At 44.5% G+C, this 102,500-nt stretch overlaps 3 protein-coding genes, 1 long non-coding RNA gene and 1 gene segment (V, D, J or C); 3 read left to right on the forward strand and 2 right to left on the reverse strand.

Moving 5' to 3' along the window:
* Nucleotides 1-6,122: 6,122 nt before the first annotated feature.
* Nucleotides 6,123-27,863, forward strand: LOC130704778 (immunoglobulin heavy variable 4-59-like). The segment is given in 4 exon segments: nucleotides 6,123-6,168; nucleotides 6,253-6,399; nucleotides 6,708-6,848; nucleotides 27,751-27,863. Coding segments are annotated over 4 exon segments (447 nt in total).
* A 2,119-nt stretch (nucleotides 27,864-29,982) lies between these two features.
* Nucleotides 29,983-37,054, forward strand: PDCD2 (programmed cell death 2). The gene is made up of 6 exons (XM_057528105.1): nucleotides 29,983-30,333; nucleotides 31,045-31,287; nucleotides 31,652-31,783; nucleotides 33,734-33,837; nucleotides 35,061-35,174; nucleotides 36,441-37,054. Exons 1-6 carry the CDS (start codon nucleotides 30,051-30,053, stop codon nucleotides 36,597-36,599), a joined length of 1,035 nt encoding a protein of 344 aa, XP_057384088.1. The 5' UTR covers nucleotides 29,983-30,050; the 3' UTR covers nucleotides 36,600-37,054.
* Nucleotides 37,055-40,652: 3,598 nt separating this feature from the next.
* TBP (TATA-box binding protein) lies at nucleotides 40,653-56,371 on the reverse strand. The gene is given in 10 exon segments (XM_007186024.2): nucleotides 40,653-41,329; nucleotides 42,026-42,120; nucleotides 43,333-43,500; nucleotides 44,542-44,633; nucleotides 46,369-46,456; nucleotides 49,095-49,395; nucleotides 49,398-49,509; nucleotides 51,729-51,932; nucleotides 52,632-52,729; nucleotides 56,100-56,371. Coding segments are annotated over 8 exon segments (990 nt in total). The 5' UTR covers nucleotides 51,783-51,932; nucleotides 52,632-52,729; nucleotides 56,100-56,371; the 3' UTR covers nucleotides 40,653-41,249.
* Nucleotides 56,372-56,440: 69 nt separating this feature from the next.
* Nucleotides 56,441-74,875, forward strand: PSMB1 (proteasome 20S subunit beta 1). Its single transcript, XM_007186032.2, has 6 exons — nucleotides 56,441-56,618; nucleotides 60,318-60,425; nucleotides 63,573-63,654; nucleotides 66,087-66,216; nucleotides 72,222-72,328; nucleotides 74,588-74,875. Exons 1-6 carry the CDS (start codon nucleotides 56,506-56,508, stop codon nucleotides 74,771-74,773), a joined length of 726 nt encoding a protein of 241 aa, XP_007186094.1. The 5' UTR covers nucleotides 56,441-56,505; the 3' UTR covers nucleotides 74,774-74,875.
* Nucleotides 74,876-89,158: 14,283 nt separating this feature from the next.
* Nucleotides 89,159-90,851, reverse strand: LOC130704710 (uncharacterized). The gene is made up of 3 exons (XR_009005151.1): nucleotides 90,226-90,851; nucleotides 89,778-89,934; nucleotides 89,159-89,496 (listed from the first exon to the last, which is right to left on the reverse strand). It is a non-coding gene; the product is annotated as an uncharacterized LOC130704710 (long non-coding RNA).
* Nucleotides 90,852-102,500: the final 11,649 nt, after the last annotated feature.

The raw sequence follows: 102,500 nt of genomic DNA on the forward strand, positions 1-102,500 counted from the left end.
ACAGGACATGTTCCTGAGGAAGGCAGCCTAATCCATACACAACCACAGGCTGTTACTCTGGACAGGAACAGGCAGGACAGCTGCTCACAGCAGTGGGACAGGGGAGTCAGGATGCAGCATTCCCCCCGCCCCGGCACAGCATGGGGGAAGCACATACACATGCACACACACAGCCCTACACTGGATGCCAACGTCTCAGAACCCTCCCCTGACTCAGACTGGGGAGGTACAGGCTGTCGTAGACAAAGTGGAGTTCTCAGCCCCACCACAGGGCCAACATACACCTCACAGGAAGGTGACAGGCTCTGCCCACAGGCTGTGGCAGTTACTCCAGTGGCTACTGTATACTTTGGAAGGGCAGCAGCTGGGGGGTCCAGCACTCCAAGGCTCCCTCTCTGATCACTAGAGACTTTCTCAGCAAGGACACATTGTCACTCATTCTCATCTCCTGTCAGGCCAGCAGAACCACTTCAAGAGATGGCAGGACTGGGCTGCACCTGGGGCGTTTGTGGCATGGGTAAGCAAACGCCCAACCTGAGCATTTATGGTGAGGACGGGAAAAAGTCTGCGCTGCCTCAGGCTCACCTGTTTGCCACATGAGAGGGCTCGCCTGAAGTCTGACTGAGCCCCTCTCTGTGCTGCCCAGCCTGCCACTATTGCACACAAGTCCTGGCAAAAAAGGTATTCATGGCATTCACCTGGCAACCTCAGTCCCTCTAGCACAGTAAGGATGAGCACAATGAGGTACTTCCCCCAAAAGTGGGACAGGTGTGCCACCGTACCATCAGGGCGCCCAGGAAAGCTACTCACAGGACACACCACCACAGTGCTGACACAAGGGGCTTGCTGGGAATAGGAAACAGCACTGCTTGGTTTTCAGCACCTGAGGGACAACCTGTACAACTCCAGAGGCACCACAGAGAGTAGGTGACACATGCTCACACACTAAGGAGGCATGCAGCAGAGCGGTGGGATGGTTCTCCCCAGGGCAGGGAGGGCCACTTGCAAGACACGCCAGGAAGGTGAAAAAAGTGTCTGTTGCATCAGACGACCACAACCACACTGATACCCTGAAGCAAAGGACAAGAGAGTAAGTTCAGGATAGAGTCGGCACTCTTGCGTTCCACACACCACCAATAGGCAGGGGGGGAGAGGCAAGGGCCCCAAGGGCAGGACAACAGTGGCCCCATTTGCTTTGAACTGCCAGCCCTCATCTTGTTCATCTTAGCCCCAGCCCTGGAGAGCATGACCGAACCACCAATCCATGTGCATGCAATCCCCAAAGGGGAGATCCAGGGAGACCGTCACCAGCAGGGCCTGTTTCAGCCTCACCACCACCTCTTCTCAGGTGACAGTGCCCGACAATTCTGGGAACGTTACATCTCACACATGACATGACACCTGTGAGATGAACTCATCACAGCCACAGCAGAGTAGAGGACCCACACTGCATGGCCTCACTGCCCTTGGGTTGCCAGGGGCCAGAGATGGAGTATGATGTAGGATTGGGTCAGCTGGACACACACCTAAGAGCCGATGCACACACCCAGGCAGGCAGCTCAAGAAGCAAGGGGAGAGCCAGGTGCAAAGTTGTGCTCAAACCCAGAGCACTATGCACGTCCAGAAGCCCAATGTCTCTGGCAACACGCACTGAAGAAAACCACACCTCTCTAGCACCAAAAAAAATGCCCACATTAGGTGAAAAACTTACCACACCCAGCAATGGGGGCTGGCTATTCACAAATTGCAGGGGGGCCCCCGGCACCTCAGCCCAGCCACTGGTCCCCAGCGCTACCCCCATCACTGCCAGCCCCAGAGCTCTCACGGCCATCTCAGGGTAGCGGGGCAGCAAAGCGGGATGGGGGGCAGGAGCGGCATGAATGAGGGAGAGAGTGGGCGGGGTATGCCCTCTCCAGTTCGCCCAAGTTGTCAGGTACCGGTCCGTCAATGTCTCTAGATGGGGACTTGGGGAAAATTCTGCAGACGCACCTCTGACGACTGGGCCCCAAGAGGGACAACACCCAGACCCGTGCCACCCTATCCAGGTTATCTCTCATGGCCCGGGGCGGTCCCCACCTCCTGAGTGCGACTCCGAAAAATCTATCAGAAAGAATCCAACCCCCAGGACTCACGCGTGCCCGCCACTGAGTCCATTCCACGCTCCACGGGCCTCAGCACATACCGGTCAGTCTTCACCTCGGGAGCAGGAAGTGTAGAGGGAGTGCGGAAATTAGTAAGCTTGACAAAGAACCACCGCGCCACAGGCGTCTGGGTGCAGGACACTCTCGCTTTCCTTCCCGCAGCGCCGCGCCATCGTAGCGTGGGTCCGTGCAGCCAAAGGGGCGCTGGCGGTCACTAGTACGCCGGGCCAGGCGGCCCCACGTCCGGGCGGAAGCGCGGCGCGGACCGCTCCCCTGTGAGCCTGCGCGCCCAGCCTCCGGCGAGAGAACGACACGCCCACGCCCCTGCCTGACCAGGACACTTGCCGCCAGCTTCGCCGGACTCCCGGAACTCCGCTTCCCGCTCGGAGGCCGCGTCCCATCCATCGCAAAGGTCGCCGGAGCTCCAGAGGGAAGAGACGATATAAAAGAGGCCGCCAGATGGCGGTCGACAACCGGCGCGAACGTCAGCGGGAAGATCCCGAGCGCCCGGGAGCGAGGACGCAGCGCTGCCCGCCCCAAAGCCAGAGCTTGTCCCGGGGCGGGTGGAGGGCGTCCGCCCCGGCCCTGAGGCATCCTCGTGGCACTTAGCTCCCGGTTTCGCACGACACAGCACGGCACGACCGACCCCGGCAGCACACAGGGGGAGCGGGGGCGGGGAGAGGAGGCGGGGAAGATATTGGCTGGCGTCTGCCGCCATGGAAACACACTACCCACGCGATTTCCAGGTGGTTAAAATTCCACGGAGACGCCGGCGCGGCCCGGTGGCCAGCAAGAGCTGCCCAGAGTGCAAGAGCGAGATCCTGGCTCCTAGAAAGGAGGGAAGCCGTGGACTGGCAAACCGAAACCCAGCAAGTGCTCAGAGAACAACAATTCATGAGTCGGTTTTCATTCCATACTTTCGAACGGAGGAGGTCTTTCGAATGTACAGGGAAAGCCCAGAAGCTGGAAAGGAAAGGCTGATACGCTCAGACCCATACAAGTGGAAATAAAAATCTATCTCTGCATAGACCGTGACAAAGTCCAAAGACAACAAATTGGTGTGTGGGGGACACTGGGGAAAATGCACTTGTGGTCATGAGGACATGGATTTCAGCATGACTTACCACAATAACAGGGGGGAAAATGTGTGTGTGTCAACAGCTATCCACTATACACCCAGTTCCAGTACATCTATACAATGCAACATTGTGTGTTTTGTGTGTTTGAAATATGTTAAATGATGATGATAAACTATAGTCCAATAACAAAAACAAAATAAAACAACCACCCAAAACTCAAGATGTAGAACTTCCAATGTCAGGCATTAAAAAATAAATTTTAAAAAATGGAAAAAAAATATATATCTGATAAGGGGCTCCAATCCAATCCCTAACCCTAACCCTAAACCGTGCCCTAACCCTAACCCATACCCTAAACCCGTACCCTAATCCTAACCCTAACTCTCACCCTAAACCCTACCCCTAACCTTAACCCCTAACCCTCACCCTCACCCTCACCCTCACCATGACCCTCACCCTCAACCTCACCCTCACCCTACTGTTTTTCCAAGTATAGTTCCTGCTTCTTCTTTTCTCAATTATTCTAACAAAGCCCACAAATGTCCTCAACAATCTGGCTTAAACTTTCTTGAAGTCCACACCCCATTATGAGCTTATGCTCTGGAACATTCATAAGGGGAAATACAGAGACCATCAGATGCACCTGTCCATGGGTTGAACATGAAGCCCACCACTATCTGTCCTTCTCCCACCCATCACCCTGGTCAGGAACTCTTGGTGTTATCATCACTGGTAACCTGCAAAAGAATATGACTGAAATCTCACTAATTCATTTTACCATCACCCATTGGTCATCTCTAATGGATATTCCCTCCAGTATCATAAAATAATCTAATCTCCAGATATAATTGCTATTATCTTCACAAAGCACAAGATAACATTTTAGTGCTTATGACCTAACTCATTTTGCCTAGGGGTAAAGAGACCCTAACAACACATCCCCAACCACTGAAACATAAAGACACCGGTTATATTTCCTTCTATGTGAACAGGAATTTGTATGGGTTTCCTCCAGTCTACTAGCTCATGAAGGCCATGTCATATGCCAGTGTATCTGTTCAAATGCAGGCTCTGATTCCACCTGGTGAATAATGGGCTCACCTGGTTCTAGGTGTTGGATACCATCCCTTCCCCTCCCCTGTCCCACAGCATCTCAGCTCACTTTTCAGGTCCAGACTTTTCCTATGACTCTTGTTCATCCTGCTTTAGTTGACTCTCTTATTATCTACATTTAGTCAGTGAGATTATTACTTACTTTTCTCTATTAATGTTATTGAAAAAGCTAGAAGCAATAGGGTACATTTGGGAATATGTTCATGAAATAGTATGGAGGAAAGGGCTTTTCATAGACAGCAGGTTCTACATTAGTAAATATGCAGGTGATATCACAGGACTGAGGAAGTGCTGATCTGCCCCAGACACACAGGTGTGACATCTCAGTGCAGGAGAGGAGCCAGTGTTACATGTACAAATGTGTCAGTCAGAGATGAGGACTCAGATTGGTCTTTTCTTGTTCCCAGGAGAGATAACATCACTGATGACATTGATTACACATCCAACACTCATGGCAAACCCACTATAAAGTTCAGACATGCTGTTACTATCGTGATCCCCGATTTACATCCTTGCAGGCGGAAATGCAGATGATGAGGTCACATCCTCAGTGCCCACAGTGAGATGCGGTGGAGCTGTGCTCTGCTCTCCAGCACCGCTTACTTATATGACCTCAGGCACAGTTCCAGAACTCACTGTCCCAGGGACTCGGGAAAGCTGCTCTGAGGTGGACTTTTCAAGGGAACCTGCTTCCTGAAGTGGGGGCTTTCCTCTGACCATGACACCCTCAAACTCTGCAAGCCATTCAATGTGAAGGTTTACTTCTAAGAATCATGCATGTTCTCTCACCCAGTGTGGTGGGAACTGTGCTGCCTGAGCTCCAATGTCACTGGCTGTGACAGAGAGAGTTAGAAATAAACACTTCTAGAAGGAGTGAGTCTGCGCACAGTGACCAGGTCACCTGCCCAGCATATTGGAGTCCTGAGGAGCTTCCAGGAGCTGTCTGTTCTTAGTCCTTGGTAGCCTTGGGGATTCCTCAATGTCCACCCACAAGGAGGGAGTCCTGAGGTTCCTGGTGTTCCTGACACACAGTTGTGCACAGGGGAAAGGCAGGACAAGCTACTCGCCAAGTCAGCAATGCTGGGAAAGATGACCATGTCAGCAGAAATGACTACCTTGTCCACACAATTAGCTGTCTGGTTAGTTGTAATGAACAAATCCACCTCCAGAACAACTCTTGAAAATATTTAAGCTCTTTCAGGTGAAGAATCAGTCACCCCAGTTAAGTCAGACAGTAAATGTCTTGTGAATTATGATGAACAGTGAATTTTACACAAATTTGTCTGAATTCAAATTGGTTATTACATGTATGTTTTGTCTCCAACATTTGAATGTCCAGTAAATAAACATGAGCTACTGTGGAAAGCCAAAAATAAGAGTTTGTGTCTGACAACTTGGAGGACCCTGAAGGTGAGTTGGGGATTTGATAAGTGAAGATATGTACCTCCATGGGATTACAGTCTATTCCCAAAATCTACCATTGAGCCTTGAGCCTTGACCACATCTGTTTTCCTGACCAGCCTTAAAGCACCGTTTCATTCCTGGACAAAGAGGCACCAGGAATGCGAGGGGGACCCCAGGTGGGGGCTGAGTTCTCTGAGGGCCGTCAGCGCCCTCCTCACAGGGGGGAGCCCCAGAGGCAGGGGCCTCCTTTCACTGCTTGTTATGTAAAGGTCCCTCCCACATGACAATATCCATGTAAGTCAGAAGATAAAAAAACACTTAAATTCAGGTATCTCCTCGTACTTGAAGAGGTTTTCTGGGATTCACTCATCTCACCCACAAGGAGATGAACCAGCTGTGGTTCTTCCTCTCTCTGCTGTCAGCTCCCAGAGGCGAGTGTCTCAGGGATTCAGACATGAACATGCGGGGAAGCTGCATCTGAGCCCATGAGTCCCGGGGGTTCACTCTGTCCACAGGTGTCCTGTCCCAGGTGCAGCTTCTGGAGTCAGGACCCAGCCTGGTGAAGGCCTCACACACCCTCTCCCTCACCTGCACTCTCTCTGGTTGCTCATTAACCAGCTATGGTGTAACCTGGGCCCGCCAGCCTCCAGGAAAGGGGCGATGTGGAGCAGTCGAAGCACAGACTATAACTCAACTCTTTTTTTTTTTTTAACATCTTGATTGGAGCATAATTGCTTTACAATGGTGTGTTAGTTTCTGATTTATAACAAAGTGAATCAGCTATACATATACATATATCCCCATATCTCCCCCCTCTGGCATCTCCCTCCCACCCTCCCTATCCCACCCCTCTAGGTGGTCACGAAGCACCGAGCTGATCTCCCTGTGCTATGTGGCTGCTTCCCACTAGCTAGCTATTTTACATTTGGTAGTGTATATATATGTCCATGCCACTCTCTCTGGGACGAAGTGAGAGAGTGGCATAACTCAACTCTTAAGTCACGGCTCAGCATCACCTCCAAGAGCCAAGTTTATTTATCGCTGAGCAGCCTGACAACTGAGGACACAGTCGTGTATTACTGTGCGAGAGACTCAGTGAGGGGAAGTCAGTGTGAGCCCAGACACAAACTTCCCTGCACGGGGGCCCATAACAACCAGGGAGTGCCCAGGACACACCAAGTACAAAGCTAAGCCCCAGGAGCAGGTGCAGATGGGGGCTGGGAGGGGATTCTTGTTAGAACCTGTGCCTTCCTCTTCCCGCCCAGTAGTTCCACCAGAGACCCTCTTCTATATCCTAATGTTTCATCGTTGTGGTTTACGTCATGCTCACAAAATTGTGTGTGCATATATATTATTTTATTTTAATTTTTTTATTGAAGTAGGGTTGATTTTAAACACACACACTTAATGCTCAGCAGTTACAGTTGTTTTTTCTGCTTTATTTTTCTTTTTATCAAAGGATCTCAATACAACACCAAGGCTCACCATCATTTTCCCTGTGAGTCTGATTCTCGAAACTGGTGAATATCCTGAGAAGGCACATGAGATTTTTAAGCATTATTAATTTCAGTTTTGTTTTTGTTCATGTCGATGGAAGAGACACACCCTCCTTCTTTCAGTTAACCTTCACAGTTTGAATTCTGTAGCTTGCTTGCATTGGTATACACACTAATGTCAGAATGTCCCAATATTTCATATGCAATGATCCTCATTAGTCACAGATACCATATCTGCAAATTCACTTACTTGCTACCTTTTATTAGCACCCTAAAATAACTTCTGTCATTTCATGTTCATTCATGGAAAATTGCAATGTGGCCGGTTCTTTGAATCACCCAAAACAGACACACACACTTTCCCAGCTGAGGTCAGTCAAGGTGATACTTTCTATTCTTGTTGCAACTACTGTCATAGAAATGAGCACTTTCTGGGGTCAACCTAATGCCATGCTTTTTCCTTTTCTGTGATTTTTGGCAATTGTTTAAAGTACCCCCAGGCATAGTACTGAAGAACAGTACAGTGTCCCTAAGCACAAATGGTTGTGAGTGGACTTAGGAGAAAATATACATGACAGATCAGCTTCATTCACGCATGAGTTATGTGGCCATGGGCTGTGAGATTGATATTCATATTTCCAATATAAATCTCATGCAAAACATGAAGACAAAACTCACTGCTGCATATGTGAGGCAGCTTTGGAAACTTAGCTTAATTCCAACTGCAGCATGGCAAATGGGGGCTTGTGGCCAAGAAGAGGGTGGGGTGGAATGGATTGAAAATTACTAACAAAAGAAATATAGGCTAAGGGGATTCTGGTTACATAGACTCAAAAGGATTCTTGCTAAAGGGAGACCAGGGTGATCAGATATCACATATGTGATAAGATATTTGATGGATTTGATCAAATATTGAGGGTGATCAGAGTTCAAGGGTTGGGAGTTCATATTAATCTGAGGTAGTGGTTTCTTGACAAAACTTGGTCATGTAAATACAAACACAGAAGCCCACAGGTCAAGACTAGTTGAGAAGAGCATTTCAAGTAGCCTGTTGCCTAAGATGTGGTCAAGGATCATTGTCACACTTAAGAAGAGAAATGTTGAACACAAAAATAAACCAGGGATGCACACACACACACACACACACACACAGAGAGAGAGAGAGAGAGAAAAGACTAGCTGAGGACTCATTGAGAAGGGGTCCATCTGCAAACGAAGGAGAAAGGACTTAGAAGAACCCAAATCTGCTAACACCTTGATCTTAGACGTCTAGCATCCAGAGCTGAGAGAAACGTATTTCCTTTGTTTACGCCACTCAGTCTGCTATTCTGTAATGGCTGCACTCACCTATTAATACACAAATGATATAGAAATAGACATGTATATGGAAATAAAAGTATCATATTGTAAAGGAAAAATCACCCATTCTTCAGAGGTGACATGATGTTCATACCCAAAAAGACATATATGTGCCTATTGTAACATTCTTTAGAATTTAGAATAGATGACAAATGATTTCTGGATAAATTAATGTCCAAATTATATTGGTTTGAGTATAACTTGGAAATGAATAATATAAAAATTGATCAAAATTAAAGTGCAATTTTTCTTATCAAACAAAACTCGAATTTTTAAGGAAGGACGTTTTAAAGTATATCCAAAATTTGTGGGGGTATTGCTATGTAAAGCATTGTAAACATAGGATGAGAGGTGAAGAATTATGATGTAGAACAAGAAAATAATAGAGCACGTGCTATTGAACTGTGCTCACTACATTTGTAATAAAAATGCCAACACAGTGTGATGAAATGTGTAAAGCTGGTGTGTGACTAACGAGAAAGTGCACAGCACTTGTTTAACAAGCAGCTCAGAGTTAGAACAGAGATACAGAGAAGCTGTGCAGGAGGCAGAGGAGGAGGCCCGAGGAGGCCGGGAAAGGATGAGAGGAGGAGTGTGAGAGATGCCCAGCTCTAGGCGTTAGGATCGGATGTGTCCTCAGGAAATTTTCACATGAAACCCTGGAAGGGAAAGGAAGTCCTGCTGTGCTTACTGTCACACCCCTGCCCTCTGACTCTCCTTTGTCCAAACACTCCTGTTCTGGAAGTGCAGGACCTGTGGTCAGTGAACAGAAGCTGTGTCCACCGTGGATCTCAGCAAGCACCCTACTCCAGAGCCCCAGAGAGGGACCAGCCATGACCATCTTTATATAAAAACATTCTCCCCACCTGCACATCACACCCTGGGCTCAAGGGGAAAGCACAGCACCTGTGCTGTGCAGAGTCAGGGTTCTCATCTTCACTGACATAACTCTCTGAAAGTCAAACATTTAATCAAAAAGAACATGAAATCCTTCTGGTCATTCCTCCTCTTGCTGGCGTCTCTCAGCTGTGAGCATCTCCTGGGTCTGAGGAAGGTGGAATTATGGGGTGACATCTGTGAACTGCATGTCTTATTACTTTTCCTTCCCCAGGTGTCCTGTCCCAGGTGCAGGTGCGGGTGTTGGGCCCAGGACTATTGAAGACCCTCTACCTCACCTGCCCTATTTCTGGATTCTCCATCCAAAGAGTGCTGACTGCTGGGACTGGATCCCTCAGGCCCCAGGGAAAGGGCTGGAGTGACCGGGGTGCTTTGGTTCTAGGAATAGCACAGCATACAACCTGTCTCTCCAAAAATGACTCTCCACCTCCAGAGACACATCACAGATTCATTTTTCCCTGCAGCTCAGCTCCGTGATGACCTAGGACACAGCCCTGTATTACTGTCCCAGGAGGCACAGTGAGAAGTCAGGGTGAGTCCAGACAGGACCCTCCCTGCAGGGGCCGCTCCAACCACCAGGGGACGCTCAGGGCCATCAGGAAACAAGAGGACCAATTTCAGGGCAGGCGTAGAAGTCACGGAGGGGTTTTTTCTCAGAAGCTGGGGTTTCTCCACTGGATCATTTCCGCCCCTGCAAGCTCCATCCATCATGATTCCAGGGAACTTTCCTGTTTCTGAACTTGGGACATTATTTCATGGTGTCAGGCTTGTCTGTCTTTCCTCATCTATCTTAGGACAGACTGCACAGAAATTTTACTTCATGGATTATGAGACCTGGACGACAGCCCTGTCTGTGTCTGACCTGAGTCTCCAGAAGACGAGACAGGGCCAAGGCTGGATGTGATTGTTTTAATATTTACAACTTCCTACCTGTACTTAACTATTTCAGAGTTTTATTTTGTGATGATAATTTATCCCCAAATTAACTGATCTTTAACATATAAAACATAACAATTTTTAATTTGTTTTATACATAGAATAATTGGGGTTGTAATTCTTCACATTACATTAATACAACCAAAATGCATGCAATTTGTTTCCCAGACACAGTATGACAGAAGTTACTAGACCTTCACCAATATCCATATCCCTCCCCTCAGGAGAGCACAGCTAATCATCATTTCCTCTTCTCTCTTACATGTTGGTTGTGACCAATTTCTCTCTTCTAAACAAGGATGCTTGCAGGAATTTCCACAAGTCCATCCCAGTGACCTGCTCAGTAAATTACAGAAAAATAAAAAGTAATAAAGTGAAAAAAAAATGTCATAGGAAGTAAATCTTTTTTGACATAAAACAGGCTGCTGGTTATTTCAATAGCAAAAATGAGTTTATTCGGGACCAACCAAGAATTACAATTCAGGGACTGTAGTCATGATGAGCCACGTGTACGTCCCCAGTAAAATAGGAAAGAATAACTCTTTTATCAAGCTAAAAAGGGAGTTGAGTCAGCTATAGTGAACTGAGTCCATGTTTTGTTTCTTTTGTTTTGTTTTGTTTTTTGGCTGAGTTCTTGCCAGAAAAGAAGAGGTAAACTTTCTTCCCCTTCTTGGATTCTGAGATCACCGAAGGGCATGCCAAATTGCCCTTCTGTTCACACAATTTTATTCAATTGAGGTTTCTCTTTATTATTATTATTGCTGTTTCTGTTGTTGTTATTTTACATTTTCCACTTTTTTTTACATCTGTCTGTTAATTTTAATCAGAGGTAAAAGCTGAAATAGACAATAACCTTTTGAACCAATTAAATATAATTTTATGAATTTCTCTCCATGACTTCTAATTATCCCACCATGAGATTACAAATTTCATTGCAGAGAAAGGTTTATTGTTTGGGGCTTTTTAAATTTTTTAATTAGTATATTTTTATTGAAGTATAGTTGATTTACAATGTTGTATTAGTTTCAGGTATACAGCAAAGTGATTCAGTTATACATACATGTATGCATATATATTCTTTTTCAGAGTCTTGCCCCATATATGATATTACAAAATATGGAGAATAGTACCCTGTGCTATACCATAGGTCCTTGTTGATTATCTATTTTATATATTGTAGTATGAATATGTTAATCCCAAATTCCTAATTTATCCCTCTTTCACACCTTCCCCTTTGTTAGCCATAAATTTAATTTTCAAGTCTCTGAGTCTGTTTTGTAGATAAGTCCACTTTTTAGATTCTATGTATAAGTTATATCATATGGTATTTGTTTTTGTTTATCTGACTTACTTCACATAGTGAGATCATCTCTAAATCCAGTCACTTTGCTGCAAATCGCATTATTTCATTCTTTTTTATGGCTCAGTAGTATTCCATGTTCCATGGTATGTGTGCATGTGTGTGTGTATATATATATCACATCTTCTTTATTCACCCATCTGTTGATGGACATTTGGGTTGCTTCCATATCTTGACTATTGTAAATAATGCTGCAATGAACATCAGGGTTCATATATCTTTTTGAATGATGGTTTTCTCTGGATATATGCCCAGGAGGGGGATTGCTGGATCATATGGTAGTTCTATTTTTAGTTTTTTTTAAAGGAACCTCGGTACAGTTCTCCACAGCGGCTATACCAATTTACATTCCCACCAACAGTGTACGGGGGTTTCCTTTTCTCCACACCCTCTCTAGCATTTATTATTTGTAGACTTTTTGATGATGACCATTGTGACTGGTATGAAGTGATACCTCATTTGGTTTTGATCTGCATCTCTCTAATAAGTACCTATGTTGAGAATCATTTCATGTGCCTTCTGGTCATCTGAATATCTTCTTTGGAGTAATGTCTATTTAGATCTTCTACCCATTTTTTATTGTATTTTTTAAAAAATATTGAGCTTCATGGGCTGTTTGTATATTTTGGAGATTAATCCCTTATCAGTTGCATTATTTGCAAATCTTTAATCCCATTCTGTAGGCTGTCTTCTTTTTTTTAAAATTTCCTTTACTGTGCAAAAGCTTTTACTCTTAATTAGGTCTCATTTGTTTATTTTTGTTTTTATTTCCATTATTTTAGGAGACAGATCCAAAAATATATTGCTGTAATTTATGTCAAGAGTGTTCTGCCTATGTTTTCCTCTTAAGAGTTTTATAGTATCTGGTCTTACATTTAGATCTTTAATCCATTTTGAGTTTATTTTTGTGTATGGTATTAGGAAGTGTTCTAATTTCATTCTTCACTATGTAGCTGTCCAGTTTTCCCAGTACCACTTATTGAAAAGACTGTCTTTTCTCCGTTTTACACTCTCGCCTCCTTTGTCATTGATTAATTGACCATGTGTTGGTTGGGTTTATTTCTGGGCTTTCTATCCTGTTCAATTGATCTATATTTCTGTATTTCTGCCAGTTCCATACTGTTTTAATGACTAGGTTTGTAGTATAGTCTGGATTCAGTGAGCCTGCTTCCTCAGCTCCTTTTCTCTTTCTCAAAATTGCTTTGTCTATTTGAGGGTTTTTTCTGTTTTCATACAAATTTCAAAAAATTTTGTTCTAGTTCTCTGAAAAATGCCATTGGTAATTATTGGGATTGTGTTTAATCTGTAGATTACCTTGGGTAGTATAGTCATTTTCAAAATACTGATTCTTCCAATCAGAAAACATGGTATATCTTTCCATCTGTTTGTGTCATGTTTGATTTGTTTCATCAGCATCTTATAGTTTTCAGAGTACAAATATGTTGCCTCCTTAGGTACATTTATTTCTAGGTGTTTTATTCTCTTTGAATTGATAGTAAATGGGATTGTTTCCTTAATTTCCATTTCTGATCTTTCCTTGTTAGTGTATACAAATGCAAAAGATTTCTGTCTGTTACTTTTGTAACCTGCAAATTTACCCAGTTCATTTATGAGCTCTAGAAGTTTCCTGGTAGCATCTTTAGGATTTTCTGTGTATAGAATCGTGTCCTGTGAAAACAGTGACCGTTTTGCTTCTTCTTTTCCAAGTTGGATTACTTTTATTTCTTTTTCTTCTGTGATTGCTGTGGCTAGGACTTCGAAAACTATGTTGAATAAAGGTGGCAAGAGTGGGCATCCTTTTCTTGTTCCTGATCTTAGAAGAAATGTTTTCAGCTTTCCACAGTTGACTATGATGTTAGCTGTGGGTCTGTCATATGTGTCCTCTGTTATTTTGAAGTAGGTTCCTTCTATTCCCACATTCTAGAGAGTTTTTATCATAAATGGATGTTAAATTTTTTTTATAAGATTTATCCTCTCACTTTTGCTCATCTTAATCTTGCTCATTCTTTTTTTATTAAATTTATTTATTTATTTATATTTATTTTTGGCTGTGTTGGGTCTCCATTTCTGTGTGAGGGCTTTCTCTAGTTGCGGCAAGGGGGGGGGCCCTCTTCGTCGCGGTGCACAGGCCTCTCACTATCGTGGCCTCTCTTCTTGTTGAGCACAGGCTCCAGATGCACAGGCTCAGTAGTTGTGGCTCACGGGCCTAGTTGTTCCGTGGCATGTGGGATCTTCCCAGGCCAGGGCTCAAACCCATGTCCCCTGCATTGGCAGGCAGATTCTCAACCACTGCACCACCAGGGAAGCCTAATGTTAAATTTTATCAGGAGTTTTTCCTGCATCTATTAAGATGATCATATGGACTACATTCTTCAATTTTTGATGTGGTTTATCACAGTGATCAACTTGTTGATATTGACAAAATTTTTTCTCCCTGGGATAAATCCCACTTAATCATATTGTATGATCTCTTTAATGTATTGTTGGATTCCATTTGCTGCTATTCCATTGAGGATTTTTGCATCTATGTTCATCAGTGATATTGGCCTGTATTTTCTTTTTTGGTATCTTTGTCTGGTTCTGGTATTACAGTGATAGTGGCCTCAAATAATGAGTCTGGAAGTGTCTCTTACTCTCCAGTTTTTTAGAAGAGTTTGAAAAAGATGGGTGTTTTCTCTTCTCTATATGTTTCATAGAACTCACCTGTGAAGCCATCTGGTCCTGGACTTTTGTTTGTTGGAAGATTTGTAATCACAGTTTCAATTTCATTACTTGTGATAGGTCTGTTCAGATTTCCTATTTCTTCCTGGTTCAGTCTTGGAAGGTTACACCTTTCTAAGAATTTGTCCATTTCTTCCAGGTTGTCCATTTTATTGGCATGGAGTTGCTTGTAGTAGTCTCTTAGGATGCTTTGTATTTCTGTGGTGTCTGTTGTAACTTCTCCTTTTTCATTTCTAATTTTATTGATTTGAGTCCTCTCCCTCTTTTTCTTGATGAGTGTGGTTAAAGGTTTATCAATTTTGTTTATCTTCTCAAAGAACCAGCTTTTAGTTTCATTAAACTTTGTTATTGTTTCCTTTGCTTCAATTTCATTTATTTCTGCTCCGATCTTTATGGTTTCTTTCCTTCTGCTAACTTTGGGTTTTGTTTGTTCTTCTTTCTCTAGTTCCTTTAGGTGTAAAGTCACATTGTTTATTTGAGATTTTTCTTGTTTCTTGAGGTAGGCTTGTATTGCTATAAACTCCTCTCTTAGAGCTGCTTTTGATGCATCCCATAGGTTTTGGATCATTGTGTTTTCATTGTCATTTATCTCTAGGTATTTTTTTATTTTGTCTTTGATTTCTTCAGTGATCTCTTGGCTATATAGCAATGTATTGTTTAGCCTCCATGTGTTTGAGTTTTTTACGTTTTTTTCCTTGTAATTTATTTCTAATCTCATAGCGTCATGGTCGGAAAAGATGCTTGATATGATTTCAATTTTCTTAAATTTACCGAGACTTGATTTGTGACCCAGGATGTGATCTATCCCAGAGAATGTTCCGTGTGTACTTGAGAAGAAAGTGTAATCTGCTGTTTCCGGATGGAATGTCCTATAAACATCAATTAAGTCTCTTTGTTCCATTGTGTCATTTAAAGCTTGCATTTCCTTATTAATTTTCTGTCTGCATGATTGATCCATTGGTGTAAGTGAGGTGTTAAAATTCCCACTACTATTGTGTTACTGTTGATTTCCTCTTTTATAGCTTTTAGATTTTGCCTGTGTATTGTGGTGCACCTATGTTGGGTGCATATATATATTTATAATTGTTATATCATCTTCTTGGGTTGATCCCTTGATCATTATGTAGTGTCCTTCCTTGTCTCTTGTAACATTCTTTATTTTAAGGTCTATTTTCTCTGATATGAGTATTGATACTCCAGCTTTCATTTGATTTCCATTTGCATGGAATATCTTTTTCCATCCCCTTATTTTCAGTCTGTATGTGTCCCTAGGTCTGAAATGGGTCTCTTGTAGACAGCATATATATGGGTCTTGTTTTTGTATCCATTCAGCGAAACTGTGCCTTTTCTTTGGAGCATTCAAACCATTCACATTTAAGGTAATTATCAATATATATGTTCCTACTACCATTTTCTTAACTGTTTTGGGCTTGTTTTTGTAGGTCTTTTTCTTCTCTTGTGTTTGCCACTTAGAAAAATTCCTTTACCAATTGTTGTAGAGCTGGTTTTGTGGTGCTGAATTCTCTTAGCTTTTGCTTGTCTGTAAAGCTTTTGATTTCTCCATCGAATATGAATGAGATCCGTGCTGGGTAGAGTAATCTTGGTTGTAGGTTCTTCCCTTTCATCCCTTTAAATATATTGTGCCACTCCCTTCTGGCTTGTAGAGTTTCTGCTGAGAAATCAGCTGTTAACCTTATGGGAGTTCCCTTGTATGTTATTTGTCACTTTTCCCTTGTTGCTGTCTTTTTTTCTGGAATAAAAATTTTTATTAGTATACTTGCTATGCAATATTATATGAGTTACAGATATACAATACAGTGATTCACAATTTTTAAAGGTTATACTCCATTTATAGTTTTTATAAAATATTGGCTATATTCTGTTGTATAATATATACTTATAGCTTCTTTTTTTTGAATTATAGAATTTTATTTATTTTTTTATACAGCAGCTTCTTATTAGTTATCCATTTTATACATATTAGTGTATATATGTCAATCCCAATCTCCCAATTCATCACACCACCACCCCCTGCGCCACTTTCCCCCCTGTTGTCCATACGTTTGTTCCCTACATCTGTATCTCTATTTCTACCCTTCAAACATGTTCATCTGTACCATTTCTCTAGGTTCTACATATATGCATTAATATACGATATTTGTTTTTCTCTTTCTGACTTACTTCACTCTGTATGACAGTCTCTAGATCCATCCACGTCTCTACAAATGACCCAGTTTTGTTCCTTTTTATGGCTAATATTCCATTGTATATATGTACCAATCTTCTTTATCCATTCGTCTGTTGATGGGCATTTAGGTTGCTTCCATGACCTGGCTATTGTAAATAGTGCTGCAATGAACATTGGGGTGCATGTATCTTTTTGAATTATGGTTTTCCCTGGGTATATGACCAGTAGTGGGATTGCTGGGTCATATGGTAATTCTATTTTTAGTTTTTTAGGGGACCTTCAGACTATTCTGCATAGTGGGTGTATCAATTTACATTCCCACCAACAGTGCAAGAGGGTTCCCTTTTCTCCACACCCTCTCCAGCATTTGTTGTTCATAGATTTTCTGATGATGCCCATTCTAACTGATGTGAGGTGATACCTCATTGTAGTTTTGATTTGCATTTCTCTAATAATTAGTGATGTTGAGAGGCTTTTCATGTACTTCTTGGCCATCTGTATGTCTTCTTTGGAGAAATATCTATTTAGGTCTTCTGCCCACTTTTTGATTGGGTTGTTTGTTTTTCTTAATATTGAGCTGCAGGAGCTGTTTATATATTTTGGACATTAATCCTTTGTCCATTGATTCATTTGCAAGTATTTTCTCCCATTCTGAGGGTTGTCTTTTCGTCTTGTTTGTAGTTTGTTTTGCAAAAGCTTTTAACTTTCTTTAGATCCCATTTGTTTAATTTTGTTTTTATTTCTGTTGCTCTAGGAGGTGGATCAAAAAAGATCTTGCTATGATTTATGTCAAAAAGTGTTCTTCCTATGTTTTCCTCTAAGAGTTTTATAGTGTCCGGTCTTACATTTAGGTTTCTAATCCATTTTGAGTTTATTTTTGTATGTGGTGTTAGGGAGTTTTCTAATTTCATTTTTTTACATGTAGCTGTCTAGTTTTCCCAGTACCACTTATTGAAGAGACTGTCTTTTCTAGATTGTATATCCTTGCCTCCTTGTCATAGATTAGTTGACCATAGGTACATGGGTTTATCTCTGGGTTTCCTATCCTGTTCCATTTATCTATATTTCTGTTTTGTGCCAGTACCATATTGTCTTGATTACTGTGGCTTTGTAGTATAGTCTGAAGTCAGGGAGTCTGATTCCTTCAGCTCCATTTTTTCCCCTCAAGACTGCTTTAGCTATTTGGGGTCTTTTTTGTCTCCATGCAAATTTTTAGATTTTTTGTTCTCGTTCTGTAAAAAATGCCATTGGTAATGTAGATTACTTTGGGTATTATAGTCATTTTCACAATATTGATTATTCCAATCCAAGGATATGGTATATCTCTCTATCTGTTTGTATCATCTTTAATTTCTTTCATCAGTGTCTCATAGTTTTCTGCATACAGGTCTTTTTTCTCCCTAGGTAGGTTTATTCCTACGTATTTTATTCTTTTTGTTGCAGTGGTAAATGGGAGTGTTTCCTTAATTTCTCTTTCAGGTTGATCATCATTAGTGTATAGGAATGCAAGAGATTTCTGTGCATTAATTTTGTATCCTGCAACTTTACCAAATTCTTTGATTAGCTCTAGTAGTTTTCTGGTGGCATCTTTAGGATTCTCTATGTATAGAATCATGTCATCTGCAAAGAGTGACAGTTTTACTTCTTCTTTTCCAATTTCTATTCCTTTTATTTCTTTTTCTTCTCTGAATGCCGTGGCTAGGACTTCCAAAAGTATATTGAATAATAGTGGTGAGAGTGGGCATCCTTGTCTTGTTCCTGATCTTAGAGGAAATTCTTTCCGTTTTTCACCATTGAGAATGATGTTTACTGTGGGTTTGTGGTATATGGACTTTATTATGTTGAGGTAGATTTCCTCTATGCCCACTTTCTGGAGAGTTTTTATCATAAATGGGTGTTGAATTTTGTCAAAAGCTTTTTCTGCACCTATTGAGATGATCATATGGTTTTCCTTCTTCAGTTTGTTAATATGGTGTATCACATTGATTGATTTGCGTACATTGAAGAATACTTGCATCCCTGGGATAAATCCCACTTGATCATGGTGTATGATCCTTTTAATGTGTTTTTGGATTCTGTTTGCAAGTATTTTGTTGAGGATTTTTGCATCTTTATTCATCAGTGATATTGGTCTGTAGTTTGTTTTTTCTTTTGATAGTATCTTTGTCTGGTTTTGGTATCAGGGTGATGGTGGCCTCATAGAATGAGTTTGGGAGTGTTCCTTCCTCTGCAATTTTTGGGAAGAGTTTTGAGAAGGATAGGTGTTAGCTCTTCTCTAAATGTTTCATAGAATTCACCTGTGAAGCCATCTGGTCCTGGACTTCTTTTTGTTGGAAGATTTGTGATCACAGTTTCAATTTCATTACCTGTGATTGGTCTGTTCAGATTTTCTATTCTTCCTGGTTCAGTCTTGGAATGTTATACCTTTCTAAGAATTTGTCCATTTCTTCAAGGTTGTCCATTTTATTGGCATAGAGTTGCTTGTACTAGTCTCTTAGGATGCTTTGTATTTCCGCAGTGTCTGTTGTAACTTCTCCTTTTTCATTTCTAATTTTATTGATTTGAGTCTTCTCCCTCTTTTTCTTGATGAGTATGGCTAATGGTTTATCAATTTTGTTTATCTTCTCAAAGAACCACCTTTTAGTTGTATTGTTCTTTGCTATTGTTTTCTTTGTTTTTATTGTTATAAACTTCCCTCTTACAATTGCTTTTGCTGAATCCCATAAGTTTTGGATCGTCGTGTTTTCATTGTAATTTGTCTCTAGGTATTTTTTGATTTACTCAGTGATCTCTTGGTTATTTAGTAGTGTATCGTTTAGCCTCCATGTGTTTGTGTTTTTACGGTTTTTTCCCTGTAATTGATTTCTACTCTCATAGCTTTGTGGTAAGAAAAGATGCTTGATATGATTTCAATTTTCTTAAATTTACTGAGGCTTGATTTGTGACCCAACATATGATCTATCCTGGAGAATGTTCTATGTGCACTTGAGAAGAAAGTGTAATCTGCTGTTTTCGGATGGAATGTCCTATAAATATCAATTAAATCTATCTGGTCCATTGTGTCATTTAAAGCTCGTGTTTCCTTATTAATTTTCTGTTTGGATGATCTGTCATTGGTGTAAGTGAGGTGTTAAAATCCCCACTATTATTGTGTTACTGTCGATTTCCTCTTTTATAGCTGTTAACAGTTGCCTTATGTATTGAGGTGCTATTATGTTGGGTGCATATATATTTATAATTGTTATATCATCTTCTTGGATTGATCCATTGATCATTATATAGTGTCCTTCCTTGTCTCTTGTAACATTCTTAATTTTAAAGTCTATTTAATCTGATATGAGTATTGCTACTCCAGTTTTCTTTTCATTTCCATTTGCATAGAATATCTTTTTCCATCCCCTTATTTTCAGTCTGTATGTGTCCCTAGGTCTGAAGTTGGTCTCTTACAGAAAGCATATATATAGGTCTTGTTTTTGTATCCATTCAGAGAGCCTGTGTCTTTTGGTTGGACCATTTAATCCATTCACGTTTAAGGTAATTATCCATATGTATGTTCCTATTACCATTTTCTTAATTGTTTTAGGTTTGTTTTTGTAGGTCCTTTTTTTCTCTTGTGCTTCCCACTTAGAGAAGTTCCTTTAACATTTGTTGTAGAGCTGGTTTGGTGGTGCTGAATTCTCAGCTTTTCCTTCTCTGTAAAGCTTTTGATTTCTCTGTCGAATCTGAATGAGATCCTTCCTGGGTAGAGTAATCTTAGTTGTAGGTTCTTCCCTTTCATCACTTTAAATATATCATGCCACTCCCATCTGACTTGTAGAGTTTCTGTTGAGAAATCAGCTGTTAATCTTATGGGACTTCCCTTGTATGTTATGTTATTTGTCGTTTTTCCCTTGTTGCTTTCAATAATTTTTTTCTCTTTAATTTTTGTCAATTTGATACTATGTGTCTCGGCGTGTTTCTCCTTGGGTTTATCCTTCCTGGGACTCTCTGTGCTTCCTAGACTTGGGTGGCTATTTCCTTTCCCATGTTAGGGAAGTTTTCGACTATAATCTCTTCAAATATTTTCTTGGGTCCTTTGTCTCTCTCTTCTCCTTCTGGGACCCCTATAATGCGAATGTTGGTGTGTTTAGTGTTGTCCCAGAGGTCTCTTAGGCTGTCTTCTTTTTTTTTTCCATTATTTTTTCTTTATTCTGTTCCGCGGCAGTGAATTCCACCATTTTCTCTTCCAAAGACAAAATGTCTTCTTTGTCTTCAGTTATCTGTTCTTCTGCCTCAGTTATTCTGCTATTGATTCCTTCTTGTGTATTTTTCATTTCAGTTATTGTATTGTTCATCTCTCTTTGTTTGCTCTTTAGTTCTTCTAGGTGTTTGTTCTTTGATTTTTCTATGTCTTTGTTAAACATTTCTTGCATCTTCTCGATCTTTGCTTCCATTCTTTTTCCGAGGCCCTGAATCATCTTCACTATCATTATTCTGAATTTTTTTTTCTGAAGGTTGCCTCTCTCCACTTCATCTAGGGTTTTATCTTGTTCCTTCATCTGGTACATGGTCCTCTGCCTTTTCATTTTGTCTATCTTTCTGTGAATGTGGTTCTTGTTCCACAGCCTGCACAATCATGGTTCTTCTTGTTTCTCTCAACTCAACTTTTGGTCTGTGCATGAGTCATGGATCTTGGCGAATCACAGTAGATTATTGTGAGCGTCACTGTGTGGTGGTGACTCCAGTGAAGCTACTCTATCAGCTGTGATTTTATTGCTGAGAAAATTAATCTAACACTGGTATCTTGTTTGTGGCTATTGACCTGGAAAATGCTATTTTTTCTCAATATCTGTTAATGGAGCCATAAATATTAGAATAGAGTAATGATGATCCAGATATTGTACTGATGCAAGGAAAAAATGTGGTTTTTGAGGTGTGCAATGGAATGAAACTTCCTGTGGACCCACCTGATGCTTTCACCACAGGACATCCTCTCAAATCACAGAATCACAGGATGAATGGTGCACAAGGGTGGTCTGAAACTCAAGTTAGGAAACAACAAAACAATATAATAAGCACCTGGGGTTGGTGAGAACCACATCACAAGAGAGATGACAGGGAAAGAAAGAAGGAAGGACGAGGGAAGCCTGACTCAGTCCCTCGCCAGTTGAAAGAACAGGCTTGCCCACATTCAAATTTACTTCAAGCTTGAGGGTAAAATCCACCCTTTGTCTGTGGGAGCTCACAGCTCTATCCTCTGAAAGACTGAGGTCTTGGGGGGAAGGCAGAGCTGTGGTCTAGAAGAAGATGAGGCTGTGGGATCTTCTCCTCTGCCTGGTGACAGGTCCCCAAGGTGAGGGTCTCAGGTGTCAGACACAGGTCTATGGTGTTGGTTGTGACTGCAGGTGACTGACAGTGACTGATTCTCTTTGTTCACAGGTGTCCTGTCCCAGGTGCAGCTGCAGGAATTAGGACCCAGACTGGTGAAGCCCTCCCAGACCCTCTCCCTCACTTGTGCTGTCTCTGGATTCTGCATCACAACCAATGCATATGATTGGACCTGGATCCGCCAGCTCCTAAGGAAGGAGCTAGAGTGGATGGGATGCATACATTTTGCTGCTGGCACAGCATATAACCCATCACTCATGAGTACAGTCTCCATCTCCAGGGACATATCCAGGAATAAGTTCTCCCTGCAGCTGAGCTCTGTGACCACCGAGGACACAGCCCTGTATAACTGTGCAAAAGATACACAATGAGGGTAAGTCAGTGTGAGCCCACACACAAACCTCCCTGCAGGGAGATAGAAGAGGGGATGTAGGGAGCGCTCAGGAACCACAATTGTGTGTTTTAGCTCCAGGAACATGTGCAGATATAAGTTAAGGGCTGGTTTCCTGTCAGGGTCTGCAACTTCCTATCCATGTAGCAGTTTTCCCTGTGGAACCTCTCTGGGCTCATGATTCTCTGCATAAATATTCAGTATCTCATAGAAGATTTGTTGGAATACGAGAAAACTACTCTCACATGCACAAAAGGCAGAGTCAGTTACAGTCGCTGACTCCTGTCCCTAAATGTCAATCAATTATCAAATCTATGTTGAGTCAGCTGCATCTATAGAAGAGTCTCTGTGGAACTCAAAAATGCAGATCAGCAAACCCCAGTCCATCACCCCAGCTAGCCAGCAGGGAACGGCATAAAGTGCAGGCTTGGGTCAGGCAAAAGAGGTGTTATAAATCCGAAGCCATATAGGAAACATTGCTGGTGGCCATGCTCTTTGTCTTGACACCACACTCACAGCTTTAATAGTAGGTGACACCAAGAAAGGACACAACGATCCCAACTGAAGCTAGGTATGGATGTCTCCTTTGATGATGGGACACACGCACACCCCAAAAGAATATGAGTGTTATCACCTCCACTATTAAGGTGTCTGTTGAGAGAATGTCAGGCCTTTCAGCAAGTCAGAAATGGCCTTATATAGAGAGGAGTGGGGACTGGTTCAGGGTTTTTACTGTGGTTCAGGGGTGGGGAAAAGCAAGGGCCCCTCTCTCTGAAGGGGCTCCTGTGGTTCCAATCTTCCACCAATATCAAAGGAGACAGAAGCTATGCTTTCCTACCAGATGTCCCATGTGTGAGCAGAATCAGTAGAGTGAGAAATGAGCCTTAAGGTTCAGCCATCAAACATCAACTATAGAGTATGACTACCTATTTCACTTCAAAACTAGAAAATGAGTAAAAAAAAAAAAAAGATAAATGGGGGAGGGATCAAGATCTCTCACCGTCTCCCCACAGATACATCAAAGATACACCTACATGTGGATCGAATTTCACAGAACATCTACTGAACGTTGGCAGAAGACCTCAGACCTCCAAAAGGGCAAGAAAATTTCCATGTAACTGGGTAGGGCAAAAGGAAAAACAGAGAGAGAGAAATTAATCAGGACAGGTTCTGCACTGCTGGGAGGGAACACTGAAAGAGGAAAGGTTTTCACACACTGGGAAGTCCTCCCACTGACAGGGACAGAGGGGGAGCTTTGGAGCCTTGGAGATGAGTGCAGCAAGAGGTGTGCAGAGGGCAAAGCAGATAGACACGTGCACAGACAATAGGTGCTGACTGGCATGCCCCAGCCTGAGACACTCTTCCGCTGGGGTGGGGGCTGGTTGCTGAGGCTTGGGCTTTGGAGGTTAGACCCTGTGGAGAGGACTGGGAGTGGCTGTGCGAAGACAGTTTGAAGGGTCTAGGGTGTGGTGCACCACAACCAAGGGAGTCCAGGAAAAAACCTGGGCCCGCCAGAGAGGCAGGGTGCCGTTGTTGGGAGGTGTGGGAGGAGAGGGGCTGGTCCACCAAAGTAACATCTTTCTCCGTGGCCTCTCAGCCATCAGGGCACTGCCTACATGAGCTACGGGAGCTGGCACTAGCCCGCCGGCATCTCGGACTACAGAAGCAGTGCAGACCACTGCTACAAGTGTGTTTCCTGTGTGCAGGTGCAGCTCACTGCTCCCACCTTCCAGCGAGCATTTGCGGCCCAACAACACCAAGGGTCCCACAGCCCGGTGCCAACTGCTGCCCCCGCCTCCCTGGGAGTGCATGTGACCCACCACCACTGCCAAGGTTCCTGTGACCCAGTGCCACCATTACCCCCCCACACCCTGTGGGTGAGCTCAATGCCCCACCACTGCTGAGGATCCTGCAACCCAGCACCAGCCACTGTCCCACCTCCCCAGGGGTGTGCACGGTACCCGCCGCCAGTGCTGAGGGTCCATGACTCAGTGACAACCACTGCCCTCGCCCCCCAGGGTTGTGTGCAATCTGCCACCTCTGCCAAGAGACCCTCAACCGTGAGCCAAGTGCTACCCCCACCTTCCTGGCAAAGTGCACACAGGCCAGCACATGCTGAGGAAAGAGACCATAAGCATCCAAACCAAGAACAGCCCTCACGCCAAAAAAAATTAAACCCACACAAGCTACGTAGGGACGCTTCAGCATATAAATAGCCCTCCAAGACTACAGTAGATATTTGTTTCTCCTAAACTCACAGAGTAAGAGAAACATAAATCTAATGAAGAAACAGAAGAACCACTCTCAGTTAAAAGACCAAGAGAATTCCCCTGAAGGAACAAACAATGAAACAGACCTCTTCAGTCTAACAGACATCAAGTTCAAAAAGTCAGTAATGAAAATACTGAAGGCATTAAGAAAGGCTACTGACAGAAATGCAGATTACTGTAAAAAGGAACTAGAAACTACAAGGGGAAGCCAAGAAAAATTAGAAAATTCATTTGCCGAGATGAAAGCTGAGCTCAAAGCAATAAATAGCAGAATGAATAATGCAGAAGAAAGAATAAGTGACCTGGAAGATAGAATAATGGAAATTACCCAATCAAATCAGCAGACAAAAAGCCAAATGCAAAAAACAAAATGAAAGTAATATGGGATAATATAAGATGGGTCAATCTACACATAATAGGGATTCTAGAAGGAGAAGAAAGAGAAAAAGGGGTTGAACATGTATTTGAAGAATTTATGGCTGAAAATTTCCTAAACCTAAAGAACGACACAGATATCCAGATACAGGAAGCACAGAGGTTCCCAAACAAGATGAACCCAAATGGACCTACACCAAGACATATTATAATAAAAAATGGCAAAAGTTAAAGAGAAGATTCTAAACGCAGCAAGAGAAAAACAAAAAGTTAATTACAAGAGAACCCCCATAAGGCTATCGGCTGATTTCCTACAGAAACTCTTCAGGACACAAGGGAGTGGCAAAATATATTCAAAGTCTTTAAAGAGAAAAATCTGCAACCTAGAATAATCTACACAGAAAGGTTATCATTTAGAATAGGAGAAGATATAAAAAATTTCTCAGACAAGAAAAAAACAAAAACCAAATCCAAAAACGAGGGGATATATGTATACATATAGCTGATTCACTTTGCTGAACAGTATAAACTAACACAATATTGTAAAGCAAATATACTCCAATAAAAATTTTTTTTAAAAAGGGACACCAGGGTCACACGGCCTGCATGGCCCAGAGTGACCACTAAGGGACACCGTCACCCCGACAATCCAGTAACTGAGCATCTCCTGAGTGCTTGTCTTAGCAACTTCACTGGAGAACATTCTTTAAACTCCCACCACCCATCCAGGTTCAAGGGATCTATCACACTGCAAGTCAAGCTGAGAGGGGTGAATACCCTCCACACTTTCATGTCTTGCAAGTTCCATTCTCTCTTTCCCTTGTTTTCATGTTAGTTCTGCACAAATGACTGTACACATTGCTCTTACTGGGATAAGGAACGTTCTCAGACATTAGCTCCAATGAATCCTCTTTATGTCTCATTCTGCACAACCTCTCTGTAGGTTTAGTCCTCGCTGGTCACTTCCATCTTCTTGAAATCACCCCTCAGGTGGTTTCTCCTGTCCTCTCTACTTAGCACGTCCTTTGATGTATCTTCCACATCTGCCTGACAATTAAATCTACAGTTTCTCAGGGATAAGTCTGCTTATCTAGGCTAAAATACACTACAGCAATTCACATTGTAAAGTCCAATCAAATGAATTAATCTTTGAGGTGAAACAGTACTTCATGCTTGGAAATGCTGGTCTCCTGGCCAGAGGGCAAAAGAAATCAGATTTCAGTGACATTAAGGATTCTAACACAGCTCTACCAGTTTTAGTGCCCTCTATGTTCATATCAGGCTTTTCCATCCTGTGGACAATAGAGGATGACCATTTTCTGATGAGTTTTTAGATAAAATATCAAAAAAAGGATCCATTCAAGAAAGTACTGATAAATTTGACTTTGTTTAAAAATTAAAAACATTTGTCCCACAAAAGATACCATTAAGGAAATGAAAAGACAAATGTAGATTGGGAAAATGTATTTCAAAATCATATATATGACAAAAGATGGTGTTCATAATGTGTTAAGAACTTTATATACTATGTGGGGAAGCCCTGGACCCTCTGACCACGGGGCCCAGCCCCAGGGACACGGGAGAGGGAGGCTGGGAGTGAGGGGTTTCCTGTCAGGGTTAAAGTTTACATTACTATGACCAAATGTATGCTATGAACCCTTTTCAATTTCCCACCCTGAACTCGAACTTCACAGATAATAGTAGACAAAGACAGTAGATTAGTTAATCCTCTGCCATAATCATTTCAACCCTGGAAGAGGCTGGATTACACAGATGCACAGTCACTCTTTTTATTTTCAATGTTTTCTTTGTATAAGAGTGTGATTATTTCTGATGTGATTAGATTGGATCCTCTGCAATATGACATGAGCTGGCATAAGAGAGAACTTTGCCCAGGGTACCATAAATACAATAATAAAACTTCCAGCATCAGTAACCTATACCATGCCTCTGTTTGGAATGTAGTTACTCAAATTACAGTAAAATTGTAAATGGTTAAATTAAAAATATATATACTGGAAAGATCTGTTCTTTATATTATGAGCATTTTTAAACCAATATAGACATCAAATAATTATTTGCATATGAAATTATGATTATAAAATTTTGACAGTTGTAGATATATAAATGTGCTGTGTTTCAGAAAATATCTGAACAAATGCTAAACCCTTTAATATCAATTTGAAAAACACATGAGATTTGAAATAGTCCACCATTTATTCTTATGCTTAGGAAGGAGATGCCTTGTTTTAAACTGATTTCAATGTATCTCTTAAACCAAGAGCTCCCCTAACCCAGATTCAAATACCGAGTGAGTTTGAAGGGAACTCACAGGGGCCCAGAAAGATCACAGGGAACGTAACCTCACTCCATGCCCACTTATAAGAACAGGGCTTCCCCACATGCAAATTTTCCTGCAAGCTCTAGGGTAAAATCCACCCTTGGGTAGTGGGGGCTCAAAGCTCGCTCCTCAGGCAGGGCTGAGGTCTCTGGGGAAGGCAGAGCTGTGGTCTAAAAGAAGACGCAGCTGTGGGGTCTTTTCCTCTGCCTGGTGACAGGTCCCCAAGGTGTGTGTCTCAGGTTCAGGGCAAGGGTCTATGGGGATGATTGTGGCTGCAGGTGACTAAGAGGGACTGATTCTCCTTGTCCCCAGGTGTCCTGTCTGACCTGACACTGCAGGAGTCTGGCCCAGGACTGGTGAAGCCCTCACAGACCCTGACCCTCACCTGTGCTGTCTCCGGGGGCTCTGTAACCAGCAGTTACTAGTGGAAGTGGATCTGCCCGCGCCCTGGGAAAGGGTTGGAGTGGATGGAGTACTGGACAGGAAGTACAAGCTACAACCCTGCTTTCCAAGGCCGAATCTCCATCACTGCTGACACGTCCAAGAACCAGTTCTCCCTGCAGCTGAGTTCTGTGACCACCGAGGACACAGCCGTGTATTACTGTGCAAGAGACAGTGAGAGGAAGTCAGTGTGAGCCCAGACACAAACCTCTCTGCAGGGAGACAGGAGGAGCTGGGCGGCAGGGGGAGCTCAGAGACTAGGCCCAGGAGCCGGTGCAGAGGGTGGCAGGGAAGGGGCTTTCGGTTGGGATCAAGAATTACATCTCCAGAACATTCAGCTGCCCCAAGGGACATTTCATGTTTTTTCTGTCTCTATCTTCTCAGCACAGCCAACAAACAAGAAAGTTACATTGTCTATTTGCAGATGGGATATCATCAGTCACTAGGGATCTGTCCATCAAGTTCCTATATCTTATTTATTTTTCTTGACAAAGAGAACATCCAGAAGACTCTCAGCTTCCCTGTGATTCGAAAACATTTCCACAAAGGGAGGTACCAGCACATTTCATCAACCCTGTGTCCAAACCCAACTTCGACCCCCTCACGCACAGGTGGCCCACATATAGGCCCTCCTGTCAGACAGGCACATATGACCTCAGGGGGTTATGATCAGTGCATCCCCCCAGGACCTCTGTCCACAGGGTCTCTCTCCCCCCAGGATATGTTAACCTCCTGCTTCTGATTTACTGGGGTGGATGTTGAACCCACCCCAACATAACCCTCTGCCTTCTACCTTTTAAATTCTCCCTCTACCTGTCCTAGACCCTGAGCACCATGGGGTTAGGGTTAGGGTTAGGGTTAGGGTAGGGTTAGGGTTACGGTTTAAAAAAAGCACACAAGATCTCAGAAAACCAAGTAGTGGTTCCCTCTGTGAGGGGAATTTATGAGGTAAATCTCCATTTGAAAGGGTGTCTCCCTCCCTGACCAGGAATAGGGTGACTGAAGCTCAAGAAACTTTTACCTATGGAGAAGGCCTGGACTTAAATCTATATAACAAACATACCCTTGTTTACTATGCACTGCCTGATAACCTCCTTTAACTGGCTTCCCCCCTCTCCCAACACCTTTCTTTTTTTAACTGAAGATGGTATAGAAGGGGGATTAGGTCACTTCCTGAGTTAGTTTTCCTGGTGTTGACCTGAAACAGCCAGCCAGATATTTCTCCAGCAAATACGGGTTTATCCTCAGGATCGGGAGGAAATCACAGCTTGGAGGGCTGCAACCACAGCAAGGCACACGCGCATCCCCGTGAGTCAAGGGCAGGAAAGCACCTCTGTAGAAAGGAAGAGGACACTGGGAAGCCTATAGCAAACAGAGTACACAACTTTTTACTGGCTGAGTCCTTGAGTCCTGGCTCAGTCCTTTCCTGAGGCCAGGAAATGAGAGTCTTTCTTCTTACTGTGGGGCTCTGCAATTGTGGTAACGCATGAGAGCTCTCGGTTCTGGTCTCCCAGTCCTATTTAATTGAGGTTTCTGCTTATTAATTTTTACAACACTAACCCCTAACTCTTAGCCCTTAGCCCAATCCCTAAACCCAAACCTAACTCCTAACCCTTAACTCTAGGCCCTAACCCCTAAGCTTATCCCTTCCCCACCATCCTAAACCCTCTCCCTAACTGCACCCTTCACGCCACGCTCCATCCCTTTCCCGGACCAACTGGGCCAATGACATTTCTGAATCCTTCAGCATCTCCACCCTGCCTCTCCCCGGCACCCTACAGCCCCACCTCCAGGGCTCAGTAGGCGACTGGGGTCATCCGCCCCTAGGTGAGCGGATATGTGCCCACAGACCTAGAGCGCTCAACAGTGTCCGCAGGACGTGCCCAGGCCGTCAGGAAGTCAGAGAGCCCGCGCTCCGCTGCACGTAGCTCACCTAAACGCCCTCCTAGACCTCCACGAGACCCCCGAGGACTCAAGCGGCTTCGCGCCCCTGCCCCAGCAACCAATCGGAAGTCAGGGACAACGAAGCGGGCCCACGCCGGGCCTCCCCATGGCCCCGCCCCCTCCCCACTGCCGTCCAATCCCTTCTGGACCGCCGTCCACTGCGCTTCCACGCCGACTTCCGCTTTCGGCAGCGGGGCGGCAGTCTAAGGGGCCTACTGCCTGCGCCCATGGCAGCCGCGAGCGTCGGGCTGGCTGAGCTGGGTTTCGTGGAGGCGGCGCCGGCGTGGCGGCTGCGCAGCGAGCAGTTCCCCAGCAAGGTGGGCGGCCGGCCGGCGTGGCTGGGCGCAGCCGGGCTGCCGGGGCCCGCAGGGCTGGCCTGCGCGCAGTGCGGCCGCCCACTGGCCTTCCTGCTGCAGCTGTACGCGCCGCTCCCGGGCCGCGCCGACGCCTTCCACCGCGGTCTCTTCCTTTTCTGTTGCCGAACGCCACCGTGCTGCGCCGGCCTACGCGGTGAGCGGCCCGGGGCCCGGCTAGCGCGTGCGCGGTGAGCGGCCCGGGGCCCCGGTCGCGCGTGCGCGGTGAGCGGCCCGGGGCCCCGGTCGCGCGTGCGCGGTGAGCGGCCCGGGGCCCCGGTCGCGCGTGCGCGGTGAGCGGCCTGCGGCCCCGGTCGCGCGTGCGCGGTGAGCGGCCCGGGGACCCGGTCGCGCGTGCGCGGTGCGCGGCCTTGCTCGCGGTCAGGGCCGAGAAACCGTGCAGCCTCCTCTGTGCCCCTGCAGCGGGCCTCTCCCCTGTACACCGCGAGCGTTTCCTGGGGTGGGGGGGCGTTCCAAGGGCTCGCGCCTTCTTCGCCCCTAGATTTCTGTTAATCAGTCGGTAGTAGGTGTGGTACATTACGTTCAGATAATAGAATCTGTAATTTTTTGGAAACCTGGGTTCCAACACGTTTCTCATATGTATGTAGTCTGACTTAATGTTACTTTTGTTACTAATTTGAACAAGCTCAAAGAGCCTGCTTAGTTGTATAGACTTTAAAAAGTTTCTCGTTTTCACTTTTTTTTTTCTTCCTTTCCAGAAAATAAGCTCTTTGAAAGCAAAAACTTTATTCTGTTTTTCTTTTTAAAAAATGACTGTCTTTTCAGTCCTGTGTGAAGGCCCAAATATTTGAATTGCTGTGTTGTTTTATGTAAAACATGTATAACGTTTCTCCTTCTGTCTCCTTAGTTTTTAGGAATCAGTTGCCCAGGAGAAACGACTTCTACGCCTATGAGCCACCTTGTGAGGATCCCCCGCCAGAGACAGGGGAATCCGTGTGCCTCCAGCTCAAGTCTGGGGCTCATCTCTGCAGAGTTTGTGGCTGTTTAGGCCCCAAAACATGCTCCAGATGCCACAGGGCACATTACTGCAGTAAGGAGCATCAGACTCTCGACTGGAGAGTGGGACATAAGCAGGCTTGTACACAAGCAGGTCAGTCAATTCTGTGTTTATTTTTAAATCTCAGCTCAGTTTCATAGTGTCTATCAGGCCAAATCTTTCATTTTGAGGATAAACGTTAACATTAGAAAAGGTGTAATACTTTTCAAAGTTTTGGTTAACTAGTGACATAAACACCTTTATGAAGAAGGAACTGTGAGGTCTTGCCCGCTCATGTCCCAGCCTAGCTTTAGTGTAGTCATTTAATTTATGACCCGTAATCTAAAATGCTGGCGCTACATATGTTAATTACTAGGGGAAACTGTTATGACATGGAATACACTTCAGATGTAGGAAATTATTTGACCTTCCAAATTAAATGATAACAAATGATGCTAGTTACCTTACTTTGTTTCAGGTGATTTGGACAGTACAGTTCCAGACCACAGCTTCCTTTTTCCAGAATTTGAAATTGTAATAGAAACAGAAGATGAGATTATGCCTGAAGTTGTGGAAAAAGATGATGAATCAGAGATTATAGGTAGCATGGGTAAGGAATCAGTTTCAAAACTTATTCATTAAATATACACTACTATGTATAAAATAGATAACTAATGAGAACCTATTGTATAGCATAGGGAACTCAGTGCTCTGTGGTGAACTAAATAGGAAGGAAATCTAAAAAAGGGGATATATGTATAAGAAAAAAAGGAAAAAGGTGGGGGGAAGAATACTGAATCTAGTTGAAGCAGAGAGAAAGTAGAGGGTCCAGTGTCCCAACATTCCAGCCTCAAGGGACATGTTCTCACTCATTTCAGGGGACACTGAGGACCTGCCATGGAAACCTAGGGATTAGAGAACCAATTTGGAGACACCTGTCTTAGATCATTGCTAAGACAACGTTTTTCTTTTTAACTAACATATGAGAAGATTCAGTGCCAGATGTTTAAAAGCACCTAGGAAGAGGGGTGCTATGTTTGTTGGTGGGTAGCAGTGTTAGAGAGTGTGCTTTGGGGAAGAATTCACTGATGAAGGAATCTGATAGAAAATTTCCAACAACAGGTGAGAGAGAACTCCCTGTATTGAGTGTCCACTGAAATGAAACCACGCTGTATCTAATCTGGAAAGTGCATGCCATTGATCCATGCTGTCTACTCCCTCAGACGTGGGGCCAATAAAGTAATAAGCAATAAAAGTGTAAAAAAAAGAAGAAAAAACCTTTCATTAAGTGATTAAATATAATGCTTGAAAGGGAGGGCTCAATATGCCAAGAAGAGAAGCACTGATAGGAAAAGGCAACTCACTTGGGAGGCTGCAACCTATACTTTCCAAATATTGCCTCATTTGAAGATATCCTTTCTGTACTTCCCTCCTTGGCATATATAAGGTATGTTCTGGTTCCTGTAAAGATGTCAGAGGAAGTATCCAGGTGGTCAGTTGGGTGGGGCTGCACAGGATGCTGGAAACTTGGAAAGTTTATCTGGCTCCAGGATTTGTTTCTCTGATTGAGATGGTGGACATGAGAGTGCCTCGCAGTGTTTGGTGGGCAGCAGGGGCCCTTTTATCTGGCAAGTTTCAGATACTTGATTTTGTCACTTACCACAAGGGTATCACACTCTGGAGCAGCGCCTGTGCTGTGGCTGAGCAGTAGCCGAAATTTATCCCACACTTACTCTGCACCACGGGCCTTTTGTGCATGATCTGACTGAAATCTTGACATCAGAACAGTATGTTAGAAACTCTGCCCCATTTTGCAGTGAGGAATTTGAGGTTCTGGGTATAACTTGTTTGGTTGTATAACTGACTAAAGTTGTTAAGTTCTAGAACTGAAGTTTGAACTCACATCTTATTGACTCCAAAACTTGAGCTCTTAACCACCACAAAATGTAGATTTCAGAATCTAAATTAAATTTTAGATTAGAATGTCAGCTTACTGGCTTACAGTTCCCATTCAGGGTATCAGAAATGTCTTCTGAGTTACAAAGACTCAATCCTGTTGGGGATGGCGGTGTTTCAGGTAGCTGAGATTCCAGAGGTGAGTGTGAAGGAGTGAGCTGGTAGGGTTAGGGCATGTGATAACTGTATGAGTGTAAGGGAAAGGAGAGATGAAACATGAAGAGATTGGAAATAAGAGTCCAGGTGGGTGAAGGACACTAGTGATAAGCGGGGCTCATGGTTTTGGGGTGCGCTTTCGTGTGCTGGGCACAGCAGTCCTCAGAGTGGGACTTGGGGTCTGTTCTTTTAATTTGCAGTTTTAAAGAGAAGCTCTTACTAGGAGCCGGCATAGTAATAATGCTTCATGGAGTACCTGCAAAGTCAGATGGTCTTAAAGCACAAACATTAATGAATTAAAATAGGAAAGCCTGTGGAAACATCTGGCCTTCACTGTCCGATTAAACACTAAGTTGGTTGTTTAAAACTGGCCTCCCTCAGCATGTGTTTATTGTCAAGACATGGAGATTATTCCTGTTGCATAATAGTTATGTTGATAATTTTTTAGGTGAAGCACCTGAGGAAGAATTGGATTCCATGGCAAAACATGAATCTAGGGAAGATAGAATTTTCCAGAAGTTTAAAACCAAAATATCCCTTGAACCAGAACAGGTAAAATAGAATTCATATACAGCTCCTTCTATTCTTTTCAGGTGGTGTTTTAGGGGTATAAACCCTGAGTAGGGAATTCCCTGGCAGTCCAGTGGTTAGGACTCTGCACTTCCATTGCTGGGGGCCCAGGTTTGATCCCTGGTTGGGGAACTAAGAAACCAACCTGCCACATTAGCACGAAGACCACTGTGGTTTTGTGAAAATAATAATGGGTTTTGCTGTTATGAAGAATTCTGGCTTCTTGAATTACTTATCGACCTTCTGATGTAACTATCTACAGCGTGGGGGGAAAAAAAAAAGAGTGGTTTTGAGGATTAAGGTACATTGTAGACTCACAGTAAGTATTCAGCAAATGTTTCCCTTTGCCGCTTTTCTTCCATTAACTTTATTCCCCTTAACTTCCCTCACCATAAACATAAATCACTAAAGAAGACAGCTAAATTCCCATAAGCCAGTCGCTAGAGCAAATAAATATCCAGGGGCTTATAGGAAGAGTAGGTCTAGGTCCTAAATACTGAGAAGGTAGTTTTTAGCAACGCATATGCTTTTAACAAGAAATATTGAGGAAAGTCACTCATTTGTTATATGAGATGTTATTATAACAAAATTTACTTCTGTTTTATTTATCTAAACACTGTGGCTCACTTGGTATTTATTCCTTTAAAAATTGTAAACTAAGGTTCCTTGTATCTGTGTGAAGGTAAGCACAAACCCTGGGCTGCATTTTAGATTCACAACCTGGTAATGGGGAAGTAGGATTATTGTTAGTCTCTTCACAAAATAGTCATAGGATTCAGATTCTAACCATATGGACATCTAAGAAAAATAATTTGGATATCCTGAATCAGATAAGCTGAAACAGCCCCTTTGATCAGGGGTCCCCAAACCCGGGGCCGAGGACTGGGACCATGAAGCTTCATCTGCCACTCCGCATTGCTCGCATTAACGCCTGAACCACCCCCCTTCCCCCTCCCTGTCCGTGGAAAAATTGTCTTCCACGAAATGAAACCGGTCCCTGGTGCCAAAAAGGCTGGGCACCGCTGCCTTTGATGACACTGAGAACGGTATTAATGATGCCCAGTGGAGGGGCGCAGGGGAACAGACAGTAAAGTGGTTTTCAGATGAGCGTTTCATCAATTGTAAGAGTATGTACAGAGTTTCTCTAGATGATCCTCAGATCACATGAGATGTTGGTGATTTAAACTGATCCTGATTGATTTTAGATTCTCAGATACGGCAGAGGGATTGCCCCCATCTGGATCTCTGGTGAAAATATCCCTCAAGAAAAGGAGATTCCAGATTGCCCCTGTGGTGCCAAGAGAATATTTGAATTCCAGGTATGACCTTAAATAAGTACTATTTTAGTATATAACTACCCTGATTTATAATTTTAAGCATTAAAAAACTGCCAAAGCAACATATGTGTATGGGTCCCTATAGTATTATGGAAGGTTCCCTATAATGAAAATTAGTAGTGTCCTGCCCCACCTTACGGCTTGTTGCAAGGAGGGAATTATCTTTTACTGGTTATCTGGTAGTTATTTCTGTCTTTAAATAGCATGCTTTTTCTGAGACTTATCAGTTTACTAGTTTTTTAGACATTATCTGTTGACTGACTTCTGCAGTAGTGAGGATTTAAATGTAGTCACGCACACCATCTAGACCATCGCCCACTTCCCAGTGTGGTTAGGGTTAGGGTTAGGGTCAATATTATTTTAGTGCCTCTATTGTTACCTTTATAATTTAAAATAATATACCTTTTTTACAGTCTTTGACTCTGTCCTTTGTGAGAGTGTTTCAGAACGCTTACTCTGTTTAGTCTTGGTTTGTAGATTTGTTAGGAGAACAAATTAATGTAATCATTAAGGTAAAAATTTTTTTCCCCGAAAGAAATTGTTAGCATCAAGATCCATTTGGGTTGTGCGGAAGTGCTCTTGAACTGTGGATTCACTAACCTTATAAAGCGATATTTGTTTCTTAGGATAAAAAAAGGATTTTTGAGGACTGATCCAAAACTGATTGGTTCTTACTGCCAGAGCTCTGACGGATGCCCAAGATGAGCTGACGGTGGTTGTATAAGGCAATTTGATAACAGTAGTGGCAGTGCTGGCTCTTACTCTTTCCCATGAGACCACTGACTCCTAAGACCCATTTCTAGTCTATACAAATACATCAATAGATTTCCTTTTTGTATTCTACTAGGTTAGTGTTTCTTCAGAGTCATAGTAACAGCATCTGCTATTCAGGTTGTAAATAACTCAAAATAAAAGTTGCCCAAATAGAAGTCTCATCCCTATTTTGTGGCATATTATTAATAAATAATTAGGTTAACAGCCAGGTCAAATAGATCAGCTGATCTTATTATACTTAGGAACTTCTTCCTCAAATGAAAAAGAAAGACACCAAATAGAGAGGGACTTTAAAGAAACATAGAGTTGCAGAGTATTTTTAGATTGTTAAATATGTTAACACCGTAATGTCTGTAATCTTGCTGTGGAGCGTGGCGATGGAGAGGCCAGGGTCCCCAGGAAGGTCTGGTCTGTTGAAAGCAGACTGTGCTCCTCACCGCCGAGGAGCGCTCTGACTGTGCCACCCTTTCCCAGGTCATGCCTCATCTGCTCAACTACCTGAAGGCCGACAGACTGGGCAGGAGTGTCGACTGGGGCGTCCTGGCCGTCTTCACCTGTGCTGAAAGCTGTGGCCTGGGCACTGGCTACACAGAGGAATTTGTTTGGAAGCAAGATATAACAGATGCCACCTAAAGACAATGGTGTAAAGCCTTAAAATATTCATCATCTCTTAGACCTTCCATTTCTAGGACTTTGTCCTAAGGAAGTAATTATACCAGAGATACACAAAGATGTTGTTTTAGGTGTTGTTTACATTGTCTAAATATTAGACAGAAATGTCCAGTGGCAGGGAATTAAGTAAATTCTGGTGTATGTCCAGCAGGAGGCTACGCAGTCTTAATGATACAGACTTATATGCACATCAAGTAAGATAAAGATGCCACGGTACCATTATAGATGGTATTCACAGTATGCTATTTTTGTAAAAATATATATACATGTGTATGTACACCAAAAATATCTGGAATGATATGCACTAGATGTGAACTGGTTAACTGAACAGTGGGACTAAGTGACATGATCTTTTTATATGTATATTTCTTTCTATAATAAAAATGGGTTATGTGCCTAATTAAGTCAAACCATCACTCAGGCTTCCCTGGTGGCGCAGTGGTTAAGAATCCGCCTGCCAGTGCAGGGGACATGGGTTCAAGCCCTGGTCCGGGAAGATCCCACATGCCACAGGGCAACTAAGCCTGTGTGTCCCAACTACTGAGCCTGTGCTCTAGAGCCCGCGCGCCTAGAGCCCGTGCTCCACAACAAGAGAAGCCACCGCAATGAGAAGCCCACATACCGCAACAAAGAGTAGCCCCCGCTCTCCACAACTAGAGAAAGCCGTGTACAGCAACAAAGAACCAAAGTAGCCAAAAAAAAAAAAAAAAACAACCATCACTCAGAGCATTTCGCCCCTAAAATTTGCAAAGTTAAAACAAGGAGAAAAATATTTGGGTAAAACCCCGAGACTTCCTAAGTTCAAAGAGAAGCTCTACTTCAAAACTCACCTTGGTCAGCCAGTGGCACTGCTTATAGACCAGAGACTCAAAGGTCTTCTTTCTCCATCTCCCCATCTCATAGCACTGTCCACATGGCAAGTAAACCCAAATAAGGACAGGGAATCAGCCACTGGAATTTCCCTGGGTCAGCCTGAGGGAAGGCCCTGAGGTAGCTTTCAAGTGAGGGATATTGTTTCTGATGCCTCTGTTTACACAAGTGGTTCCTAAAGCAGTGCCATCAACCATGCTAAGGCTCCTTCCAGCCCCAAGTGATTTATACTTACCTTGTGATAATTCCCAATTCTCTTAGTGCTGGGCAGGCTTCACTGCTGCGAAGGCAAACCTAAAGAGACATTGCTGTTGATCACTGCTTGAAGACCAGCAACTAGTTCTCGTAACATTCCTGCTAACCCTGAAATGCACTGCCACCGTAAACATCTTTTTGGAGGTAATGTCACTTGGTAACATCACTGACTTGGCTATTTCACTATAGTTTTATATCAGGAAATCCTGGCGTTTTAGTCCATATCCCGTGTGTGTGAATATGTATGTAATTTATATAAAGATACATAAAATACTGGACTAGCGGGGCCTTCATAGCCCAAACTATAAATAATTTGGAAGTTTGCCCAAGTAGGACAGCATCCTGACTGCTAAGGACTTTTTAAGCAAATTGATTAGGGTCTATTTGGAGAGATCCCCAGATTATGTAGACATTCTTGCAGGCATGTTGGGAACCTGCCAAGCTATCCTTTAGGTGTGTATCCCTGCCAAGGTCTGGAGATGACAGCAAGTTCACAGGGCATTTCCATTTGGAGACAGACTTCCAGCACTGACTTGGCAACCATGTCCAAAAAAAGCAACTAGTTGAGACTAACTAAAACAAAAATAAGAAAGAAAATTTAGATAAATAAAAAAACAACTCAGTTGCCTCTAGATATGTCAAGACATTTAAAAACCTTCATGCCAACCATGAAATGATGGACACATCTCGCCCAGCAACTGCTCCTGCGGAGGACATCAATCACTACTGCCAACCCATGCATTGCTGCCCCCCAAACCTCTGCTTGGCCCAGATACTGCCTGACCAGGCAGCTCGCCCTACTGTAGAGAGCAGTGCATTCACCTGTCCGTTTTTATTTGATATATTATTGAATGCTGGTCTCATCCTTTGACAGTTCAGAAATCATAGCAAAGAAAAAATGTTTCAGTGCTTTTGATATTCATATTAGTGGTAGTGTTCTGTTATTCTAACTAACTCGTCATCCCACGTGCCTTTAAAAATTAAGGGTTCTCAGCGTAAAATACTTAATATAGAACTGACCAAATAAAAGCCCTGTAGTCTGAATCTGGATTGGATATATTAGTATGAACTCATGAGGTATTTTATCTTGAAAACTTTTAAAGGGAAGGAAGCAAGCACTTATCCTGCTATGTGAAAGAAGTATATCACTATATAAAAAAGTGTTCTAACAAATCACGAAAAAAATAATTAGAATTTTATCTTTTGCAACCCACTAATGAATTAGTGGATCAATCAGGAGATGACAATCAGACGTTAAATTCCTAACAAACACTACTTACAGTCTTTACAAAGGGATCAAGCCTTTAGATGCAGTCAGCCACCGGCACGAAATGCAGAGAACAGAGGAATACGCTGGCTGCACCTTCCTGAGTTTGCAAATAGCAAGACAAAGAAACTACTAGCCAAACAGCCTATAAATTTCCTTAAATGAGATGGCAGGGGAGCTTAAGGAATAAAACACATAAAAACAGCAATTTATTAAAATGGAAGAGTGACCTATATTGGTGTTTAGGTAACCACTGTAAAAGGATAATGGCTATTTGGGTGGGTGGTGTGGCTGGACTGGAGCATACGGAGTAAAAAGAATTCAGTAAAGTGACTGGAAATAAATCTCACCAATAATTTTAAAGTCTTATGAAAAATGCCATTAATAACAAAATACTTAGGAATTAACTTTTATGTAATGTAAAGCCCTATATGAAAAAAATTACGAAACTTTACTGAAGAACCTAAGAGAAGACTCACACGTGGGGGAACAATTCTTTCTTGAATAGAAGGAGATCATATTGGACTGATGTCTTTCCAATTCATCCATACATTACTGACATCACTAATGATTGGAAAATGCAAGAAAAGGGCCCTTCATACACCATGTTCTCTCTGGAGTGTAATCTGGTATGGATCTATCAAAACCTAGGATGTACAGATGCTCTTAATGCAGTGACTCCTCTTCTAGGCATGTTACTACAGAAATACCTGTACTTATCCACAAATACACATAAAAGGATGTTCCCTGCAGCACCTGTTTATAATAGTGAAACACTACAGATAACATAAATGACCATAATTATGGAAATGGTTAAATACATAAACTTGTGTAACCATCAGATTACACCATCAGATTCCAGTTCATGGCAGTATGTTTGTCATGGAAAAATGGGTATGATATAGTGACTAAAAAAAAGGAAGCTACAAAATCGAACATATGCTTTACTATTTTTTCAATATGATAACAAAAGCACCCCCAAAGGAAAAAATCTGAACAGAAGAGGGCTGGGGAGGTACCCACCAATCCGGTAGTTAACCTGGGGAAACAGACATAAGGGAGAGGAAGGAAGAAACTTCCTGGTTGTATACCGCTGAGCCGTCTGAAAAAATATTTTTACAATTAAAAAGAAAAACACGCACCCGAACAATGAACCCCAAGAACTTACACATGCTCACCTGATATTCATGAGAAAAACAGATACACACCTCACCAGTCGGTGGACGACCCCAGCTCTAACACTGAAGGCCTTTGGCTTAGAGCCCGTGTTTGCCACTTACGGGCTCTGTAACCTTGGGCAGACCCTCAGCTGGGGCCTACCTTGCCCTACTTGTGAAAGAGGAACAAAACCTAACTGCAGCTTTTGTGAGAAGGCAACGTATCTGGGAAACAGGAGGTGCTCAATGTATGGGACGTAATAAACATGTTTTGTGAGCAACTTAAAATTTTCAGACAATTCTTCCATTTTCACTGCAACATACAATGAAATGTTGATTGAAACAAACAACAAGCAAGCAAGCAAGCAAACACACTGAAATGGTTTCAGGCATTATATCTAAAATACGACTTTTTAAACAGTATGAGCACATGAATCTTACAAAGTTTCATTTATAACATCAATCTAACACTTTTATAAACAGCATTTATTGTACAGAGTACTCTGAAGGAAGAAAAATATGTACAGCCATTTGTTTTCATTAATACATTTCTATTCTGTCCTGCAATACTGAAAAGGCGGAATGTGGCACAAAAATAACCCATAGGAGTTACAAATTAGAAAACAACACTTTTAAAAAAGATGTTTACTTTTCTGGTAGAAATATAAAAACTGTGGTTTATGGGGAAGAAATTAAACAAAATAAAGTCCAATCGATTGTTGAGGTGGCTTTAACACTTAAAGTTTTGTCCCTTAAACCAACTTGTCAACAGCAGTAAGTGTTTAAAATCTAAATATAAATAAACGGGCAGCGCTGCCCAAATAGCAGCACAGTTCGAGCAACTTACAGTAACACTTCAGTGTTCTCTGTGTAGAAATAATACCCCCTTCCTGGCATCCCTATGGGGTACACATGCAGGAGAGCTTCACCTCGTGCTGCAACCTACAACCAGACATCCATCCTCTCATCACATGGGGCCGTCCACAACACCACTAAATGTACCAGAACTGATTTGTTTTAAAAAAACAAGTGGGTGGGGGAGGCAGGAGTACATGACAGCCATTACGTTGTCTTCCTGAAACCCTTTAGAATAGGGTAGATGTTCTCAAAGGCTTCATAAATTTCTGCTCTGACTTTAGCACCTATGAAGACAAGTTGGAGTAGAGAAGAGTCTGAAACGGCATTTGTTAACATAAAACCACAAGCACAATTCTCTCCACACCCAGTAAGACAGATGCATTAAAACATCAACGATGGACCCTTGTCATAATCCTATTTTTGTTTTTAAGGTGTTATTTTTTTAAGTTGGCTTTTTAAAAAAATTACAAAAGCAGCGCCCCAGGTGACTCCAGCTTCCTTCCCCACAGTCTGCCCATGTGACCGGTGTTGGTCTCTGGACTGTGTCAGAACCCAGCAGGGCAGCAGTGAGAGTGGCGGAATCTTATTCTCCCAATCGCTGCCTTCAAACAAGCTCTTTTGAATCTTCCTTTGTTGTCGCAACATGATAATGGTGATGAACCCCAAAGTTTTAGACGATGGTACCCAACTTAAAACGCCATCTGTTATGCAATGTAATGCCCACCTCCCCCTTCCCCCCCAAGGTCAGGCTTCAGCTGAAGCACCAGCAGGGCTGTGCTCTGACTGCCCTCGGCTCACTCCCTCTGCTGGGTACGTTTCCCGTCAGAGTGTCAGGGTCAGGGGAAGAGGAAAAAGGGGCAAAGCTTCTTTACAAGTCACTAGTCAACTGTCCCGACAATGTGGTATTACTTCTTAGCACTGAGAAAATGCCATTCTTCACACTTTCAAAACTTCAAACACTACTTCCTGTTGCAACTTACCTGTTAATACAACTTTTCCAGAAACAAAAATAAGGAGAACAATTCTCGGTTTGATCATTCTGTAGATTAAACCAGGAAATAACTCTGGCTCATAACTAGAAGGAAAATGGCAGAAACAGTTTAGAAATTAACAGCTGCTCATGCCTTTAGGAAAAATGGGGACCTGAACAAGGGAAAGTACTGGGTAAGCAGCACACTAATGAGGAGGTGAAGCCCAATTCTTAAGTAGCATCACAGGAGAGAGTACTCAAGGCCAGGGAGGCCAACTTGTAACTGGCACTTGAAGACCAACTAACTCTATTTCTAATGAATCTGGATTTCCGGACATAAGAACAAGAGCTTTATAAGTATGTTCTATAGTCTCTGACCTTTATCAAGTTTCATTCTGGACAAGTTTACACCGACTTACAAGAGCCCAATAATCATTTATTTATAAGATCTGACAGTCACACAGTTTACCTTCTAATCATTCACATCTCATCTCCTTAAACTGAAATATCTCTAGCTGTTAACTTTGTTCAGGCAATTTAACCAAAGTGATAGAAAAGATACTAGTTGGAGACTGAATCTTTCCCTGACTATGCTGTCTGACTAAATGCACTATTGGTATGTTTTATTCTAATCCTAGTAATCTCATTTTCTTAGTTAGAGAGATTGAAAACAGTTAGGATGTGTGACTGTGTTTAACCTAGTGGAAAATTCAAGATAGGCTTCTCTGAGGAAGAGATGCTGGGGTGGATATGTGCAATGCCAGCGGGACTTTCCTAGGTGAAAAGTGAAACAAGAGTGTGCCAGGTATAAAAGTGGGACGTGCAAGGGCCCTGGTGCAATAAGGGCATGATAAGCCTTGAGGGTGCTACGAGCAGAGAGGCTGGAGAGGTGGGCAGGGACTACCTGCCTTGTAAGTCTTCGTCAGGAAGTAGCAGGGAAAATAAATGTTGCCTAGCACAAACGATTCAAACAACTGGGGAAAAAACTGATACAAGAGGTTGTGGACTTTGTTCATGCATTTAAAATGTATTTAGTGAGCAATAAAATGATAAAACATACAGAAGGGGAATCAATTTCATCCCAGTAAAGGGGAGTTTTGGGTGTCGTTAAGTGAAATGACAGGGAAGTAGGAGGCTGGTGAGAATAACAGGTGTTACCAAAGACATCAGGAAGAAACTTCAACAATAAATATACCTATAAGTATATCATTTGTTCTTACATATTAATTAGTTTGCATATGTTTTATCATGAACAGTGTTTCAATAAATTATAAATTAATTGTTGCCAAAAGCAATCACAATCCCTTTCAGACTCACCTACTGAACTGTTGGTGGGTAAGCACAAGGCCTTCTAACCTTATAGGGAACTTCACGTCGCAGCTCCCCACCATGTTCTGAATCTTGAAGTCCAAGAACTTAGCTGGAAAACCCAACTTCTGTACAACCCTGGCATATTTTCTTGCTGCTAGTCTGGACTGTTCTTCACTAGGGAAAGAAAAAGTGAAATATTCATACTCAAAGACAGCTAAAATAGTTATTTAGATGAAAAACTTATAAAAAGCCCAAATTAGGAAAGATATTTTATCAAGTGTAAACTGGTCATCCCTTCCAATAAAGGAAAGCTCAACAGACATTAACAGTTTTATGTACAAAGTATTCCCGTGTCCTTGACAGAAAACTTAGGCCTACCAAAATGAATCCTTTCAATTCACCAAATTACTGATAGTCCTAGATTTTTAAAAAAAAATATTTATTTATTTATTTGGCTGTGCCGGGTCTTAGTTGCAGCACACGGGATCTTCATTGCGGCACGCGGGATCGTTAGTTGCGGCATGTGGAATCTTTAGTTGTGGCATGCAAACTCTTAGTTGTCGCATGTGGGATTTAATTCCCTGACCAGGGATCGAACCCGGGCCGCCTGCATTGGGAGCGCAGAGTCTTAAGCCACTGGACTACCAGAGAAGTCCCGACAGCCCTAGATTTTACACATGTGAAACATAATATCATCATCACCATTATCATTAATATTATTGTATTTTAGCTCACAAGTTTCTACTGAGATGAAAACTAACAAGCTTCATTTGGACAGGAAAATAATGATGAGACTTATACTCAAAGAATGCATACACTAATTCCTCTTTTATGTCAAGTCTTTCTTTATCCATTCCTAGAAGTCATCTCTTGGACAAAACTATGACTTAGCAGGGCAGGCTCATATAACAAAAGCAGAATGAAAGCAGTATCATCGTCGACAAAAGGCTCTCAAGTGCAGGGTCATGAATGACAAAAATGAGGCATGCATACATGCTGAATTGTATGGAAATAAGGTGAAAGCATACACCATAAACTAATGCCTGATTTTAAGAAAATGAAGTTACTGCTGTCTAAAAGTGATGAGAATCAACTATTTTAATAAGAAAGCAACAATAACATTTTATTAAAGTATTAGCCTAACACCTAGAAACCATGACACAGCCATTTCTTTCGTAACATACAGACCAGGACAACGAACTCCTTTAAACCCACCTCTTCGCTCCTGTGCACACCATCTTCCCAGAACTGAATATCAGTGCAGTGGTCCGGGGCTCTCTTATTCTCATGATTACAGCAGCAAACCGCTAAAACAGCCAGAGACAATAGTTAATGATGTCATGCCAGACTGCTGACTTCTGTCAGGAGAACTAGACAATGAGAAAGAACACCCCAAATAGGAAGAAGAACCTGGTACTTAGACAGTTATCAAGATATCTGTCATGTGTTTCCATACAGGACTCCCTCACATCACCATGTGCCACACATCTTTTGCATACGGAGCAAACACATAAGCTGTGACTGCTAAGGCGGTTGGACCGAGATCTCTGTGTTCTGTCATACACATCCCAACAACTGAAGACAAGGAATATTTGCAAAATATTTTTCTTTAACTATACATTTTGTTTTATTAATTTTTTTTAGGCAAATCTACTGATAAACCTTTTCCACCTCCAGAAGGAATTAATAAATCAGATTACAAGCATATCAACGCATAGTGACGTTACCTCCTGTTTCCAATACTTTTAGAAACTGAATTGGTGGATTGGCATTTATATAAATGCAATGGCCTCAGTGATTAGGTTACATGATATTAAGCAAAAAATTAGTTTCAAAATAACTGAAATTTTAATATCTGCTATCCAATTACACATGAAAAAATTCGTATTATTTTTAATCAAGATCACTCTTTGACAAATTAGATTGCTTTCACAGTTTTAGTTTAAAAACTACTATATGTCTTCTCTCTGATTTTACCACCATGTAAAAATGTTAGCATTATATTCTAGTTTATACAAGTCCCAGGAAATGCCTAATTATTTTGCATTTCCTAAATTCCCTCTACTGGTTTTATTGCTTGGATAACTAATATCATTTCATTAGAAAAAATTATGTAAAATCATGTATTCAACTTAATAAAATTCTGACAAAAGATTCTTATAATGCTACACTCATATGGATTTGCCATATGCATTAGGCTGTTATTTTTTTTTGTTTAATAAATTTATTTATTTTATTTATTTTTGGCTGCGTTGGGTCTTCATTGCTGTGCACGGGCTTTCTCTAGTTGTGGCGAGCGGGGGCTACTCTTCCTTGCAGTGCGCGGGCTTCTCATGTTGCAGAGCACGGGCTCTAGGCGTGCGGGCCTCCGTAGTTGTGGCTCACGGGCTCTAGAGTGCAGGCTCAGTAGCTGTGGTGCACGGGCTTAGGTGCTCCGCGGCATGTGGGATCTTCCCAGAGCAGGGATCGAACCCATGTCCCCTGTACTGGCAGGGGGAGTCTCAACCACTGCGCCACCAGGGAAGCCCTAGGCTATTATCTTAAAATCAGAAAACTTGTAGGTATTTTTCCCTTAATCTTTTTATTATAACAAAATCGGCAGTTATACAAAGGTAGAAAATATAATAAACTTCTTGTACTTATTATCCAACTTTAACAATTATTAACTTTTGGCTAATCTTGTTTCATCCATATGCCCCTTTCCCAATTCTCCAACTGGATTATTCTGAAGTAAATTCCAGGCAGCATGGCATTCTATTCTATATAGTTTTCAAAACATAAATGGGATCATACTATATATTTTGTTCTGTAACTTCACATGATCCCCTCACAATGGATATGTCAAACTTTATCTTGTGGACTGCTTTATTCCTAGAGTCTCTTACTTGGCAGCTATTCAATAAAAACGCTGCATATTTTGCTTTAAATCCTTGTTTTGCTGGTGTCAACAAACTTAAACACAACATATTCTTTTTGATCTAGAGACCTTTGGAAGAAAATTCTGTATTATGATAGTCTGGAATACATTAAAATTGTTCTGACCTTGGGATTATATTCAGCATTCCGGGCACGAAGTGCAATGGTCTTTAGGTCAAGTTTACAACCAAGATTCACTGTGGATACAATATTTCTGTAAGAAATTAGAAAAGAAAACATGATTATTTACTGTTAAGTGTTAGATGATTACCTAGAAATTGTATTCTTTCATTAGAACTAATTTAATGAAATTTAATGAGATTAAATTAGTTTAATTTAAACTATCTTAATTTTTTAAATTAAAATTTTAAAAAATTGCTGACACTTATTAAGTGTTTAAACAAGTACCAAACACCATGCCAACATTTTACAAAGATAATCTCACTTAATACTTACAATGCACTATGAAGTAATAACTATTAATACTGCCATTTTCAGATGAAGAAGCTGAGGCTTAAATGGGGCTAACTTGCTCTGTATACACATGGCTCCTAAGTGAGGTATGACTTTCTCACTTCTCTCAAAATAAGTATCTTTTGGAAGAACAAAAGTTCAATTATCTTTGACAAAGGAAGAAAACCAGTGTTTTCCTCTGATTAACCCTCAGTAAGTCAGGAAAAACAAACATCACCATTTATTACCTGGGTCCAATGAACACTTTTCATTTTTTAATATTCTTATATAATTTTATAAATAACTTATAAATTAGTTGTAACATCACTCTCTTGTGAATACTGATCCCAGATTGCAAATACATCTCCAACTGTTCCAGCTCATGGCTGCTTCTGGGTCTTTTTTTTGCACTGTCAAAATGCAATACCTTTGAAAACTTGATGGCTCATAATTAGGTTGAAAAGAGGTTAGGTGTCTTCTTTAATACACAACTGTAATGCCAGTTAGGATGATCAACTCAGTGTTCTCATTTCTACATCACCTATTTCCTTCCAATGAATTTTACATACACAAGTTCACAGAACTTTCTTATAATCTATTTTATTTCTGTAGAATTGGTAGTAACATCTCTACTTCCTTTTCTGATTTTAGTAATTTGAGTCTTCCCTTTTTTTGTTAGTCTAACTAAATGTTTGTTGATTTTTTTCAAAGAACCAACCTTTTGTTTCACTGATTTTCTCTATTGTTTTTCTTTTCTCTATTTCATTTCTCTCTGCCCTAATCTTTACTATTTCCTTCCTTCTGCTGCTAGCTTTGGGGTTAGTTTGTTCTTTTTTTAGTTGTAATGTTAAGTTATTGATTTGAAATATTTCTTGTTTTTTAATGTGATCATTTATAGGTATAAATTTCACCCATAGCACCACATTTGCTGCATCCCGTATGTTTTAGTATGTTGAATTTTTGTTTTCATTTGTCTATAAGTATTTTCTAACTGCCCCTGTGATCTTCAATCCATTGGCTGTTTAAAAGTGTGTTATTTGGACTTCCCTGGTGGCGCAGTGGTTAAGAATCCGCCTGCCAATGCAGGGGACACGGGTTTGAGCCCTCGTCCGGGAAGATCCCACATGCCGCGGAGCAACTAAGCCCATGCACCACAACTACTGAGCCTGCACTCTAAAGCCCACGAGCCACAACTACTGAGCCCACGCACCGCAATGAAGAGTAGCCCCTGCTCGCCGCAACTAGAGAAAGCACGCGCGCGCAGCAACGAAAACCCAACACAGCCAAAAATAAAAATAAATAAATAAGTTTATAACAAAAATAAATTAAAAAAATAAAAGTATGTTACTTAATTTCTACAATCTTGTGAATTTTCTGGGACGCTTTGTGGAATACCAGAAATATTACGGTGTTGGCAAGAAACAAACACCCCATCTGAACTGGGTAGAATTTACGATTTAAACCAAAGGTGCAAATTAAATGCACACAGGAGCCAGGTAAGTGTGCAGGACAATAGGGTATGGTGTTTATAGAGGTGAGCTAACAAGTGCTTATCTTTCTAAAATCATTAAGATTAAAATTATTTTGTTTTTTAAATTGTTTCAGATCAAACAAACACCCAAGGCAAGATTTAGGTCACTGGATAACAGTCAGGATCCATGGCTAAACACTACTTAGTTCTAAAAATGATCAGGAATGACTTACAAGAAAACTGGGTAACACAGTTGTTACAAATAACCCCTGATGTGGCCATAAACTTCCTAAAGGCAAAAGCTATATACTTCTCAGTGACAGATATTTAACAATATTTGTTTGTTTTTCAGGAAGGAGAAATTTTCCCTAGCCGTCCCCTACCCCCCAGTTCTGTTATATATAGGACCTAATTCAATTAGATAGAAAAATACATTTAGGACAAGAACAGCCATCCTCAGCTTGTGGAAAGGGCACAGTTCTTCAAAAACTTACATGCAGCCCTTACAATAACCAATGAAGGAAAACAAGGACCACTATGAACTATAATGATTCTGCGACTAAGTGATTAATCTTCCCAAAGATTAAAAATATCACAAGGGAAGGAGACTACATAAAGCTTCATTTGGTAAATCAGCTACAGCAAACTGTCTACAATAACAATAATGCAATCCAAATGGGACTTCATTGGCCCAAGCATATAAGCACAGCTACTAAATTTCTCAAGATGTTATGAGAGCCTTTTACTGGGGGCACTGACTCACTAAGACAGCTTTCCTTTTCTTTCTCAAGTGAGAGATAAAGCGCGTTTGGATGCATGGTCACCATTAGTGCCACACAAATCAATCAATCCATCTGAGAACAAAGAACAGCAGCACAGCTCCAGGGGACCCTCCAGGGCAGGGAAAGGACGTCCAACAAGTACTCACTGCAGCTGCGGCACAATCCCAGAGCTCTCCGAGGCAGGCGTGGCGGGGGTAATGGGGGTCATGGGCGTCATGGGGGAGGGATACAGCGGAGTGGTGCCCGGCAGGGGCGCGGTCGTGAGAGTCTGTGAGTGGAAGAGCTGTGGTGTCTGGCCGGAGGCCCCCTGGGGTGCCTGCTGGGCCGTCGACTGCTGAACGGCTGCCGCTGCCGCCTGCTGCTGCTGCTGCTGCTGCTGCTGCTGCTGCTGCTGCTGCTGCTGCTGCTGCTGCTGCTGCTGCTGCTGCTGCTGCTGCTGCTGCTGCTTTGCTGCTCTTCCAACATAGACAGACTGTTGCTGCTCTGAATCGGCTGCGGAGTCAGTCCTGTGCCATACGGCATCATCGGACTAAAGACAGGGATTCCAGGAGTCAGGGCACCCTGTGCGAAGTTACGAGAGCAATGGGTTAGGCTGGCTGCTCTGAGTGTCTGCACGACTTGGCTGGCAGAACAGCAGGTGAGATTTGCAAAGACAGGCCCCTTCCGAGTACAAATGGGGTTATTTAGCAAATGGGGAGGAACTTGCTATTCTTACACACATCACTTTCTTCTTCAGCATAACACAGTAGCTAAGAGCTTAGGATGTGGACGGAGACCTGGGTGTGAAATCCAACTCTGCTACTTACAACACGTGAGAATTTAAGGAAGCTCCTTAACCCTTCAGGCTCTACAGGATAACAATGCTCTAAGACTTAGAAAAAATCGAGAACTTCTACTCTTTGAAAGATACCATTCAGAAAATTAAAACTTGGGACTTCCCTGGTGGTCCAGTGGTTAAGAACCTGTCTCGTAATACAGGGGACGCCGGTTCGATCCCTGGTCAGGGAACTAAGATCCCACAGGCTGCGGGGCAACTTAAGCCCATGCGCCACAACTAGAGAGCCCGAGTGCCGCAACTACAGAGCTCCTGTGCTCTGGATCCTGTGCACCACAGTTAGAGAGAAGTCCGTGCACCACAACTAGAGAGAAGCCCACGTGCCGCAACGAAAGATCCCATGTGGCACAACTAAGACCCTACGCAGCCAAAAAAATAAAATAAATAAATATTTTTTAAAAAAAGAATTAAAAATTAAGCCACAGACTACGAGAAAACATCTACCATACATATATCTGAGAAAGAACTTGTATCCAGACTACAAAAAAAACAATCAAAATTCAATAAAAGATGCAAAAATAGACCAATAAAGAATGGGCAAAAGATGTGAAGGACATTTTACAAATGAAGATCTGTAAATAGCTAATAAGCACTTGACAAGACGTTCAAGATCATAAGTCAACAGGAAAATGCTTGTACTTCTAGAATGGCTGAAGTAAAAACCCAAGTGCTGGTGAGAATGTGGAGCAACTAGAACTCTCACAGGTCGCTGGCAGAGCTTCAGAACACACTTTCTTATAAAGTTAAACACGCACTTACACAATGACCCAGCAATCCCACTCCTGAGTACTCACCCAAGAGAAACAAAAACATAGCAGACATGGGGAATGTACACAAACATACAGCACCTTTATTCATAATGGCCCCAACCTGGAAACAACCCTAATGTCAGCAACTGGAAAATGGACAAACTGTGGTACACCCATACAACAGAGTGCTACTTGGTGATAAAAAGGAACTTGCTGATATACAGAGAAGACAGACACAAAAAAAGCATATACTGGTATGATGCCATTTGCATGATATTCTAGAGTAGGCAAAACTATCTCTAACTCTGGAAAGCAGATCAGTAGTTGCCTGGAGCTAGGGGAGTGACTGCAAAGGGGCAGGAAGGGATTTTTAGGGTGATTGAAATGTTCCATAACTTTCACAGGTGCATACACTTATCAAAACACATATTTAAAATGGGTGTTTTTGGACTTCCCTGGTGGCACAGTGGATAAGAATCCACCTGCCAATGCAGGGGAAACAGGTTCAATCCCTGGTCTGGTAAGATCCTACACGCCACGGAGTAGTGAAGCCCGTGCACCACAACTACTGAGCCTGTGCTCTAGGGCCCACGTGCCACAACTACTGAAGCCCACACACCTAGAGCCCGTGCTCTGCAACAAGAGAAGCCACCACAAGAAGAAGCCCGTGCACCGCAACGAAGAGTAGCCCCCGCTCACCGCAACTAGAGAAAGCCCACGTGCAGCAACGAAGACCCAACGGAGCCAAAAACAAAATTAAATCTTAAAAAAAAAAAGAGTGTTTTTATTTAAGTATGTAAACTACATTTCAACAGAAGTTACTTAAAAAATTTAAAAGTAGCTACATTATTCGGAACCTTAAACATAAAAATGAAAAGATAAAACTAGAAAATAATTTGGCTAGAGTTATCTCCAAAATCAAACACACTATACTCACTCGGACCACTTTCATAAGTGTTTATCAAAAGATTAAGTTTTATAGACAAATACACATTTTAGCTTCCAAACAAACTCCCCAAATCAAACACTATCATGCCTATTTAAAGCCTAATAGAACTTCTCAATGAAATAAAGGAGGCTTAAAAAATATAAATCCATTTTCAACAACAGATGGTTAAATTCCCTTGCTTCCCTTTTACACTGTCTCTAACAATGCAGATTCTGTCCTACGTGTACCCTCCCTCCAGTTGTGTTACCTGAGGGGAGGCCAGGCCCTGGGCATAAGGTGGGAGGCTGTTGTTCTGATCCATGAGGTTCACTTTCTTCTCGGCAAAACAAAAGCCTTTGGACTGGGAATCACCGCGGCACTCAGTCTTCTCCTAGAGCATCCCCAGCACACTCTTAGCGACTTCCGCAACTCTCTGGGTTATCTTCACGCACACCAAGAAACAGGGACGCTGCTTTGAAAAAAGTTTGAAGTTTAACGTAAGAATACAGGTAAGCTATACAGTCTTATAAACCAGTTTCATGGTTAAACAAAAAACAAACAAAGAATGAAAAAAAACCAACGAAACTATTTTGGAATATATTTCTTTTTACCTTACAAAGCTGAAATCTTATTCCTTCCACATTTCCTGTGACTGCATGCAAAATTACCAACAGGACAAAAAATTGGTTTTTTATGTGTTTAATTTATAGTCTTATAATGTTAAAAATTAAGATACATAATCAACATTAAAAACTTTTGGGGAAAAACACCCAGGGAAAACAAATTCCTAAGGAACCTGTCATATCTGAGTAGAAATATTTATTATGCACTGTATACACAGCACTATTAGGCTAAATTCAAGTTTTAAAAAATTCCATTCAGCATTCTATCCTCTACAATGTCTTGGGCATTAAGTTTAATAAATTTTGAATTGGATCCAATACACTTTAGTGTGCTCATTTATTGAACAACTACTTTAAATAAAACACTGTGATAGAAACTGTACAGACATAAAAATAAGCATCATGTTTTTATATATGTAATAACTTTACTTCTTCAGAACACATAAACACAAACTATGCCTGTATCTGGCTTTCCTCAAATCATCTCTTTACTGGCTACACGTTTGAAATTTCTTTTAGTCAAAAGAACCGAGTGACTGATGAACTACCTCTTATTGTTTAGTTCAGATGGACTCCTACCGTGCTCGGGGTTGCTGTGGGAACTGACCGATTCAAACAGGACCGATTAACACCTCAAGAACAGCATCTAATTATCACACAGTAAGCACAGGATAAATGTTAGCTATTGTTATTAGATTTCAGTTTAAACATTACCATCTAATAAGATATTCTCACACAGAACTTACAGATCTTAAAGTTACAAGTTATACGTCAAAGACACACATGTAACTCAAGCACGTACTGGTACAAAATAGGCACTCAGAAAGAATCTGATAATGACTTTGAAAGGACAAAGGACTCCAAAGACTATATATCCTACATATTCATCAATGGAAAACAGACCAAAAAAAAGAGAAAACTCTGCTTCAGAAAACATCAGACATTTAAGAAAATTATGCTCTTTCGGACACTGTTATCCTCTTACAACAACAGAACTGCTGCAAATATAAAAATGAAGAGGCATTTGATCCCTGGCATCAAAGAGTTCAATTTGAAGGGTTTGTAAATAATCACTGCAAAACTTAAGTGCTATAATAGCAGATATGCACTATGCTAAGCCCCGTGAGTGCAGAAATCAGCAATATATGTCTTTGTAATCTCTGTACTTAGTCCAGGGCCTGGCATATAGTATGTGATCATGAATGAATGCATACATGCCACACAAGACAATATAACTGCCAAGTGTTCTGAAGAGTATGTTCATAAAGCAGGGACCATACGGCCTGGGTCTAGCAAGGAGAGAAGAAATTTACATCCAGCATTTCAGGCAGAAGAAAGATCAAGCAGAAAGAGACAAACACTGAAAGAGCATGCAGTATGCAAGCAACAAATTTAGCATGACTGCATGGAATGTTCCTGCAGGGGATGAGACAGCAAATATAAGTGGGGTCACATTATCAGGATTTCAAGTCATTATTACATAAGCAATACGAGCAGTGACAAGGTTTTGCAGTGCACCATGAGTAGATCTACTCTGGCAAGACTGTGGATGAATTCCAAGAGATAAAACTGGAGGCTGGAAGTTCGGTTTAAGACTCACTGCTGTGGTTCAGGCAAGAGCTAATGAGGGCAGGATTTAAACCACTCATCAATATGACTACAGATTATCCAGAAACTGGTGGCTCCAGACCCCTTTTTACAAACTAAGTCTAGAGAAGAAATCTGCGGAACTAGGTTGAGGCCTCATGTTACCATTTTCAGAGCTCATCTCTCATTCCCAGTGATGGAACTGACCATCTTTCCTCCCCTGTGTCATTAAAACCGCACAAGTACTACCGCACTACTTTATCCTCACAAAAGAGAGTTGTTTGCAGAATCTCATTTCTTAGTCAAATTCGATAGTTTTTGGAGATAATCACTGATGAGGAAAAAGACTCAATTAATTCTGCATAGCCTTCTAGTGACTGCATATGTCAGTCAAGCATAACCTTTTCGGAGACGCCTACCTGGAGTTTTAAACGAGAAAACCACACAGTCCAGGGCCTAGAGAGGGAGACCTTGTAAGGAAAGTGGTGTGTATTTGTATCTTACGCTCTAGCGTGCCTGGAGTCTCCGGCCTCTGACAAAACGTTAAAAAGTCTCAAGCGCAACTTTATTATAAAACCACCACTGCTGGTAGCAAAACAGGCGGGCACAGGCCAGGGTGAATCTGCCTTTCAATATCGAGAAAAATTAACGGATGGCAGGACATAAAGACTCCGCGTCTTGGAAGAGCGGGACTGTCCTGCCCCAGGCCCCTCCCAGCACCCTGCACCCCACGCTCGTACAATGGGAAGCCGCTTTCGAACCACGGCAGAGGAAGGCACCCGGCGGGGTCGGCAGCCGGTACAGGCCGAAGCTGCGGCAGCACGAGCAGGAGGAACAGCCCCCGCGCGGTCTCCCCATCCATTCCGCGCCTCCTCCCACCATCACCCCAGGGCCCCGCTGCAGTGGTCACCTCTACACGAAACCTCAGAGAAAAGCTAAAAAGGCTGGTACCTGGAGTCACTGCAGAGACAACTACCGGTCGGCGAACACGAAGTTTAACCGCAAACGGCCAAAGCGCCCGCTACGGCGACCCTTCCCGACCCTACAGAACTCCTGGCGCGCGTTGTTAACGTCACTTCCGCCAGTTCCGTCCTCGGCTTCGGCCGGCTACCCGCCGTGGAGCGCCGGCCATGGGAAGAGTGGGCGTTGCGTCACTTCCTGTGATTTGCTGGGTATTCGGCTTAAGGGAAACAAGGGGCGGGGCGGAGCTCTTCTGCCTTCCGGGCGAGGCCACCCTGCCAGAGTATTTTACGATTGGTTGTTGCTGGATGTAGTAGGCAAGACACTGATTTTTAAATGTTGACTGTTTAAACCCACTAGCGGTGTGACATTTAGCAAGTTACCAGACCTCTCCGCCTCAGTTTCTTCGTCTGTAGGATGGAGTAATAATAGCACGTGTCCTCTAAGGATTGTGAGATGGATTAAGGAAATGCATGAACAGTGCCTGGCACATGGTAAGCATGTTAGCTAGTCTCAAACATGTAGAATGATAAACAAACAAACAAACAAACACCTGGTTTACAAATTCGATTATATTTTAATTCTGCTGCTACCAACTTATGCAGTATTTTCACATTGGTCACAAAGAGACTATAGGTAGTTGGACCCCAGAGTACCTCTCCTATGGCTCATTTAGGCATAATTACATGTTGTAATGCTTGTTAATTTGCTTCCTTTGTACTTAATATAATCAATGAGGTTGTGAGCTCCTTAAGGATAGGAAATGTTTTACAGAATTTTTGTGTCCAGGACAGTACCTGAATAAGTACAATACTTCTCTGTCCATAACCATCAAAGAAAATCCTTTGTTTACAGTAAAGTATGGGGAAAGTGTTAATTAAAAAAGTACTTTTCTTTTTTTTTTTTATTTCTGAGATATACATTTTAAAGTAATAACTAGGATTATTACTTATAACATTATACCAGAACATATAAGATTTTTAGAAAAGTACTTTTCAAAAATCTTTTCTGCTTCCAGAATTGCATGTATATATCAGACAGTCCATTCGATATTAGCCAGCTGCTTGATTGCTTTTTTACATAACATTTTAAAATTGTAAAATATAATATTCATATAAAGAAGTACATAAACCCATGTACAGATTAACAGACGGTATTAAATCAAGTAAAGACAACCGGTACTGCCAGCTCCACGACCCCCTACCCGTCCCCAGCCACACAGGCCCTTCCTACCCACTGTGTACCCCTAAGGTATATAGTATGTATTCTTTCGCTCAACGTCGGAAGACTCATCCATGTTGATGTGCCTTCGCTCTAGCTGAAGTAGGTTAATTTTTTTGCTGTGACACACCCCTCAGTTGCTTTATCCATTCTGCAGTTTATGGACATTTAGCTCATTTCCACTTTGGGGCCATTAAGAACAATGTTTTATGAACATTCTTACACGTCTTTCTGGCTAGGGTACATACCTCGGCGTGAAACTGCTGGGTCATGATGCGTGTGTATTTTCAACTATGCCGAGTAATGCCAATCCCGGTTCGAAATATGGCTGTACCAATTTACGCTCCAGTAGAGTCTTCGAGCTTCCGTTGCTCCATAGTTTTGCCAATTTCTTTGTAAGGTCAGACTTTAAAATTTTTATCCATCAGGAGTGATTTCGAATGTTTCCTTGGGAGAGAAAGCCTTTACCTCGCTGTCAGCTCTCTTGCAAGAGCGGGCGCCGGCCACTCACTGGAAGGCTACGGCGCTTGCCTCTAGGACCAATGACCGGCGTGAGACCGAGCGGCCGGAGGCAGCGCCGCGGAAGCCGGAAGTGGCGCCATTTCCGGTAGGGGCCGCCATCTCGCCGTGAGACAGCAGGAGCGGAGCCGCGGGATGTTGTCGTCGGTAGCCGCGTACTCGGGCCTGGACAGAGACCCGGCCATGGAGCCCCACAGCGCCGCGGGCCCTTTGCAGCTGCGCTTTTCGCCCTACGCTTTCAACGGAGGGTAAAGCCCGGAGAGCCGCCGCTTCCTCCTTCTCCCCCCATGTCCCTGCCTAAGGCTGTCGGCATGGCTACCCGGCTTTGCCCCGCCAGCCGCAGGCCTCCCTCTTCGTGGTTGCTCGGTTCGATCTTGTTCCTCAGGGCTTCACCTTACAGGCCAGTCACTGGGTCTCGATGTGGACGGGCAGGTTTGCGTGGACAGGAGGTAGAAATTGGTATCTGGGCTCTGCTCTGGAAGAGCTTTAAAGATGGACCGAACCTTTCCTTACTATCTCAGTGGGTTTCTTGCGCTAGCAGGCAAGGGGCAGGTTGAGCATCTGAGATGAAAGAGTTAGGGTTTATTGGCCGTGTCGTTAGATGTAGTTGTGTCTGTAGCTAAATCAAACTACTTCATCATTTTCTGTTATGTTAAATAGCGGGTAGGATTAGTCGGCCAGACTTAGTTTCATAGATAAGTGTTTATTTTTAAGGGTTAGCGTAAGTTCAGGAAAAAAAATACTCAGAAGGGGGACCTTTGAATATTGTATTCTTGCATGTTGCATTCAAGTTGTCTTTTTTTTTTATTAGTTACCATCTTTATCTTAAATAATACTTTTCCTTGATAGTACACTAAAAGAATCAGCGTTGTGGAAAAACACTGTTTAGGACTCCTAACAATGAAGAGCTGTATATTTAAGCACTGATTATAGTTTACCAACCAAACTTTGTACTTTAAAATATCCCCACCCAACTGGAACAAACAGATGGTCCTTTAAGGCAACCAGGTTAATTAATCAGGTCCTTATGGATTTGAAATTTTAATGCAGCTTTTTGCGGTATGTTGCAAACAGGGTGGAAGGCCATGATTTTAGCCTTGTTTCTGCTACTAAAGAGCAGTGTGGTCTTTGGGTACCCCTCAACTTCTTGAACCCAGATTTCCTTGTCTTTCTTAGCTACTCATTTTGGCGTGGGGGCGGGGGGAGAATCAAAAGAGAAGTATTTTGTAAATTGAAAGCAGTTATCTTTTTTAATCCTCATGATGACTGAATGTTAGATGGTATATGCCTCAATTTTACAAATGAGCCTGGGCCCTTAGAAGTTAAATTTTTTTAGTCACAGAGCTGGTGTGAAGTTGAGCCCCAGGATTTGAATCCATAGCTGTGTTGCCATGGAGTTTATGTATGCTTTTATTATTGCACTTCTAAATATTTCCTATGACAACTAATGAAGTAGTTATACCACAAAATGCGTTAATAGACCCATTTCATGAGGCACTTGCAGATTCTATATAAGACTTATAAGGTATTCAGTTTTCATTATTCACTTTTTAACCTTTGTAATCCAATTACTGCCCTAAAGTTAGTTGCTATGGCGTTCTCATTATTGAATTACCTTTTCTCAGTCTTCGTTCTTTTTCTTTAATATTTACTCCTGCTGGCTCTTGGGCAGCCTTTGCTTCTACAAAATAAGACTTAGTCCTGTGTCTTTTTCTATTCTGACTAAATGTGGTTAAACTCCAGTTGATGAGCCTCCACATTTGTCACTGAGTGCTCTCACGCGTTTCATTTATGGGAAGATATTCCCAAATCTGTTTCTCCAGTTGTACCTTTCATGAGCCCCTCGATTCTGGCTTCTTAAATACAACTTTCCACCCGGATTTTCTTCCCTCACCATAACTTAAGATATTAAAACAAAAAGCAAACTAATTATTCCTCTCAATCACTTCTTATTTACACTGCTTATAATTAGGCCATCATGCTGCTTGTCAGAGTTTAAAATCTTGGATGTCAAAATTGGCTCTTCCAGCTTCTAACACATTTTGGTAGTTACAGAAACCTGTACAGTTCGTGTGTTTATGTTTTTTGGATTTACCTGTTTCTTCCTGTTTACGTTGCTACCTTCCTACTGCATTAGTCTTACTGAAAGAGTTTCCATCCTATTTCACATATAGTGTTATTGTCACAGTAGTCTTCTTAAAACTCCACTTTGCAAATGGAACTTTTCTCATTCTGCTCGTATAACCTTTGGTTCCTCACAAAAATTCCGAGATCTGTGCTTTTCCATGTGAGATCTGCTGCTGTTGGATCTGTCCGTGACATAAGCCTTATGCCACTCCACTTGTATACACAAAAAGGGACACCTGAATAAGTTGTTTGAATGTTCTATTTGAATTATACCAGTTTTCCTTTATTCACTGTTCATGTTATGTGCAGTACCATCCTTTTCTACTTGGGACTTTCAGTGCCATCCCACCTCGGTAAGAATAATGGCCGAAGTTTTCTGAGCGCTTATGTTCTGTGAGGCACAGTGCAGGTGCTTTATGTGGGTCATGCCGTCTAACTCTCACAGCCACCCTGTAACACAGCAGCTGCTGATATCATCAACTTGAACTTGGATGATTTGTCCAAGGTCACAGAGCTGTTAAGTGGCAGGGACGGGTTTTGGGTAACTCCAGAGCCCAGGTTCTCAGTGATCATACTCTGCTGTCTCATGCTTATGCCACAAGGATCATAGCTAACACTTTCTGGAGGACCAGTTATGTGTCAGGAACTGGTATGAGGGGTTAACAATTATTAACTCATTTAATCCTCTAACACCCAAATAAGGTAGCTACTGTTATGATCTCTGATACACATGAGGACACTGAGGCCTTGAGAAGTTAAGCAACTTACCCACCGTCTCATTACCTGCTAAGCAGGAGAGCCAGACTTAGAACCCAGACAGTCTGCTTTTAGAATTCATGCTCTAGGCCTCCACTAAACTGCTATCATGAGCCACACAGCCACTAAGGGAAAAGTTTTTTCTTTGTTGGTCCATTTTCCAACAGATAATTTGGGTGTCTTCCTGAGTGCAAGACATTATATAAAGACTTGGATATAAAGAAATGAAAAACATTAAGCCTTTGGACTTCTCTGGAGGTCCAGTGGTTAAGAATGTGCACTTCCAATGCAGGGGGCAGGGGTTCCATCCCTGGTGAGGGAACTAAGATCTCACATGCCGCTTGCCGTGGCCAAAAAATACAAAATACAAAATTAATTTTACGGGGGTCAGGGGTGGTGGTGTGATGAATTGGGAGATTGGGATTGACATGTATACACTGATGTGTATAAAATGGTTGACTAATAACCTGCTGTATAAAAAAATAAATAAAATTAAATTAAAAAAATAAAAAGTGGGATAGGTTCTTAAAATGAGCAAAAAATATATGTATATATTTATACATACGTGCTTATGACTTTTATGTGCAAGAGAATATAAATTTTTAAAAAAGAGAAAACAAAATAAATTTAAAAGAAAAGAAAAACACTAAGCCTCTCTTCCCTGAGCTCGGATAGCTTGTGTTGTAGCGCCACTGTCTACACCTAACTGCCCTTCCACCCCCCGGCGGTAAGGGCCATGGCCTTTGGCTGTTTTATAGTATCGGTAGATGTTAATTTTTTGATGATGGTGATAAGTTAGTGATTTTTTTCTGTTACCTTCTGCTAAGGAACCTGTAGCTCTGATTTAGGTTTGTGTTTTTTACGGAGTACTTAATATTTTTTTCCCAGATGACTTGTAGCCAGGGATCCTTTCCCCTGATCTTTCCTCTTCCGTCTGAATCCTGCACTTGCTTACATCTAGTATATTTTATCCCAATATATGCTGTGGAGCATTCTCATTTTGGGAAAGGTGTTATTACCATCCAGAAGAATTCATTAATTTTTTGTCTTTCTTTTCCCCTCAGTACTGTATTGGCAATTGCAGGAGAAGATTTTTCAATTGTTGCTTCTGACACCCGACTGAGTGAGGGGTTTTCAATTCACACACGGGACAGCCCCAAATGTTACAAATTGTAAGTAAATATTTCTAAGGACATGTTCTCAGCATCTTGTGATTTAATACTGCAGGAGATTTAACTTCTAAATGACTTGTTTCATGAATTTTTAAATTGCCTGTTTGGAGCTTAGCTTGCATTTTTGTTAGGAAATTGTTTTCTAATAATTCAGTATGTAGTCTTCATGATATTTGCCATATCTAGGTACCAACAGTGTTTTTGGTAACTTAAATATTTTTTACCTCAACGTCTTATGAAAATTTCAAATATACGACAAAGGTAGCATAATTTTGTAGTGAACACTCATATACTATCACCTAGATCTTATCAGTTTTTTATTATTATTACTTTATCATACATATTTTCATCTTTCTATGCATCCATTAATATGTTGAATTTTTTTTTTTAATCTGCACCTTAAAAAAGAAAATAACCTGAAACATTCAATTTAACCATATCGTAAGCAGTTATATCCATGGTTCACAGTTTTAATGGGGTGCTTATATTTTTTCTAAAACATAGGAAAGTCATGTGTATGGGGAAAGAAAGTCTGCATAAATTACCTAAATGCATCTTGCGTGTTAGCAGTGTTTGTATTTAACGTTTTTAGACACAGTTAAAAGTGGTGGTTACGCCTGTGTTGGTCCACAAGATCGTCTTAACCTTGAATTGTAGCAGGGGTGGACTGATGAGGTTCGGGTCCTCTGGGAGGGCCTTGCGGTGCTGCAGGGCATGAGCTGGCCCACATCTTAACCTAAAGAACAGTGAACGTGTCTTCATCTTCCCAGTTCCCTTTCTGTCCACTTCTATCTTTTGATACCCCTTTCTCTTCTCCGATTTGTAGTGCACCCATGCTATAATTTTTTTCTAAGTTGTAACTTTTGTAATTTGAAAGTAGTAACGTCATAAATAAAATTTAAATACGTAATTTTATATATATTATCCTTGTGCAAGATTCTGCTCATCTTTGTAATGTTCTGTTTTAGTTTGTGTGCTGCCTAAGTGAATACCCTTTTTTTTTTTTAATGAAATTCAGGTATATAGAGACAGAACATTAATGACTTTCTGTGTTTCTGTCATGCATTTTTTTTTTAATTTATTTTATTTATTTATTTTTGGCTGTGTTGGGTCTTCATTGCTGTGGGCTCTCTCTAGTTGTGGTGAGCGGGGGCTACTCTTCCTTGTGGTGTGCGGGCTTCTCATTGCAGTGGCTTCTCTTGTTCTGGAGCACGGGCTCTAGAGCGCAGGCTCAGTAGTTGTGGCGCACGGGCTCAGTAGTTGTGGCTCACGGGCTTAGTTGCTCCGCGGCATGTGGGATCTTCCCGGACCAGGGCTTGAACCCGTGTCCCTTGCATTGGCAGGCGGATTCTTAACTACTGTGCCACCAGGGAAGCCCTGTCACGCATCTTTTGCACTAGACCATACATGCAGTTGAATTGCCTGCGTGCCCCTGATCCCATGCCCTTTGGGGCTGACCTAGAGCCAAGTCTGCCTCTTCCTCACCTGTTTGAGACTTACATTTCCTCTTTATTCTTTGCATAAAAACGCCTCTTCATTTATGTACCTGGATTTTTGGCAAAAGCATTTTGAAGCTCAGATTTTGTCCTACCCTCTTGGTACTGTCAACTCTTCTCAGTAGTATAAGCAATGAAGCCTTATGGTATATTGGGGGTCCTTGGCTCAGTGCAGTGAGGTTGGTTGTAGGGGTAGATCAGGAAATGCGGGTGATGCCCCTGGAGGTGCCAGTGGTCTCCCCAGCTGGACAAGTATGTTTTGTATGAGTCATCCTTATATTTCTGAAAGGAAGGGTATCATGTGGCCTCTGCTGATTATTTCTTGATGAGATTGGTTTGTGTTTCCTTATACATGTCAAGACTTGGGAATTAATTTTTGAGACAGAGATGTACCAAAATTTTATCATTTTCCCTCTGGTGGGCATTTGGGTTGTTTTTGTTTGTTTTGTTTTGGAGAGCCATTAAAATAATATGTATACTTACACACAAGTGAACCTAGAGTATATCTTTGCAAACTTGCATAAGTTTATTGACTGGATGAATTTCTAGCAGTGGAATTATTGAGTGAAAATGGTGTGCATTTAAATTTCTACTAGATACTGTCAAACAAGCCTTCTAAAAACTTGCATCAGTGTATACTCTTTGCCAGTATCTTGAGAGTACACATTTCCCACAACGTCAGCAGCATTAGGCATTATTAGTCTAATAGGTTTAAATCATCTCTTATTTAGATTTGAATTTCTGATTGGTGTGGAGGTTCTTTTATATGTTTGTGGTGACTTGTGTCTCTTTTTATGTGACTTTCATATAAGTTACCCATCTTTCCATTGTGTTTTTTTTTAATTGAGATATAATTGACATATAATAGTTTCAGGTATGCAACATAATGATTCTGTATTTGTATATATTGCAAAATGATCACAATTAGTCTGGTTAATATCTGTTATCACACATAGTTATGACATTTGTTTCCTTGTGATGAGAACTTCTAAGATCTACTCTCTCAGCAACTTTTAAATATGCAGCACAGGCTTATTAACTGTAGTCACCATGCTGTGTATTACATCCCCATGAGCCATTGTGCTGTTAATGCTTTTCATATTTTTAGGAACCCTTTGTAGAATAAGGAAATTAAAATTAGACTTTGGTTGTATGTACTACACATATATTTTCTTAGTTCTTTTTTTTTTCTTTTTGGCTATGCCGAGTGGCTTATGGGATCTCAGTTCCCCGACCAGGGATTGAACCTAGGCAACGGCGCTCTCGGTTCTTTTTTTTTTTTTTTTTAAACTTTGTTCATTGTATTTTTATAGAAGTTTTAATTTTTTATGTAATCAAATTTATAAAGCTTTTCTGTGTGGACATTGGGTTATATCATATGTAAATTGGCTGCCCTCAACCTAAGGTTGTAAAAAAATTCAGTCATATTTTCCTTAGTCCATTCATAGTTTCATTTATTCTTTTGAGTGAGATGTTGGGGTACAGGACCTCCCCCCCCCCCGCCTCCCCCCAAAAAGAGCTAACTAAATAGTTGCCCCATTACCATTTGGTGAATAATGGGAATGGGAGTTTTCAATTTAAAATTACCCAAGACATGTTTTCCTTTACTGTCAAACCAACTCAGTTTCCTGAAATGTGGTTTTTTTTACAGAACAGACAAAACAGTCATTGGATGTAGCGGTTTTCATGGAGACTGTCTTACCCTGACAAAGATTATTGAAGCAAGACTAAAGGTAGATGCTTTTGTATATGTCTACACTATTGAAAGCTAATAACAGTTCTTTAGACTCTTTTAAGCGTACATCATGACTTGCTCGGAATAGCTGGAGAAGAACTAGTTCAGCAGGTGAAACTATAACCTACCCTGGAAATGAAATGATACTGTTAATGCAGCATCATCAAAGTAGCATAATGTGAAACTACAGCAAGTCCCTTTTGTTAAAATACATGTACAGTATGAAGTAAAGGATTATCTACCTTTTTTGAGGCAGACTGGGAGGGGTTTCTTCTGAAGATACTCTTCCCTCAGAAATGAAACAAATCCGTTTCTGCAGAGGAGGCAAGCTTTTAGACCGAAGCCTGGTCTGGAGTACCGTCAGCTGACGTGCTCTCTTCATAGCACTGCACTGTTGGCAGGAGCAGGGGAAGAAGGAACAAACCAGCCGTTGGCGCTGGAGGCATGACCCACGCCATTATCACCTACCCACGCCATTGTCACCTACCCCTCAACAGGCTTTCGTTGGTCGCTAGCTGAGGAAGGAGATTCGACACAAGGTGGATGAGGGTGGAGGAGACGAAGAAAAGGGTGGTATTCAGAAGAAGTAAGAGAACGAGACAGACTAACCTGTTTTACAGTTTTTAAAGGGCTGACACTGCCTGCATGTCTTCCGTGGGAGCTGGGGAGGCATAGAAAACAAAGGAATGCTGACTTGATGAAAGCAGAGGCCTGTCTGGATTTTCATTATCGCCCGTGTGCATTAGCAGTGTTTGCTGCAAATAGTTTCAGGGAGAATAGGATAGGTGTAATTTGGACTGTACTAAAATGGATTTTATCTGTAATAATAACCAGTAACTACTCTCTTCTTAGTTGGTAACAGTATAGGGTTAGAGTAGGATTCTCAATCACCATGTGTCAATATTCAGAAATGTAGCTCTGTTTCTTAATCAGTTATAGCCTGCTGACATTTCTTAAACTGCTGATATTTACAGTGTCAATATTATATGCTGTTAATTTTCTTATTTAATTTTGTAGGCTATGTGTCGTAATTTTTAATTTAGTAGTTGGTAAATCCAGCTGGTACATGAAAAAGTTAGTCGGGTTGGTCGCGTTCTGTTTTGCCTATTTGTGAATAACCCTTAAGATTATGAGTGATGCACTGGAGTATGTAATGAATTTGTTTAACTGATACTTGCTTTTTGAATGTGTAGAAATGATTTCATTCAGCATTTATCAATTGTTAACATTTATTTAAAACCTATTTATATTGAAAGCTTTAGTGACATATTTATTGAGGTATTTGTATGATTCCTAATGCATATTTTATAAATGGCATTTAGAGGACAAAAATAAACGTGACCGGGAGAGTAGTGTTTTGTTAATAAAATAAAACAAGCAACAGTGAGTTCAACTCAATGTACAGTCCTTGAAATTTTTCTTTCATATAATTATTGTGTAGATGGTGAGGTGAATAAATGTTGGTGCTTGGTTTTGAAATGAAATGAAATCAAGAATTTTCTTTATAACCGTGGAAAAAATGTTTCTATACACCGATTTATCCAAGTAGCTCATTTCTCATCTTTCTTCAGTATTTGTCATTGTTTGATTTTATAGTACTTCTTAGGTTTCTCTTCAGAGATGTTTGCTATATGTAGCTGACAAATTGCTGAACTTAAATTTATTTTATTGGATAATTTGGGATTCCCAAGGATGTAGTAAATCTAAGATTGGAAATCACTGTATAAGATGCTATTTTGGATACTTCTGTTCTCCATGGTAGATGCTCTAAGGATCAAGACCACTGTACTGTATTCACACACAGTTGGGGTGCTGCCCTCATATCTCACAGGTATCTACTCTGCAAAGAGGGGGACTTATATCTGAGTCTGATCAGGAGTTAGCATAGCAGATATCGTCAACTTTATGAGCCATTTGGTTTCTGTGGCAACTGTTCAACTCCGCCCTTGTGCAGAAGCGGACATAGACAATATGTAATGAATGAACGAGACTGTGTTCCAGTAAAACTTTATAGAAACAAGTGGTGGGCTGGATTTGGCCCATGGACTTTCCTGACCACTGTCTGTTTGCAGAGAGGAGAGCTGGATTTGGAACACCCTCTCCAGGTCGCCTCATATGCTCTGTGTATATTTGCTCTGGAGTTAGCAGTGCCTGGGATGAGGATGGCATGGAAAGTAGTCTTTAAGCCAAAGAGCTGAGGGCAAACTTAGCATTCTTTCCCATAGAAGTGTTTGTAGCCCCCAAAAATGACAGGACATAATAAAGTATTATTTTATTTTAGTAGTATTGTGTTGTTTGATCATGAAAGAAACAGGCATCCTTTCCCACTTCACCAAGATAGGCTTTCATTCTTTTCAATTTACTGTTCATTGTTCTAGTCTTTAATATATTCTGCCTCTACATGCGTGTTATTTTTGTTAATAATTGCAGATGTATAAACATTCCAATAATAAGACCATGACGACAGGGGCGATTGCTGCAATGCTGTCTACGATCCTGTATTCTAGGCGCTTTTTTCCCTACTATGTGTACAACATCATCGGGGGACTCGATGAAGAGGGTAGGATGTTTTCTTTCTGGATGATGAATGGGGTGGCATGTCTTAGATGTGTGTGTTTCCAACCAGAGTTGAAAAGAACCAGATACCCTCTTCCCAGCAACTTCATTTTCTCATAATTAAAGCAGTGAAGAAACTGAAGCTAAAAGGGAAATAAATGATTATCCAGAGACACACAGCAAGTGGTGTATTAAGTGAATGTTGGGCAGTCAGTTGTTTTACTATTTTCTCAAGATCTTACATGAATTTGATAGTATATTTAGCATTTTAATCTTACAGAAAGAAACCTGACTTGGAGAAGCTTGACCTAAGTATGATTCTAAGTAAGACAAACATACTTGACTTCAAAAGGTTTTTTTGAAAGTAATGTGTTAAAGAAGTGCATTTCCACCAGTGTTTTTGGATCATTTTTAAAATCCCTCTTTGATTTTCTGTCAGAGTCATACCAGGAGGGCCAGGGAAAATCAGCGTTGTTACTTGACATTTCCATGCTGTTTTTGATCCAAAGCATGGATCAAAGGGCAGCAGTGTTTTTCACCAGGTCTGATTTGAATTGACTTTTAGTTGCTTCCAGAAATCAAATACAATCTCCCAGGACAGATCTGTGCTGCCTTTTAGAGTAGTCCATTGTAAAAAGAAGTTACAGAAATGTCTTGGGTATCATTGAAACGAGTCTACCTCTCTGGGAGGGAAGGTTTCTGGGTAGGATGGAGTCAGGTTCTTCTCATCTCCTCTCTAGTTTTTCCTCCTGTCCGTTTCTGTTCCGTAGGTTTTTTTCTTTGTTCTCCCTCTCTCTCTCTCTCTCACCTCTGCCCCTGTATGTTACCTCTGGGAGCATTCTCATCATTTTACCTACCATGGTTTATATGAGGACAAATTAGGTTGACACAGTTTTTTCAGGCTTTCAAACTTGCTTGAAAACTAAGAGAAAATATAAAGCACAGAAATGGTACATAGAAATTAATTACACTTAATCTGGGTAATTAAATTCTAGCCACAGGTTAGCTTGCCTAACCCAGCATGCTGGGCACTTCTGGTGCCTTTTTTGACTTCAGTTGTGTCTGACTTGAATGTCAGGTTAATAAGTTCAGATTTTAGCAATATTAGTAACAGCTGCCGTTGAATCTCAGCAGCCGGACATGTCCTTTGAGTCTTCCTGAGCATCAGGCTGATGGGAGAAAGCTCATGTGTACTGAACGGCAGAGCTAAGGTTTGGATCTGTTTGACTTCAGAGCCCTGTGCTTTGATTTCCACGTGATTACACTCTTGCTTGTTTTGGTGGTATTCGCAGGCATTTCTAACCTTTTTTTTCCCCCCCTCTAATCTTGTCTGGTTTGATTTGATTTTTATTCTTTAGAGGAATTTATGTGTGTAGTAAAGCCGTCCTTTGCCTTCTTTTTCTGTTTCCCAGGACAGTCTCCAGCTCTTTCACCCGTGCTTTCCTCTTGCTTGGTTTATTTCCTTGTTTGGTGGTGTGCATCTCTAGAGAAATTTCTGAAGAAAGGAATCAGGAGACCTTTTTGAGTCTTTTCTGTATCCTAGTGTTGTGAGAGGTTACAGCGAGGCTCCTCGTCCAGAGTCTTTTCTCATTTCCTTTGTCTCCTCTGCCTTCTTCTTGCCTCTCCTCCTCCTCCTCGCCCAGCCCTGCCTTCTCCACAGCCACCTGGGCTGTGATCCCATAGGTCCTCATTTTTTCCCCAGCATGTTGTCCACCTGTTTATTTTTTTGTCCTGCTCTGAAGATTTCCTCAACTTCAGTGCCTCATTCTTTACTGAGCTTTCTATTTTTGCCATCATTAATTTCCAAGAGCTTTTTCTTATTTGTTAGCTCCTTTATTTTTATTTTAAGTATCCTGTTACTGCTAGATTTTTTTTTTGTACTTCCTTTGAAGTTTTCCTGTGTTCTCTACATTTTATCCAATTGCTTTTTTTAATGCATAATTTGATAAGTTTGGAATATGTATACACCCACTGAGACAATATATTCCTTTTTTAAAAAATTATTTATTTGTTTTTATTTTTGGCTGCGTTGGGTCTTCGTTGCTGTGCGCAGGCTTTCTCTAGTTGTGGCGAGCAGGGGCTGCTCTTCATCACGGTGCGCGGGCTTCTCATCGTCGTGGCTTCTCTTGTTGCAGAGCATGGGCTCTAGGCATGCGGGCTTCAGTAGCTGTAGCACTCGGGCTCAGTAGTTGTGGCTCGTGGGCTCTAGAGCACAGGCTCAGTAGTTGTGGCGCATGGGCTTAGTTGCTCCGCAGCATGTGGGAAGAGATCTTCCCGGGCCAGGGATTGAACCCCTGTCCCCTTCATTAGCAGGCAGATTCTTAACTACTGCGCCACCAGGGAATCCCTCAGATTGCTTTCTTCATCTTGTTTATTTTTGGCTGCTGCCTTCTACATTGGAGGCTTCCTTCAAATTTCTTTTGAATTTTGGCCGTCCATTTGTACTGAAGAATGATAATCAAAATCTGGTCATAAAGGTCTGCACTGAAGGAGTACATCAGCTCTCCATTTAACACTTCTGTTTTTGTACCTGCCTTTTACCTTGTCCGTGCTTAAGCCTGGTGCCTCCAAGTCCAGAGCCTCTGCTGAAGTTTTGAGATTTTTTTTTTTTTTTTGGCTGTGTTGGGTCTTCATTGTTGTGCGCAGGCTTTCTCTAGTTGCGGCGAGCGGGGGCTACTCTTTGTTGCGGTGCATGGGCTTCTCATTGCAGTGTCTTCTCTTGTGGCGGAGCATGGGCTCTAGGTGCGCGGGCTTCAGTAGCTGTGGCTCGTGGGCTCTAGAGCGCAGACTCAGTAGTTTTGGCGCATGGGCTTAGTTGCTCCACGGCATGTGGCTTCTTCCCGGACCAGGGCTTGAACCCGTGTCCCCTGCATTGGCAGGCGGATTCTTAACCGCTGAGCCACCGGGGAAGTCCTTGTTTTGAGATTTTATTTCCTGTCTTTTGTGTTGGTGGAAGTGGGGCTCTGTTCCTATGGAGTCCCTCAGGACACTGGGTCAACAGCTGACTTCAGCTCACAGTCAACAGCTATCTACTTTGACCTCTGTGCCCTTACCTCTCCAGTTGCAATCATGCCCTCTTTTAAAAAATTTTCCCCAAGTTAATGAGGGCTTTAGTTTTTCTGTAATGAAAACAATAATGCTTATAGAAGTCAAATAGTACTGGGAAATACAAAAATAAAAGTAGTAATCCCCCAAAGCCTGTCCCTAGAGATAATTACTATTCAACTTCTAGCGAACATTCTTTTAGATATCTTGGTATGCATACGTGTACACTACATAAGTAGGATGTAGTTTATACGTTTTTCTGGGACTGTACAGTGGATGTATTATCACTGAGGTAGTTTTATGCTGGTGGATAAAGACATGTGTATGATTTCAAGGCTGACATACGGGATGGAGCTGCACCGTAGTTTCCCCACCAGTCCCCTGAGGGTCATGTAGGTTGTTTCCAGTTTTCTCAATATAAACAATATGACAACTCCTGTACATACAATTTTGTGTACTTCTCCGACCCTGCTTATCTCCTTGGAAAAAATTCCTAGAAGTCGAGCTTCCGGGTCAGAGAATATCTATGTGTTGTGCGTTCTACTGGCACCATGGGCTGGGCCTTAAGAAAGAGTCCTCCTGCTCTCTTCCAGCAGCGGTGTGAGTACCTTCTTTTATTTTGGGTTTTTTTGGTTCTGTTTTTGCATCCTAACCAGTATCAGAATTTTAACACATTCTGTGTCTTTGCCTAGTAAATACTTTGTTGTTTTAATTTATATGTATTTTTTGTTTATAGAGGTTGGGTGTCTTCGTGTTTATTGCCCTTTTCATTTCTTCTTTGGAGACTGACCCATGTGTTAATCTTTGCTCATTCCCTTATTCGCAGGTTAGTCTTTTTCTTACTGATTTATAAGAACAACTGTGTTAACCCTTTGTAATGTATGTGGTAGACACCGTGCAAGAGTGTTCTTGGTCTCTGCCCTTTTGGGATGTGTCTTTAGCTACACACAAGTTCCTGAGTTTCATCCAAATCTGTCGGTCTTTTCTTTATGGTATTGAGTGTCTTAACTTTGTTAGAAACGCCTTCCCCACCAGAGGCTTACCTGTGTTTTTTTCTAGGACTTGTCTGGTTTTATTTTATTTTTTACTTTGAAATCATCGCACTTTTTAAGAATTATTTCGATGAGGAAAATCACTTTATACCTACAGTCAAGACAGCCTTCTGCACTCATGTTACAGATGTCTCTTGCTTTTTCTAAGGGAGTCTTTGAAGCTGTGGTCTTGGGTACATTCCACTCTTTCGTTTTCCTCAAAGCTGTTGTGTGTGGTTTTCTGAGATTGGTTTGCCCTTCGGTAAATCTTTTGAGCCTCATTTTACTTGTGGCCTATTGGCCTCATGAGCGATATGGTTGTTCTTTCGGCTTTATACCTCAGAGCGCTTCTTTATGTGTTGAAGTTAGTGGCCTTGCTCGCTGTGACCTTGTTTCTTGTTCTAAGCTTGCTCCCACCAGAGCACTTCTCCAGGTTCTTTCAGGTGCTGCCTCCTCAGCCGGGTTAGGGTTACGGTTATATCTCCGTAATTCTGCTGTGGGAAAAATACACACAGCTAACGTTGGCAGTTGTCCATGGTAGGAAGAAGATTGTCCTTATCTCGCATCTCCCAGGGTAACTACTGGAGTGTTTCAGTTATGGCATAAGGTGTTTTAAAAATCAGTTGTGTCACTTTTAAGTCATACCTTATAAATGATCCATGATTTCTCACACTCAGAACACAGTTGTTTTTAAAAGGCCTTTTTAAAAATTAGTGACATGTATTCTTTGTAATAAACTCAATACCAAAGCATATAAAGTGATTCACTTCTTTTCCTGTCTGTAATCCCACAAAGATGGATAACTACAGTTTACTTATTAATCTTTCCATACGTTTTTGTGTGTATATATAAATGTGTGTACAGTTTACTTAAGGCCTTTAAACAAAAATAGGACTGTACTCTGCATACCACAGAGCTCTTTATTTTACATTGTCCTACGGATGTGTCCCACAGACCTGTCTTCCTCTTCGTGGTCTGCACATTGCTATCTTGACATATCATTTTCTGCTAATGGATTTGGTTGCTTGTAAGTTTTTGCTCTGTAAGAGATACAGAAATGATCTTGTACATATTGCTTTGTGTGTTTATGTAAGCATTACTTGTAGGTAAATCTTAATTCTGCAAGTGAAATTACTACTGGGTCATAGGGTATGTACTTTTTCTCCCTACTCTTCACTGCGGTGCACGGGCTTCTCATTGCGGTGGCGTCTCTTGTTGCGGAGCATGGCCTCTAGGTGCGCGGGCTTCAGTAGTTGTGGCTCGCGGGCTCTAGAGCGCAGGCTCAGTAGTTGTGGCGCACGGGCTTAGTTGCTCCGCGGCATGTGGGATCTTCCCGGAGCAGGGATTGAACCCGTGTCCCCTGCATTGGCAGGCAGATTCTTAACCATTGCGCCAGGGAATTCCAGGGAAGTCCCTGAAATTTCTTCTTAATTAAATTGATGCTTTTATGGTGCTGATGCTAAAGAGTGTGCTTACTGTTAGTTTAAAAATACACAGTAAGTTTCCATGCTTCTCCCATGCAGCACCAGGGAAACCTGACACTTGTGTCTGTACTGCAGCTACACCAGTTAGCTTTGTGCGAGTGTCGTGAGGAGTTTGGTGCAGAACTTAGAGCAGGACCTGTGGTTGTCAGCTAGTGAACCTGTGAGACCACATGCATGGTGGGAGCCACGGCGTGGTGTCCGGTGATGGTGGCTGGAAGAGAGCACGAAGCCCCTGGTGGCAAACGCCATAGCGGACAGGAGTGGGCAGGTGGGCCTCCGATTGCGTTCTGAGGGGAGGGGAGGGGAGGGGAGGAGCAGACTGCACTTCTTCTGAAATTCTAGCCAAGTTGATAGTCCATTTTGTATCACATTTTGATTAGATTTATTTTTACCACGATTTGGGAATGTGGTCAAGATGCATCCTTACGGAGACTGTTTTCTTCTTTAAGGGAAGGGCGCTGTGTACAGCTTTGATCCGGTGGGGTCCTACCAGAGAGACCCCTTCAAGGCTGGAGGCTCAGCCAGTGCCATGCTGCAGCCCCTGCTTGACAACCAGGTAATAAGACTGCGCCCGGGGCTGGTGGCATTAACACGAAGTGCCTCCCTCTGCGCTCTCGTCGTGAGCTTAGGGGGGCGCAGAAGTCAGCGCTTCCTTGCGATTCGCTGCTGAGCTGCTTGGCTGATGTGCTCCACCCAGCCTTCCTGCCGCCGCGGCTCCAGCTGCTTCCCTGGTCTCGTGACTCCGGAGGCGCTTCGGTCTACGGTGGTTGGTCCATGTTTTTGGTTCTCCTCTTGCCATTTTTACGTGAAGTCACGAAAATGCATTTCTCCCCCAATCTCACCATTTCTGTGTCGCCTCATTTTGTATTCTAATTTCCAAGCATATCTTTCATTTGCCCCCTTTTCTGTTAGTGCTGGCCACATTCGGGCTTGCATGGCCTCTTGCCTGGATCATTGTGTTTATTTCCTAACATCCTTTTTGCCTCCAAGCTTACTTCCCTACTTCATCCTCCTCGCTTATCTGAAATGTGTTATGTGATATGTAGTTACCCCTGCTTATTGCTTATCTGAAATGTGTTATGTGATATGTAGTTACCCCTGCTTATTGCTTATCTGAAATGTGTTATGTGATATGTAGTTACCCCTGCTTATTGCTTATCTGAAATGTGTTATGTGATATGTAGTTACCCCTGCTTATTGCTTATCTGAAATGTGTTATGTGATATGTAGTTACCCCTGCTGATTGCTTATCTGAAATGTGTTATGTGATATGTAGTTACCCCTGCTGATTGCTTATCTGAAATGTGTTATGTGATATGTAGTTACCCCTGCTTATTGCTTATCTGAAATGTGTTATGTGATATGTAGTTACCCCTGCTTATTGCTTATCTGAAATGTGTTATGTGATATGTAGTTACCCCTGCTTATTGCTTATCTGAAATGTGTTATGTGATATGTAGTTACCCCTGCTCGTTGCTTATCTGAAATGTGTTATGTGATATGTAGTTACCCCTGCTCGTTGCTTATCTGAAATGTGTTATGTGATATGTAGTTACCCCTGCTCGTTGCTTATCTGAAATGTGTTATGTGATATGTAGTTACCCCTGCTCGTTGCTTATCTGAAATGTGTTATGTGATATGTAGTTACCCCTGCTCGTTGCTTATCTGAAATGTGTTATGTGATATGTAGTTACCCCTGCTCGTTGCTTATCTGAAATGTGTTATGTGATATGTAGTTACCCCTGCTCGTTGCTTATCTGAAATGTGTTATGTGATATGTAGTTACCCCTGCTCGTTGCTTATCTGAAATGTGTTATGTGATATGTAGTTACCCCTGCTCGTTGCTTATCTGAAATGTGTTATGTGATATGTAGTTACCCCTGCTCGTTGCTTATCTGAAATGTGTTATGTGATATGTAGTTACCCCTGCTCATTGCTTATCTGAAATGTGTTATGTGATATGTAGTTACCCCTGCTCGTTGCTTATCTGAAATGTGTTATGTGATATGTAGTTACCCCTGCTCGTTGCTTATCTGAAATGTGTTATGTGATATGTAGTTACCCCTGCTCGTTGCTTATCTGAAATGTGTTATGTGATATGTAGTTACCCCTGCTCGTTGCTTATCTGAAATGTGTTATGTGATATGTAGTTACCCCTGCTTATTGCTTATCTGAAATGTGTTAATGTGATATGTAGTTACCCCTGCTTATTGCTTATCTGAAATGTGTTATGTGATATGTAGTTACCCCTGCTCATTGCTTATCTGAAATGTGTTATGTGATATGTAGTTACCCCTGCTCATTGCTTATCCGCGTCATCTCCTGTCACTCCGTATTCCACTCAGATCCTTGAAATGATGTACCTTCCCGTCTCCATCCCTTTGGAGACACCACGGCCTCCGTCTGGAACGTTACTCCATCCTTTAACTCGTTTATCCTTTAGCACTCCTCTACTCAGATGTATTTTCTGCTGAAGCTTTCTTTTCTTCTCCCGGGAGATTCAGTTATGACAGCTTGGGGCTCTCCTGGCTCTATTTTCTTCTTAGTTTCAGCGCATTCTGTAACGATAGTTTGCTTACGTATGTTCACCCCTCTACTGTATGCTTCTCAAGAGCAGTGGCTTTGTCTCAGTGGATATTTGTCAGGTGTTAGGTATGTGTAATTCAGCCAGGTCTGGAAATATTTCAGTTGAGGGACATTTGAAGTTTGTGTGATGTGTTCATTTTGAACCCTGAGACATGTGAAAGCCTTGGGGGAGACTGGACTGCTTTTGTATGGTCACATGATGCCTCATCCAAGTTTTCTGTCCCACCAGGTTGGTTTTAAGAACATGCAGAATGTGGAGCATGTCCCACTGTCCTTGGACAGAGCCATGCGGCTCGTGAAAGACGTCTTCATTTCTGCCGCCGAGAGGGACGTGTACACTGGGGACGCACTCAGGATCTGCATCGTGACCAAGGAGGGCATCAAGGAGGAGACTGTGCCCCTGCGGAAGGACTGAGTTCTGTGCCGTTGTCCTTGATCAGTTCAGAACTGGTTAAGTTTGTACCTGGGGACTGTTGGACCGATCTGTTTTATTAAAGAATAAAACCCCAAGCACTTATTTTGTTATGACTTGTTTTCTTCCAGGACAGAACTAGGAAGTAGAATTTCTTTTTCCTTCCATTTTCTTCATTCTTCCTGTATTTTTCTGTCCTCCAGAGCTGTTTTGTATTTTAAGGATACAAAATCTTTTAGCTTTCATCTATCTGGAAAAGTTCACTGTTTTGATCAGCTTATCGTCTTACAGTAGTCAGCCCATCTCATGAAGAGAGTGTTTGTTTGGAATTTATTTAGCCCACCCAGCTTGCCTTGAAGGGCAGATTACCTTTAAACCATTTCAATTTTATTAAGACATTAATGGATGTAAATACAATATGTTAAAATTTATCATCCCTGGGATTGTTAAACAGTCTGGAATGGCTGTTTTGGAGGAAAATCTTTAAATCAACCAGAATAGAAGAAAATTGTAAAAGCAGATAGCCCTGTAAACGGGCTTTAGCCAGAAATCTGGAATAATTTTTATGAACACTTTGGGAATGTTAAAATTGATACCTAAATTTCGATAGAGTTTTTGTTTTAGAGCTGTTAAGTGCATTTTGACTCCATCAAAATGCGATGGAGTCAACATTGGATTTGGAGTAATTTTCTTGATGTCGAACAAGTCAAATTTTGTGCTACGTAGGGGTGTGATTTGCCTCGCGGCCAATTTTACTGTTGGCCTTCCATGAAGAATTTAAATGATCAAAACCCTGTAGAGGATACATATTTTCAAATTTGCTCGAGAAGTATTTGTTGAATACTCTCTCACGGGCACCAAGGATGCAATGGTGACATCTCATTCGTTTCTCTTAGAACATCACAACTGGAAACTAGACTATCCCACTCAAGGTACACATTTGTCTTTATTATACCAGTTATCCAGAGACAGACACAGAATCAGTAGGATACAGCCGGAGATTTATTACTGGTCACTGGCTCACACGGTTATGGAGGCTGAGGAGTCCCGTTCCCTGTGGCCTGCAGCCTTGAGACCCGGGAGAGGTGGGGGTATGGGTTCCAGTTAGAGTCTGAAGGCCTGAGACCCGGAGAGCCGACGGGGTGAGATCCTGTCCCCAAGGACGAGGGACGACAGCAGTCCCAGTGCAACAGGGAGGGAGAACAATTGGATGATGCCCACCCAAACTGGGGAGGGCAACAACCTCCTTACTCGGTCCAGTTCAAATGTTGATGTGGGATTCAGTTTTTCACTGCTTAAAATTATATATATTGTGCCTAAAATGTTTCTATAAGGTCCTCACCTCCCAAGGTTTCTAGGACCATTTTCCCCCCCACCCTCAGTTACAAATTATTTTAGCATAATATTCCTCTAGACCGTGAACGTGGTCTCATTTGAAGGTCTTGTCCAGAATGTGCTAGATATGGACCCTTCTGGAGCTCCCTGTGACTCCAGTTTGAGTGGCTTTTATAGGTCATTCAATCTCAAGTGCTCACCTTAAAAAGGCAGCCTTTCAGCACTTCGATAGGTTGGAGGTGCCAGCCATTAAGGTCCTGATTGGAAAGCTGCCATTATGTTGTGACTCTGCTTTATAGATGAGCTACATTCCCGCCTGTAGCACAGAACTGAAAGAATCTGATAATGTTAGAAATTGTTCGGGGAAAGGAGCACTTACTCTTTGGAGGTATTAGCCATGGCTTTGGTTTACACACACTGAATTGGAATGCTGTGTAGATGTTTGTTTTTTCTTTAATTATCAGAGAAGAAATGCTTTTTTGCAGTCTGCTCGACAGGGCTGCCCAATGGGGTAGCGCCGGCTCAGAGCTGAGCCTGTGACGGGCAGGGGCTACTCTTGTGCCTCTGAGTTTCACACGCAGCCACATTGCCCGCTCTAATTGCAAAGACAAATCAGGCTGTGAGACAGTGACTGCAAGCCTACTTGAGAGGAACATGAACCACTTAGTAGGAAAATGGTCTTTATTACTAAACTGTCTCAATGATTACCCTGATGGGTTTTCCCCCTGCTTTTCTGTACCTGCTAACCTAGGAGAGCCCTTCAGTAACGTCTTCTGACTCCAGGGTCTACCATTCCCTCTGTTTGTGACTTTCAAGGTGTGACTAGTGGGTCCCCTATATCAGAATTCTGTAGAGCGCTTGTTAAAAATGAATTCCTGGGGCTTCCCTGGTGGCGCAGTGGTTGAGAATCTGCCTGCCAATGCAGGGCACACGGGTACGAGCCCTGGTCTGGGAGGATCCCACATGCCGCGGAGCAACTAGGCCCTTGAGCCACAACTACTGAGCCTGCGCGTCTGGAGCCTGTGCTCCGCAACAAGAGAGGCCGTGATAGTGAGAGGCCCGCGCACCGCGATGAAGAGTGGACCCCGCTTGCCACAACTAGAGAAAACCCTCACACAGAAACGAAGACCCAACACAGCCGAAAGTGAATAAATAAATTTTTAAAAATAAATAACAAATGTTCAAGTACAATTGGTGTCTTTCAAAAAAAAAAAGAATTCCTGGCCCACCCCAGACACATTGTCCTGGTTTCTGGACTAGGCCATGAAAACTTGCATTAGGAAACAAATACCCAATGTGAAAACTCCCGTAACTCTTCAGGCAGGCCCAGTCGGAGGAACAACCCTTAGGAGACATACAACGAAGGACTGATTACAGGTTTGACCTCGTGCCGTTGTGAGGGGCCAGTTAGAGGTGCGTGTGCTTGTTGCCAGGGCCCAGGGCACAGCGCAGCCTAGGCTGGTGGGAAGGGACAGTGGGTGTGAAGGGAACACACGGCCAGTCTGGAAACTATGAACTGGGGCGTGAGGACATTCTCAGCAGCCCCACTACCTCCAGAGACGGCTACAAGGGGCTGAGCTAAACACGCACCCGGCCCAGCAGCCGGGAGAAGCTAGAGGGAGGCCGGCGGGAGCTGAAGGCACCACCACGCCCACCAGACGGGCACAAAAGGAAGACGGGTGCTGTCTCACCTCACCGGCCAGCCCGCTTCCTGAGTCGGCAGCAGCAGGCCACATCTAAACGTGGGAAGGACATTCAGGTTCCCACCCCACAGAGGAGGAGGCAGCTATGTCCATGGGCGATTTGGACCGCGGGCAGCCCGAAGGCTTGGAGAGCTGGGGTACAAGAACCTCCTGCTACCGTTCTGCTGGTTAGGCCAGAGGGTATGAGAGAGTTGTCTGTTAACATCCGGGGCCGGGTTACTCTCTTGGACGGGGAGGGGCTCACGGTGTGTCTGTAGTGACTCTGGGCACGTCCAGCCGAGGAAGAGGCCCTGACCACCACGGCCACCATCACCCTCTCTGAGCAGGTGCCCAGCGTCTCTGTCCTGAAGGCATCTGCTCTCCTCTCTCCTCTAGCATGAGATTAGCTGCCCATGTGGCTCTCCCTGGTCTGAGTGCCTCCTTGGAGTGTGTAATCATCTTTGAAAAATGTTTTTTCTGTAATAGGAAAATCTTTTCAAAAAACAGCCTGGGAAAACAATAAGCAACAAAAAACCAACATGGGGTATGAATTGATATCCACAGGGCAGACTTAGAAAGTATAGGTGACCTGGAGTGTGGTCTCACACACTGTCCTCAAGCAGACCCACAACCTGTGCCTCTTCTGCAGTGAGATGTTGCTGGAGGGGCCCTGCTGGAAGCTGTGGGTTTGGAGGAGGAGTTGGCTGCGGTCCAGGGAGGCCATCGGACCCTCACTCTTAATGGAAGTCAGATCTGTGGGCCACTCTCCCTGAGGCCACTTGATGGCAGTGTTGTCTCACCTGGCTGGCCATCCTGCAGCTGGGGACCTGGTGTTCGGTAAGGAAGCATGTTGCTGGCCCAAGTTCTCCCAGCGCAGACTGCTGAGCTCCTGTGAGAGCCCTGAGCCTGGTGGTAAATCCTGTTTGGTAACCTGGAAGGAGGGTTGCCTTGCTATGTGCTAAATCCCCCTCACCCTCATATCAAAGTGGAAAGGACAGGAGATGAATGCAGAAAAATTGGTAGTAATCGATACTGGCAGAGATAAACCGAAAAGTTGGGAGGTAGTTATCTATACTGGAGGTCCTGTGTATGTGTATGGGTGGGAGGGGAGAGAGGGAGAAAGAGAAAGGAGGGGAGAAAACATCAGAACACAGAATTTCTTTGGAAATGGGGAAATTTACGGGGTTTGCTCAGGTAGCTGACTGGTGGTAGAACTGAAATTAAGACTCAGTATTCGTTTTATGCTACTGGGCTCTCTCTCTGGGTTTTCTTTGTTTTCTGCTACCAGTAAATCCTTTTACTTCTTGTACTTCAGTATGTTCCTTTCAAATGAACTGTGATGTTATGATGCTCTAAGGACCCAAGGCTACAAATGCCACTGAGATTCGTGGGTGAAGATTTTGTGTAGGAGCTCATGGTAGAAAATATCCACAAAGTCATGAGCACAATCTCCATTTAATGAAGTTCTAAATCCCAGGGAGTGGGCTGCTTACTTCGAGTAGTAACTACACCCCCAAGAAAATGCAAGAAAAGACTTGCTTTTCTTGCATTTAACTTAATGCCTTTTGACTTAATAGGAGTTGGCCTCTACTGATTTCCTGTGCCACTGGCAAGGGAGACATGTGTTTTCCTTATATATCACAGGTAATTTTGCCTTTCTTCTCTTTTGCTCAGAAGAGAAATCTGGTAACCCCGAGGCTGACCTGCCCTAACTGGAAAAAGTTCAAAAAGGAAAAAGGAAAGCTTGCCATTATAATGACCACATTTTCTAAGCCAAAGTTTGAAACATGCTGTAACATACGGTCTGACCAAACATTTCAATTCAAGGCTGTCTTTCAAATATTAACACTTGTAATAGACCTGTTAAGAGTACCTATTTAGTTTTGGTTTTCTTTCCTAACATTTATTTTTAACTATTTCAAAACCTGCACCTGGATTATGTTTTCTTCCCGTTCTGATAATCTCATCAACTTTTTGAATTGACTGTTGAGAACCACGAGGCTGGCCTAGAGGCCGAAGACACGGCTGGTCCGTTTGTGGCGATGTTGCTGGTTTTCCTCTTCACTTAGGATGCTAAGAACGTCCACCTACAAACCTGAAATGTTGGCTAGCATCTCAGGAGGTCATCTCGGACTGTACGAACTCTGTTATCACTGCTTCCTGGGAGGGGTGCTGTGTACGAATCTCTGGAAGCTTGTAGGCTTGGGGAAGGCCTCCAGGAGAACTGCCAACCATCCTGCTCCTGGACTCTGAGGCTCTGAAAGCCTTAAATGTCATGGAACCCTCCCCATTTGTAGGATCCTTGTGAAACTTCTCAGAGGGAAGGGGAAGGTGTGAACAGGGAGAAAGACACAGGGTCAGGGACAGGAGGCCCTGGGTAATGTCAGAGAGCCAGGGTGGTTGGTCATATTCCTTTCTGCAGGCTCTGAAAAGAGTATGAACCATGTGAGCTGGGACTTGAGAACAAAGAAAAGCCAGGGGTTTGAGGATCTTGGGGATGAGTTTGCAAGGCTCATTTGTTCCCCGAAATACCAGCTGAGCACCATCTCCGTGCCAGGCCTGGGCGCAGCACTGACAGACACCAGTCCTCTGGAGAAGCTCGTCTTATGGTGGGGGAAGGGAGACAGTCAACACAGAGGAATATAGGTTCTAGAGGGAGCAGAGCAGGAGGGAGGCTGTGCTGGCGACTCTTCCTGAGAAAGAAGCCAAGCGCTTAGTGTTGTGCGTCAGCGGGAGGCTGGGACCCTAACGCGAAGGTCATGTGTTGAAGCCTCAGCTTCTTCCTGTGCGGTGCTCCTGGTTCCCTTTGAGAAAAGCACTGGAACTCGGCCCACGTGGGCTGTTGCTGGTGGGGGTCCTGACGTGCAGCACATCTAGGTAAATAAAAACCTCATCCAGACGCTGTTTCTGTTTTAAGTTCCTTATAAACCAACCATTGGGAATGATTGAGCAATTTATGAAATACTGACTACCTAGGAACTCTGCAGCCCTTAAAAGTAGTGCCCATGAAGCCCTTGTGGTAACACTGCAGAATATTAGGGCAGAACATTACATGAAATCCACAGAATGAAAATTGTCTGTGCGCCATGACCATAGGTATGTGAAAACATGAATATAATAATGCAGAAGAAAAAACATCCAAATTAATACAGTGGAGTGGCCCAAGATGGGTGGTTTTCCTTATTTTATAGACCTCCATAATGATATTTTGTCATTAAAAAAAAGTTTTAGGTAAAGTTTTGTAAATTCAGAATTCTACATTTAATAACTCCTCTTCCATTTTTGCCAACCTCCTCAAAATATTTTATTTTGAGTGTGGATGCAATCTAGTAATCAACTTAATGAGAAAAATCTAACTGGTAATTTGGTTTGAGTTGGTAAAAAATTAGGTTGCTTGACAGAGTATCTCACTTTTAACCAGCCACGTTGACATCAAGAGATATACCTGATCATTTCCTAATTGTTAACTAATAAAAACTATTGTTTTCATGGTGCTATTTTCATAAGCCACAAATATTTTGGGGGTGGGTAGATGGGGCAAGCATGGGGCTAGCGGCAGAGCGCATGCCTGCGGTATTTCAGGACTGGTGGGCAGTTAGGCAACGGCATGGCCAGACTACTAGTCTTGTTTATCTGTCGAATTATGAAACTGGAACCCTAGCCTTTTTAGAAAGAGGTGCACAAAGTCTCTGGGTTGTCTGGAGAAAATCACAGAGAATTCTTACTTCCCTCAGGCTTCATGAAGGTGAAAGGAGTTTTAACCTTTAGCAAACATTACAAAATTCTAACAAAGAAAATGATATTGAAGGGTGTAGAGTTTCCCTCAAAAAGACACGCTAATAAATGCTTAGAGGCAATATTTCCCCCACAAAAAAATTAAAGAATAACTCCAGGGAAAATCACCAATGCCTTTTTTATTCCATTGGAACTTTGGAGTAACGTCAAATATCAACACTTCAAAAACAAGAAAAAAACACATTTTTTCTTACAGTTTTCACAAATTGGAGGGAAATAATTACTGGTCAAAACTTATCAGGAAGTTTGGTGTAGTTTCGGGGGGCATTTTAACTTCTTTTCTCCCCTTGATAAATTTGTATTGTCCCGTATCCCTCGTAATTCTATGAGAAAAATATGTGTGTGATTTTACACTGGAGAAGACTTTAATATGAGATCTTCATTTGCTCAAAATTTACAGCCAGTTTTGAACCCTCCTGATACTTCAGTGCCTCCTGTTCTGTATCTTCTATTAAATAGAAGAAAGAAATCTTCTATTTGATTCTAAAGTATCTATTTGATGTGAAGAAATCAGATGAAATCCTATAACTTCATCCATAAATATTTCAACCCTCTAAAAGATAATGATATTTTAAAATATAATCACAATTTCATAATCATACTTTAAAAGATTAACTCTAATTTCTCAACGAAATATCCAGTCTATATTCAAATTTTCTCGATTGTCTCACAAATGTCTATTTACTGTCCATTCAAATCTGGAGCCAAATAAATCAATCTCTCTCTTCAATCTTCCTCTCCCTCGCCAATCTCTCTCTCTCTGTATTAATCTCTTTCAATCTCTTGAAACTCAAAGGTCAAAGAAGCCAGGTGATTTGTACTGCAGAGTTTCCCACTTTCTGGATATTGCTGATTATATTCCTGTAGTTTCTGTACTTGTCTTTTCCTATAAATTGGTAGTTAGATTTAGAAGCTTGATCAGATTCAGTTCAATTTTTCATCAACAGAGCAATCTAAGTTTATGTCTTACCATTGCTTAGATCGGCAAATTTGACCTGTTTCTATTAGTCAAACAATAATCCACTGTGATGTGACACATATCTAAGTACCATTGGTTGTTTTAGTTTATGCCGCTATAAGATAAACTTCAGTTTCTAAAAAAGCCACAACGTTCTTTCAATCATAGGTTCCAAACTCAGACAGGGCAGGGCTTCAAACTTCCCGCTTGTGCAGGTCAGATGGTCCTTTCCCCCTGCCCTGGGGTGGGGGCACCTGGCCTCTGCTTGAGCATCTCCAGGGATGGGGGCTCGTCCACCCAGCCCATCCCCGGGGCCACAAAGGAAGCTCCCTCACAAGGTCTCAGCTTCTCCTCCAGGGCAGTGCGTTTTCTTCCAAGGTTTTTGTTTTTTTGTTTTTAAACGGGGTTTCTATCATGTTACCCTGCTCTGTGTTAATAATGTAAATATCGCTTGCTTTCTGAAGTAACACACCTTCCAGACTATCCGGCCCCCTGAGGGAGTTCTGCTTGCTCTTGCGAATCCTCTTACAGTTCAGCCCCTGTATTCAACTCTCTATCTCCTATGCCTGCTTGTGGTCAACACCTCTGTTCATATTTTATTCTAGGGATAATAGTAAGAATGCGTTGCTATTAGTTTCATTGTCACCTCTGCCTTTATCTTTATTGTTCCTGTTGGGACTGTTTTTGGGAGAGGGACTCAGGGAACCTACCAGCCAAGTGTCTGTTCCAGCTCAGCTCACCTCCAGATGGCTCCTGTGGGCACCGGGGCAGAGGGTCTGTGTGACTGGTGCCTCTTCTGGGAGGCCCAGGTTGTCAGGTTCCCTTTTAGAAACTTCAGAGTCAAGCTTTTCGCAGTGACGACTCCTCGTGCGCCAGCTGCCCTGCCCGCTCCCTGCCTGCCGGGCTCAGACCCCTGATGGCCTTAAAGGGAGAGTCAGAGGGTGGGCTGCACAGGCGCAGCTTCTCTCTGAAAGCGCCGAGGGAACAGTTTGTGGGAGCGAGAGGGTGCCTCCCAGAGCTTGGCCTCAAAATAGCCTGGTCGGCTTGAGCTTCCCTTAACAGCCGGCCATGAATCAATCATCCACAAGCTATGTAAAGCCTTTGTAAACCTATTTATATTTTACGTCTGGGCCACTCTGAAGAAGAATTGAATCCAAACGATGATTCCTGAGCATATTCTCTCTTATTTTCCTTAAACTAAAGCTATCTTTAAGTTTCAAGGCTGTCCTCTTGCCTCTATGACCTGGAATTGCGTGGCGTGTGACATGTCACATCCACTTGTGAATGTGCCGTGCGGAGGTCCAGCTGCGTCTATGACACCAATTCATTGTCACTGTCACCTTCAGATGGAATACTGTTGCCCAAGTGACATCAGTTTCTGGGCGAAAACTAAGTGCCTTGCCTTTTGGAGTAGATTCCCTCTCAAGGAATTGTCCAGAAAAGGAGACACTTATTTATCTCAGCTTCCTCCATGACTCCGTTCCAAAATCAGCTTCTATAGGGACAGTATTCCTTGCAAACGTGGCAGATGGTCAGGGCAAGATCACAGCTCTTGTCCTTCCTTTACAGCTGTGACAAATGTATGTGCCAGGAGGTTGAATTAAGGGAAGTTACAGATAGGAAGCAAATTTACGTGGATTTCCACCCAGAAAGAGTCGGAGCTGGGCTCATTCAGCAGCCGAGACAGACGTGGACGCCAAGAGGAAGCCAGGGTGCACCATGAGCCCCGGGGCGTCTACAAGATGCCAGCTTAGAGGGGGCGTCTACAAGATGCCAGCTTAGAGGGGGCGTCTACAAGATGCCAGCTTAGAGGGGGCGTCTACAAGATGCCAGCTTAGAGGGGGCGTCTACAAGATGCCAGCTTAGAGGGAGCGTCCGGGGACGATATTTTGGAAAATCTAACATGAACTGGACATGAATGTGAAAAAAGGCCCAAGAGGAGGCCCCGCTTTCTCTGTGTTTGCAGGATGACTGGGCAGCGGTGCAGTGGATGGCTCTGTGCTCGGGTCCGCACTGCGCTCTGCCCACCCCCCACCAGCACCCGAGCGGCTCTGCAGACCAACGTGGTGCAGCCGAGCCGCACCAGCGCCCTCAGGTCCTGGCCTGTCTTCCCACCGTCCCTTTCCAGTGACGACAAACTGCTTGCTGTGGGCCAAAGACACTTGCAGAGTCGGTGTCTGTCGGCCCTGGGGCCCAATTCCCTCACTTCCCAGCCATGCGGCCTCAGACATCCTCACCTGTGAAATGTGTGCAACGTTAGGAGGCGCGGATGAAGTGATGCGTGTGAGTGCTCAGCCCGGACCCCAACGCGCAGCAAGTCCTCGTGAATGGCAGTTATTTTCTTTAAGCCTCAGGCTGTTCCCGTTCTCTGGAGGGCCCACAACCGAACCCCCTTCTATCTGCCTGGAAATTATTATTTTTTTTCTTTTTTTTCTTTTTGGCTGTGTCGGGTCTTCGTTGCCGCTCACGGGCTTTCTCTAGTTGCGGCGAGCAGAGGCTACTCTTCGTTGTGGTGCGTGGGCTTCTCACTGCGGTGGCTTCTCTTGTTGTGGAGCATGGGCTCTAGGCGTGTGGGCTCAGTAGTTGTGGCTCACGGGCTCAGTAGTTGTGGCTCACGGGCTCTAGGCACACAGGCTCAGTAGTTGTGGCATGTGGGCTCAGTAGTTGTGGCTCGTGGGCTCAGTTTCTCTGCAGCATGTGGGATCTTCCCAGACCAGGGCTCGAACCCGTGTCCCCTGCACTGGCAGGTGGATTCTTAACCACTGCGCCACCAGGGAAGCCCTACTTGGAAACTCTTATTTGTCCTTCTCCTTCAAGTCCCAGCTCAGGGGTGCCTCTGGGAAGCCGCCCCTGACCCACCTCTGCCTCCTCTTCCTTCCCTGCCTCGTCCCCGCTCCCCTCTCCTCGTGCACAGACGTCCTGAGGAGGGTAACTCCTCACTGCATGGTGACTTCTGGCTGTTACCCTAGAGGGCTCGACATACATGTCTACCGTAACTGATGAGTAAACATTTGTTAAAATAATCAATTAAACAAACTCAGGGCTTTATTCAATAAAACTTTGGCTGGAAGCTATAAATATCTTTGATTCTTGAAGAATTCTTTGTTACTAAATGCAATTTTGTAAGAAAAACCTTCCTGACACAGGGTGGGTCAATGGAGGCAGGGTGGAAAAGATAAAAAGAATTCTTGGTGGTAGGAAGTTTGAGGAACCGCTGTGCTAGCTTCTCCTCCCATCCCAGCGGGAGCTTTATCTCCAAATTAAGCATTTGTTTCTGAGCTTAGGAGGCAGCAGCTGCCACTGAAGGTAGGATACAGTGCTTTGCAGCTGACCAGTGCCTTTCCTGGGTCACTTCCCCCTTCTGCCTGGCATGCGCCCTGTTGGCCTTCTGTGGGCTGGCCTCCAGTCCCTGGCCACTCCCTAAGGTCCCTTGGGGTTAGTTTGATGCAAACAGTTGGATGGGACCAGCTCCTCTCACCTCCTGCCATTTTGCAGTTAAAACTCTATGCATGCAAAATTTTGTAAATGACCCAGCATGATATGGTGACTACATTTTCAGACCCCAAAACTGAGTTTGTGTTAACCAAAGATTGATTTCAGACTTGTGAACTCTTTTATATGAGAAGTCTTATAAAGTTACAAATATTAAATCATATTTTATGATGTATTATTTTTTTAAATAAATTTATTTTTTATTTTTGGCTGCGTTGGGTCTTCGTTGCTGCGTGCGGGCTTTCTCTAGTTGTGGCGAGCAGGGGCTACTCTTTGTTGTGGTGCGTGGGCTTCTCATTGCAGTGGCTTCTCTCGTTGCGGAGCCCAGGCTCTAGGCGTGTGGGCTTCAGTAGTTGTGGCACGTGTGCTCAGTAGTTGTGGCACGCAGTCTTCAGTAGTTGTGGCTCGCAGGCTCTAGAGCACCAGCTCAGTAGTTGTAGTGCACGGGCTCAGTTGCTCCGCGGCATGTGGGATCTCCCCAGACCAGGACTCGAACCCGTGTCCCCTGCATTGGCAGGCAGATTCCTAACCACTGTGCCACCCTGATGTATTATACTGTCATTGTACTCTCCTCCCAAGCCTATACTAACTGCACCTTTCTCTCTTTATTCCATCCAGATACAACTGGAGAAGGTCTTTCCTCCTAACAAAGATCAGTTATTTCACAGGAATTTCTGACCCCATTCCTTCTCATTGTCTAGGTCTTCTTTCCTCCTATAACGCCCTCCTCCGTTGTGAATTACTGATCTTTCTTTAGGACTTGGTCATCCTCACTGGTAAACTGATGTGCTTTAGGGTCTCCCACATAAAGAAACAAGAGAACCTCTCTGGCCTCCTAACCCCCCTCCAGCTGCTGTTCCATTACTCTGATTCTCTTTATAGTCAAATTCCCCGAAACACTTTCTGCAAACACTGCCCGCGATCCTTCCCTCCACGTGCCCTCCTGCACTCTGACACATCGAGGGGCTCTTGTCAAGGCTCCACGGATGTACTCAGGCCAAATCTAAAAAAGAATTCTCTGGCCTGGACTCCCTTCTGTCTGTCTCGGCTCTGTGACGCTGCACTCTCCGGAGCTTTCTCCTGCTTCATTAGCTGCTCCTCGGACTTCTGTATGCTTTCTCCTTCTTCATCCAAGTTCTGGTCGTGGGTGTTTCTTAGGGCTCTGGAGGCCACTCTTGAAGAAACTTGGATACGCTTGGCTTTTGTTAGTTAAATTTTTGTTATTATATTATGCTACATGACCATATCTTTTCATTAAAAATCCACAATTACAGAAAGAGTCAAAATTCCACTAACCACTCCCACCAGCCCCATTCTCGTCCACAGAACTAATCACGCCCCAGGCCTGGGGCTCTGCCAGCCTCGCCAGCCGCTTCAGGTCTCCAGGCCACCAGCCACCTCACCTTCTCCCCTCCCCAGACGTCTTCACGCCGTTACGAAGGGCTTCCTTTGGCTCTTCAGGTGCCAGCTGTCATCTCTCTCATCTACCCTGTCTGAGTACTTATTCTTTGGAAGAGCAAACTGATTATTTTGTTCCTAGTAATTAGCATAATCTGCAACTATTTGTTCACTTGTCTTGAGTTTACTCAGTCTCTCCCGTTAGAATAAACCCTCTGGGAGCAGCAAGTCTGTGTCTCTCAGTGTTTCAGTCCCAGTGCTTGGAGCAAACAGGGCACACGAAAGTAGCACAATACACGGTTGGCAACTTCAGTGCAGCCTATGTTTGGTGCCCATCTCACATGTACATACCCTGAGACTACATGTATGTGTACATATGTATACAGTCAACCCTCATTACCCAGGGATTTCATACCTGTGAATTTGCTACTTGCTAAAAATTCCCAAGGAAGGAGAAGATCGGAGATGCACAACCTCCCAGAAAGGCAAGTGAGCAACACAACGCAACACAGCACAACACACACCGCACAACAGCCATCGGCGTTCGAAACGTCGGAGCACGAGAGCCTTCCTCCCAGATATTAGCTGTGCTCTATTTCCCAGAGTCGAGATATCTCCCCAAAGCCTTTCCCAAATGAAGAAACCTTCATCTCTTTTAGCCTCAACAGGCCATGTGTCCAGAGCTGTATGTTGTCTTTCATATTAATAGACTTCGTTTAAAGGGGAAAAATTTGCCTAAGAACCTGGCTACTAGAGATCTAATCCAGTGCCCTGTTTCTCTGGAATCCAGATGTTCACAGATGTGGTAATGACAGTGAGGAAAGGCACAGAAAGGCTCGAGGATAAGAGGGGTTACTGCTCTCTCCCCTTCTGGGAGTCCCGGTGCCTCCCCAGGGGCCGTGGGGAGTGGTGCTGAAACCCGGGAAGCTCTGTCCCCAGACGCTTCTGGAAGCCGACACATTCCCGCTCTGTGGTACGTAGGTCAGAGGGCTGTTTCCAGATATTCTCTTTTCCGCTGAGCTTTCTGTCCAGAGCGCCTGCTGGTTTCCCAGCCCCTGCGCCCATTCTGGGAGGGACCTCATTCTTTCCCTGCTCTGTTGTAAACAGTAGGTGCTCAGAGAGCCTGGGCCCAAAAGGCAGGGCCGGAGGCCACGCGTAAGCTGGCGGGGGGCAGGGGACGCCCTGCGTGGGCGGCTTGCTCAGAAGATGGGGCTCCTTTGTCTCTTCCTGGAGCACCGCGCCCTCCCCACCTCCGCCACTGTTTCCTGCCGTGGCCCCTTGCGCAGCGTCTGCTGGTGATAATCTTGTCCCCTATCGACTGCAGCCAGGAGGGCAAAGCTTCACACGTCTTGCTCGCTTGGACGGGTGCCTGGCCCTCAGGGTGCACAGCAAGTGGTTTTGGTGAACGAGTGGATCCAGGCCCTGCTTGACCGGTGACCGTCTGTACCGCACAGCCTGTGACACAGGACAGACCACTTCAGGCCTCTGACCCTCCGCTCCTTCGAGAACACGGGTTTTGAGGGGACTTTGTGATTCTATGTCATGAATGTGAAGCCACACTGGGAACCAGCAGACACAAGCTGGGGAGTCGCCCTGGACAGAAATGGGTAGGCAGGAGGGCTTCCAGAACCATCAGAAAGCACTCCGTGGGGTAGAGGTAGGAGGGTGGCAACCAAGGGGACAAAGGAAAACTCCTGCCCAAGGAGCAGTCCTCAGACCCCGCCCCCCCCCACCAGCTCCCCTCAGCCTGGAGGCTCGGCTCTGACCAGGAGGGCCGCGTCTTCTGTAACAGAATTCATGCCATTTAATCCTGACAGTAGCCCTACTTTGTCACACAGATGAGGAGCCTGGGACTCGGAGAGGGTACATCCTTCCCCACAGTCACCGTAGCTGGAGAGGCGAAGAGATCGCATCTGACCCCAAAGCCTAAAATGTTACAGATCTCTTAGCTTCTGACACTTCCCTGAAAACTGCAAAGGACAGCGGTGGTTAGGAGTTCAGGCTGTGAAGTGGGAACACAGGGCGAGACTCCTGGTGCTGCCCTGTCTGTGCCTCAGTTTCCACATCTGTAAAATAACGGGGATGATGGTAGTGGCTGTGCCACAGGCTTAAGTGACTTAAACTGAAAACACACCTGACAAGTAATACATGACCAATAAGCATTAGTTATTACTATGGTTATTATACTTAAAGAATTACTACAATGAGGAGAAAACCTGCTTTTCCAGGTTTATCTCCTGTTGCTTTTGAATCCCCTCCGACTCTGTTCTAGATGAGAAATCCGTGAGGAGAAAGTACTCAGACAGTCAATGCTGGTGGCCCAGACCTGTCTGAGGTCCCCACTTACCAGCCTTCTGGGCAGAGGGGAGGGAGAGCCATTGTCTAGGTGACATCTGCCTGACTGCTTTCAATGGTGACTCATTTCTTTCAGGTTTTGGGATTAGCTCGTCAAGCTAGTTTGTGTGGCCGCTTTGAAGGAGACGCGATCCCGGGAGAGCCAAGGACTGGGGGTGACAAGGAGGGTGGAGGCTCAGCGGGTCAGTGTGCGGCCGGGCCCCTCGGAGGCCTGGCTGAAGAGAAGACAAACCCCCAGACACGCAAGGGCCGTTGTGGCCGCGGCTCAGGCTGACCCTCCCACCTGGGCTGCAGGCGCTCACGTGGCTGCAAAGGGGGGATGCAGCCTTCGGATCAGGAGGGGTCAGGAGAGGGAAGGAAGATGGTCGGCCCAGGACACGCAGCCCCTCTTAGGTGGCCCCTTCCCGCCTGGCCCCTGGGCTGACTCCGCTTCTCGTTACCTGTTCTCTGTGTGTCTTCTGGCTTTGGCTTCAGCTGCCAGCGGCTCAGTTCCTGCTGCCTGTCTGTCTCAAGTTCCAACTCCTGCAGAGAAGCTGGCCGTTCCCTCAGTTTCCCATCAGCCCCCTGGGCCTTCTGCCTCTCGGGCCAAGGGCACATTCAAACGCTACCCTTGAACTAGGAGTGGCTTAAGAAGGGCAGTGAGCACTGCAGGGGCCCCTGTGTGTGTCTTCTGGACGTCCAGGGCTTAGCGTTGAGGCCAGATAGCCAGGGCATGACTGTTAGGGGTGGAAGCAGAGACAGAGGCAGAGAAAGACACAGACAGAGAGAGAGACAGAGAGACAGGGGCAGAGACGCACACAGAGAGGACAGAGGGGCGACCGGCACCTGCTGGAGGTGAGCACAGCCTCCTCTGACTCAGCCCCGCCTCCTGGAAAGGACGCCCCCATTTTATGGACGAGGAAATTGAGGCTCAGGGAGATTCAGGGGCACCTGGGCTTTGCTCAGCTTGTCTGACCCCAGCCCTCTGAGTGTCCTTACTCCCGCGGAAGCTGTGGAGGAAATTCAAAAGGAAGAGATGGAGAGAGCAAAATTACTGTGTTTGCATCGGGCCTGAGGGCAGTTTGCCAGAGGTGGAGGGACGCCCCACCTGTGCAGACCGGAGAGGCTGGGTGTCCCCGGGTCAACTAGAAGCTGATGGAAAGGGCCACGACGGCAAGCACGACAGCTCCCCTCGGGGAGGAGGGAAGGCAGCTTGGCGGGGGGAAGATGGAGGCGTCTGTGTTTATTAAATCACACGGCGGGGTCTGGAGGGGGAGGGGTGCCGCGGGACTCGCTAGGGTGGAAGAGGTTCCCTGAGCACATCTCACGGGGGCCTGGCTGGGAACGCAGCCGGCGGAGCTGAGCGAGGGAACACACAGGACTAGCTGTGGGGCAGCTGGGGAGGAGGGTGGAGATGGCGGCCCAGGAAGGCTTCGAGGGGCTTCCGGATCCCCCTCCATCTGGGGCCACTGTCTTGGTGGTGCCCCGCCCCACCTGAGGTAGTACAACAGCACCCGGAGGGTAGGGAGACACTAGGGAGTTGCCTACAGAGCACAGCGTCTGTGATCAGACCCTTGCACGGTGCTGAGATGGGTGGAGGGGAGAGAAGAACCGGGGAGAAAGGAGTTCCCAGCAAACAGCTGCATCTCAGACACCGGCAGAGCCTGTCAGGCGACGGTGTCTCAACGATAGTGCTCGTGTGCGTGTGACACACGAAACTGTCTAATCTCTCCTTTTATTCTCAAAACCATGCTTGGATGCAGTAACCAGCTGTCGCTATGACAACACTGGGCCGCAAGTCATCACCCCAGTGCTCAGTGGCGTTGGACGATAAGCTCCCTTTCTCACTCGGGGTCTGTGGCCGCTGGGCTGTGGGCAGCAGGCCTGGCAGGCCCCCTCCTGGGACGAGGGGGGAGGCTCCGGGCCTGGCTCAGCGGTGGCAAGTCTTCACTATCGTCCCACGAAGGGGAGGACTGGAGGTGAGGACGCACTGAGCAATAGCTCAGTCGACCGGCTTGTTTCGTAGCTAAGAAAGAACAAGGCCCAGGGGTTGACTTGTTCATCAGTGGCATTCTTCACCTCCAGAAGGAGGGCAAGCGTAGGCCCAACTGGGGGCAAATACAGGATCTGGGGGTCAGAGTATAGCTGCAGATACCCGCATCTATTTGAGCCGGTTCAAGCAGAGGAGGACATAACACAGGGGACAGACACTTCCGGAATCTGAAGCCGAGGGGTGGGCTCTAGGTTGGACTTCCAGAAACAACCCCTGCCCCACCCTCTCAGGACTAGCCCGGTGAGAGGGCTGGTGCTCCTGCTTCCAGGATTAGAATTCAGGACGTCAGATGCCCTGCAGGCACACAGACCTCAGGAGAGGGTGCTGGTAGCTCTCTGGGCTGCCAGGCCCCACCTGCCTTGTTCTTTAAGCAATAAGGAGCGATCTGTGGGGACTTAGGGCTTCTCCGCTAAACGACACCAGCAGAGTCCTCACGATGGGACTCGAAACAGAGCTGCTCTTCCCAGCCCCAGGCCTGACCCCGGGTGCTCTGCGGCCTTGTGCCTGCGTGAAGGTCCCTGGGCCTGGGCAGCCTTCCGAGCTGCCCTCACCAGCGTGTGCAGGTGTGTGCACACGTGTGCCTGTGTGTGCGCGTGCCTGCCTGCTTGAGTACAGACCTGGGTTTGGATTCTGGTTTGGAGCCCTGGACCCACCACTTGTCAGCTGTATAATTTGGGGCAAAGGCACAGCTTCTCAGGCCTCGGTTACTCACCCGGGAAGAGGGCTGCCAGCACCAGGCTGACTGCCCGGGAGCCTGGGAATTTCCCCGGGAGCCGGAGGGTGCTGCTGGGGTCTCCGACAGGGCCCTGACAAGGCGCCCTCCTCCGCATCTGGGTCTCATGCAAAATGAGACCCCCCGGTCCTGGGTCATCGTGCAGCCCCAGCCGGACCGGCGACTCCCTTCGTCGAGAAGACAAACCGCGACTGGTCAAGACACCGCGACTGTGCTTTCCAGTCGCAGGCAGTGGCGCTCGGGGCCTCACTGATAAACATTCACCGCCCAGAGTTACCGCGGACAGCGAAGGACATCATAAAGTCAAACGCCAAATGAACGTGGCTTGTTTAGGACTCACTGGCTTCCCTAGCGGGACTTGGGAGGGTCTTTCATGGGAAAAGAACCGACCACGGCGCCACGCGAAGCGGGAGTGCAGACGGCCATCAAGACCACCTCCCTCCTCCACACCCCACGGCTCGCCGTGTGCCAGGGCCACCTTTTCCAACCGCAGCCCTGGGGACAAACCCCGCCAGGGGGCCCCCGGCAGGGGCTCTCGCTCGTCCTTTCTTCGGACGCACCACTGACTGTGCTTCAGATCTCAGCTGACGTTCGGGGCTGACCAGTGAGACCCTGCCTGACAGAAGGGTGGTAGTGGGGGAGTCTGCGATTCCTGACTTTCCTTTCTCGCTGTCTGGAGTCTCCCGGAAGCCCCACCTTGTCTGGTCACCACACCAGCCTCCCCTGAACCTTTCTCAGTGGGACGAGGGACCAGGGGAAACAGTCCCCTTCCCTTTTTGCTGTCCCAGGCAACTGGTGACCGACCAGCAGGACGGCTGCAAGCTGGGCGGGGTCCGGCTGGCTGGGGAGGCATGAGAGGGACTGACACACCTCGGAACTGCCCAGATCATTCTGTTACTGCGGATCACAGCATGTATTCAGGCACGGTCACTTGAGAAGAGAAAAGAAAAACAAAACAAGACAAAACCAATGAGCTAAAACAATTAAAAGGTAAAAGGAAAAACACCAAAGTTAATTATCTACTTTTCTTTCCCTTAGGTCGTCAAATAAAGCTCATTTCCCTACCATAAAAAACCAGGAAAAAGACTTCCCTGAATTATGAGCACTTGTGGCAAAATCCACATGTTTTCACATATGAAGTGCCACACTGACTCAGTCGCCATGGTGAGTGTGCGTTACAATAACCAGCGCTCGTGTCGTGTTTAGACTGTGCAAGGACTTTCACGTAACTTCCCATTGGATTCCATGGTAACGTTTGCAGGACAAGTTGTCGAAAGCATCATTCAGCTTTTTAAAATGAGGAAACTGAGAGGACTCATGATTTGTCAAGGCCTCTTTAAGGAACATCAACACATCTGGGGAGACCACGAATTCTTAGTGATGGGGATGTGGTTGGGGGGAGGGGAAGGCTGTGAGGAGTGGGGGGGAGGTGAACTCCAGGGCGAGAGCCAGGTGGCAGCCGCTGCGTTTGCCGGGTCTCCGCCCCTGCTCATCACCCTGAGAGGGAGGCCCCACATCCCCGCGTTGGAAGAGGGCTCCGAGGATCAGAGAGGCTGAGGAGCTTGTCCAAGGTCACACAGCTAGTGCCTGCTCGTGCCAAGCCCCTGTGCTTTCCTCCGGCCTTCCCGCCCCCCGCCCCTGCCAACCCTGCACCGGGAAGGGCCAGAGTGTGACTGGGGTCGTGAGCCCAATAAGGTGGTAGAACTTTGGGGCCAAGGGCCTTAGGGATCATTTAGCCCCTCACCTTAGTCCTTTTCTCCTGGCTGGTGGGTTGGGAAGTGGATCCCTGAACCCCTGTCCACATCTTGGCCTGAACTGCCAACAAGCACCGGCGTCCGGTCGGGCGGCTCAGGGCAGCCCTCCACTGGCAGGAGGGGACTCAGCACCACGGGCCCTGCTCCTCTGCGTCTGGTCCGAGGTTCTCCTGACCGGGAGGGAAGGACAGAGGACGCACCTTGAGATTCAAAGTTTCTATTCATAACAAAGTTCTCCCCAGAAGAAGGAAGGGGGAACTGGATAGCTCTGGGAACCAGTAACAGGATAGGGAGTTTTTAACCTGTGCAGACCACCTGTCGGAATCTGGCTGGCCAGCCTGAGAGCGGCTTGGTGAGGGGTGGTCTCATTTGGGGTGGAGGGGCAGCTGTGCCCGGTCTCCACCCACCCTTAGCCAGTACCTCTGCTGACAGAAGCAGTCGAGGGCTGGGGTCCAGGGCGGCCGCCCTTACGCTCATTCATTCTGTTCCTTTGTCACAGGAACAGTGAGTGAGCACCTAGGCGAGCAAAGCTCCGCTTCCTCAGGGGGCAGATGTGAGAGGGTACGGCCTGGGCTTGGGGCTCACCTGGGGCCTGTCCAGAGGGCGTCCCGTCCCGGGGGTGCAGGCAGGGGTGCCCAGATTTTGGTGTGTGTTTAGTGGACACGTGCTCCATCCACTGCTAAAGGGGGCCTTAGTTAGAACTCTGTTGACTTGACTTTCAAACCACTAAGACCATCTTTGGTGAGCCAAGATCAAGGGTAAATTGCGTAGCCATGAGTCAGGCTTTAGAAAAACTGGCAGAAACAACCTTGTGTAGGTATTTTTTAGGTTGGCAAATTTTAAGTAGAAAATTGTCTATTCTAGAAAGGATTTCTGTTGACAACTATCTCACTAGTTTATGGTGTATAGCAGCCAATGATACTTCTTGTAGACAAAAATTAAGTTCTTCCTGAAATAGTGTTTTCGTCGGATTTGGGCCACAGGGCTCAGGTGAACTATGGTTACCTGCAGTTTGCTTGTCCTGGGAAAACTTCTTGGACAGCTGAAGTCTCCATGCACGTCCGAGCCACGGGGGCAAAACCCAGATGCTCAGACAACACTGTTAAACAGTACCTGAAATGAGCAGAAACAACTAACACACATCATTTGAAGAGTTTCGGGTGAATGATTGTTCCGTGGCAGAGGCTAGCCCTCAGGAAGGTTATATCCAGCATCAAGTCGTGTATCCAACAGACATTCACTGAGCACCGAGGGTGTGCAAGCTACCCTAAGAGAGCAGTCCCCCTGCAGGGGCACGCACCCCCAGCCCCACGCTCCGGGCACCATTTTAGAGACGTTTTTGAGTGAATGTGCTCACGTCACCAGGGCTACAGTGACACACTCAAGTGGCCAGCCCTTGGTTTCCCAGCTGAATGGGAGAAGTTCAGGGAAATCGGTCATGTTAACAAGTTCAGGTGTATCCACTCCAGCTACTAGATTAAGTTTTTATGCGTCCATTTGGCCGAGGTGTCCACCGCTGTCCCTCCCAATGTGTCCTGCCCTCGCTCTTTATCCTTTGAGTTCTGGCTCCTTCTGGCAAAGTCACATCGGGCAGCCCTCTGGACTCCAACACAGCTTGCAGCTCTGTGCCTGGCTGGCGAGGGGCACAGTTTGTGAAAAGCAGGATTAGAGGCCTCAAGCCAAGGACCTGTGAAGAGGGTCCGCTGCAATGCAGACCCCACAAAAGCATCTTCTGTGCTGTAGCAAGGTCACCCTTTCGTCTTGTTGTCCCTGGAGGGGCTGCCGGAGGGCACCTTTTGAAAGTTCAAACCCGTGCACCTTTGCCTCCTCACCCGGGGCCAGCCCCAGGCAGGTGTGAATTCCCGTCTGGGGGCCGTTGTGGGACGGAGCCGGAGACACGGCCTGGCTCCTTTGATCTCAGACACTCTTCAGGGTCGTTTGTGCGCCGAGATGGAGCGGCGTCACTTCTCAGCCTAGTGTTGATGGCTCAGTTCCCAGAGGCCTGCGGGCAGGCAGCAGCCCTAGAAGCTGAGAGGGCAGGCCCTGGTGTCGGCTCTCACGGGGAGAGGAGGGCGAAAGCCAAAGCTTCCATTTGACTCTTTTATATTCATGGTTGCTTTATGTTTTTAACCTTTCACGGGCTCCAGTGAACAGACATTAGGGGCTTGTGATGGAAGGAACCTCAAAAGCTCATTAGATCCAGCCCTCTGCCTCAGGTGGGAGCACACCCGGAAGTCCCACGGGGGGTGGGGGGGGGGACAGATGGCGGCCGCCCACCCGCTGGAGGGGGTGTGCTGGGCGGGGGCTCCAGGCTCCTGCTGGCCCCTCTGTGTGCAGACCTGTGCTGGTGACAAACAAGCCCAGGCTAGCTGGGCCCTGGTGACAACTTTGGGCCTGTAAGCAAAACCATCAGAGAACATCTGCTTGCCTCTCACAGGTTTAAAAATAAATTATGCACTGTGGAAAAGGTCCCCTTTCCCTCCTACCCTGCACCCTTGTCCCCAGAGGCCGTGCCGAGCGCCCTCTGATACCACTGCCTGCCCTCATCGCCCCTCTGTGACCAGGTTTCCTGCAAAGGCAACCGCCCGGCTGATTCTTTCTGTTTTTAAAATAGAAGTTTAAGCTGTAGAACAATATAATTTGACATCTGTACACACTACAGCGTGATCACCACCACAAGTGTAGTTTCCATCTGACACAATACAGCTGAGTATCTATGAGCTTGTTTTTGTTTTGTTTGTTTCTCAGATTCCACAGATGAGTAAAACTGCACAATCCGTCTTTCTCCATCTGACTTATTTCACTTAGCATAATACTTTCAAGGTCCATCCATGTTGCAAATGGCAGGATTTCATTCTTTTTTATGGCTGAGTAGTATTCCATTGTAAATACGTACCACATCTTCTTTATCCATTTGTCTGTCGATGGACACTTGGGTTGCTTCCACGTCTTGGCTGTAAAGACACTTATAAATAGTGCTGCAATGAACATTGGGGTGCATGTAAATTTTTGAATTACTCTTTTTGTTTTCTTCAGATAAATGCCCAGAAACAGAATTGCTAGATCATATGGTAGCTCTACTCTTAGTTTTTTGAGGAACTTTCATACTGTTGTCCACAGCGGCTGCACCGATTTATTGTACATCCCTGCCAGCAACACACGAGGATTCCTCTTCCTCCAACATCTGTTATTTCTTGCCTTCTTGATGGTAGCTCCCAGGCTGATTCTTAGCTTGATTCCACTTCTGTAACAACATGGGGTGCAGGGGAAGTATCGTTTGACTGACACCTGTCCCAACCCCCTTTTCCCTGAGCCCTTCTCCCAGTTCGGCTGGGAGGTGGGGGGATGCCAATGTCTGCCCCCCTCCAGGCCACGCTGATCCACCAAGGCTGTCTGTCACTGGGAGCCGAGTTTCTCCTCCAACCAGAGAGGACCCGTATGCACGAGTGCTGAGGTGCCGTCCCCGCCAGGAGCCAGGGAAAGCCACTATGAGCCTAGGTAACACTTTGCGAAGCTGGTCTCCTCCTCCCAGGCCGTTCCTTTTCAGCCCTCCTCTTACGATGCCCTGGCTGACAGTGTTGGGGGCCACCTCTGCCTACGGGCCAGATGCCCCGCTTCCTTCGCCAGGCCCTCACGTGATCGACCCCAACACTGCCGCCGGTCCAGGCAGTGGGGGCCTTGGGTTAGCGGTACACAGAGAGAAGGTTCCGCTACCAGTGGTGACCCTCGCGCTGGTGCTGCCTGCGGTGGCGGTGTGGGTCCTGAGCTTCATCCACTGTTGGCCCTTTGAGGGCACCTGTCTCTTCACCTCCCCTCCCCCCCCCCGCCCCAACTCTGTGCACAACACCAGAGCTTGATGCTTAGTAGGTGCTCAACACTAATTCAAAAAGATACATGCACCCCAGTGTTCAGTGCAGCACTATTTACAATAGCAAAGATGTGGAAGCAACCTAAATGTCCGACAGGTGAATGGGTAAAGATGTGGTACATATAGATACAATGGAATACTACTCGGCCACTAAAAAGGAATGAAATTTTGCCATTTGCAGCAACATGGATGGACTTCTTAGAGAGTATTATGCTAAGTGAAGTAAGTCAGACAGAGAAAGACAAAGACGGTATGATATTACTTATATGTGGAATCTAAAAAATACAGCAAACTAGTGAATAAAACATGAAAGAAACAGACTCACAGATATAGAGAACAAACTAGTGGTTACCAGTGGGGAAAGGGAAGGGGGGAGGGGCAATCTATGGGCAGGAGGTTAAGAGAAACTATTATATATAAAATAAGCTACAGGGTTCATTGTACAACACAGGGGATATAGCCAATATCTTATAATAACTATAATTGGAGTATAACCTTTAAAAATTGTGAATCACTATATTGTATACCTGAAACATATAATATTGTACATGAGCTACACTTCAATTAAAAAAAAAAGTCTGTTAGTATTGCTAAGCCTGTGAGTATTTTCTGTTTATGTTACTTATTTGGCACATAAAACACAGGTCAGGACTATCAATACTTGTCTGCATTACACAAGCTGTGTGGTGGTGAAAGCTTGGGGACGCCTGACAGGGGCCAGACGTGGAGCTTGTGGAAAAAAGCAGCTGAGGGTCTGAAGAGGGCTCCACGGCGTTGGATCTCTATTTTATTTGGATTTCTATTTCATTAGGAGCATTTCACAAGCAGAGAGTGGATGTTGAATTTCATCCAATGTTTGTCAGCATCTACAAAGACAATATTTTTATCTTTTGCTCTACTAAATGGTGGTTCATATCAAAAGACCTAGTACTGGCTCATTCCTACTTCACTGGAAAGAAAACACTGCCTGGAGACGCGGCGCTGCGCACCCTCTGACACGAGGATGGGGGGCCCCGACTCTGCCCCCCGGGGTGGGCTGTGCATGGGCACGCACGAGCGCGTGCCTCGGGCCCGGGTGCAGGGGTTCTGCAGGGCCGTGGCCAGCGTAGGGGTGGCTGGTGTCTTCCCACCTCCCCACCCATGGTAGCACCGTTTGTGGCTTCCCGCAGATTTGCTGGTGACACTGGCGCACAGGTCATTTAAAGTTCCTTATGTTTGGGGGAGGTAGTTCCTTTGCTCATTTATATTTTCCTATGTCTCTATTTCAGTGAGAAGTGTGGTTAGCCTTCTGGGGTGCTGAGACGTACGGTAACAATAGGGAACAATTGGTCACTTTGGGACCGACACGGGGCAGGCGCTGGACAGACGTGAAATCCAGGCTGAACACGGGATGGGGAAGGTCACAGGCTCTGTGGCTTGGCGGCATTGCTGTGAATTTTGGACTTCTTTGATTACGCAATGATAAAAGTTACACCAAAATGCAAATGCTCCATCGCTCATCAAATCCTTCAACAAACATTTTTTGCGTCCCTACTGTGTGCTAGGCATTTTGTATGTTATATTATGCACTGTTTTTCTTGGAAAATAATTTAGCATTTCTCAGGCCACCCCTGGACCTGGTTGTTGAACTCGCAGGCAGGCCCGGATGTTTGCTTTAGGTCACGTGGCCAGATCCCCAGAGACCCTCGTCGCAGGGGCCTCTGGCGTGCGGCCTCCTCCCATTGTGTGCTTAAAGCAGCTGGTGGCAGCCCCGCTGTCTGACGAAGTCATGCAAACTTCATGGATTAAATTGTGCGGCAACACTGCCCGCTTCTCGTCATTGCCATTTGATGGGAGGGATTTGCAGTATTTAATAGTTTTATATATTTAACAGCTATTTGTCTAAGAAGCTTAACCCGACCCACACGGCCAGCCATGTGGGCCCGCGTGCTCGGCCTGAGCAGAGGCTTCCGCTCCCCCTGGATCTGCAAGTCCAGGCACCACCCGTGATCACAGTCCTCTGGCCTCCGGCTGCCCTCGGGGAGGGGTCAGCAGCCTGGGTCAGGAGCAGCTGGGATCCCTCCGTGCTTCTATGCTAACTTGCTCATGTTTGTGAAAGCAGGAAATAAAAGAAAGGAAACTAGCCTCAGCAGGAGACGGCACCAATTTGGATCAGGGCAAAGTGAACGCTTCTCTGGGGCCCTAAACCCCATACACAGTAGGGACTTTAAAATGTGACTTTCCCAGGTTCCGGGCATGCCAAGTCCTTGCCGCTCAGCTCAGCAAACAGGAGGGGGCTGTCAGAGAGCTTCTCTGTCTGTCTGTTTCAGCCTCCAGAGAACCTCACCACGCAGGGCTGCTCTCGCTGTCTTCCGCCGTCCTGCCGTGGGCCAGCAGCCTGGAAAGCCCACCGCTGGCGTGGAGGCAGCGCCCGGTGCTGAGGCCCCCTGCCCACCGTGGCCCGAGTGCAGCGGAGGCTCAGCTCTGGTGGCCGCATGGCTCCCAGCACGCGGCAGTAATGAGAGGGAGGCCCAGAAGAGGAGGGAAGGCGCAGGACGCCCCCACTGACGGACGGCCCTCCTCAGCACACTGGAAATGTGACACCGTCACCAATCCCCGAGCCTCCAGGAAGGCGGCCCGGCGGCGGTCCGCGTCCGTGCGGTGCTCCCGCGGCCCCGGCACCGAGCGGCGTCCTGAGCAGCCTACACAGGACCATCGTGTCTCACCTGGGTTTCCCAGGCGTCTGTGGCACTGTCTCCCTTCTCTTCGGACCACTGCTCACAGCTGCTGCTCTGTCCTGCAGGGTCTGTCTGAGAAAGCGTGAGGCCCAGGCGCTAGCGACACCCATGGAGGGACGCTGCCTGTGTCTCGCGGCGCTGCCCGGTGCATGGGCGTCACCAACGCACCAGCGGCTCCACAGAGGGAGCGCCGTGGGCAGGGCACTGTCCCGAGTGCACAGCCGAAACACCCCTCATTCAGAGGACCGGGGCGTGTTCCTGCCACTGGATGTGTTTCTGGGAGCCATTCTGGCCTCGCTGATCTTGGCTGGGCTGGTGATACTCTACAGAGGAGATGGGACGGGACGGGCTGGGCTCTGAGACAGCAGACGGCGTGGCCGGACTGTCCCTTAGGTGGTCTTCAGATTGGCCAGGAACAGGGAGCGGCCGGTCGGACCGGCCTCCTGGAGTGACCCCACCACTCCCCGTCTGGCTCTGAAGAGTTCAGCTACTCATGTGATGGTTCAAGGTCCACGTTCCACTTTTCTCACTTCAGGCAAATAGTCCAGAAGTTCACCTCTTTCAGGCTCCGCTTTGCTGCCCATGAAGCTGGCCTGGTGTGTCCCATTGTTCCCGTCTCCTTGGATGGGTCCACATGCTCCTGCAGCCCTGTTGGTCATACAGAGAGACTTTGCGTTCTCAGTGGCTGGGAAAAGCTGTCACTTTCCTGCCAAGATTCTTTTATGCTAACTCCCACTAGCTGGACGTTTTCTTTTCTTTTTCTTTCTTTCTTTTATTTTTTTAAATTTTTTTAATAAAAGCGATAACTACCATTTTGCTGTCCCTGTTATGGGACACCTTGCACACATTATGTTATTTATTTATTAATTAGGTGGACGTTTTCTTACCCACTCCTTTCCTTCTGGCTTTGTGTAAGCATATTACACTTAGGGCTATGCAGCCATGTTGTGACCATGAGGAGACGCTCACCCAGTGCCCTGGTATCAGTGAGCACTGAAATAGCCCTGAGCTCCCCACCTCAAGACTCCTTGTTCTGTGAGAAAAACAGCCTGTTTGCTGAAGCCACTGTTATTCCAGGAGTCTGCTACTTGTAGCTGAAAGCATTCCTTTTGACGCAGGGAGGATTTGGACAGACCACTGAGTAGAAAGGGGGCTCCAGGGATGTGCTGGGGGGTCGGCCAGTTGCTGGCCTGCTTCTGATGACACAGAGGGTGGGCTTTTCTAGAACACTGCTCAGCCAGCCCTCGCAGGGCCAGAGTCACCAGGCAGCATCAGGGCAGCGGGCGTGGACGTGAGGCCGGGAGCCCTGGCACTCACGGCTAGCGTGGCCGGGCCCATCAGAGGCACCACGAGTGTGTCCCGGAGGGGTCGGCCCAGGCACCTCAGCCCAGCCTTCCTGATGGTGTGGCCTGGCCTGAGCCTGCCCCAACGCCTGCTCCCTGTGGCTTCACCCCAGGCTGGATGGAGGCTCAGACATGCGGCCCCATTTGCCTGTCCAGTTGAAGCCACCTCCCTCCCTCTCGCGCCCCTGCCGCTTTCCCCAGGATTTACTGTGTGTCTGCTCCACGCCTGTCCCACCGGCTCTCCCCACCCTCACCGAGACAAGGTTTG

This window comes from Balaenoptera acutorostrata, chromosome 14, assembly GCF_949987535.1.
Source record: "Balaenoptera acutorostrata chromosome 14, mBalAcu1.1, whole genome shotgun sequence".
Lineage (NCBI taxonomy): Eukaryota > Metazoa > Chordata > Mammalia > Artiodactyla > Balaenopteridae > Balaenoptera > Balaenoptera acutorostrata.

What these genes read in the sequence shown, in the direction of transcription:
- PDCD2 (XM_057528105.1), top strand. Translation starts at nt 30,051, where the DNA reads ATGGCAGCCGCGAGCGTCGGGCTGGCTGAGCTGGGTTTCGTGGAGGCG. An exon ending in AGAGATTATAGGTAGCATGG is followed by an intron (nt 31,784 to 33,733) that starts GTAAGGAATCAG and finishes ATAATTTTTTAG; the next exon opens with GTGAAGCACCTGAGGAAGAA. An exon ending in AGAGAATATTTGAATTCCAG is followed by an intron (nt 35,175 to 36,440) that starts GTATGACCTTAA and finishes ACCCTTTCCCAG; the next exon opens with GTCATGCCTCATCTGCTCAA.
- PSMB1 (XM_007186032.2), top strand. Translation starts at nt 56,506, where the DNA reads ATGTTGTCGTCGGTAGCCGCGTACTCGGGCCTGGACAGAGACCCGGCC. An exon ending in AGCCCCAAATGTTACAAATT is followed by an intron (nt 60,426 to 63,572) that starts GTAAGTAAATAT and finishes TTTTTTTTACAG; the next exon opens with AACAGACAAAACAGTCATTG. An exon ending in AGCCCCTGCTTGACAACCAG is followed by an intron (nt 72,329 to 74,587) that starts GTAATAAGACTG and finishes CTGTCCCACCAG; the next exon opens with GTTGGTTTTAAGAACATGCA.